Here is a 142,142-nt window from a genome sequence, read left to right as displayed (position 1 = left end):
AAATTGAACAACAAAAAACTTTTTAAATGATACTGAAAAAAAAACCCCAGCTATTATTAGTACATTTCTCAGGTTACTTTTTTATATCTCTTGCATTACTAGTGGTTGCTAAACGACATCAGCAAAAGATGTGCCTCTTTTTATCAGCATGTAGCACATTAAACTTTTCCAAAAGCTATTTTAGCAAGTGCCATAGATTTAATTATTAAAATGTAGGCATGATTATAGGAGAAAAAATTAAAATAAAAAGTATACATATCACTTAAATGACCAAGAATAAATCTATATAGAAATACATAAGAAATTTAAAAACACTTTTTACAAAGACGAATGATCCTCAATACTGACATCTTTTTACCAGTCAAATCAAATATAAAATGATATATAACAAAAGGTGAGATTTTCAGCTTTGTCCATCAGCAGATGAATGGATAAGAAAGCTGTGGTACATATACACAACGGAGTATTACTTAGCCATTAAAAAGAATACATTTGAATCAGTTCTAATGAGAAGGGATGAAACTGGAGCCGATTATACAGAGTGAAGTAAGCCAGAAAGAAAAACACCAATACAGTATACTGACACATATATACGGAATTTAGAAAGATGGTAACGATGACCCTTTATACGAGACAGCAAAAGAGACACAAACGTATAGAACGGACTTTTGGACTCTGAGGGAGAGGGAGAGGATGAGATGATTTGGGAGAATGGCTTTGAAACATATATACTATCATGTAAGAAACGAAGTGCCAGTCTATGTTCGATACAGGATGCTTGGGGCTGGTGCATGGGGATGATCCAGAGAGATGGTATGGGGTGGGAGGTGGGAGGGGGATTCAGGATTGGGAGCTTGTATATACCCGTGGTGGATTCATGTCAATGTATGGCAAAACCAGTACAGTATTGTAAAGTAAAATAAAGTAAAAACAAAATTTTTAAAAATAAATTAAATTTAAAAAAGAAAAATTAAAGCTGAATTTTAAATTTTTTAAAAAGAAGGTTAATTTTTAAAAAGAAGGAGCCATCACATATTTGATCATAAATTTGCCTAAACTTTTTGGCAGTGGTTAACAGGCTCCACTGTGAGATAGCAGGTTTTTCTTTTTTATAAATATTGCTTTTATTGATTTATTCATTTTTTATTGAAGTATAGTTGATTTACAATGTTGTCTTAGTTCCTGGTATACAGCAAAGATATTCTTTTATATTCTTTTTCATATTATTTGTGATTATAGTTTATTACAGGATAATGAATAGAGTTCCCTGTACTATACACAGGACCCTGTCTATCTGAGACAGCAGGTTTTAAGAACAGGAAACTTCCTTCTTTTCTTGCTAGATCATCCCCAGGTCTGTATCAAACAACATCACTTGGTAGTTTACAGGTTCTTTGTGCCACTGAAGAAAGAAAATGAAAGTGAAGTCGCTCAGTCCTGTCCAACTCTTTGTGACCCCATGGTCTGTAGCCCACCACGATCCTCCATCCACGAGATTTTCCAGGCAAGAGTACTGGAGTGGGTTGCCATTTCCTTCTCCAGAGGATCTTCCCAACCCAGGGATCAAACCTGGGTCTCCGGCATTGTAGGCAGACGCTTTACCATCTGAGCCACCAGGGAAGTCTTGCCACTGAAGAAGGGTCTTGAATACACCCAAACTAGCTCCAAGTTTAAACAATAAAGCCACAGTGAGGCCACGTGATAACTGCTGTGCTTTTCTTTTTTTCCCTTGCCTTTTTTTTCTCCCTGAACTTTCAAAGTTTAGAGGTGGGTTTTAATTAAAAAGCATTGTATTGCTTTACAATTGGGGCTGGTTTGTGAAGAAGAGATATAAGTAAAAAGATGGATATACCAACAAGTTAAAAGAAAAAGCGGTATGCAATAAAACTCCATGATGATACTTTACACAGGAAATTAAATCTGTGTGCTATGAAGACAGAATAAGCTATGTGACGATACAGAAAATTAAATCGGTGATGAATCAAGATGCTTAGAAAGTACCTCCAAAACGCTGAAGAATAATGGAAGAGGTAAAAATGCTAAAGGAAAATAAAGGATAGAGAACTAAAAATAAAGGATAGAGAACCCCAAACAAAACTACTCTGTTGCCAAACAAGACAATTTTATAAACTGTAAGTTTTATGTTCATGTATTAAAAGAGAAAATAAGATAGAGAAAAATCATTCAACTAAAAGAAAGCTCAAGAAATTACATAAGCATAAACCACTCAACATCCTGTACATATAAAAAATTTTGGCCCACAGCCAAGCACTGATTTATCACCATGTACTTCACTGAAAAATTCTCTCTATTCTAGAATCAAAAACTGATAAATTATTTCCCACCAAAAAGACAGTGCACATGAATCATAAATTTACCCCATTATGCCATCCAAATAATTACACAGAAGGGAAAAATAAAAGTATAAAAGCAACTATCATAAAAACTAAAGACTGGCACACAAAAATATCAGCAGGGATTGGTAAATGATATAAAATTGCTAATACTGTCATATTAAAGTACAAACAGGGCCAAGAATACCATAACTCATGTTAAAAGGACACATTCAAAAGATTTAGAAATGGATAAACTTGATGACTGGAAGATGAGACTAGGAGTGTGTTTTAAAGAGAGAGAGAATATTTTATGTATTTACTTTTAAATTGAAGTACAGTCAATTTACAATGTTGTACTGGTGAAACACAATGCTTTAGATGAATTAAAAGTGGACTTCTCATCAGAGTAAAGAACATCATTAAAGAATGATGCTACACTTGTATCCTATACTTATATTCAAAGAATAACATCCCAAATGTAGATGCTTGACCGGTGAATCACTACTTCCTACCTGACTTAAGACCAAATAAATATAAAAGATGGACATATTTAAAAGGCTGATGAAATTTTTTATTTCCAAGTCAATGAGCAAAAATCAATGTGTTTGTGTGTGTGTGCCAAGTCACTTCAGTCATGCCCAATTCTGCGAACCTATGGACTATAGCCCACCAGGCTCCTCTGTCCATGGGATAGTCCAGGCAAGAATATTGCAGTGGATTGTCATTCCTTTCTCCAATGAACTTCTCAACCCAGAGATCAAACCTAGGTTTCCTGCATCGCAGGCAGATTCTTTACCATCTAAGCCACCAGGCAAGCCCCCAAATCAATCTACTGTAAGTTTTAAAATACTGCAAGGACTTCCCTGGAGGCTCAGTGGATGAGAATCCATCTGCCAATGCAGAGGACACGGGTTCGATCCTTGGTCCGAGAAGATTCTACGTGCTGCGGGGCAACTAGGCCTGTGTGCCACAGCTATGGAGCTTGCGCTCTAGAGCCCTCAAACCGCAACTACCGAAACCCATGTGCCCTCGAGCCTGTGCTCTGCAACAAGAGAAGCCACAACAATGAGAAGCCTGAAAACCACAAGGGAACAGCACCTGCTTGTCACAACTAGAAGAAAGTCCACGACCGCAATGAAAATCCAGTGCAGCCATAAGTGAACAAATAATAGTGCAAACAGTGAAACAGTAAAAGCAAGCATAAGACACGTAACAGTGATAAAAGGAATGATAAGAAACTATTAATTCAGTAACTGAATGATTACTGAGTATCTACAGTGCCAGTCATTAGGAGTGGGAGGACAACTGAGACAAAGTGCTTGAGTTCAGTGGTTCAAAGTGCAGAGTTCAGTGGTTGAGTTTGCTTGAGGAATTCTCACCATCCAGAAAAGTGAAAATGATGAAAGATGATTTTTTAAAAAAGGAAAATGAAGAACCAATGCTTAAATAATAGTTCTTAAAAAAGAAATCGAAAGAAACAACAGAAATAATAATCACCAGTATAATAAAAAAGAAACCAACAAAAATTCTTTCTGGATTGAAAAATATTTCTACAGCTCCAAATTGAAAGGCATGTGGTCCATGTATAATGAATTAGAAAATTAAACATCTTCAGCATAAAGGAAAAAAATGCTAAAAAAATTAAGGCAGGAAAATAAAAAGCACAATCACTACCAAAGAATAAAGACCAGATTTGCCCTAGATTTCACAATAATATAAAGCCAAATGACAAAGGAGCATCATGGATATAGAATGCTTGAAATATTATAAAAATACTAATACACTGTTCCTTTAAAGATAACTTTATCCAGAAGGGATTTTTGTGTTGTTGTTGTTTGTAGAAACTGATGCTCTGTTCCTACAATTTATATGGAAATACAAAGGACCTAGAATAGCCAAAATAGTTTTGAAAAATAACAAGTTGCAGGATCTATACTATCTCGTTTCAAAATTTATTAAAAAGCTAAACTAATAAGGACAGTGGGGGCACTGGCAGGATAGACATAGACATCAATGGATCAACGGAACAGAACTGAGAATCCAGAAATAAACCCTTACATTTAAGGTCAAGTGATTTTAATAAACACACCAAGGCAATTTGACAGGGAGAGTCTTTTCAACATATAGTGCAGGGGCAACTGAGTAGCCACAGACCAAGGAAAAAAACCCTAAAACTAGACCTTTTACTCACATTATACACAGAAATTAACTCAAAACGGTTTACATACTCAGATGTAAAAGTGAAACCTGGGGAATTCCCTGGCAATCCAGTGGTTAGGATTCGTATGCTTTCACCACCAAGGACCCAGGTTCCATCCCTGGTCAGAGAACTAAGATCCCATAAGCCATCTGGGGTAATTTCAAAAAAAAGACAAAAAAAACATGATCCTGGGATAAGCAAAGCATTCTTAGATAAGCACAATCTATAAAAGAAAAACAAAAACCTGATCTCCTAGTCTTCATCAAAATTAATAACTACTGCTAAACTTTCAAAGATATCATTAAGAAAAAGTAAAAAGCCATGGCCCAGGGGAAGTATCTCATTATTTGATTAAAAAAAAAAAAATCCAGAATAACTGAACAACATGTGCTTATGTATTCAGTCGTGTCCAACTCTGTGACCCCATGGATTATAGTCCACCAGGCTCCTCTGTAGATGGAATCTTCCAGGCAAGATGACTGGAGCAGGTTGACATTTCCTACTCTAGAGGATCTTCCCAACCCAGGGATAGAACCTGTGTCTCCTGCACTGGCAGGCAGATTCTTTACCGCTAAGCCACGCGGGAAGCACCTTCAATAAAAAGAAAAACCACCCAATTTTAATAAGTAAAAGACCTGAATAGAATTTCACCAAAAAAGATATGCAAACGGAAATAAGCACATGAAAAGATGTACAACACCATCAGTCATTTAAAAAATGCAAATTAAAACCACTTCATATCCACTAGAATGGTTATAATCAGAAAAACAGACACTGCCAAGTACTGGCAGGGATGTGGAGAAAAGTGAGCCTCATAATTGCTGGTGGTAATGTTAAATGGTACAGACACTCAGGAAAGCAGTGGCAGTTTCTTACAACAAAAAGTTAAAACTTACCATATAACCCAGCAATTATACTGCTACAAATTTAACTCAAGAGAAATGTAAACATACATCCACACAAAGACTTGAATGTGAATGAATATTCATCACAGCAATAATATTCATAATATGAAAGCTGAAAATAACCCCAACTTGCATCAAATGGTGAATAAACAAAAAGTGATACATCCATACAACTGAATGCTATTCAGTAATTAAAAAAAAAAATCAGAAAAGTTCGAAAACTGGGTTGTAGTGATGGTGGTGCAATTCTGCAAATCTGAGACCCCCATGGACTGTAGCTGGCCAGGCTCCTCTGTCCATGCAATTCTCCAGGCAAGAATACTAGAGTGGTTGCCATTTCCTTCTCCAGAGGATCTTCCTGACCCAGGGATCAAACCCAGGTCTTCTGCATTGCAGGAAGATTCTTTACATCTGAGGCACCAGTGAAGCTCTTACTACAAATTACTGAATTTATATACATACAGAGGGAATTTTATGGTATATAAATCATATCTTAATAAAGTTTAAAAAATAAAACCCACAAGTCCATAATGAAACAGACAAGTGAATAGAAATTTTGAAGAGGAACAAAGTATTTTTCTAGTTTCAAAGTATGTCTTCACAAAATGAGATAAGATCTGTAGTTACCAGAGGCAGGGGGTGGGGAAGAAAGAAACTGGATGAAAGAATTAAAAGGTACAAAGTTCTAAAGAGTACTAGGGATATAATGTACAACATGATAAATTAACACTGATGTATGTTGTTTACGAGAATTGTTAAGAAAGTAAACCTTAAGCATTCTCGTCACAAGAAAAAAATGTATTTTTTCTATTTCTTAATATTGTATCTATATGAGATGATGAACGTTCATTTCATGATGAATGTAAGTCCAATCACTGTATGTATGCCTTAAACACATATAGTTGTGTATGCCAATTAGACCTCAATAAAACAGAAAGGAAAAAAAAAAGTGTATCCCCAAAACGTTAATCACAAAGAGGAAAACAGAAACTTTACACTGGAGAAGCCTAGCAGACAAAGTGATCAAATCTGAATCATGTGCAAACTGGTTAGAAGCAATTGGAGGAACACAGCATCACATCAGTGGCAATTTCTGCCAAAGAAGCATAATCTGAATTTAACCACTAGAAAACATCAGGCAAACCCAAACTGAAGGGCATTCTACAAAAATAACTGGTTGCTAATATACAAAAGGTCAGTTTTCATTCCAATCCCAAAGAAAGGTAATGCCAAAGAATGCTCAAACTACTGCACAATTGCACTCATCTCACATGCTAGTCAAGTAATGCTCTAAATTCTCCAAGCCAGGCTTAAGCAATACATGAACCGTGAACTTCCAGATGTTCAAGCTGGTTTTAGAAAACGCAGAAGAACCAGAGATCATAATTGCCAACATCCGCTGGATCATCGAAAAAGCAAGAGAGTTCCAGAAAAACATCTCTTTCTGCTTTATTGACTATGCCAAAGCCTTTGACTGTGTGGATCACAATAAACTGTGGAAAATTCTGAAAGAGATGGGAATACCAGACCACCTGACCTGCCTCTTGAGAAACATATGCAGGTCAGGAAGCAACAGTTAGAACTGGACATGGAACAACAGACTGGTTTTAAATAGGAAAAGGAGTATGTCAAGGCTGTATATTGTCATCCTGCTTATTTAACTTCTATGCAGAGTACATCATGAGAAACGTTGGACTGGATGAAGCACAAGCTGGAATCAAGATTGCCGGGAGAAATATCAATAACCTCAGATATGCAGATGACACCACCCTTATGGCAGAAAGTGAAAAGGAACTAAAAAGCCTCTGGATGAAACTGAAAGAGAGTGAAAAAGTTGGCTTAAAGCTCAACATTCAAAAAACGAAGATCATGGCATCTGGTCCCATCACTTCATGGGAAATAGATGAGTAAACAGTGGAAACAGTGTCAGACTTTATTTTGGGGGGCTCCAAAATCACTGCAGATGGTGACTGCAGCCAGGAAATTAAAAGACGCTTACTCCTTGGAAGAAAAGTTATGACCAACCTAGATAGCATATTGAACAGCAGAGACATTACTTTGCCAACTAAGGTCCGTCTAGTCAAGGCTATGGTTTTTCCAGTGGTCATGTACGGATGTGAGAGTTGGACTGTGAAGAAAGCTGAGCGCCAAAGAATTGATGCTTTTGAACTGTGGTGATGGAGAAGACTCCTGAGTGTCCCTTGGACTGCAAGGAGATCCAACCAGTCCATTCTAAAGATCAGCCCTGGGTGTTCTTTGGAAGGAATGATGCTAAAGCTGAAACTCCAGTACTTTGGCCACCTCATGCGAAGAGTTGACTCATTGGAAAAGACTCTGATGCTGGGAGGGGTTGGGGGCAGGAAGAGAAGGGGATGACAGAGGATGAGATGGCTGGATGGCATCACCGACTCGATGGACGTGAGTTTGAGTGAACTCTGGGAGATGGTGATGGACAAGGAGCCTGGCATGCTGCAATTCATGGGGTCACAAAGAGTAGGACCCGACTGAGCGACTGAACTGAACTGAACTGAATATACAAAAGGGTTAAAGTCATGAAAGCAAAGACCAAGAAACACTTTCAGATTGGAGGAGACTAAAGAGACAATGCAACTAAATGTAATACTTGAGTCTGGGCTGAATTATTTTGTTCTGAAGAACACTGTTGGTACAGCTGGCAAAACTTACATGAAGTCTGAGGATTAGATAATAATAATTTATCAGGCTTTTGATAGCAGCTCTGTGATTATATCAAATGTCCTTTTTTGCCCTTGAAATATATACTAAATGTTCTGAGGATGAGACAAACAGCAGTTTATTCTCAAATATTTCAAGGGAAACAATTCTTTGTACTGTACTTGGTTATAAATTTGAGGTCCTTTCTATAAATTACTTCAAAAATTTAATGGCATTACATTTACATAAATAATATGTCTCAATTATGTCTTGGGGAAGAAAAAGAAAAAGACATGCCTTCAAAATTATAGAGGATAAAACCAAAGAAACTATGGTCCACAAAGGAAAATCCAAAAACAGAAACCAAAATAAGAAAGCATAAACTATAACAGCTAAAAATAGAGTCAGTTAAGATAATAAATGTAGGGGCTTCCCTAGTGGTCCAGTGCTTAAGAATTCGCCTTTCAATGCAGCCAGCACAGATTCAATCCCTGGTCAGGAAGCTAAGATCCTACAAGCTTTGTGGCCAAAAAAACAAAAAACAAGTAATACTGTAACAAATTCAGTAAAGACTTCAAAAAATAGTCCACATCAAAAAAAAATTTTTTTTAATAAAAAATAGATAATAAATGCAAATATCTTATTCCCATGGTAAATAGGGGGCTGGTGGTTCAGTGTAAAGAATCCACGTGCAATGCAGGACCAATTCAGGTCCAATTCCTGGAGTGGATGGTCCCTTGTAGAAGGGAATGGCAACCCACTCCAGTACTCCCATGGTCACAGAGGCCTGGTGGGCTAAAGTCCCTGAGGTCAGAGTGGGCCATGACTGAACTAAAACAATGCGTATGTATACAAGTACATGTGTACTGACTATGATTTAAAACGTATTCTGCACCATGAGTTGCCTTCAAAAAATAACAGAGCTGCTGAAGTAGAAAGTGAGGAAAGCAATTCTTGAGAATTATTTAATAATCTGCTGTGCTGTGTGTGCCTAGTCGCTCAGTCGTGTCAACTCTTTGCAACCTCCCTGACTGTAGCCCGCCAGGCTCCTCTATCCTTGGGGATTCTCCAGGCAAGAATACAGGAGGGGGTTGCCGTGTCCTCCTCCAGGGTATCTTCCCGACTGAGGGACTGAACCGGGGTCTACTGCGCTGCAGGTGATTCTTCACCAGCTGAGGTACCAGGGAAGCCCTAAGCTGATAAATTCTGTAACTCTGCCTATACATTTCCTTTTTCATATTATCTTTACCACAAATGTCTCAAACCTTCCTCCACTCACTTCTGGACTCCTTCACTCAGCTTTCTGCTGCCAACCTGTGAAGGAACTAATAGTGTACAGGCATTGTTCAAGCAATGGCTGCTCAAGCACTCTTAGCCCCAGGAGCACTCAAGAGGCCTAAAGAACCCTCCCTACAAAAGAAAAGACACTATGAATACCTCAGGCAGCGGTTCTCTGAGCAAATACTGTTAACTGCCAACTCAATGGAATTTTCCAGCCCAAAAAATCAGCATTTTTACCCCCACTCCCTTGCTGCGTCCTCGCCAGGACTGATTGCTACTCTCTTGAAGATTGTGGTCCTCCCTCATTCTTCATATTCCAAACTTCTTTAAATAAAACCGACAATACTTAAAAAAATACACTCTTCCTCGTAAGGAAAAAGTACAGAAAGAAAGGGAAACTTCTAACTAGACACTGGAAAGGAAGAGGACGAAGACTCACAGAAACAAGAGAATGAGAGTTTACAACCGAATTTAAAGAATGTTAAAATTAGGGATGTTTAAAACTGGAAAAGATCACCTTGGCAGTGCTTGTTTCCACTATCCCTTGGTGTAGGGCAACGACCACAATTTACTCTCCAACCAAAATGCAGAGTCAAAAATAAGGCTGATGAGGCTTTTTGTCATTTCTGCACACTATCAGTATATATGCTTTTATGGTGAAAAAGTTATTGATAAATCAACATATTATTCAGAGCTCTTTTCTTCTTAAAATAACAACTTAAATCTTAATAAAACAAAAAAATATTTAAGTATAGTATTTTACAATTTACAAGACTATTTTTAATCTTCTTCTTTTTTTTTTTTGGTGGTGGGGGGGCAGGGAGTGAAGCTTTATGGTTTCATGAACAGAGCACTGATGTCAAAGCCACGAGGACTTGGGCCCAAATCCCAGTCATGTCACTAGTTTGTGACTTTGGCCAAATCACTTCTCTGAGAGTCTTTGCTTCCTTATCTCTGTATGTCTTTTATGTCTTTGGGGAGTAATTTTGAAAATTAAATGAAAAGTAGAGCCTCACAGTGTCTAGCACAAACAAATGTAATTTACCTGTCTGCCCAGACCACATTCCTATCTACCAGTAACAGTAGCAACATGGCTATGGTTACTGCAATACTTCTCAACTGTGGATGGATTAGAGTGGAAGAGGGGCTAGAAACAGGAGAAGGAGTAGATCTTCTGAGACTGCAGACTTTTAGGAGGGGACAACATACAGAGTTTGTATGAATGCACATGTGTGTGCTGATAAGCTCCAGATGATTCTGAAATATTTGTCCAAATGGCTTGTATTTCTAAAAATTACTAAATTATCTCTATAAATTACTAAATCATTGTTTGAGGAAACCCTAAGTTTGGGCAATCTCAAATGGTCTCTTATCACCCATTTAAAAGTCAGGTAATATTATGTAACTACAAATTTTTACTGTATGATGGCATCTTTGGGATTTCAAATATCTTAAACTGAACACAGGTTTTTTATTTTAAATGAGATATTTATAATCACTTAACACAAATGGATTTTATACTATAGGTGCAACTTCATATTAGTTAACCATCCAAAGGCTGTCACAAAAAAAAAATTATCAAAATGTTCAGTCATTATCAAAATTAAACTCACAATGCAGCTAACAAAAGATATGATTCTTACCCTTTGAAACAATCTAAAATTGCTTTAACACATATCCATATGGTTGGCAAGTAACTTAAAGTCTGAAAATATTAAGTGCTTATAAGGACAGACAGCAGCAGGCACTACTGATGCGAATACAAACTGGTATGTTCACTCTAGCAAACAACCTGGCACTACTTACTATGCTACAGTGCTACCCAGGTGGCACACTGCTGAAGAATCTGCCTGCCGATGCAAGAGACGTAGGTTCAATCCCTGGGGAGGGAAATTCCTTGGAGTAGGAAACAGCAACCCACTCCAATATTCTTGCCTAGAAAATTCTAGTGGGCTACAGTCCATGGGGTCGCAAAGTCAAACATGATTGAGCAGCTGCACGCGCACACACACACACACACACACACACACACACACACACACACCCCTCTGTGTCTTATGCTGCTGCTGCTGCTAAGTCACTTCAGTCGTGTCCGACTCTGTATGACCCCATAGACGGCAGCCCACCAGGCTCCCCTGTCCTTGGGATTCTCCAGGCGAGAACACTGGAGTGGGGTGCCATTTCCTTCTCCAATGCATGAAAGTGAAAAGTGAAAGGGAAGTCGCTTAGTCCTGTCCGACTCTTAGTGACCCCATGGAATGCAGCCTACCAGGCTCCTCCGTCCCTGGGATTTTCCAGGCAATGGCACTGGAGTGGGGTGCCATTGTCTTCTCCATGTCTTATGCTACCACCCTATAATCCAGCAATTCCACTTTTAAGTTTATAGACACTTGCACTACGTATTTCTTACATGTAAGAAGTTCATAGTGGTAGTAATCTTTCAGAAACAGCAAGAATCTTGAAACAACCCTAATGTCTGTAAAACGAGGAAAAGAGAAATCAACTGTAGAATACCTACAAAATGGTATAGTATAGAGTCATGACTATAAAAACAAACAAGTTACATTTCAGGTGAATCCCCAAAACAGTATAGAGCAAAAAAAGGAAGTCATAGTAAAACTAGTTCGATTATGTAAATTTCAAAATGAAGTAAAACTAAACAACATGTTGTTTAGGGACATTTACATTTATATATATATATATATATATTTAAAGCTAGAAAATTGTTAATACAAAATTCGGAATATTATGGTCGAGGGAGCAGATGTAACACAGGAGAATATATACAGGTTTCAAAGAAACTGATTTTTATTTTGTGGGACTCTTCTCTGCATTAATTATAAACTTCACGATAAAAGTTGTTTTTTTAAGAAACAGAAAAACTAAGTCACAAATAGAATCTGCATTAAAAAAGCAATTCATGTAAGAATCAAGTTTATGGACTACAGAATACACACATTGCTCTCACATTTCATATAAGATACCTCTCCACAAACAATTCTATAGTTTAGGAAGAAAATAAATGAAAAAATTAAAATTCACCCACAGAAGTTTTCATGCTATCCTATACCTCGACATTCCCCCAAGTAAAAACCTTGAATTCCTAGCTAGTTAAAATAGCTAGTGGTGAAGTGCTGAACTTCAACTAGTGTTGAAATTCCTAGCTAGTTGTCTTTCTAGTTACAGTCAGCAAACTTTTATCTTTTCTTTATCCATTTATCACAAGGATGGGCAGTTTTATATTGAGAACTTGTTTTAGAAAAAAACAACCAAAATGGATGAGCACTACACAGGCTCATTAGGGTGGTCTGATGATAAGTACTCGACTGAGTTTCCGAATCACTTTATTTAACATGGTCTACTCATCTTGCATTATGCGTGAAAACACTTTGGAATGAAAGTAATTACAAATATAAAATGATGCATTTCATTCTTCTGTCAAGCAAATGAAAATCGCTATCAAAGGAGGTTCACAAAGCCAACAAATGGGATATCCATGACACATCTCCATTGGGAGATACAGCACTGACCCCAAATGAGGAAATTACAAGTCAAATAAGATTTTGGATGGGGGGAGGTTCAAGAGGGAGGGGACATATGTATACTTACTTATGGCTGATTCACGTTCCTGTGTGGCAGAAACCAACACAATATAGTAAAGCAATTTTATTATCCTCCAACTAAAAATCTATTTTAAAACACACAAACAAAAAAAATCTTTTCCACTTGTACCTTTTCTTGACTCTAACACTTTATTCCATCTCCCGATGGTGGCACCAAGCCAAACACCCTCGTGCCCCAAACCTGTTCCTCAAGCCCCCATTCTCTTCTTTCTCAAACACCGCTGCCACCGCCCACGGTTAAGCCTACTCCTCCGCACAACTTATAGATGCCAGAAACATCAGCGTTCCTCTTCGGGCCCAACCCCCCGGGGTTCCCGACCCTGAAACCGCACCTGCCTCAGGCTGGCGCTTTCCGGGCCCCTCGCCCGCGCCCGCCGAGCCGCGCCCACGGCCGCGCCCTCTTCACCCTTCCTGCGGTCCCGCAGCCCTGGCGCTCGCCCCCTACTCAGAACCCCCCTTTCCCACCGAGCCTCCCCCCACTGACTGCACCCCGCTTCCCCGTCGGCGCGGGGCCTCTCGGCCGTGCGAGCCCACCCGCGCGGTCAGCGTAAACCAGTCCATTCTGCCCTCTAGGCCGCGCCCAGGCCGCGGGGGTGGGGGGCCTCTGCCGCCCCTTCTCCTCACCGTGCCGTCCCCGGGGCCCTCGTCCCGGGCCCCTTTCGTTTCCTCACCGACCATGGACTCCAGCCCAGCGTCGGGGTGGCTCAGCGGCTCCAGCGGCGCGGGCTGCAAAAGCCGCTCAGGGTCGGGAGCTGCCTGCTCCATGGCTGCGGCTCAGCGCAGCGGACACAGTGCGCCGGCGCCGCCTCGCCTGGGCCGGCCCCGCCCACGGCCGCCGGCCAGGCCCCGCCCCCTCGGCCTGCGGCCGCGCCGCGCTTAGCTCACGGCCACGCAGACTGAGAGCGCTCCTGGGCTAGGCCAGCCGTTGGGAATGGTACTTGGGAAGGGCGAGCCTGCGCGGGAAGTGGTCAGGTCCCGAGCCAGGAGACCCAGGAATCCGGGAGAACCGGTGGAGGGAAAGACAGAAAGGCAAGGGGAAGGTGAAGACAGGGTGGGTGCTGGAACCACTCAGGTTGGTGATCACCTAAAGAAAACTTGAAATCGGTAGAAATGAGTGGCTGTGATCTGACGTCTCCCTCTTGGCCTTTTATCTTGCGTGCCATCATTGGTTCCTTTTTGGCCCCACCCCTCCCCCTAAACACACACCCAGAAAGATCACAGCCGCGTAACTCACTAATTTTCACCAGGTTGAGTGACACAATCAGGAAAAGGTAAACACTTTTCAAGTGTTTGAGAAAAGTGAAGCGCTTAACTGAAGCTGTGTTTGAGTTCTATCTTCAAGTGTTTCTTGAAGCCCTGGTGATATATGATAATTTTCTATAAACACTTCGGTTGAATTTTCGGAACCTATTTCCTAGGCAAGTATTCACTGTGATAACCTGACGGGAAACGCTCACTGGGTGTACCAGACTGTGGTACTTTGTAGTACCTTGTATAGGAAGTCTGGTCGTCAATTTTTCAAGGAGAGAAACTGATCTTTCTGTTCAAATAACTTAGCTGTTCGAAGCGGTGACACGCAATTTTCTCCTCCTGATACTTCTTTTGGCATGGTAGCAATTTTTCCCATTCATCCCTAAAACCTCAGGTTATGTCCAAGTGCTAATATCACTTTGTTCATAAAATCAGTTACGACCTTTCTCATACTTCATTACAATTTACAATTATTTATGTCTGTCTGCCCCAACTAGACTTCAGACTCCTTTAAAGCAAGGACCCTATTTTTTGTTCTCTCTTACCAAGCCTAGGACATTTACTCAATAAATGTTTAAAGGCATTTAGGACTTCCCTGGTGGTCCAGTGATTAAGAATCCACCTTGCAGTGCAAGGGACACAAATCCAACCCCTGATCCAGGAATACCCCACATGCCGGTGAGCAGCTGAGCCCCCGTACTGCAACTACTGAAGCCCATGTGCCTAGAGCCTTGCTCAACAAGAGACGCCACTAATGAGAAGCCTGTGCACCACAACCAGAGAAAGCCCATGTGCAGCAACAGAGACCCACCCCCGCCAATAAATAAGCAAAGCTTGAATGTTTCAAGTCATTGAAACAGTTTTTCAGGGAATATCCACGCTAGGCAAGTTCTTAGGTTTGTGTGTGTGGGTGTGTGTGTGTGTGTGTGGCCTCACTGTGTGACTTGTGGAATCTTAATTTCCCCACCAAGGGTTGAACAACCCTGGCCCTTCACAGTGATAGTGCTGAGTCCTAACCACTGGATCACCAAGGAATTTCCAGGAACCATTTTTAAATCAGAAGACTTTATTAATTTATTATAGGAGAAACATATCAGGGACAGATTTGTATCTGTTAATTTTTGTCTTTCAGTCGCTAAGTGATGTTCAACTGAGACCCCATGGACTGACACATGCCAGACTCTTCTGTCCTTCACTGTCTCCAGGAATTTGCTCAGATTCATGTCCATTGAGTCAGTGTTGCTATCTAACCATCTCATCATCTGCTGTCTCCTTCTTTTACCTTCAATCTCTCCAGGGTCTTTTCCAATGAGTCAGATCTTCTCATCAGGTGGCCAAAGTATTGGAGTTTCAGCTTCAGCATCAGTTCTTTCAATGAATATTCAGAGTTGATTTCCTTTAGGATTGACTGATTTGATCTTCTTGCAGTCCAAGGGACTCAAGAGTCTCTGCTCTAGCACCACAGTTCAAAAGCATCAATTCTTCAGTGCTCAGCCTTCTTTATGGTCCAAGTCTCACACCAGTATGTTACTACTTGAAAAAACATAGCTTTGACTATATGGACCTTTGTCTGTATCTGTTATACTGTGCCCTTTTCCCAGTTTTGAGATACCCAGGAAACTAAGTCCTAGAGCCATTGGGATAATTGCTCTGGGCTGGTGACTTGAGCATCATACCTTGCAGTGAGTAGTGTTAAAAAAACATAATTCAACTGAGTAAACTTTGAAAGTCAAGTGCCAGAGAATTGATGCTTTTGAACTGTGGTATTGGAGAAAACTCTTGTGAGTCTCTTGGACAGCAAGGAGATCAAACCAGTCAATTCTGAAAGAAATTAACCCTGAATATTCATTGGAAGGACTGATGTTGAATGTCCAATACTTTGACCACCTGATGCAAAGAGCCGACTCACTGGAAAAGATCCTGATGCTGGGAAAGATTGAAAGCAGGAGAAAAATGGGATGAGAGAGGATGAGATTGTTGAATGGCATCACTGACTCAATGGACATGATTTGAGTAAGCTCCAGGAAATGGTGAAGGACAGGGAAGCCTGGGGTGCTGCAGTCCATGGGGTTGCAGAGTCGGACACAACTGAATGATTGAACAACAAACTTTGAGGATCTTTTTGGCTTTATTCAACAATTCATGGATCAGGCAGCATCCCATCTAAGCAGAGAGAAAGGCACTCCAATGAGCTGTACAAAGTGGAAGACTTAGGAAGGAAGGAGGGCAAGGAAGTTATACCAGCAAAAACTGAACTGTTTGTGTTAAGGACACATTTCTTTTGAGGATAGTAGTGTCTAAAGAACAAATTACCTCACTAGGGCTGACCAAGTAATTCCTGATTGACAAGTTTGATTCCATTTCGGAAAGAGCTGAAACTGTAATTAAGTTATTTAAGTCCCGTTTGATGACGTGGGGTTAGCCATAAGTGACCTGAGTCACCTTGCCTTGATTATGAAGGTAAAGTCACTACACTGGCTAAAGTCTAGAAGAGCCCAAGACTAACTCGGTGGAGATTTCAGATGTTCCCCATTCTTCTGACTCAGATAGGACGATATCTACCCCAGCACTTCCCTCGGGGAGGGCCTGAATGGGAAAATCTCAGGAGCAGGGTTATTTAGCCAGGGTGGTGTAGTCACCTTCTGTGTGGACACACTCCCCACCTCATCCACCCAGAGGAACTTCAGTTTCTTACCTCTGAATAACGTGATTTAAGCTCCCATTTTGTCATGGGTTTAACAAATATTTATTGAGCTCTGCTATTAGCCTAGGATCTCGGAACACCCATTTTTGCTCCACATCATCCAAGTTCTGTGCTCCCCTCCCCAGGATTCTCCTCCTGTGTCTGGCCAACCCCTCAGGGTCTGTGAAGGTCATGTTCTTCTTCCTCTGAAACTATACCCTTCTTCTCCTTAAACAGCAACCAGCCCCAACCCCTCCCATCTCTCATTTTAGTGTCATTGTGGGTGACATCTGCTTCATGTATTCTGAAGATGTATATTAGGGACATACAAACTTACGATTGTTGTGTATTTCTAATGGAATTGATCTTTTATCATGGAGAAGTGTCTCTTTGTCTGTGGATACTCTGTGCATTAAGGCCCATTTTATCCTATATCAGTATGGCCACACCAGCTATATAATGTTTATTGTTTTGTTTGCATGGTAGATCTTTTTTACATTTTGTTATCTTCAACCTGTGTCTTTAAAGTGTTTCTTATAGACACTATAAGTGGGAGGGGGGAAGTGGGGAGGAAGGCTGCGTTTGTGAGAAAATTTAAATTACCACGAATCAGTTTAAAACATTAATGTCTTAGACGGACTCTTCTACTTGGAACTTCTGGTATCATTTGCCCCTTATTGTGTGGACTGCCACAGGGGAACACTTTAAGTCACTAATCAGAGGTACAACCCTCCTGAGGGGGATCCTATCCTTTTTCAGCCAACCACCCTCAAAAAGCAGCGGTTCCCAGGGCAGCAAAATGAAGGGAAAGCCATGCTGTGAATGAGAACACTCAGGAATAGAATTAAATGAGGGAGGGCAGGACGCAGGAGGGAGAGCAGTATCTGGGATCTTACCCCTGCCTGAGAAGCAGCGTGTCCCAATACATGTTCAGAAAGGTGAACAAGAAACAGGCAAGAGACGGTTGTTGTGACCGATAACCTGTGGAGAGCTCTTCAATTGTTTTCTCCTAAACTATTTTGTCCTTTTTATGGACATCTATAGAACAATAGGGGACTTCCTGAATACTAAAAATAATTTTAAATATGTAAATTTATACTGAATGTACTTTGCCCTGTCTTTATTCTTTTTTCTTTATTGTGTTCTGCTTCAGTTATTTCCACCAGTCTATCTTCCAGCTCATGTAATTGTTCTTCTGCCTCCCTTACTCTGCTGTTGATTCCCACCAGTGTATTTTTAATCTCAGTTATTGTGTTGTTGATTGTTGATTGTTGAATTTTTCTAGGTCCTTGTTAAACAAGACCTTGTGTCTTTTTGATCCATGCCTCCATTTATCTTCTAGATTTTGGGTCATCTTTACTATCATTACTTTGAATTCTTTTTCGGGTAGACTGCCTATTTCCTCTTCATTTGTTTGGTCTTATGGGTTTTTTACCATTTTCCTCCATCTGCTGCGTATTTCTCTGTCGTTTCACTTTGCTTAATTGACTGTGTTTGGGGTCTCCTTTCTGCAGACTGGAAGGTCACAGTTGCTCTTAACTGTGGAGTCTGCCTGCCATGGGTGGGCTGGGCTAGTGCCTTGTGAAGTTTTCCTGTCTGGGGGGACTTGTGCCTGTGTTCTGATGGATGGGGCTGGATTTCATCTCTCTGCAAGGCAGTGCCATGGCCAGTAGTGTGTTTTGGGGTGTCTATGGGTTCAGTATGGCTTTGGGCAGCCTGTCTGCTAATATGCAAGCCTGTGATCCTGCTTTGCTGAGGGATTGGTGTGGGGCATCCAGCACTGGAGTTTGCCGGCTTTTGGGTGGAACATGGTCTTAGTGTTGAGATGGAGGCCTTTGGGAGGGCTCTTGCCTATTAATTTTCCATGGGGTTAGGCGTTCTCTGATAGTCCAAAGTCCTGGAGTCGATTCTCCTGCCTCGGGTTCAGGCTCAACCCGTTAAGCAGCATCAAGACTTCACAGGGCACACAGCACAGAAGACAAAACACCTGGACTAATGGAGAAACAATTCTCAACATCCAAGATCACCCAAAGAGATTCACACACTTATACAAAGCAAAGAGGAGCGAAGAAGGAGAAAAAAACGGGGAAAAAAGGTCAAAAGAAAAGAGAGCAATCAAATCAGTAACTTAACTCCTAAATGAAAACAGGTACTAAAAATTAGACTCTCAAAGATACAAAATTAAAAACCAAAGATCAAACAACAAAAATCAAAAACGTGGAAAAAAATTAGACTCTCAAAATTATAAAATCAAAAACATCAAAAACAAAAAAATATGTAATTTGTTTAAAAGGTGTTTCCATTTTTTAAGAAAAAGTAGGTTACAAAAAATAAAAATTAAAGGAGTAATAAGGCCAATATGAGAAGACCGATAATGAGAAGAAGAAGGAAAAAGCAGGGGAGTGCAGAATACAGAGAGTGGCAGTGAGAGGAATGTTCAAGCGATTCCTGTTTCCCTGCTGCAGTCGATCTGCCTATTCAGAAAGTCCTCCAATGCATCTTGGAAGGTCTCTGAACCTGTTGTGGGTGGTGTGGGGTCAGCTTAGACTCAGATCTTCCCTTGCTCAAGCCTGTACTTGCTCTCAGAATCTACAGTTGCCACTAAAGCACACAAGCTCAGATTAATTGCAGGAATTTAAACTCTGCACTTGCCACTTCTGGGCGGTTTCCTCTTCCTTCCTTTGCTCACAGGTCTTGGTGTTCCACTTCGGTTTTGGGGTTGCCTCTTCTTCTAAGTCTCTCTCCAGTGGCTGTTCTCTGCCCATACGTGAGGGGGCGAGAGTAGCCACATATTAGGACTCCCTTGCTCAGTTGTGCTAGGAAGAGGCAGGGGTACAGCAGATACTGCTGGAGTGTGTAGGGAGTGCTTGCTATGGCTGGGCCCTGAGGGAGGTTGCCTAGTCTGGGGTGGGTCGTGTGCTTTCCCAGGGCAGTTGGTCCCAGGCTGTGACACCCTTGGCAGAGCCAAGCCACTCAGGCTTTCAGGAAAATGTGGGCAGTGACTGGCAGGTGCTCACAGCTTGATGGTAGTTGTGATCTGTGGAGTCAAGACTGTTGATCTCCTGCCCCTGGCACTCATGCCTGCTTCTCTGCCTCTGGGACCTTAGACCGGTAGATCAGAGTCCTATGATCTGTGAGCACATAGAGTTAGAACATGGCGGCATTAGAGATTTCCCATGGGAATAATCTTTTGCTTCTCTGGTGGTCCCATATATCTCTCCCTTAAGAATACGTCCTACACATTTCAGGGCTTCCCTGGTGGCTCAGATGGTAAAGAATTTGTCTGCAATGCGGGAGAGCCAGGTTCGAGATCCCCTGGAGAAGGGAATGCCAAGCCACTCCAGTGTTCTAGCCTGGAGAATCCCATGGACAGAGGAGCCTGGTGGGCTGCATTCCATGGGGTCACAGAGTTGGATACAACTGAGCGACGAACACACGCTGGTGGTCCCAGGGTTTTCCCTGATCCACTTCCACCGTGTCATATTAGCCCCCTCAGAGTACCTTCATGGCAGTCAACCCCTATTCCTCTCACTGAGGACCAATCCCGAGGCCTGAGCCTCCACACCCAGCCCCTACTTGCCACAAGCGTGCGAGCCAAAATGGTGAAGTTTCTCCATTTTGCCTTCGGCGCACCTGTCTCACTGTGCTTCCCTCTGAGGTTCTGAAGCTCCCCTCCTCGACCTTGCTTGTGAGGGGTTTTCCTAGCATGCAGAAATCTTTTCTCCTTCACGACTCCTTCCCCAGGGTGAAGGCCCCCATCCCAAATTCTTTTGTCTCCTTTTTTGTCTTTTATCTTTTGCCCTACCTCATTCCGAGAAGACTGGCTTGCCTTTCTGTAAGTCTGGGGTCTTCTGGCAGTATTCAGAAGATGTTCTGTGGGAACTGTTCCACATGTAGATGATATTTTGCTACATTTGTTGGGGAGAAGGTGGTCTTCCCGTCCTATTCCTCCACCATCTTCTCTCCCTTTCTGCCCTGTGTTTAGACTGGTCGTTTTCTTGATGAGATTTTTTTCATGACCTCCTTCTCACATACTCATTAACCCCTTTCATTGAAGGCTGGCTTTCTTCTGTTCTGGCACGTCTCACCTGGTTTACTAACAGACCGTCTCCTCTTCTAGGCTAACGGGGGAGTGGGGAGTATCTCACATCTCTGTGTCCCTAGCACTCAGCATATAGGGCTCCTGGATTAACAAATGAGTCGGGGGTGGGACAGAGCATCCAAGACAAAACAAGCAAACAAATAATAGGAAACCACACTTTTACTTATTAAAGCCGGTAGGTCTCCTGCCCACCCTAGCTCTCATGGTACCAGTCAGGCCAAAAGAAAGTTCTTCTTCCTCCAGCCCATGTAGGCATTTCCTCATACCTGAATGTTCTTTGCAAGGAATGATGCTAAAGCTGAAGCTCCAGTACTTTGGCCACCTCATGCGAAGAGTTGACTCATTGGAAAAGACTCTGATGCTGGGAGGGATTGGGGGCAGGAGGAGGAGATGACAGAGGATCAGATGGCTGGATGGTATCACCGACTTGATGGATGTGAGTTTGAGTGAACTCTGGGAGTTGGTGATGGAGAGGGAGGCCTGGCATGCTGCAATTCATGGGGTCATAAAGAGTCGGACATGACTGAGCGACTGAACTGAACTGAATTCTCCCTAAAACTGCAAGGGAGTAGGTAAAAATGGTGATGGTGGAATGGTGGCCAGTGCTGCCTCCTTTCATATCCCTTCCCCAGTCCCAAGATGGGCCCTCCTCCCTAGCCCCTACCCCATGGGCCTGGTCCTGTGAGGACCCCAGCTTGGTTCCTGAGAATCATTTCCTTGAGCTAGAGAGGCACGAAGCGGAGTCACCACGTCCCTTTATGCTTCTGGGCCCTAAAGGCAGAGTTCTGCTTCTACCAGGGAGTGACTCTGAGCAGCCTTAGCATCCTCACTTCTCCGCTCTGTTAGGCAGGAAAAGCAGTGACATGGCAGAGATCTGAGTCAGCTGACTGGTTCCAGAAACCAACTTCAGCCCTAAGGGCAATGGGAGAGGAGGGGATTCTTTTTTTTTCCCCTATATAAATAACCCAAACTGGAGATCATCAGTAAAATATTATCCGAGAGATCCTCTAATCAGCCCCTTCATTTTTCTGATGAGGGCCAGGAAGCCCGGAGAGGCAGTTAGACTTACACATAGTCAGCACTGGTAGCAGTAGTAGTGTTGGTCGCTCAATCACGTCCAACTCTTTGCAACCCCATGGACTGTAGCCCACGAGGCTCCTCTGTCCACGGAATTCTCCAGGCAAGAACACTAGAGTGGGTAGCTATTCCCTTCTCCATGGGACATTCCTGACCCAGGGATCAAACCCGGTCTCCTGCATTGCAGACAGATTCTTTATCATCTGAGCCACCAGGGAAGCACATAGTCAGCACTAACAACCAGCTAATAGCAGAAGGTGGTTGGGACAGAGCTCACTAGCCCCAAACTCTGACTGAGGGGCAGAGAGTGCCTGGCTTAGCTTCTTCTAAAGGCCAGAGTAAGCCATTTCCTTGTCTGGAGGGATGGAGGAGGAGTTTTTTCTCTTCCACTTGAGGCAGAATGAGGTGCTGGGAAGACAACAACAGCTATCTATCAACACCAGTGAATAAGTGAATAAATTGTGGTATATTCCAAACAATTCATCAATAAAAAAGAATATACAAATCAACATGGATAAATAGCAGATAATTATGCTGAACGGAATAAGTCAGACACCCCCCGTCCCCGCCCCTGCCCCACAAAAGACCATACTGTTGGATTCTCTTAACAAATCTGTGATACAAAGCAGTTAGTGATGTAATGGGTTGAATGATGACCTCCAAAATGATATTCCATATCCCAATTCCTGGAACCTATGAGTGTTACCTTACTTAGATAAAAGGTCTTTGCAGGTGTAATAAAGGATCCTGAGATGAGTTCACCATCCTGAATTATGCTGGTGGGCCTTAAATTCAATGTCAAGTGTCCTTACAATACAATACATTGATATAAGAAGTTCCCTGGAAATGGGAAAGAAGATGGGGAGAGGTGGAAAGGAGAGATTACAAAGAATTAAGAGTCAACTTTCGGGAATGATAAATATTTTCATTATCATGACTGTGATACTGTTTAATGGATGGATACATATGTCAAAACTTATCAAACTGTACACTTCAAGTCCATTATACATTAACAGAACTGTTAAAAAGATGAAAGATCCATGGATCCAAAACAAGACTCCACTTGCAATATTTTGGCTTTTTGGAAGTAACATTGATATATGGTGCATTCTCAGGAAATTGATCATGAGAGAACGTACCATCATATGAAGAACAGCAAAATAACCCCAGAATACTAAAATTGGGAGGATGAACATACATATAAATATATATAGTAATCAAATATATTAAGTATTGTGACGTACCAGTTAAAATATTCTCATCTTATATGAACTTCATTAGAATCGAGATCAATGATATCCTTGTAGTGAGACAGATTTTGGTTCAAATAACTTCCTAAAGTCAGTACCTGTCCACAGATATGATAGTGGTTGGAGGAGCTAGTTAGTGGTAGACTACCTGTCGAGATGGACAGAGGAGCCTGGTGGGCTAGTCCATGAGGTCGTGAATGAGCCAGACGCAACTTAGCAACTAAAGAACAACAATGTGTCTCAAGATCATAGAGTGGAAGCCTCTCTGAATTGTGTTTGATCTTCGGTTTTTCATGAATTTTTATCCTCTCCAATTTCTGTTTTTTCCCTCTTGTTTTGCTGGAGCATATACTTTAGAAGTTTCCAGAAAAGGAAATGCTGGCATAAAATTTTGAAATCTTGAATGTCAGATTTGTCTTTTGGCTGGGAATAAAATTCTAGGCAAAATTGGAGGTATTACTCTTTTGCCTCTTAGCTTTAAGTGATGTTATCGAGAAGGCTGGTACTATTCTCTTTTTAGAATCTTCTCTCTATCCTTGCCTCCATATGTGCTAAGTTGCTTCAGTCGTGTCCGACTTTGCACAACTGTATGGACTTTGCCTGCCAGGCTCCTCTGTTTGTGGGATTCTCCAGGCAAGGATTCTGGAGTGGGTTGCCGTGCCCTCCTTCAGGGGATCTTCCTGACCCAGGGATGTTGGAACCTGCGTCTCTTATGTCTCCTGCATTGGCAGCAAGTTCTTTACCGCTAGCACCACCTAGGATGCCCTCTCTATCCTTAGTGTTATGAAATTTCACAATATGCTTTGGTTTGGGCTTTTGTTTTTTCCCCTATTGTGCAGGGTATTCATGGCATTTTCAAATGAATTCACATCATTTATTTCCGGTAAATTTTACATATACACAAATATCTAAATAGTATCATCCTTTCCATTGGTTTTCTTTTCCCGGAATCCCCACTAGTTACATGGTAGACTTCCTGGACTGCATCTCCCATTTTCATTATTTCTCTCCTATTGTCCATGGTCTGTCCTTTTGTTCTATTTGGTGAGAGCTTTTTCTCACTTATCTTCTAGAACATCTATTGAGTGGTTAATTTGAACTATCATATTTTAAATTTCCAAGACCAGTGCCTGTTCTCTGAACAGTCCATTTAAAAAATAGTATTTTGTTCATGTTTCATAGAAGCAAAACCATCTAAAGATTTAATTTTTTCTGAAGTTATTTCCCCAAACTTCCTAAATTATCTCCTTCCTCTAATTTCTCTTCTCCTGTTTGCTTTGATCTCTTTTTTATGTTGGAAGCTTTCCTGAAATGTCTGCTGAACCTTAGCTATTAAAATGAAGTGTGATGTTGTGTATATATAGTGTGTGGAGGAACATAGATGTGTGTAGTGTGTTGGAGACAGGGTAGAGAGTTATGTTGAAGGAGTTGATGACTTGGAGTTACTAACAGAGTTGTCAGCTGAGCTTTTTGTTGGTGGACCCTTTAAATTTATCATAGGACTTTTTGTTTTCTGGAGTTTTACTCCAGAAATGTATCTTTTAATCTCTCACCTAAGGGTTTAAGTCTGACTGCCAATATTTTGGGAATGGGATAGAGGAAGGGGCTGAAAGGTCTCATTTTTACTAACTTGTTCTCTGTTTTTCAGTTTAATAATTTGTGTTCTTGAATTGGGAACCTCTCTGGTTAAATCCGGAGAAGGCAATGGCACCCCATTCCAGTACTCTTGCCTGGAAAATCCCATGGACGGAGGAGCCTGGTAGGCTGCAATCTGGGGTCGCTAAGAGTCAGGCACGACTGAGTGACTTCACTTTCACTTTTCACTTTCATGCATTGGAGAAGGAAATGGCAACCCACTCCAGTGTTCTTGCCTGGAGAATCCCAGGGACAGAGGAGCCTGGTGGGCTGCCATCTATGGGGTCGCACAGAGTCGGACACGACTGAAGCGACTTAGCAGCAGCAGCAGCAGCAGCAGCAGTAGCAGCAGCTGGTTAAATCTCTCCAAGTCTTTTGTAGGGATGAACAAGGGTAAGTCACCTGGATGCATTGTTTGGAGCTTGTTATGCAGACTTTAAACCAACGTTCTTGATTTCATCTCAATGCTCAACTCTGCCTTTCACATTACCGAGGTATCTGGGTTTTGGAAAGACCAATATATAGCCTTGCCTGTGTCAACATACCCTTTTCAGGAATTAAGTTTTAGTTTCCTCCCTCATCTAAGTCTGTGAGGATACACAGAGTATTTACCATATCTGAGTCCAGTGCATCAATCAGCTCTAAAAGGAATACTCAGCAGATGTTTGTTGAGTGAATGAAACTCTAGCTAAGTGACCTGAAGTGAGCACTAAACTTTCTGAGCAATAATTTCTTCATCTGTACAGTATGAACACCCATCCCTGAGTTTACAACTTCACAGGGTTGTCTGAACATTAAGTGAAAATGCTTTGTAAGAATTTCCTTTGCAATTTGGTTTTTGGACCAAATAGGAATTTTTGTTGTTGTTGCTGTTGTTTATGCCACTAGAATATATATTTTATTAGAATTTTCATGTGTATGAGCTTTGTCTTTTTTATCCCCCATATGGTAGAATCTGGAGAAGGGAGTGGCAGTCCACTGCAGAATTCTTGCCTGGAGAATTCCATGGACAGAGAAGCCTGGCGGGCTACAGTCCATGGGGTGGCAAAGAGTCGGACATGACTAAGTGACTAACACACACATGGTAGAATCATCTTATATTCCCTCTTCTACTATCTCTGGTGAATCATCACTCAGTTTCCAGTCACTGTAGTAGCTAAAAAGAATCTCTCCAAGTGTAGATTCTGGAATAATCACACCAATTTGCCTTTCTATGGGAACACATTGAATAGAAGTTAGCTTTTATCTTAAGGCAATATTTTTAACAAAATTTCAGACTTACCAAATTAATTAATATATCTTAAGAATCCATCTAGACAGCATATTAAAAAGCAGAGACTTTACTTTGCCCACAAAGGTCTGTTTAGTTAAGGCTATGGTTTTTCCAGTAGTCGTGTATGGATGTGAGAGTTGGACTATAAAGAAAGCTGAGTGCCAAAGAATTGATGCTTTTGAACTATGGTGTTGGAGAAGACTCTTGAGAGTCCCCGGGACTGCAAGGAGATCCAACCAGTCCATCCTAAAGGAAATCAGTCCTGAATATTCATTGGAAGGACTGATATTGAAGCTGAAACTCCAATACCTTGGCCACCTGATGTGAAGAGCTGACTCATTTGAAAAGACCCTGATTCTGGGGAAGATTGAAGGTGGGAGGAAAAGGGGATGACAGAGGATGAGATGGTTGGATGGCATCACTGACTCAATGGACATGAGTTTGAGTAAACTCCGGGAGCTGGTGATGGACAGGGAGGCCTGGCGTGCCGCAAGTCCATGGGGTTGCAAAGAGTCGGACACGACTAAGTGACTGAACTGAAGAATCCATCTGTAGAAGTTGATTCATCAAGTACCAGATATTTACAGTGAGAGTAATATAGGAGGATTATGGAGTGAGGAACTCAATACTTACTTTTTTTCTTATTTTTAGTGACAAGTAGGTATTACAGTTGATGGTCACAACTTGCAGAGTTCAGTGAATCAACATACAGCTGCCATACCTCACCCAATACATAATCTAGAAGTCAGAATACCTACTTTTTGTCATTTCCAGTCTTGGACTTAACGCACAATTTCTCATAGCCAGAACAGAAGTGTTTATTTAAAACTTTGGCCCAAAAGATAGACACAACTGCTTCAAAAACTGCTTCCCTGGCCAATTAACAAGGTGTAGACTAAAAGAACAAAACAAAAGCCAGAAAAGGCCTCTACCTCTTGTTAGGTGAGTAAGCTGCAGTAGATGTCAAGAAAAGGTCAGGGACTTCCCTTGTGGTACAGTGGATAAGAATCTGCCTGGCGATGCAGGGGACCCGGGTTTGATCCCTGGTCCGGGAAGATCCTACATCCTGCAGAACAATTGAGCTTCTCTGCCACACCCACTGAGTCTGAGCTCTAGAGCCCACGAGCAGCAGCCCACATGCTCAACTACTGAAGGCCGTGCATCTAGAGCCTGTGCTCTGCAACAAGAGAAGTCACTGCAATGAGAAGCCCAGGCGTCACAACGAGTAGTACCCCGCATTTGCTCCAAGTAGAGAAAGTCCATGCACAGCCACGAAGATGGAGAGAAACCAAAAATAAATAAATGAATAAATAAATAATATATTTTTAAAAGGGACTCATAGGTTATTATTATTATTTTTTTAAAGGACAAGGTAAAACAGTTACCCTAAAGTGGTATTACTTCACTTCTGTCAACATGGGGAGATTTCAATTACTTTAAATGTATTTTTAACAAGAATTTAAAAAATCTTATTTCAGTAATTCTTAAAATGGTTCAAAATTCAAAGAAATAAATGAGCATTCAAATGGTTCAAAGAACAAAACAAAAACTTCTATTACAATTTACTTAAGTAGCAAAATTAAAATATTTCATTTAAAAAAAAAAAAACACACACACACACACACACAACTAAGTTTACTCCCTTATCTTCCCAAAAGGTTCCTGAAGGTGAGGATTTAAAATCAATGTCCTGGGCTTCCTTGGTGGCTCTGTGGTAAAGAATCCACCTGCCAACGTAGGAGATGCTGGTTCAATCCCTGATTTAGGAAGATCGCACACGCCGTGGAACAACTAAGCTCCTGCGCCACAACTGCTGAGCCTGCACTCGAGCCTGGGAGCTACAACTACTGAGCCACTACTGAAGCCTGTACACCCTAAAGCCCATGCTCTGCAACAAGAGAGGCCACTGCAAACCGTAACTAGAGAGTAGCCCCTGCTCGCTGCAACCAGACAAAAACCTACCCAGCAATGAAGATCCAGAACAGACAAAAATAAATAAATTATTTTTAAAAAATCCACATCATTCTCAAATCCAAAAGAGAGGATATATATATATGTACACACATATATATGTACAACTGACTCATTTTGCTGTATAGCAGAAACATTGTAAAACAACTAATTTCAATAAAAAAATAAAATATGGAGAAGGAAATGGCAACCCATCCCAGTAATCTTGCCTGGAAAACGCCATGGCCGTGGCGTTGCAAGAGTCAGACACAACTTAGCGACTAAACCATCTACCACCACAAAGTGAATACATGCCTAAAGATAACATGTGAAAAGGATATTTGCCATATACTAGCTAGTTTCTTTGGGGGAGGGTGGGAGTCAAGGAAGACTTGGGTTATTTTTTCATCAACTTCCATTTTATACTTATTTATAATGACCATTATTTTTACTAATACTGTAAAACTATGAAAAATGAATAAAATACTAAGTTTCTTGTAAAAAAATAAATTAAATAAATGCCCTTCTCAAATGAACAGAGCAATAACTCCAACTTTCTATTTCTCTCTACTCATAAAATAGACAAAGGCATCACTGTTGTCCAGTTTTATTATTTTTTAATCTTTCCAACACATGAACTATAATTCATTTTGAGATTTTTTTTCAGTGCATTTCACAGCAAAAATGAACAAGGGAATCATTAAAATGGTTGTACATAAACCAATTATTTTCTTATAACTTACAATTTGTTGAAAAAATTATTTTGCTGTTTTTATCCTATTAACCCCCTTCAATAAAACACAATTTATCAGCGCACAAAGCTTAAATGTCTTATGTTGATGCAACAGATACAGCCACCTACAATGGCTGATGAATAATAGCTATATGTTACACACACTGATTGGAAGACCACATCAGGAAAAACAGAGTAAGGCACCACTCTTGAAAAATTAAGGTAGCTTGCAGTAAAACAAGTGTTGAGTACCATAAGGAGGCGCTCAATAAATACTCAAATGAATGATGAAAGCCATAATTAGCACTATTCTTTTGTCAGTAATTCTTTAACCTCAATAAAATACTTAAAAAAAAGATTTGTACCTGAATACAACTTCCTGATACCTTTTTTCCTGGTATCTTTTTTATTTCATACTCTTTCTTCGGCATTTGAGTTTCCTTGAAAAGAAAGCAAAACCATACCATACATGCGCTTAGTCACATATTCTAATTCTGAATTACTGACAAATAGGAATAGTTGTTTTAAATTTTGAGTGAACAGAGGTAAAATAAAGCATACTTATCCAGAGGGATAGCACATAATACTGGATATTAACCTACAAATGAAAAAAAGGTAAGGAAAACAGTAACAGTTTTATTTTTAAATATTTGCTATGTTCTTTAATGCCTCAGTTCGTGAGAAAGGCGAAAATCTCATCATATTGACAGGAACACATTTTAAAAAATTGTCTCTCAAGTATAATATTTAATAAAACTAGGTATTGAAAAATGTTCTGAAATTTTTCAAGTCAATGTTGTTTTCAAGTATATTAAAATGCTCAGAAGAAAAAATTCTCCATGGTTATAATTCTAATCAATTTATAAATATACTTTTTAAAAGAGAGTTCCAACAGAAGTGGATAATGGATAAGTTCCTCAGACACAGGCACACAGTCTCTTTGAAGGAACAGAATACCTTGTTATGACAACCTGGTTGATTTTTTTTTTTTAACACTGATTTCAGGCACAATGGCTGAAGCCACTTCTGGGTCATCTTCTTCCTCCTCTTGGTCTGTTGTAAGAGTAGCGGATACTTCAGCTACTAACAGAAAGCAAAGCACAAACTCTAAAAGAGACTTCAATTTTCACTATAAAGAAATTAAAATCACTGAGTTCTCATTGTTGGGTTTATCTGATGCCCCCATGCAAAAACAGGGGATTCAAACTTAGCTTCTGGAGCAGAAACTGGATAAGAGATTAATCATCTAATAATTCAGGTGAAAGGTTTTCAGATGATATTGCTCACATCACAGGAACAGCTTGGTGAGAAGTCCGTCGTGCTTCTTCAACACTTTGGTCGTGCTGCAGTTCTATGGTGCCCTAGTCAGTACATTCGTGTGTAATCAGTTTCAGTCTGTGCAATCAGGAAGCAGGTCACTCAGTGCAATGACTCCATACTGGGAGGGTTTAGGGTAAACAGAGTAGTTCATTTAGTTGAGTCTTAGACAGTATATGTCACTCTGCTGGTTGTGTTGTTGGAATTATTTTCCAAAGGGGTTTGTGATAAACCCAGCCATCTCCCTGAAACAAGCAGAAAAACAAATGAAAGAACCATTCCTCTAGTATTTTCAGAACCAAAACTAGATGCCATGCTTTTACTGAAATGGAATTCTATTTTCACATTTAAACACAAGAGTTTTTAAAGAAAAGATCTCTTTTGCTTAAGACGTCAAAAAGTATGTGTGGTTTAGCTACGATTAGATGAGAAGTTCTGGTCTGGGAAGACCTAGTTTGTGCTCCATGCGGAAGTCATCTGTAGCAATTCTGCTACTTTTGCCAAGATGCTTCAGACAGCCTCACCCATGGAGTGACAGGCAGCAGGTGGAACATGAAAAACTGTCACCAAGGTACCAGCTGTTCTCTACATGGCAAATGGCATTCTAGTAGCTGAGTATTGTTTTCTAGTTCTTTCCTGACTCTACCCCTTAGCTTTCCCTGGTTCCTGTGAACAGAAGGTTACCAAAAGGAAATAAAGTTAGTCAAAGAGTTTACTAAAGACAAGAGAAGACCAAGTGAGGAAAAAAGTGCTGTCGAGAATGCATGAGGCAGCATACTGGGATAAAAGCTTGGCAGAGCTGAGGTCACGGTAGCTAAGACTGAAATTTAGTGTTTCTGCAACGAGGTTAGGTAAGTCAGATTTGAACCTCTGTCCATAATCCCTATATTGACTTCAATATATTTGCATTAAATTAAAAAATATATATATTTACAATACCCTGTCCCGAAAATGACTTATGGTCAGCAATTATGTGGCTCATAGTGACAAGACTCTCTCCTTGACTAAACTTTAAAAGTTAAGACTCCTTTGTCTCTAGTTTTGCCTAAGCCTTCTATGCCTGCTGAACTCAGTTTTAGCCAAAAAAAATCCTGATGAACCAGTTTATCAAGAATCCTCTCATCTTTGATATCCAATGAAACTCCTCTCCTCCCACCTTCAATCTAACCACGGGCCTTCCTCGATCCATCATCACTGACATCTGACCAAGGTTTCTTGGTAATTTTCCATCCACTCCCTCATCCTACATGCTGGCTACAAACTCCTCCTTAGCCCCATATTCAGCGTTGAATTCAATCTTTCTCCTCTATTGCAATATTCTGATGTCATTTAATCACATTACAGAATGCTAGGTTTACAAGTTAACCTGTGCCATCTGACCATCTCACTTCAAAGAGAAAATGGGGGCTCTGACAAGTGAAAAGAGCAGCCCAAATTCACCCAGGAAGGGACAGAGTTCTTTCCAGTACAACTTTTGTGTCTCTACCTACACTTAACAATAAGAATTTCATTTATTTATCTTTGTTTTTGGCTGTGATGGGTCTCTGTTGCTGAATGGGCTTCCTTCCAGTTGTGGTGCCCAGGCTTCTCACTGTGGTGGCTTCTCTTGTTGTGGCATTTGGGGTCTAGGGTGCGTGGCCTTCAGTAGTTGCGGCTCCCAGGCTCTAGAGCACAGGCTCAACAGTTGGGGGGCTTAGCTGCTCTGTGACATGTGGGATCTTCCCAGATCAGAGATAGAACCTGTGTCTCCTGCACTGGCAGGTGGATTCTTTACCACCGAGCCACCACGGAAGTTTAGCACCTACCTACATTTTACAGGTGAGGAAACTGAAGTGAGAAATGGTAAATAAACTATCCAATGTATGAGCTGGAGTGGAAACTTAGCATGTCTCACTCCAATATGGCCCACTATTCTGTAAAAGCCTCCCTGCTTGCATTTATACACATCTTAAGAAATTTTAAACATCCATTTAAGAGGATACAACCAACAGATTCTGATGAATGTGTATAATCACAAAAGGGAAGAAACAGAAGATCTAATTTATTTTCTTGGGGTACAAAATCACCGCAGACAGTGACTGCTGCCACAAAATAAAAAGATGCTTGCTCCTTGGAAGAAAAGCTATGACAAACCTAGACAGCATATTAAAAAGCAGAGACATCCCTGGAGAAGGGAATGGCAACCCACTCCATTATTCTCAACTGGAGAATCCCAAGGACAGAAGAGCATGATGGGCTATAGTCCATGGTGTTGCAAGGAATTGGGAAAAAAAGAAAAAAAAAGCAGAGACATCACTTTGCCAACAAAGGTCCACAGAGTCAAGCTATGGTTTTTCCAGTAGTCATGTACAAATATGAGAGTTGGACCACAGAAGAAGGCTGAGCACCAAAGAATTGATGCTTTCGAACTGTTGTGCTGGAGAAGACTCTTGAGAGTCCCTTGGACAGCAAGGAGATCAAACCAGTCAATCCTGAAGGAAATCAACCCTGAATATTCACTGGAAGGACTGATGCTGAAGCTAAAGCTCCAATACTTTGGCCACCTGTTGTGAAGAGATGACTCATTAGAAAAGACCCTGAAGCTGTGAAAGACTGAGGGCAGGAAGAAGGGGACAACAGAGGACAAGATGGTTGGATGGCATCACTGATTCAATGGACATGAATTTGAGCAAACTCCAAGAGATAGTAAAGGATAGGGAAGCCTTGCATACTGCAATCCATAGGGTCAAAAAGAGGTGGACATGACTAAGCGACTGAACAAAGGCAAAGAAGATCTCATAAACTAAATGTCAATGAGAAATGGTTAGGAAAAGAGGGTGAGTATTACCAAGTGATTCTAGAAACACTTAAGTTCACCTATACTTTCTCAGATTACTCTCCTAGTTTTATACCAAAAGACTCTATTCCATATTCCATCTAAAGTCAATTTCAAACTGGTCTGTAATTGGTCTGACAGCAATAATGAAAGTACCAAACAAATGAAAAAGTTCTTGTTACTCATAACAATATGGATGAAACACCTACTATGTATCTAGCATTCTGTTTAGGACCACAGGAAGACAAAACAGACTTATCAGTAATATGATTTTTCTTAGCAAAGAGCCATACCTGATGGCAAGAGCTCCAATGTTGTTATGAACCTTGGGGTACCAGCTTCAACTAGCTCATCAGCCTCATTTATACTCTGCAGTGCTTCTCAGAGCACAAGCCATGGTCCTGTCATACACAGGATGTGACTTGACTGTTCCATGAGCTTCAGTTCAGTTCAGTTGCTCAGTCATGTCTGACTCTTCGCATGAACCCCATGAACCACAGCCTGCCAGATCTCCCTGTCCATCACCAACTTTCGGAGTTTACTCAAACTCATGTCCATTGAGTCGGTGATGCCACCCAACCATCTCATCCTGTGTCGTCCCCTTCTCCTCCCGCCTTCAATCCTTCCCAGCATCAGGGTCTTTTCAAATGAGTCAGCTCTCCGCATTAGGTGGCCAAAGTATTGGAGTTTCAGCTTCAGCATCAGTCCTTCCAATGAATATTCAGAATTGATTTCCTTTAGGATGGACTGGTTGGATCTCCTTGCTGTCCAAGGGATTCTCAAGAGTCTTCTCCAACACTACATTTCAAAAGCATCAATTCTTTGGCGCTCAGCTTTCTTTATAGTCCAACTCTCACATCCATACATGACTACTGGAAAAACCATAGCTTTGAACAGACAGACGTTTGTTGACAAAGTAATGTCTCTGCTTTCTAATATGCTGTCTAGGTTGGTCATAACTTTCCTGCCAAGGAGTACGCATCTTTTAATTTCATGGCTGCAGTCACCATCTGCAGTGATTTTGGAGCCCAGAAAAATAGTCAGCCACTGTTTTCACTGTTCCCCCATCTATTTGCCATGAAGTGATGGGACCAGATGCCATGATCTTCGTTTTCTGAATGTTGAGCTTTAAGCCAACTTTTTTATTCTCCTTCATTTTCATCAAGAGGCTCTTTAGTTCCTCTTCACTTTCTGCCGTAAGCGTGATGTCATTTGCATATCTGTGGTTATTGGTATTTCTCCCAGCAATCTGGATTCCAGCTTGTGCTTCATCCAGTCCAGCATTTCTCCTGATGTACTCTGCATAGAAGTTAAATAAGCAGGGTGACAATATACAGCCTTGATGTACTCCTTTTCCTATTTGGAACCAGTCTGTCGTTCCATGTCCAGTTCTAACTGTTGCTTCTTAACCTGAATACAGATTTCTCAGGAGGCAGGTCAGGTGGTCAGTATTCCTATCTCTTTAAGAATTTTCCAGTTTGTTGTAATCCACACAGTCAAAGGCTTTGGCATAGTCAATAAAACAGAAATGGATGTTTTTCTGGAACTCTCTTGCTTTTTTGATGATCCAGTGGATGTTGGCAACTTGATCTCTGGTTCCTTTGCCTTTTCTAAAACCAGCTTGAACATCTGGAAGTTCATGGTGCATGTACTGTTGAGGCCTGGCTTGAAGAATTTTGAGCATTACTTTGCTTGTGTGTGAGATGAGTGCAACTGTGCGGTAGTTTGAGCATTCTTTGGCATTGCCTTTCTTTGGGACTGGAATGAAAACTGACCTTTTCCAGTCCTGTGGCCACTGCTGAGTTTCCCAAATTTGCTGCCATATTGAGAGCAGCACTTCCACAGCATCATCTCTTAGGATTTGAAAGAGCTCAACTGGAATTCCATCACCTCCACTAGCTTTGTTTGTAGTGATGCTTCCTAAGGCCCACTTGACTTCACATTCCAGGATGTCTGGCTCTAGGTGAGTGATTACACCATCATGATCATCTGGGTCATGAAGATCTTTTTTGTTTAGTTCTTCTGTGTATTCTTGCCACCTCTTCTTAGTATCTTCTACTTCTGCTAGGTCCATACCATTTCTGTCCTTTACTGTGCTCATCTTTGCATGAAATGTTCCCTTGCTATCTCTAATTTTCTTGAAGAGATCTCTAGTTTTTCCCATTCTATTGTTTTCCTCTATTTCTTTGCACTGATCACTGAGGAAGGTTTTCTTTTCTCTCCTTGCTATTCTTTGGAACTCTTCATTCAGGTGGGTATATCTTTCCTTTTCTCCTTTGCCTTTCACTTCTCTTCTCCATGAGCTTAGGCAATCAATATTTGTCATAAAATCTTATGTATCTATTTTGTAGCACTGTGCCATGGCACACCATTTAGAAAGTCATCTTACATCTTATCACCTGAAGGGGCCCAAACGTGAGTCAGCATCTCCAATCTACTGTTCTATCAAGCAGCTAGTTAAGATTACTTAGGTGGGAAGAAAATCACTATTTTACTGGACAATTGCCATATCTTGCTACCACTTTCTGCATCTGTCTATTTAACATCATAAAATATAATAAAGGTATTAAGTGGTAGGTTCTTAATAGTAATCTGTCAAATAAAGAATGAATGAGAAGTAGCATGTTTCCATGTCATGTTAGTTGAAAGATACAGGAGGCCTGTCTTTTAAATTTGGTTGCATCTTTTACCATTACAGTTTCTTGCTCTTAGCCAACAGAGTTCATTTTTAATGATTTATAGAAATCTTCCCTTTTTTCCTGTGTTTGGTATATCTGCTTTCTTAGTGAGCTTGAAATGAAAAAAATCCAAGGTTACCAAACTTTAATTTTGCAGAGTAATTACAATGGTTTTATCTTTTCATATAAAAAGAGATGGAAAGGACTTTCCCTTCAATTCCTATCCATGAAAACAGTTGGTATTTATATCAGATATCCAAAGATGAGAAAAATTAAAGCAATGAAATTACTATAATAAATGATGTGCTTTTAAGAGTAATAGCTATGCAAAATTCATATTCAAATTACTTTTCCAGATTTTCTCCTGACAGACCAATTGAAATTCAATGAGTTTCCTTAGACTTGGCTATGGACAAGAAAACTTTTTTTGGCATTGGCTCTGGTCCATTATTCACCTTACTCTGAGTTCTACCAAACAGTAATAAACAAAACAAAACCTTTAAATTTAGAAAAGACTTAAAAGTTTCACTGTTGTGGTATAATGGCAACAAACTTTTAACTGTGTATTCACTATTGAGATTAAAGATTAATCTTAGTATTTTGTGGCAAATTTAAATCCCCAAATCTATTTCTGAACTGCTGGTAAACTATTCTGACAAATTGTAAAAATGTCACAAAAAAGCTCATGGTTAAGCTGGACTATTTTTAGAAACAAAGATATGTACGTGTTAACAAGTCAAAAGAGCCTCCTAAGTTAAAGTTCTCATTATGTAGATAATGAGTTTTAGTCTGAAGGCATATAGAACATATACCTCTTTAATAAAATATTTGGTTTTCCAAGGTGTGCCTGTTTCAGTTCGATGCCTTTCTTCAGTTCTCTGGCGTTCTTCCAGGGTACGTTTATGCTCTGTGGCTTTATCGATTTCAGAGTCCCTCAGAGAGTCTGTCACATTTTTCCACAATCGCCTGAAATTAGAAAACCACATGCTTTACAAACATTTTTCAAAAAAAAAAAAAACTAGTGGATATCCACAAAATTAACAGTAATTTTAATAAATTACATTTCCTGAATCATATCTATAATTTCACACATGAATTATAAGAATACATATTATGTTGCTAATGTTAATGTCCAAGATGCTGCTGTTTCTGCTGCTTTTTAAATTAAAAATAATGTATTTTTTCCCAAGTTATATAACCAAGATTTTATTTTAAAGAAACTTAGCAAATAAGAAGCAAAAAGAGAAATAAATGTTTAAAAAGCTGAAACAGAAGACACCATTTCTGCTTCTGGACATGATGAAATAAGGGGCACCATATTTACCCTCCCACTTTTCATCAGCTAGAAAACTAGACAAAAATATACTGAAACAATGGTTTTCAGATATTGAACAAAAGGCAGCACAGGACAGTGATTCCTGAGAGCAGGCAAACAAATGAGGGGAACCCTACGACTAATCCAACTGACTAGTTAGAGAGCATTAGCAGGCACAGCACAGGAAAGGAGAAGCTCAACAGACTTCAAGCAAAAGAAAACTGCCAAGACAATTCTTGGGGAAAGTATAGTCTGTTCAACAAATAGTACTGAAAAAACTGGATATCCATGTGCAAAAATGTGACCTTAGACTCTCATGTCACAATAAAACTAAGAAGAAGATATAAGAGAAAATCTTTGAGACTTTGGGTTAGGCAAAGATTTCTTACCTACAACACCAAAACCATAATCTATAAAAGAAAACATTGATAGTCTCACCTCATCAAAATAAAAACTCATTACTGAAAAAAACACCATTAAGAAAATGAAAAGACGAGCAATAGATGAGGAGACAATATTTACGAAACACATATCCAACAAAGGAATTGTGTCCAGAATTTACAAACAACTCCTATAACACAATAAGACGACAAACAGTTCAATTTAAAAATGGGCAAAATTTATAAGTACACATTTCAACAAAGAAGATAAACAAATGGCTAACTAGCACATAAAGACATGTTTAATGTCATTAGCCATTAAGGAAATACAAATTAAAATCACAATGAGATACTATTTCAGACCAGCTCGAATGGGTATATTAAATAAGACAGGCAATAACAAATGTTGATGAGGATGAGAACTGGAACCCTCATATGTTCCAGGCAGAAATGTAAAATGTGCAGTCATTTTGGAAAATAGTTAGGCAGTTACGTGAAAAGTTAGACATAAAACCCACACAAACCAGCAATTCCACTCTGAGGTGTTTTACCCAAGAGATATGAAAACATGTCCACAAAAAGATTTGCACAAGAATGTTCACAGTGATGTCTGCATGCTAAGTCGCTTCAGTCCTATCTCTCTGTGACCCCATGGACTGTAGCCCACCAGGGTCCTCTGTCCATGGGATTCTCCAGGCAAGAATACTAGAGTGGGTTGCCATGCCCTTCTCCGGGGGATCTTCCCGACCCAGGGATCAAACCCAGGTCTCCCACATTGCAGGCAGATTCTTTACCATTTGAGCTATCCTGGAAGCCAAACCAGGAGTAAAACTATGGTCTAATGCTCATTTTTGTAAGTAGACTTTTGTTTTAATATAGCAACATCTATCTGTTTTTGTCATTTCGTGCTACAATGGCTGAACTGAATTGTGGTAGAAACTATCTAGTCCATCAAGCTTAAGATATTCATTCTGAGATCAAACCAGTCAATCCTAAAAGAAATCAATCCTGAATATTCATTGGAAGGACTGATGCTGAAGTTGAAGCTGCAGTACTTTGGCCACCTGATGCAAAGAACTGACTCATTGGAAAAGACCCTGATGCTGGGAAAGACTGAAGGTAGGAGGAGAAGGGGACGATAGAGGATGTGATGGTTGGATGGTGTCACAAACTTGATGGAACTGAGTTTGAGCAAGCTCCAGGAGTTGGTGATGGACAGGGAAGCCTGGCATGCTGCAGTCCATGGGGTCACAAAGAGTTGGACACGACTGAGAGATTGAACTGAACTGAGCCTTTAACAAAAGAAGTTTGCTGACCCTTACCTAACTTCTATTTTAAGAAACTATAAAAAGAGCAAACGATGCACAAAATAAGCAGAAAAAAGGAAATAAGAGCAGAAATCAATGAAAAAGAAAACAGAAATATAGAGAGAAATCAATGAAACTGAAAACTACTTCTTTGAGCTAAAAAGCCTCTTGATGAAAGTGAAAGAGGAGAGTGAAAAAGTTGGCTTGGAGCTTAACATTCAGAAAATGAAGATCATGGCATCTGGTCCCCATCACTTCATAGGAAATAGATGGGGAAACAGTAGCAACAGTGTCAGACTTTATTTTTCGGGGCTCCAGAATCACTGCAGATGGTGACTGCAGCCATGAAATTAAAAGACGCTTACTCCTCGGAAGAAAAGTTATGACCAACCTAGACAGTATATTCAAAACCAGAGACATTACTTTGCCAACTAAGGTCCGTCTAGTCAAGGCTATGGTTTTTTTCTGTGGTCACGTATGGATGTGAGAGTTGGACCGTGAAGAAGGCTGAGCACCAAAGAATTGATGCTTTTGAACTGTGGTGTTGGAGAAGACTCTTGAGAGTCCCTTGGACTGCAAGGAGATCCAACCAGTCCATTCTGAAGGAGATCAACCCTGGGATTTCTTTGGAAGGAATGATGCTAAAGCTGAAACTCCAGTACTTTGGACATCTCATGCGAAGAGTTGACTCATTGGAAAAGACTCTGATGCTGGGAAGGATTGGGGGCAGGAGGAGAAGGGGACGACCGAGGATGAGATGGCTGGATGGCATCACCGACTCGATGGACGTGAGTCTGAGTGAACTCCAGGAGTTGGTGATGGACAGGGAGGCCTGGCGTGCTGCGATTCATGGGGTCGCAAAGAGTCGGACATGACTGAGCGACTGAACTGAACTGAACTGAGTAAAATTAATGAACCTTTAATCACATTGATCAGGAAAAGAATCATGAATACAAAGAATGAGTGTGACATCATCACAATAGAGCCTACAAACATTAAAAAATAAGCAAATATTATAAAATACATGTCAATAAATTTGAAAAATTGAACCAAGTCTTTGAAAGATAAAAGTTACCAAAGTTTGCTCAAGAAGAAGCAGATAACCTCAACAGCCCTAGGTACTAAAGGTATTAAATTTGTGGTTAAAAATTTTCTCCCAAAGAAAACAAAAAAACCAATAACCCCCAGGAATGCAGACAAAAAAATCTATAATACAAGTTTAGCAAAGAGAATCTCTTAAACACCTGGTTCAATAATAGCCAGATTTTTATATCTGCTTCTACATTCAATCTATTGTGATATGTATTGTTTTAGTTAAAGTATATAAAGAAAATATGGCCTCACACAAATACATAGTAAAGCGAAGGGTATTTTAATAGCTATTTCAAATAACTCAACTCTTTGTTATTATATTAAAACTCAGAAAGTGGTAGTTCTTAAAAGATTAGCTGCAATGTGGAAACTGAAAAATATCAATGAATTTTTCATACTCTGATACATGAAAATCCATTGGTTTAATTTGTACCTTGAATGGAATTTTTATCCATGCATAATTTTATAATATCATGCAGTGATCATCTGAAAAAAATTATCTTCCAGATGTTGACATATTTTATTATGTCATATTTTTTAAAATCACCTTCATTAGTTTCATCACCAATTTCATCAGAAAACTCTTTACTAGGGAAGCTTTCAATTCATTGTGACAGATAAAAGTCTTCTAAAATTTTGATATTTGCCTTTAAAAGCTTCATTTTTTCCTCAAGTTTTACTAAGATACAATCGACATACAGCTCTGTGTAAGTTTCAGGAGTATAGCATAATGATGTGATTTACATATATTGGGAAATGATTACCACAATAAGTTAAGATTCATCCTTTCATATAGAAACAAAATCAGAGAAACAGAAAAAAAATTTTTTCTTCCTTGAGATGAGAACTCTTAGGATCTATTCTCTCAACCAGTTTCAAATATACCAAACAGCACTGTTAACTACAATCATCATGAGATACATTACATCCCCAGGACTTATTTATCTTATAACTGGAGGTTTGTATGTTTTGACTACTTTCATCCAATTCCTTAACTCCCTAGCCCACATTTCTGGTAATGACAATCTGGCTTCCTTTCTATGAATTTAAAAGTTTTGTTGAAATATATAGTTGATATATAACACTGTGTTAGTTTCAGGTATACAACACAGTAATTTAGTATTTGTATTACTATGAAATGTTCACCACTATAAGTCTAGTCAACCTCCATCACCATACATAATTACCAAAAACATTTTCTTCTTGTGATGAAGACTTTTAAGAACTACTTTCTTAGTAACTTTCAATTATCCAATACAGGTATTATTAACTATAGCCACTATGCTGTACATTATGTCCTCATGACATTTATTTTAAAACTGGCAATTTGTACCTTTTGACCTACTTCATTCATTTCACTCACTGCCCAGGTACCCACCTCTGGCATTTTGGCAATAATGCCAATCTCTGTTTTCTGTATCTGTCAGTTTTGTTTTGTTTTTTAAAGATTCCACATATAAGTAATATCATACAGTATTTGTCTTTACATATCTGACATTTCACTTGGCATAATGTTCTCAAGATCCACTCATGTTGTCTCAAATGGCAAGATTTCATTCTTTTTATGGTTGAATAATACTCCCAATTATAGAAATACTGGGAGTATTATCATACAATACAAAAAAAAAAAAAAACCTACCAATTGTATAAGTGAGACCACAGAGAATTTGCTCTTTCTCTGACACTTCATATAATACCCTCAAGGTCCATCCATGCTATCACAAATGGTGGGGTTCCTTTCTTTTTTAGGACTGAGTAATATTCCATTATAAATACACATCACAACTTGCTTATCCATTTATCTGTCAATGGATGGTTAGGTTGTTTCCATTTAAATTTTATTATTAGCAAAAAAAAATTTCCAATTGTTTTCCTTTAAATGCCATGTTTATAATATTCATTTACAAGAAAAATGTCTGCCCAATATTAAAATTATAATAGTCTAATTTGTCTGTCAATCATCTAAGTAAAAATGGTGTTTCAAGAAAGGGTAGTTTGCTTGTAACTCTATCAGTTACACAAGTTCTCTTCCTTCAGATAATCAGTGTACTTTATAATCTCGCACAAGTGCTTTATGTATACTCCAAATGTGTCATGCAGAATATTTTTTAAAAAGACAGGTAATCAATGTTCCAGATCTAACAAAACTAATAATCTGTACTGCTTTTCAAGGACATTTTAAAAAGAAAATGGCTTTGAAAAAATTGCAATGTAGAAAAGAAAAAAAACTGCAGGGCAGTAAGGAATACCATGATTACTTTTACAGTTTGATGCCACTGCCTTGAACGGTGCTAAGGCCCAGCAGTGCTACCCACCACTGTTTTTGTACCACCAATGCAAGTGCCAACAGAGTGAAAAAGGCAAATAATATTTTAGCATTATTAAGAAAGCTTTCTCAACTCGCAAACCCCTGGTACAAATATCAAGGGCCCCAGGAGTCCACAAACCAAACCTTGATGCATGCTCCTAAATAAATCCTAAATAAAAATTTTTTTTTCAATCACTACTGTTTTAGTTTTTGAACCAACCTGAGTTTTTGCGTAATGGGTACTAAATATCTGCTTATAAATGATTTGGTTCCATTTATGTGATCTTAAGATGGTTAATGCTTCCTTATATTTGATACAGTAATACTTACATGTGATAGAAAATTTAAAAGGGCATTCTGTGAAGAGTAAGTCTGTTTCTTATCAGAGAGATGAATAAGTGGCTCAGTTGTGTCTGACTCTTTGTGACCCCAGGGACTGCAGCCCACCTGGCTCCTCTGTCCATGGAATTTTCCAGGCAAGAATACTGGATTGGGTTGCCATTTCCTCTTCCAGGGAATCTTCCTGACCCAAGGATCAAACCCACATCTCCTGCGTCTCCTTCATCGGCAGGCAGATTCTTTACCACTGTACCACCTGGAAAGCCTAGACTTGAGTATTCCTCTCTGGAAGCAACTACTGCCAATACATTCTGGAGACTACCTTATTAACACATACAGAGCCACTTCATTTACTTTTTAAAAAATTATTTAATCGCTGCATGGGCTTTTCTCTAGGTGCTGCAAGCGAGCGCTACTCTCTAGTTGTGGTGCTCAGGCTTCTCATTGCTGTGGCTTCTCTTGCTGTAAAGTGTGGGCTCTAGAGCACATGGGCTTCAGAATTTGTGGCTCCTGGGTCTACAGTACAGACTCAATAGTTGTGGCCTATGGGCTTAGCTGCTCTGCAGCATGTGAGGTCTTCCTAGACCAGGGATTGAACCCATTATCTCCTGCACTGGCAAGAGGATTCTTTGCCATTGAGCAACCAGGGAAGCCCCATTTCATTTATCTTATTCTTTTTTTCTTAATATTTATTTTTATTTATTTAGTTGGTGTGACGGGTCTTCATTGCGGTACACTGGATCTTTGATCTTTGTTGTGGCATGTGGGATCTAGTTCCCTGACTGGGGACTGAACCCAGGCCCCTGCATTTGGAGCATGGATTCACTGGACCACTAGGGAAGTACCACATTTCATTTACTTTTAAAAGCCTATGACATATATTTCCAAAATACCTTCTAAGAAGGTTGTATCAGTTTACCTCCCTAATCAACAATATGAAAATGTCTATTCATTTTTTCCCAAAAGAGATACCATTAAAAAAAAATTTTGTCTTACTGTTAATTTGTATTTCTTTGAATTCTAATTATAATGAACAATTATAAAGAACAATTTTCTTAGTGGGTATTGTTTTCTTCTATTTTTGTGAACTACCTCTTTATGTCTTTGCCCATTTTCCTATTAGGGTACCCATCTTTTTATTAATAATTTGTAAGAGTTTGTATGACAAAGATAGTGATCCTTTAACTGCTAAAAGTTAGTATTTTTGTCCAGATTACAAATGTTTTATTTTTACTAAAATGCGGTTATGTACACATAATGTCATAGCTGGTACAGTGTTTACAACCATGAGATCAGGCCAACACTTTCAATTTACAGATGAGGAAGCTTATCTAAAGTGGTGAAGTGACTTGCCAAGGGTTAGAAATTAGTGAAAAGGCTTAAATTAAGATCTAGACTTTCTGACTCTTCCCTGATGGATGCAAGCATGACACACCTGGATTCAAATGGATCCTGCTTCTCCAAAGGCCTTACTCTTTTCTTCGTCACTGCCAACTTAGTCAAGTCCACGTATTTTGTCTCTCCACTGCTGTAAGCAAACTCAAGAACGCTATTCCATTCCCCCTGTACTCTGCATACAACAGTGTTGGTGATGTTGTGCTTTACTTCACCTGTAACCCTAGAAGCAGGCAGAAAAATAAAAGCTTTAATAACTAATATTGTCCTTGTTTCTTAGGGATTTTAAAACCCCAAGAATGTACTTTGTGAATTCTGTTTAAAATAGTTACACAATTCACTTCAACTTGTCAGTGCCAAAGTCAGAATCTTTGTAAATCCATGATAGTTTCCAAGATAAATTTTTCAAAAAATATTAATTTAATTTTAGAAAGAATACTGGGAATCAAACTAGAGACTTACCATAAATAATTACAAAGTATGATATTTTAATTTCTGCTACAAACAACTATTATAACATTAAAACTAAGTACGGATATGAAAAATATTAACTTTTTAAATTACAGTCAAAAATGCTAAAATACTAGGGGCAGGGTTAAAAAAATGTTACAACACTATAGCTTATTCAACATTTTTTAAAAAAGAACTAGTCCTATTTATTTAAAAAATTAAAGTCCCTCTATTTCTCTGGTAGTGCTGCTGCTGCTGCTAAGTCGCTTCAGTCGTGTCCGACGCTGCACGACCCCAGAGACAGCAGCCCACCAGGCTCCCCCATCCCTGGGATTCTCCAGGCAAGAACACTGGAGTGGGTTGCCATTTCCTTCTCCAATGCATCAAAGTGAAAAGTGAAAATGAAATCGCTTAGTCGTGTCCGACTCAGCGACCCCATGGACTGCAGCCTAACAAGCTCCTCCGTCCATGGGATTTTCCAGGCAAGAGTACTGGAGTGGGGTGCCACTGCCTTCTCCGCTCTGCAGTGGATAAAAATCTGCGGGCTGATGCAGGAGACATGGCTTCAGTCTCTAGTCCAGGAAGATCCCACATGTCACAGAGCAACTAACCTTGTGCACCACAACGGCTAAAACCTATGGGACCTCGAGCCTGTGCTCTGCAACAAGAGAAGCCACGGAAATGAGAAGACTATGCACCACAAAGAAGGGTAGCCCCAGCTTGTTGCAACTAGGGAAAAACCCACACAAAGCAATGAAGACCCAGTGCATCCAAAAATAAATAAATGAATAAATAAATTTTAAAGAAAAAAAGTTTAGAAAATTTGCAATTCTGGATACATAAATTCTGTATAAAATCACATCAGCTTAATTTTAAGTTAAATACAGAAACCAGATAACAAGAGATAGAAAAAATAAGATATATTAAAAATTTTATAATTCTCTTAAAAAGAGCACTGGCATACAAACATTATTGCCAGCAACACAAAACTCTGAGAGTGCTCAAGCACTACTGTTGAAAGTTTAATAAAGGGTTATCTGGCTGGTTTATCAACAGACAGATAGGATGCAGCTCAAATGAAGGCTGGAATAGAAAACAGGTCTAATTATTTTTAATGAAGTACTCTATGTTCACTGTTGGACACAAACAACAGGGTAAGACTAGACAAAGATTGAGAACTCAAAGAATAGTGGGCAAATATTAGGGTCTGGTCAGTGTGCCAGGGATTATGGTTTATCTGGATTCAAAAGGGAATCCAAAGGACCCAACCCCATGTTCAGGTGACAGTTCAGAAACCCGAAGTAGCATTTGTGAGATATAAGTCAAGGGCCTGGGAACCAGAAGGATATGGTTGAATTTAGGGAATCCATAGCTTTTAACCAGGAGAAGTGAATGGCCTACTAATTCAAAACTCAATGCAGAGGTATGGGAGCCAATGGGCTTTCTGGTGGCTCAGTGGTAAAGTACCTGCTTGTAGTGCAGAAGACACTGGGTCGATCTCCGGGTCAGGAAGATCCCCTGGAGAGGAAATGGCAACCCACTCCAGAATTGTCACCTGGGAAATCTCATGGAGAAGAGCCTGGCAGGCTCCATGGGGTTCATGGGGGTGGGGGGGGCAAAAGGATGAGACATGACTCAGTGACTAAACGTCAACAACATCAACAACAGCACAGGAGCCAATAAGCAAATGAACCAGATCTTAGAGATGAAGGTGTACTAGGGTTTGGAATCCAAGAGCAGACCAAACATCAAAAATCAAAAGTTAGAAAAAAATAAAAAGTTAGGCATAATTGTAGCTAATTAGACACAAAGAACACCAAGTCTGCTAGATTACAGCAGAAGTGGGAACTCTGGGTTATAATTCAAAGCATATGAACTTAAATAACTATGCCGCTAAGGAGTTTTCCCTGATTTTTGTGACATCCATGTTTCTTCTCTGATCCTACCTGCCAACATTGTTTCCTTCCTTGAAAATGTATATCTAACCAAACAGGATATAAAGAAATGGCACTGAACACTTACCTCTTCCATCTTATTTCCAGACACACCCAAAACTATATTCTGCAAACTTAGGGATAATAATCCATTTCTCACTTGATCTTTCTTTTATTGCCACAATCTCTCAAGTTATTATTATCTCTGTCACAAGCCTTTCCACTTAAAAAGTAACAAGCATGCTGGGTTACACGGAGTCTTTGCTGCTTACTGCAGTCATAGCAAGATCATCATGACAAGAAATGGGGCAGGGAACAAGAACTGCACAACTAGAGATAGGTCATGCATACACACGTGCTAAATTGCTTCAGTTGTGCCCTACTCTGTGCAGCTCTATGGACGTTAGCCTGCCAGGCTCCTCTGTCCAGGGGATTCTCCAGGCAAGAATACTGGAGTGGGTTGCCATGCCCTCCTCCAGGGAATCTTCCCAACCCAGGGACTGAACCTGTCTCTTATGTCTCCTACCTTGGCAGCTGGGTTCTTTACCACTAGCACCAACTGGCAAGCCCATAGAATACTAGAAAATCACTGGATATATTAACTTGGCTTCACACAGGAAGCTTTTATTTAAAGATTGAAAGTTAAGACTTCAGCTTTGGGTTTTAGATATGTATATAAGAAACACCACATGAAAGATAATTATATTTTATGCAGAACAACTACAGGACACACTGTCCTATCATGTTACTTAATGCCACTACATGAGAATATTCATCCTTTTCCATCACCATGTTTATTATAATAAAAGATGTTATTTTTAACTGTCTGTTATACATGAGTTTTTCCTAAAAGCCTTAAAAATGCTTTCCAAAGATAGGGTTCTGAATTCTAATACTAGAATATCTAAGCTTCTTGACATATTGAGTGCCACTGTGAGTTTTCCAAATTTGCTGGCAACAGGACTGCAAACAGTCAGTTTTCATTCCAATCCCGAAGAAGGGCAATGCCAAAGAATGTTCAAACTACAATACAATTGCTCTCATTTTACATGCCAGCAATGTAACGCTCAAAATTCTTCAAGGTAGGCTTCAACAGTACATAAACAGAGAATTTCCAGATGTACAAGCTGGATTTAGAAAAGGCAGCAGGACCAGAGATTAAATTGCCAATATCCTTTAAATCACAGAAAAAGCAAGGGAATTCAAAAGAAACCCTCTGCTTCATTTGACTACACTAAAGCCTCTGACAGCACAGATCACAACAAACTGTGGAAAATTCTGAAAAAGATTCAAATACCAGACCACCTTACCTATCTCCTGAGAAACTTGAATGGAGGTCAAGAAGCAACAGTTAGAACCAGACATGGAACTACAGACTGGTTCCAAATTGGGAATGGAATATGTCAAGGTTGTATTGTATACTGTCACCTTGCTTATGTAACTTATATGCAGAGTACATCATGCAAAATCCCAGGCTGGATGACTCACAAGCTGGAATCAAGATGGCCAGGAGAAATATCAACAACCTTAGATATGCAGGTGATACCACTCTAATGGCAGAAAGCAAAGAATAACTAAAGAGCCTCTTGATGAGGGTGAAAGAGTGAAGTGAAAAAAACTGGCTTAAAACTCAATACTCAAACAACTAAGATCATGGCATATGGTCCCAAAACTTCATGGCAAACAGATGGGGAAAAGTGGAAACAGTGACAGATTTTATTTTCTTGGGCTCCAAAATCACTGTGGACTATGACTGCAGCCATGAAATTAAAAGACACTTTCTCCTTGGAAGAAAAGCTATGATAACCTAGACAGCATATTAAAAAGCAGAGACCTCACTTTGCTGACAAAGGTCCACATATCGACCGTGTAAGTGCAGTCAAAGCTATGGTTTTTCTGTAGTCACGTACGGACGTGAGAGTTGGACCATAAAGAAGGCTGAGTACTGAAGAATTGATGCTTTCAAACTATGAGGCTGGAGAAGACTCTTTAGAATCCCTTGGCCAGCAAGGAGATCAAACAAGTCAATCCTAACAGAAACCAACCCTGAGTATAAACTAGAAGGACTGATACTGAAGCTGAAGTTCCAATACTTTGGCCACCTGATGTGAAGAGCCAATTTGTTGGAAAAGACTCTGATGCTGGGAAAGACTGAGGGCAGGAAGAGAAGGGTCAACAGAGGATGAGATGGTTAGACGGCATTACCAACTCAATGGACACAAGTTTGAGGAAACCCTGGGAGATAGAGAACGACAGGAAAGCCTGGTGTGCTACAGTTCATGGGGTCACAAAGAGTCAGACATAACTTAGCAACTGAAAAACAAAAGCTTCTTGAAGGTAGGTGTTTTTTTTTTTTCTTTTCTATATCTTCAGTGTGCCACTTAGCAGTTAGCTGACACAATCTTAATGACATTATACCACTACGTATATTTAAAAATGGAAAATGGGATCCGGATATGGAAAAGGGCATGAGGAACAGTTAACTAGGCCTGTTTGGCTCCATCAGAGATAGCTGTGGAAAATGAGGGAGTAAGGAAAGGCAAGTGGAAGATAATATATTTATACTAAATGCAGACAGCAGATAATGTGTCTGCTTGATTGCAGATAGCAGTAAAAAACTAGGCTATGTCTGAGGAGGGAGGCATGGTTAATAAAGACACCAAAGAGAGCCTAAGTTAAAATATTCCATAAAATCAAAGAAGAAAAGATATCAAAATAGAGACACCTGTTTCTAATATTAATCTTTCAAATATGAAATTAAGTTAAATCATTGGTTCCCATCAATAAAAATCAATTTGGTGGCAGTTTATTAAGGGAAATCACAGTGGAAAAAATGAGGAAACTCTAGAGTCAACCAAAAGTATACTTCCAGGTAACAAAAGACCCAATGCTTATGGCCTTGTGGACAGGTTAGAAGGTACGAAAGGAGAAAAGAAGCCAACTTAAGTAAAACATTAAAAGAAATAAGATGGCAAATATAATGACTGATCATTAACAAACCAAGGATATCTATCTAAAATTATTAGAAGTCTTCAAAAAGTCAAAGTATGAACACAAGCTATCAAAAGCCAGTAAGACTTTTGAAATTCTTGGTTTTGGATACTCCCTCCCTCTTAGGAACCCAGATGTCAAGATAAAAGCAGCTCCAGTAATGTGGTAAGGCCACATGCAGTCCCCCTTGGATTAAAGCCCCAGCTGAGGCCCTGGTCAACAGCCAGCTCTCCTGCCTCCCATGTGACTAAGCTGCTTTTGATACTCAGCTGGCTCAAGCCCACAGGTAACTGAAGCCACAATCAAGGCCCAACTACAACCACATGGAAGATGCCATGTGCTAATCACCTAACTGAGCATAGCCAATCCACAGAACTATGAAGACAATAATAAACTGCTGTTTAAGCACTAAACTTTAGAGAGGTTTATTACAAGCCACAGATAACTAGGTCAGCATCCAAACTTATCTTAGATATACTGGCTTCCCCTATACCAGTCAGTTACTCCTTGAAGTCTGTCCATTCTGAATGCCTAACTGGTCTCCCAACTTCTAATGCCCTCCCCACACCCCTAATCTAATCTTTATCTGCCACCAAATTGATTTTTATTGATGGGAAGCATATCACTTCCAGATACAACTCATATTGCTCATATTGTATTCTTATAAAAAATGTATAACGTGAACCTAAAACAAAAGACAAACCCAAATTAAAGAATGCATTTTATAAAACCGGCCTGTATTCTTCAAAAATGTCAATGTCATAAATGACAAATAAAGGCTGAAGAAATATTGCTAATTAAATGAGACTAAAGGGATATAACAAGAAAATGTAATGCATGCTCCTGGGTCAGGAGAGAATAGATCGCTAATTATCAGGCCAATTTACAAAAATTTAATATGGATTATACATTAGATAATGGTATTGTATCATTTTATATTTCCTGAATTTGACAACATTCATGATTATGTTGGTTTCCCTGGTGGTTAGACAGTAAAGAATCTACCTGCAATGCAGGACACCCAGGTTCAATCCTTGGGTTGTGAAGATCCACTGGAGAAGGGAATGGCTACCCAGTCCAGTATTCTTGCCTGGAGAATATCATGGACAGAGTAATTATGTAAGAGTATTTTCCTGTTCTTGGGAAATTCTGGCTGAAATACTTGGGGTAAAGTGTCATGATGTTTTTAACTCTCAAATGTTTCAGGAATAAAATAACAATAAAACAACAATGACAATAAAGTATGTGTGTATAAATATAGAGAGATTTTGATAAGGCTGTTGTAACAAAATGTTACCAACTAAAAATCTAGGCAAAGGGGACATGAGAATTTTTATAACTCTTCTGTGGGTTTGAAATGATTACAAAAGAAAAGATAAAAATAGGTAAAATAAAATATATCATTAAATGTTTGAATGTTTCATTGGCTCCCACTGCCTTCAGAATAAATATTTAATTTGTCAACAAAAATATCACTAAAGATAACATGATAGGAATGTTAAATCATAAAAGGAAGGCTGAACATGCCCTATCTTTTAAAGTACCTCTAACTTTTAAAATAGATTCTGTATCAACAAAATTGTGGCTACAAAGTAGTTAAATAAATGAAACTATTTTTGTGTAGAAGGGCTAAGAAAATTACATACAGAGAAAAAAGGAACTATAAAATTAGCCACCTTTCCTCCCACTCGCCAACCTGAATCCTAATCCCGCAGATTTGCTCTCTGGAGCTGCCCTTGGAGATTCAGCCATTGGTGGGCATCAGGCTCGTCAGCACATCTCTACTTTGCTTGTTTACTGCCTGCTCCTAGCAGGGAATACTGAGTGAGACAGACAACAGCTGAGTTTTCAAAATGCAGACACAGGAAGTCAAAGGACATGATTACGGACTTCATCAGGAAGAGTGGGTATTGCTGAACGTTAAGAGCTCACCGAGCAGAGAAGCCTTATGATAAATAATGATTTCAAAAGAAGTCCAGTCATTATTTACTCAGTATAGACACGGGAGAACTCATCCTGGAGAAAAACCTTTATTAGTCATTCATATGTTAAATGGCACAAGAGAAAACAAAGAAGAGGAAAATTATATGAAGACAAATACTGTGAGGCAACTCTCTATAATCATTCACTCCTTAAACCACATGAAAGAGTCCATACCAAAAAGAAAAAACTTAAAAAAACCCTGTATGAATGCGATTTATATGGGAAAGTCCTTGATCACTACTTGACTCAGGTAATACAAGATAATTTACACTGGAGAAGGACCCTACAAATGTAGTAATTGTAGTAAATGGCCAGTAAATGTAGACTTTAGCCAGAGCTCTACCTTAATTGACATCAGAGAACTCCTAGGAGGAAATGCTATTTTTGAAATCAATGTAGGAGACCCTTTAGCTGGAGCTCTGGCCTCAATGTACAGAAAACAATTCATATTGGGGAGTAATCCTATATACATCATGAATGGGAAGAAGTCTTTAACAGGAGACTCTTGATGAGTATCAGAGAATTCATAGAGCAGATACAAGTTCAATTAAATGAATGTGAGAAAGTCTTTATTCATTGAGCAACACTTGTAAAATGCAAGAATTCACTGGAGAACAACACCTTGAATAATATGAATAAAGGAAAGTCTTTAATAACTATCTATTAAAAACCTTATAATATTAAAGATCTCTCCCTGGAGAAAGTCTATACATACAGCCATTATGTAGGTGTAACTCTCAATTTATTAAACACGAAGAGAGTGCACAATGGCTGTTTTCAAACTTCTGAAAGGTTATCCTAGAGGAAAAATGGAGTATCAATTGTACAAAGCTCCCAAAATATCAAATCCAAGGGCTCATATAGAAGTTAACCAGTGCAGATCAAAACATCATTGGGAAAAGCTATAATTTGACAGGGTGGACAAGATTGTATCTTTAAGAAGAAAGAAACTCACACTTACTATATTTCCCTCACACTATATACAAAAATAAACTCAAAATGATTTAAAGACCTAAAGCCATAAAACTTTTAGAGAAGAACATAGGAGAAACACTTTTTAGCATAACTTGTAGCAGTATTTTCTTCAATTAGTACAAGAAACAAAACCAAAAATAAATGAATGGGAACTAATTAAATTTAAAAGCTTTTGCACAGCAAACAAAACCATCAACAAAATGAAAAGAAAAACTATGGAACATGAGAAAATATTTGAAAATGATTTGATCAATAAGGGGTTGACACCACAACATTGTATAGCAATTAACCTCCAATAAAAAGTGCGGGGTTGGGGGGGGGTGGTTAACATCCAAAATACGCAAATACCTCATACAACTCAGTATCAAAAAAACTCAAACAACCCAATCAAAAAGTAGACAAAAGACCTAAATAGACAGTTTTCCAAAGATGGCATACAGATGGCTAACATGAACATGAAAAGATGCTCAATACTGCTAACCATTAGAGAAATGCAAATCAAAAAACAATAAGATATTACCTCACCCTTGTCAGAATCACTATCATATCAAAAAGCCTCCAAGTAGCCAAAGAAATACAAACAAAAAAACCCCAGAAGAATAACTAAGTGAAGTGGAGACAGGCAATCTACTGAAAAAAGAATTCAGAGTAAAGATAGTAAAGATGACCCAAGACCCCAGAAAAAGAAGAGAGGCACAAAATAAGAAGATAGAAGAATTGTTTAACAGAGCTGGAAGATACAAAAGACAAACAGAGTTGAACAACATAATAACTGAAATGAAAAATACACTAGAAGGAATCAATAGCAGAATAAATGAGGCAGAAGCACAGATAAGTGAGCTGGAAGACAGAGTAGTAGAAATCACTGCTGCAGAAAGATAAAGATAAAATAATGAAGAGAAATTAAGACAGTTCAAGAGACCTCTAGGACATTACATGCACCAACATTCACAAAATAGGGGTCCCAGAAGGAGAAGTGTCCCAGAAGAGAATAGGGCTTCCCTAGTGGTTCAGACGGTAAAGAATCCGCCTGCAATACAGGAGACCGGGGTTCGATCCCTGGGATGGGAAGATCCCCTGGAGGAGGGCATGGCAATCCACTCCAGTATTCTTGCCTGGAGAATCCCCAGGGACAGAGGAGCCTGGTGGGGTCACAAAGAGTCGGATATGACATTGACTAAACACAGTACTTAGTGGGTTTTCTCTCCTGGTGGCTCAGACGGTAAAGCGTCTGCCTGCAATATGGGAGACCCAGGTTCAATCTCTGGGTCAGGAAGATCCTCTGGAGAAGGAAATGGCAACCCACTCCAGTACCCTTGCCTGGAAAATCCCATGGATGGAGGAGCCTGATATGCTACAGTCCATGGGGTTGCAAAGAGTCGGATACGACTGAGCGACTTCACTTTAAACACAGCACAGCACAGAAGGAGAAGAGAGAGAAAAGGCCTGAGAAAATACTTGAAGAGATTACAGAAAACTTCCCTAATATGGAAAAGGAAATAATGACCCAAGTCCAGGAAACACAGAGTGCCATGCAGAATAAACCCAAGGAAGAACACACTGAGATACATATTAATCAAAGTGACAAAAATTAAAGACAAAGAGAAAACATGAAAAGTAACAAATAACATTCAAGGGAATCTCAATATGGTTATCAGCTAATTTTTTCCAGTAGAAGCTTTGCAAGCTAGGATATATTATACCTCTGCAGGCACCATGTATTAAAGTGATGAGAAGGAAAAACCTATAGCCAAGAAAACTCTACCTGCAAGGGTCTTGTTCAGAGCTTTACAGAAAAGCAAAGGCTAAGAGAATTCAGCACCACCAAATCAGCTTTACAATAATTGCTGAAGGAACTTCTCTAGGAAGAAAATAAAAGGCCACAACTATAAACAAAAAAACTTATGAATGGGAAACTGAAAGTAAATGTCGCTCAGTCATGTCCAACTCTTTGCGACCCCATGGACTATATAGTCCACGGATTCTCCACGCTAGAATACTGGAGTGGGTAGCCGTTCCCTTCTCCAAGAGATCTTCCCAACCCAGGGATCGAACCTAGGTCTCCCACATTGCAGGTGGATTATTTACCAGCTGAGCCACCAGGGGAGTTATGAATGGGAAAGCTCACCAGTAAACATAAAGCAAAGGCAGGAAATCATCCACAAAATGTGAACCGTAATACCACCTTCTCTGAGGATAAAGGACAACTATTTTGATAATCTCCAGTGGTTCTGTTTGAGTAATTTTTTCTTTTTTAATTCTGTGCTTCAGTATTTTGAAATTTGTATTTTTTAAGGCCCATTCAATGCCTAGGAGTCAATAAATCTTTCCACTTCTAAGACTGTTCAGTACCAGCTGTCTGGTAAAGAAGTAAAATAGCTATACACGCTGCAAGTTTCATACATGAATGAAGCTAGTGCATTCTGGTATAACCATGTAAGAAAACTTTTTGCAATAATAAAGTCAAATTTTCATTCCCTATGACCCAACAATTCTACTCCTAGGTATCTATCAAACATAAATTCATGCATTCACCAATGTTCTAGAAACACTATTTGAAATGGCCCCAAATCAACTTACACACTTTTATATGTTATTCTTTAATACAAACTGTAAATAAAACTATCCCTACTTCAGAATAATCAGAATAGACATCAAAAGCTAAAACAAAGAGTATTCTTTTGAGGATCCTGTTAGAAAACCTGTCTTCATGTAGTTGGGTGATGTGGACGAGTGCTAAAGAGACCAACACACCATTAAAGGAGTATAATAACTGGCCCATTCCTAGGTGGAATCAGAACAAAGCCATTATTCAGTATTGGTGCCTGAAGATACTGACTTCCATCATTGTGCTTCTTGAATTATTCTTTATAGATTAGTAAATATATTCTCTTCCTAATCTGTAGCAATATATCTCTACCGAAGTCTCAGTTCAAGTCTGAATCGCTTTAAAAGCAGAAATGGGACCAGAAACAACATACCATTTGTTAGGAGTTCTAGTTTATTAGAGTAGACAGATCTGTCACTATTTTTAAAATTAGATCATAATTTCCAGAATTCCTTCAAAGATGAAATATATTTAAAAAAATAAACATGAACAGAAACCCAACCCCATTTCACAAAAAACAAAGCAGAAAATGAATGAGTTATAATACAAGATTAAACTGGTAAGAGTCAGATATCACTAAAATATTCTTACCGGTGCAGTTTGCCACCATAAAACGGCTTAGTATGAAAAGTGATGCTGGCTGAGTACCCAGTTTTTGCACAGTTGACATTGACTTTGCCACCCAGTTCTACCCAAGGAACAGTTAAAATTGACCGGGCATATGCACAAGGTAGAGAAAACGTATACTCTTCTCCATGCTCCAGTAGACTGAGGATACCTGAATGTGAAAACATGAAGGTGGATAATGTTTAAAAAACAAACAAAAAAAAAGATAGCTATGAAAAATCCATATTAGGATTTTCTTCTGCCTGGTAAAGGCATCATAATTTTGCTTAATTTTCTTTTCACTTTGGATGAAATTGGTTTAATTTACAATTACATTTGACAATTCATGGTAACAGTTAATCAAGGTTACTTTCATTATGATCTTATTATCCCTTTGGGGTTCATGGAACAAAATTCCCTCTAATGCTCCTAAAAATAAAATAAAACTTCAAGTCAGAATTTAAGTCCATGCTAGACTGTATCATCATAAGATCTGATCTTTAGCTAGTACTAATAACTTTTAAAGTAGCTTTTAGAATAACTAAATATCTAACATAACATAGACCTTAATCTCAAACAACATGGGGGGGAGTTCGTCATTTTATTCTATGCATATTAAGACAGAAAAAAGTTATTTTATGATATAAACTAATGTCATCATAGTAATTTTGCTTGCCAAATTCTGAAATATTTAAGGCAAAGCTATAAGAGTTAGAAATGGCAGTTTTCAAACAATATTCTAATGGGGCTTGTTCCATATTAAATGATAGTGTATTAAAAGATGACTTTAAAAAACATATATGAAAGAGAGTTACAGGGAAAAAAGGGAATTACATTAATGAATAATCAATCTATCACAGATGATTAAGAGACATTGAAGAGACTTGAGCTAATTATATTACTAACCTAAGCTCATTACCTAGTTCACCATCAAAATAAACACTGAACTGGATATGTACTGCTAGTTTGAACTCTGAGGGTATCTCTCTCTTAGTAAATGCTCATGAAGTACTGTGTTCTTAATGTTCATAAAAAAGGGCAAAAATTCTATTTTCATATAGTCAAATTTTTAGGACAGACAAATAGATTGAGTTCTAAAGCAGTCTACTTTACATAAAGCAACAGCAACTATTTTTTGTATTGTTCTTAGTAGTTTTCACAAAGGGCAATAATAAATTGAGCCATATGAAAAGAAACATGGTTTTGTATATATTTATATATAATGGGAGCTGTCAGAGACATATATATATTTGGTTATTCAAGTATTTGATAATAACTTGATTAATTCTAAGTTGGAAAGGATATCATGTTCCTTTCTAAAAACATTTGGCCTTACAAATTGGATTCAGGATCTTTCATTTCTAGGAATATAGTTAACATGAGTTAACATTCACTATGGAATTTAAGGTCCAAGAAATATATAATTATTGAACAGGAAAATAAGACTAGCTAGGATAACTGAAATTTAAAGAATTCTAAAATCTCATTTATCTAACAATTAAACACATTTTCCTTCTACTTTAAAATAAAAACAGCTGCTAATAGGAGCACAATAAATTGTCAGTTGTTCCATTCTCTGATTTAATTTACCTTCTGTTGAAGGTGTCAGTGGTAATTTAATTTTAAAAAGACAAATCTATGAATATATAACCAGCACTTAAATAATAATAATAAAAAAACTGTCAATACCACCTTCTCATTTAACACGTGATTAAGATATTAATGCTTTTCCTCATTTCTTGAGGTATTTCCTTTCTTAGAGTGGGAGAAGCTACCAGATACTTTCTGTCTCATGAACTGGTAAGAGTAACTGCCCTTGGGGAGAGTGTGCCAAAGAATGAGGGTCTAAATCTGACTATGCCTTAATTTCTATGCTTCTGGACACATTCCATCACTACCAGACTTCAGGTTTTTCATCTCTACAATAAGTAAACTGCTTTGTGAAGAGCCTAAGGTTAATGTGATAGACCTTATAACGGAGTTAGCCAACTCTTTTTTTTTTTTAACTAATACAATATCTTACTATGTTATAAAAAATTTGATTAGTTTGAAACATTACTTGGAAACTGACTCATAGCACGATAGATGTTAAAGATGAAGAATGCTTGTAAGGGGAATAAAATATTTTCTTCAGGGCTAAAACAACACAATCTCAAAATGTTAGGGTCACAGGCTTAACTACACCATGCTTACAGTGTCAGTCTATATTTAAAACAAATTTTCTCATGCACAGAAGCGTTCCTTTGACATTAAAATGGCAGAGTTTTTTTCTGCCATTATATTTTCATTAACTCTGCAATGATTTCTGTGACTTGTCTGTTGTTAACAAAAGTGTTTTTTGGCTAAGAACTTCATTTAATTGTTAAAAGAAATTAAAAGAAAACAATTCCTTTTAAAAACAATTTCTTTTAATTGTTATAATCATTTGTGCTGGAATAAAGTTTGACAGTATATTTTAAAATATTTTATGAATATTTCCTATGATATATAAAAGATATAGACATAGATTTACCTAGAAAATATTTCTTGAGTGCTGTTTGTAACAAAAACATGTTTTATGTTTTAAAGCATTATCAATAACTTGAGAAAATATTCACTGCAAAAAAGGAGGACACAACTACATAGAGAGAATCCTGATTTTATAAAACTGAACGTATGAACATACACACATAGAAAAAATACAAAATACTAGCTAAATTTATCTATCTCTGAATGGAGGGATTAGACATACTTTTTCACCTTGACACTCTTTAAGTTTACTAAATTTTCTAGAATAAAAATAATTTACTTTTAAAATCAGGGAAAAAATTGCAAAAAAATTTTTTTATTTGTTGATAGATTCACCCTCTCCCCTCTACCAACATTCTGAAACACACTAGGATTTGAGGGGAAGTAGTACACATACAGTTCTAATTTACAATTGATATTTATCTAGCTTCCCCCAATTTAAGGCTATAGTTTGATATGAAAAATTGGAGAATATTTTTTCTACTTACCTTCCCCAACCATTGTCACGCCTATTGACATGCCTAAGAATTTGCTCTTAGTCCAGACATGTGCATTTACACACATCTTCCTCTCTGCACATTCGGCATAAAATCCTGAGACTGGAGGATGATGGGAAACCTGCTCGGCAACAAATCTGACCGTGTAACAGTCTGAACCCATCTGGTTCAAAGCCTCCTCTGATGGAGGTACATGATTTGTGATGGCCTGGGTAGAAGAGCTGTTAATGACACTGGATGCTACCTCGCTTTTGGGCATCCTCCAGGAACAGTGAAACGTTTCTCCAATGATAGGATTGTATGGTTTCTTAGCAATGGCTCCCTTACGGCCTTCGTGAAATGAGGTAAGGTAGTACTCAACAAAACGAATCATCCTGTCCTCAGCTGTAGCTCCATTAGTGATGGCTATAAATAGGTCTGGATGAGACATAAAGTCTGCATACATTTCCAACAAGGATCGCTTCTCTAGGATAAATGTAGGAAGCACCACCTAAAACAACAATAACAACAACAAATCAACCAAAGAGGGAAGTACAAAAAAACAGTAATAAATACTTTCAGAGAATTGAGATGATATTATACACATGAAACAAGAATGCTTTCTGAAAAAGAAAATTCAGAAAAAATTAAAACATGATAGGAAAAATTAAAATTCAAGGGAAGGGTTAGAAGATAAAGGTGAGGACCTTCCTGGTCTGGTCCTCTATTCTCCTATGAGGTTTCTGCTTCTTTCAAGTCTGTTTCTTTATTTTGATCTTCATATTCCTAATTAGAGGTCTTCTCAAAGACCTGATACATCTGTAGAGAATGATTCTTATTTCTCTGAAAATATTTCATTCCAGATGGGTATTAAAAGTAGAGTCACAAAAGAAAAGTAATTTGTCTCAGTAAAAAATTAGCGTGCTATACTTTGAGGAAACCAAAATTGAAAAAGACACACGTACTCCAAAGTGCATTGCAACACTATTTACAAGAGCTAGGACATGGAAGCAACCTAGATGCCTACCATCAGATGAATGAATAAAGAAGCTATGATACATATATGCAATGGAATATTACTCGGCCATAAAAAGGGATGCATTTGAGTCAGTTCAAATGAGGCAGACGAACCCAGAGCTTATTATACAGAGTGAAGTAAGTCAGAAAGAGAAAAACATGGTATATTAATGCATATAAATGGAATCTAGAAAGATGGTGCTGATGAACCTATTCACTGGGCAGCAGTGGATATGCAGACATAAAGAAGAGACTTATGGACACAGACTGGAAGAAGAGGGTGGGACTAATGGAGAGAGTAGCATGGAAACAAATATACTACCATATGTAAAATAGATAGCTAATGGGAATTTGCTGTATGTAACAACCTAGAGGGGTGGGATGGAGAGGGAGGTGGGAAGGAAGTTCAAGAGGGAGGGGACAGTATGTGTACCTATGACTGATTCATGTTAATGTATGGCAGGAACAAGTGCAATGTTATGAATCAATTATCCTTCAATTAAAAATAAATGAATTAAAAAATATAAGCATGCTTAAAAGGAAATAGCTTTTCCAAATGGTTAAGGTCAAACAATCAATTCAGGACTTGAAGAGGGTCAACTAAAAAAAAAAACAATCACTTCAAATTCCTAGATTGGATAAAAGTATCATAATGGGAAAGACATCAGGGAAGAGAATGGTAATTTACATTTAATTTTAAGCACAAGAAGACTAATTCTAAGAAAATACCTTTTGATACTTAAAGCCAGGTAAATAGAAGGAAGATTAAACATTTTATTTAAAGCAGAATTGGAGAAGCACTGAAATTGGTTTAACTCTGTGACAAAACAGTCTGGTAACATTTTTTCAAGAGCCTGAAGATTTCATATCCATTTAGCCTAATAACGATTATTCCAAGAATCTAGTCTTAGGAAGTAAGAAATGTGAAAATAAAATTAAAACAGTCTATGTTTTTAACTCTGTACTGTGCTTAAGTCAGTTCAGTTGTGTCCAATTCTTTGCAACCCCGTGGACTGTAGCCCACCAGATTCCTCTATCTATGGGGATTCTCCAGGCAAGAATACTGGAATGGGTTTGGAGAAGAAGCTATGCCCTCTCCAGGAGATCTTCCCAGTCCAAGGATCGAACCCAGGTCTCCCGCATTTCAAGCGGATTCTTAACTAGCTGAACCACAGGGATACCCAAGAATACTCTGCTGCTGCTGCTGCTGCTGCTGCTGCTAAGTCACGTCAGTCGTGCCCGACTCTGTGCGACCCCATAGACGGCAGCCCACCAGGCTCTGCCGTCCCTGGGATTCTCCAGGCAAGAACACTGGAGTGGGTTGCCATTTCCTTCTCCAATGCATGAAAGTGAAAAACGAAAGTGAAGTCGCTCAGTTGTGCCCAACTCTTAGCGACCCCATGGACTGCAGCCTACCAGGCTCCTCTGTCTATGGGATTTTCCAGGCAAGAGTACTGAAGTGGGGTGCCATTACTCTGGGTCTAGTTAAATGATATGATAAAAGGGTACAAAGTAACCCTCTATAAATTAAATGATTGATACTAAGACACTTTCCCACCTAGCCCTCTTCTCCTCCCTAACTCCTACTTGCTTTACCTATCAAGCAAGAAGTTAGAAGAATTTTCCTCTAGGGGAACTTGACTAACCATAGAGGAAAAATCTAATGATACTAACATCAGGTTCCCCAACAAATTCAGATTACTCAGTGTTGAAAAGCACAGGCTCCACTCACATGTTCAAAACTTAAAATCAGGTTTTTAGTTCCTCTATACTTAAACATGAGTGGAAATCCAAGAAACATCAGATCTCTAAGAATACCTCTCCTTCCCTGGTGGCTGAGATGGTAAAGCGTCTGCCTGCAATACAGGAGACCTGGGTTCGATCCCTGGGTCAGGAAGATCCCCTGGAGAAGGAAATGGCAACCCACTCCAGTATTCTTGCCTGGAAAATTCCATGGACTGGTAAGCTACAGTCCATGGGGTCACAAAGAGTCAGACACGGCTGAGTGACTTGACAAAGAAATATAAAGAAAATATACAGCCAAGATTGTACTCACCATTCACTTTCCTCTAAGTAACACTGTTACAGGGTACATAGATAGGTGGTAAAACTATAAATGAAAGCAGGAGGATGATTAACACAAAAGAGGACTACAACTGGAAGGGGCACTCAGAGAGCTTCCAAGATCTGGCAATGTTCTGTAACTTAATCAGAGGTGGGTACACAGGTATTTGTTTTACCATTGTTTTCTGAACTGTTTCTATGCACTCTAGCCAGTCTTCTCTATGTACAATGCACTTCACAAACAAAATATATTAACTGAAAAAAATGGAAATGTTATAAAATTGAATATAAAATATTATATAAAGAAAAACTGAAAAGAAATCACAAAAAGTAACGTTTGCATTGTTAGGATGGTAGAATTATAGATTTTTCCTTTCATTTTTCAAAAACTTTCTTTGAAAAGTTTATACTAAATTCATGACACTATTTTTAAAAGAACAAAATAACGAGGAAAATGGCTATTACTTATTCACAATATGCAAGTAAGGACCTTCTTTGTTGCTGTAGTCACAGTACTTAGAACAGTGTCTGGAATATAAGGTGGCCTGACATCACTTCATGGGAAATAGATGGGGAAACAGTGACAGACTTTATTTTGGGGGGGGGCTCCAAAATCACTGCAGATGTTGATTGCAGCCATGAAATTAAAAGACACTCCTTGGAAGAAAAGTTATGACCAACCTAGATAGCATATTCAAAAGCAGAGACATTACTTTGCCAACAAAGGTCCGTCTAGTCAAGGCTATGGTTTTTCCAGTGGTCATGTATGGATGTGAGTTGGACTGTGAAGAAAGCTGAGCGCCAAAGAATTTATGCTTTTGAACTGTGGTGTTGGAGAAGACTCTTGAGAGTCCCTTGGACAGCAAGGAGATCCAACCAGTCCATCCTAAAGGAGACTGGTCCTGGGTGTTCATTGAAAGGACTGATGCTGAAGCTGAAACTCCAATACTTTGGCCACCTCATGCGAAGAGCTGACTCACTGGAAAAGACCCTGATGCTGGGAGGGATTGGGGGCAGGAGGAGAAGGGGATGACAGAGGATGAGATGGCTGGATGGCATCACTGACTCAATGGACATGAGTCTGCGTAAACTCCGGGAGTTGGTGATGGACAGGGAGGCCTGGTGTGCTGCGATTCATGGGGTCGCAAAGAGTCGGACACGACTGAGCAACTGAACTGATCTGAATTGAATACCTCATAAAGCCCAACATTGTTCTTATGACTTACAAACCTAAATTTACTAGAAGACAATAAACACCACAATAACCATATAAACTCTATACCTAATGCTCATTTTAACCAATTTTAAAACTAGTGTTTTCTGAACCACTAATACGAAAATATTTCTAGAATAAAAATGATACCCAGTTGAAATACTAAGATTAGATGAAAGATGAATTGTTAGATGGCTTTCTTTATTCCTAAAATATCTGCTTCTTAGTAGGTTATTAACTGAACCAACTTACAAACTTTCTTATAACTACTGTAAGTCTAAGTAGAGAAATATGTTTTTTGATTTTGAAATACTTCAAAGTGAATGCTAAAAGCAAAATGCTTTTTATTTAAGTTACATTTTCAGGTAAGTAATTCACTAGAATCAAACAACCTTTTAATTTATACTTTTATTACCTCACAGGCATTGAAAACCTCAATTCGAAATATACATCCTGAAGTCAATTTTGAAATTCCAAACTAACGCAAAGTAGTGTTAGTAGTGATTCAAAATATATAATTCCACAGTAAGTAATGTTTAACATACATAGGTTTTGAACCTCATTGGCTTTCTACATCAATGTCATGGATTAATTGTTAAAACAAATTAAGGCACACTCATTAGATAAACTGGGAATGGAGAAGATGGGCCTAAAATTAAAAACTATACATCAGTGCTTCTCAAACTTTAATGTATATATACATATTTACTGAAACGCAGATTCTGTTTCTCTAACTTTGAGATTGGGGCCGAGATTATACATTTCTAACAAGTTCTCAGGTGATGGTGATGATACTGACTTGCAGATTTTTTTTCTTCTTTCAGTTCTAAGGCATAACTGACAAATAAAATCATAAGTTATTTAAAGTGTACATTGTAGTGACTTGATATACACATATATAGTGGAAGGGGGCTTCCTTGGTAGCTCAGCTGGTAAAGAATTCACCTGCAATGCAGGAGATCCTGGTTCGATTCTTGGGACAGAAGTTCCCCTGGAGAAGGGATAGGCTACCTACTCCAGTATTCTTGGGCTTCCCTGGTGGCTCAGATGGTAGCAATCCACCTGCAATGTGGGAGACCTGGGTTCAGTCCCTGGTTAGGAAGATCCCCTGGAGGAGGGCATGGCAACCCACTCTAGTATTCTTGCCTGGCAAGTCCCCATGGACAGAGGAACATGGCAGGCTACAGTTCATGCGGTCACAGAGAGTCAAACAAAACTGAGCAACTAAGCACAGCACACAGTAAAAGGACTCCCACCATCAAATTAATTCATGCCACACTTTTAAAGTAGCAAGCCTGCAGACCAGGGGTGTGCAAACTATGGCCTTCAGGTCAAATCTGGCCTCCTGTTTGTGTAATATAGTTTTGTGTGGAAATACACCCATTCCAATCCAACATATTGGGTTGGCCAAAAGGTTTGTTCTGTAAGGTGTTACACAGAAAAACCCAAATAAACTTTTTGGTCAACCCAGTATTATCCATGGCTGCTTTTCCAAAGGCTGAGTTGAATACTGCTGATCCTTAAACAATATGGGTTTGAAATGTAGGTCTACTCATACATGGATTTTTTCCTCCAATAAATATACAAAATATACATGTAGAACATCATGTGCAAGACTTGTATTGAGGTGGATAGTCTACCCTTACACAGGCTTAAGGGGAGTAATACATAATATAAAATGAATATGTTAGTTTTCTTACTGTTTCATAACTTTGTTTTCAAAGAATTATATTACCATAACAATCATAACTCTCTCATAATGCAAGAAACTGTGTATTATCACAGGTATGTGGGATTTTTAAAAATTGAACAATGTTTCTTATACTGTATCATGAATATGACTGTAATACTGTATGTCACAAAAATTTTATAACAATATTCATTAGTATATAGGCTAGGCTACCATGAAGCTTATTACACTAGGATACCATAAAACAATCATGTTGCTGTTTCATCACTATCAATGCATAAATTATTATACCTGTAAGTAAACATGAATATTTTTCATGTTCTTTTCATTTTTGATGTCTAGTATTAGTAACACATATAAACAAAAGTTGTACTGAATATTTATGTTATTGGTAAGGTTTCTAGTAAATAAATTAGTAGCTAAGTTTTGAGGGAGTTCAAAAATTATACATGGATTTTCAACTGCATGAGGGGTTAGTGTCCCTAAGCCCTACACTGTTCAAGAATCAACTACAGCTGCCTCAGAGATCTATGCCCACATAGCTAAAAACATCTACTATCTGATACTTTACAGAAAATTTTGCTGACCTCTGTTACAGATAATACCCAAAATGTACTATCAAACATGGGAAATAAGAATAAAGCAAAAGGATCAATGACTTTAATAGTTTTATGGAATTAAATCCTTTTCTTTAGATTTTCCTATTCTGTATTCCAATGGACTCTTTTATTTTGCACAGAAACAAGACTATAGGTCTTTAGTTGCCATGTGACTTAATCTGCACAAAAAACCCATCACATTTTTAATGAAAATAAGAAATGTTGATCAAGAGAAAAAGAAACCAACTCATAAAGATTAAAAAGCCCTGACAGCATTAAAATTATAGGTATAGTCCTGACCAAATGATCTTCATAGACTGTTTATCCCATTACTTACTCTTGTTAAGTCCATGCCCAGCTTGAGCTGTGATAAGAGATGTAGGATAACACTGCGCTGCTCTTCCACAGCTCCCAGGTCATCCTCCTTGTTGTCACAAGTATCCTCCACCTCATCATCTGCATTTATTTCTTCAGGTTCCTTGATGCAAAATAAAGCAAAAGTCTATTGTTACAAGTGTGTATCAATATGCACTAAGAATAAAAGTATAAACATCAGATGAAGACATATTGGGCCTAAACGAAAGTGAGAGTAGACAAAAATCTTTCTGAAAATACAACTTACATCATTTGGCCACGGAATAGATTTCCTTCAATGAACACACTATCACTGACATTGAACATACTGTTGCTTTGTCATAAGCATCACACATAAAATACATATACTTTGTGAAAATAGGATTTTTCAGGAAGAGTGAAAAAATGTCTCATCTGAAACTTAGGCTTTGAAGGCTTTCTCCACCTGCCTGGGAACCTACTGCTATCTATAATTCAAGATGTTTTGAGAATTAAATATTTGCCCCATTTTTAAACTAATACTGTAAAAGTAAAATTTTAAAGTGACTGTACATATCCAGTCTAACTTCTGTAATCTGTATTTAGATATTTACTCATCCTTGGAGTTGTCAGGAAAAAACTTTGGGGATGAAGAGAATTCTAGGTGCAGGTATGGAAACCCTGTAGTTGGTTATGCAGTCTTAAGACCACAAAACATTCTCTGCACAGTTTTTCAATCAGTCAATAAAACAACCCCTTGAAAAGCCAAAATTGTTTACCCTCCTCTTAGAAAGGTCTTAGCTCCAAATAACTGATTAAAAGAAATCTAATTTCATTTCATCTTTTAAATTAGATTTATTTATTAATTTTGGCTGTGCTGAGTCTTTGTTGCTACACATGGGCTTTCTTTAGTTGTGGCAAGAGGAGGTTACCCTCTATTTGTGGTGCACAAGTTTCTCATTTCAGTGACTTCTGTTGCAGAGCACAGGCTCAAGAGCACTGGGCTTCAGCAGTTGTAGTTTGCTGGCTCAGTAGGTGCAGCTCACTGGCTCAGTAGTTGTGGCGCAAAGGCCTAACTGCCCTGCGGCATGTGGAATCTTCCTGGACCAGGGATCAAACTTGTGTTCCCTGTATTGGCAGATGGCTTCTTTACCACCGGGTAGACCACCAGGGAAGTCAGAGAAATCTAATTTCTTATTTTTATTTAAACAACAAGTAACAGTTTCAAATGCCCAAATTCTAAATAACTTTATTGGATGTCACTTTCCATGTTTATGTGGGGATGGAATATGATTTTTCTCAGGGGTACCTCTTTTCATTACCTTTGTGCAAGAGAGCTTTCATGAGTATATTATCTTTGGTAATGTGTTAAATTTTAAGTTATGAGGGTTTTAAAAAAGAAATGATTCTGTTAATGTCTCTGCTTTTAATTTTCTCTTCCCATAAACAAATCCTATCAAATAAGAAGCCCATCTGTTCTCTGTAGCTAGACAAAGAAAACCAATCCTAATCAGGCATAAAATCAAGAACTTAATATTCTTAAAATATTAAAAACAAAATACAAAACATGGTGATAGAGATGAAAAATAATGTATTTCTGGTCATTCTTTTGCCTTTGTTCTCCTTTTTTCTTCTTCCCTTCTATCAATAAAATCTTTATCATATCAAATTCTGATAAATCAATTAATAGTCCAGTTCAAAAAGCAAAGAAGAACTAAAGAGCCTCTTGATGAAAGTGAAAAAGGAGAGTGAAAAAGCTGGCTTAAAACTCAACATTCAGAAAACGAAGATCATGGCATCCAGTCCCATCACTTTGTGGTACATAGATAAGGAAACAATGGAAACAGTGCCAGACTTTATTTTGGGGGCTTCCAAAATTACTGCAGATGCTGACTACACCCATGAAATTAAAAGATCCTTGCTCCTTGGAAGAAAAGCTATGACCAATCTGGACAGCATATTAAAGAGCAGAGACATTACTCTGCCAACAAAGGTCCGTCTAGTCAAAGCTATGGTTTTTCCAGTGTCACACATGTGGATGTGAGAGTTGGACCATAAAGAAAGCTGAGTGCCAAAGAATTGCTGCTTTTGAACTGTGGTGTTGGAGAAGACTCTTAAGAGACTCTTAAGACTCCAAAGACTCTCCTTTGGACTGCAAGGAGATCAAACCAATCAATCCTAAAGGAAATCAGTCCTGAATATTCATTGGAAGGACTGATGCTGAAGTGGAAACTCCAACACTCTGGCCACCTGATGTGAAGAACTGACTCATTGGAAAAAACCCTGATACTGGGAAAGATTGAAGGCAGGAAGAGAAGGGGACGAGAGAGAATGAGATGGCTGGATGGCATCACCAACCTGATGGACATGAGTTTGAGCGAGCTTCAGGAGTTGGTGATGGACAGGGAAGCCTGGTGTGCCACAGTCAATGGGGTCACAAAGAGTCAGACGTGACTGAGCAACTGAACTGAACTGAGTCCAATTCATTTCTTCAGAAACCAAATACAACAATTCCTTGTATATACCACAATTATTTGTTTTTATGACCTTAAGGAAAGATTCCCAAAGGCGAATTTCTCAATTTCCCTTTTCTATAGCTAGTAAGTCTGTCAGGAAGTACTTCCTGTAATCCACCCTAAGTCAGCTGCATAATATAGTTTAAGTATATTTGTGAACGTATACTCATTATAAATCAGAGGAAAAAACTGATCATTCCTCTTTCTATATATAATAATAAAATAACAATTTTTCATTTGAGAAATGTTGAGGGGGAAAAATGTCTTGATTAAATAATGTCCTTCAGCTTCTGAACAGTACTGTTACATTTGAGGTCAGAACCTAGGACACAGATTAATAGTGCAAATATAGCCTTAACATTATTATATACAGTTATACACAAAGTTTATTGTGTAGTTTACTCTAATGAAAATAGTATTAAACTAAAGAGATAAAACAAATTTGATAGAAAAGCTAAAGAACATATTTTTGTTATCTTTATAAAAACAGCCAAACACTTAATAAAATAGAAAAAAAAATTTCCATTCGTGAATAAATACTGATTCTAAAGTATGATATGAATGGAAGATTCTGGAAGCTCTCTTTTCTTTTTGAAAAGCCTCCTCTTAAGAGATCATGCCTTTCTTAAAGAAAAGCTTAAGGTTAAAAAAAAAAGCATTACCAAAATTCCAACAAACTGCTCAAATGTATAAAATTCCTACAAACTCAGAATGACTAGTAAATACAGTGGCAAAAGCAGTTGAGTTTCTAGGAATTCATAATATCTGGAGATTGCATGGCAAAAGGAAATTCCACAAAACTCATACCAATGCCATTTTTTGTCTTTCTGATTTCTGACTTGGGCACTAAGGAAGTGTGGGCTTCATTCTAGCCTCTAGCATTTATCTTCTCTATCACCTGACAGCAACGTTTCCACCACTATAATACATGTTTCCAGCCTGCACTGACACTTATATTCCAAAAAAGGCATATGTAAAATTTTGAAACAATTCAGGTCTATTCTTGTATGCTTGAAAGTGAAAGTTGCTCAGTTGTGTCTGACTGTGACCCCATGGACTATACAGTCCATGGAATTCTCCAGGCCAGAATACTGGAGTGGGTAGCCTCTCCCTTCTCCAGGGGATCCTCCAAACCCAGGGATCAAACCCAGGTCTTGCACATTGCAGTCAGATTCTCTACCAGCTGAGCATCCAGGAAAGCTTGAGTGGAGTCTAAAATCTTTTGTTAATTGAAAAAAAAAAGAATCTATGCACTTAAGAGTTTTTTCTGTTTGCACTGGGTCATACACTAGGCTACTCATTTCAAAAGGTTTGGAAATTCAACAATCCTCTCCCCCACATCTCTGTGCCCCATCCCTACCATATGTCTCTATCCTGATCTCCAACATGTTTTGTATTCTCATTTAGAAGAATGAAAATGTTGTGGAGTATATGACCTATTGTTTGTAATTTTTCACAAAAAATTATAGTCCTGATCTCTGAAAAGCTTTGGTTTCATCATTTCCAAACTGTTTTTCATGTACATTAACAATTATACATCCTCTTCCCACATAAAATTCAATGTTTATAAACTATACTATACCTTTTCTCTTAAAAAGTTTTCTTTCTATACATCTGTGTCTCTTTTGCTGTCTCGCATACAGGGTTATCATTACCATCTTTCTAAATTCCATATATACTCGTTAGTATACTATATTGGTGTTTTTCTCTCTGGCTTACTTCACTCTGTATAATAGGCTCCAGTTTCATCCACCTCATTAGAACTGATTCATATAAGAATCAGAGAAGGCAATGGCAACCCACTCCAGTACTGTTGCCTGGAAAATCCCATGGACGAAGGAGCCTGGTAGGGTGCAGTCCATGGGGTCGCTAAGAGTTGGGCACAACTGAAGCGACTTAGCAGCAGCATATAAGAAACGAATCGCCAGTCCAGGTTCGATGCAGGATACAGGATGCTTGGGGCTGGTGCACTGGGATGACCCAGAGGGATGGTACGGGGAGGAAGGTGGGAGGGGGGGTTCAGGATGAGGAACACGTGTACACCCGTGGGGATTCATGTTGATGTATGGCAAAACCAGTACAATATTGTAAAGTAAAAAAAAAAGAAAAGGAAACAAAAAGCATACAGATTGGGAAGGAAGAAATAAAGCTGTCTTCATTCTCAGATGACATAACTATCTATGTGGAAAACTCCAAATAATAAAAAAAGACAAACAAACAAAACACCTTTTTGAACTAATAAAAGAGCACAGTAAAGTCACAGGACATAAGGTAAAAAAAGAAAGTTTTCTTTCTAATTTTGCTAGGTTTGTGAATGGGACCTTAATTTTAATCTCAATTTAGTCTCAAAAACTTGGAAGTCATTTGTGATCCAACCCTATATCCAGTCAATCACAAATTCAACTGATTTTTCATTTGAAATGCATATTACCTGTTCATGTTTTCATTCCTACTTCCACAGACTTCTATCCACACTTCAATTCCAAGCCATATGATATACCAATCTTTTTATACATTTTGCATCCCTCCTCATGCTCATGATCTCAATATCTGTCATATTAAGACTAAATTTTTCTGCCTGAGTTTACACTGTATTCTGTGTAGCAGTGTTCCTGGAATAATCATTCCACAAAGAATGAGACATGAATGGCCATCAGGATTTGTAAAATCCAACAACCCTGGGGTCACTTTCCATAAACTAGGTGCTCTGCTAAATTTACTTTATCTTAATAACAATTTATAATGTATTATTACCCCTACTTTACAAATGAGAAAGTTAAGCATGGTTATTCATGAGTTGGCCCACATGTTAGTAAACGACAGGACCCAGGTTCAACATCATCAGGCAAGCCTCCCCCACAGTAAGCAGGGACTCTAAATGATTTTAAGTCTCTCCAGTGAAAGAACTATCTTCTATTTTTGTGTCTCCTCTAATTCTTAACATTGGACTTGTCATATACTAAGATAACTTAATGAATACTTACTAACTGCTTGACTCCACAAATGAATTAGTTAAGAAACTGTAAGAAAAAGAAGATTTGTTTTCTTTCTTCTTCCTCGGCCACCCTGCTGCCACTGCCTGCCTCATTGAGTCAAAACCTTTGCCAGCTTTGGAAGTCCCTGTGTTATATGTTTCTTTCAAGAAGTAATTTACTAACATATAAATAACCATAAACCATGCCTTACTCTTGACTCAATAATTTTAGTTGGGAATAACTTAAGAAATAATCTAAATAAAGGGGAGAAAAAAATAAAACAGGAGACAAAATGATACAGCATTATTTATAAGAACAAAAGAAAATAACAACCTAGACATTCAATAGCCTACTTCAACCTTTAAAAATTTTAATTATATAGGCCAGAATAACATATAAAAACACTTACGAGAAGTATCAAGTAAAAAGAGCTTAAAACAAAACTATCTATGTAACTATGATAACCATACAAATAAAAGATGTAAACTCAAGAGGCAAAAAAACAGTATGATATGTTACAGAGGTAGAACTAAGAATAGAAGAGAGCCCTGTTTATCTTCTGAGAAATGTGTAACAAATATTACTAAAATATTAAACTCTAAGACTGCGTGCTATTTTAAGTAGACTAACACTTTTAAAAATTGTATTGGTACAGTGCTTACTATCAAAAAAAACCTTAATAGTAAACTTTTAAACTTATAAACTTAATAGCAAACACCTACTAAATAATGTTAAATTAAGAAATCTATAAGATAAATATCATGCAAATAATCTTCCATTAGAAAAGCTGTTTTCCAGAAAAAGAAAAACATGTAAATTTTAAATATATTTATATAAAGCAAAAGTAAACTAAAACTAAGAAGGATACATAATTTAACCTGGAAAACACAGTATGTACAAGTTTTACACAATAGAGCCCTTCCAAAGCCAATGCAGTTCAAAGTAGAACAACACTTTGAGCTCTCTAGAGTATGCCATCCTAACAATGAAAAGGTGCTTTTCAGTGATTCCTAATTTTTACTCCAAAACTGTATTTTTGTATTACCTTACCCTTGCTAATAGTCCAGATTCTGCAACACACTGCTCTTCTGGGACTGCCACTGGCTTACTTTGCTCAGTTGCAAAGGGCTGGTCGGCTCCATTTTTATAGTGGTTTGATAATGGTATTTTTGGTTCTAACCATTCGATTGTCGTTCCTGATGAAGTAAGAGAAAACTTTCGCTGAAACTTGCTCATAATCTGGAAAGTTCAGCAAATGTGGATTTTATTAAACGATTTTGTTTTGCATCTACAAGGCTAAAAGCAATTCAAAACCTGTTAAGAGACTCTGCAAGACAGCGACTTGTATCTCATTAGCATGAGCATGTCGATTGGTTATTTTACTACAGAGCAACCTGCAACTTGAAATCAGATACCATTTAAGTGACTCAACCCTGAATAGGAGTGAACTCACTTCCTGGGAAAATCTGTGAATCACTAAGTGTATTCTCACCCGAATAGTTGACCTTTCTGCATGAATCTTGACTCTCTAGTGATAAGAAGTATGCAGTTAGACTTGAGGGAATCACAATCATAGGAACAGCCTGGGATTGTGAAACAGTAAAATCTACTTCAATTTGGGGTTGAACCTTATTCTCAGTACCAATTTTCTAACCAATCAAGATAACCCCACAATCTAATTTAAGAATTGCAGATCCATGTACATTAGGTTTTTTTTTTCCAATCATATAAAAAGGCTCCATATACTTTTAAACTGAAAGGTTCTTCTACTGAATAAATAATAGCTGACCTAATGAAAGACAGTGGTCACATTTAGAGACTTGTCATCTTCTCAGTTAATGACTCAAATGTCTCTTATTACCCTCAACTAGTTTAACAAAGTGGATTCTATGCCTAATCAATAATGGAAAATGTTCCATTTGATTTCAGAGGCTGATCTAGGTTTCACAGAAGCTTGGTTATACAGTGTTACATTAAGGGATACTCAGACTACTACACCAGAAATTTAAAAGGAGTATGGAATTTACTTAGTCTATAACAAAATCCTAGACTTCCGTAGAGGAATAAATTACAAAGTACCTACCAGGCTACGAGAGCATCTTGCCTTGGCACTTAGTTCAGATTCACTGAGGGGGATTCACAACTGGGGGAATGCCCTGGATAAGTTAGTTCATGGGGCCTGTTTCAAAATTTCAAAGAAATTAAAGTTTCTACCTTGATATGTTTATTTTTAATATCAGCATCTAGATTCCCCTACTTCTTGAAATAAGATGCACATAAACACTGAATTTAAGAGATTATTCACAGATAAATCATAACAAAATTATCAAACAAATCATCTGGTCTCAGGGTCCCTCTAAATCAGTTCTTTCTAAAATATCTTTCTTTCACAAGCAAAAGGAGTTCATTGAATAAGAAAACAATGAGTGTTGGGAAATACTAAGTTACTACTATTAATTCATTGTGATGGGGGTGGGGAAATTGGGGCAATGTTGTTAAAGGGTACAGACTTGCAACTAGAAGATGAATAAGTCCTGGAGATCTAATACACAGCACAGTGAATGGAGTCAACAGTACTATAGTAAATATTTCAAAGTTGCTAAGAGACTAGATCCTAAATATTCTCATTATAAAATAGGGAATTCACTGCCAAGGCCCAGGAACTAAGACTCCACAAGCTCTGTGTGTGTGTGTGTGTGTGTGTGTGTGTGTGTGTGTGTGTTGGGGGTGGGGGAATGACAATTATGTGATATGATTGGGACATCAGCTAACACTCTGGTGGCATATAAATATATAAATGTATTAAATCAACACTTTAAATTTGCATGACAATTATATATGTCATTCTATATATACTATATGTCAGTTATATCTCAATTTTTAAATGAGTTTATTAATCTCATTTAATAGAAAAACTCATTTTTTGTTATATAATAACAAATAATGCAATAATGCTGTTTTCCCCAGTAAATTAATTTCAACAAATAGGTGCTCTGGAATACTAGATGTATATCTTATTTTTCAAACTGAAAGGTGAGTGATAGACTTTTATATATATATGTATCTCAACAAGGAAATAGTGAATAGCGGACTAAAGCAACCAAGGAATGATTCCAATGTTTCTACTTTGATTGACTGGATAGAGTAATGCCATCAACTTCAACAGAAATACTGAATTTTTAATTCAGTTTTTGACAAGTTTAATTTGAGGTCTCTTAAGGAATATTTAATTATATGAGACCTAAAATGGTTTTAGATTTGAAAAAGGACACAGTAAAAGAGACTTTGTATAACATTAGTGAAGTCTTTGCAACCCTATGGACTGTAGCCTACAACACTCCTCCGTCCATGGGATTTTCCAGGCAAGAGTACTGGAGTGGGTTGCCATTTCCTTCTCCAGAGGATCTTCCCAACCCAGGGATCAAACCTGGGTCTCCCGCATTGTAGGCAGATGCTTTACCATCTGAGCCACCAGGGAAGACATTAGTATGATAATAAAAACCGAGAGGCTAGCTGGTTTTCTATTTGTCTTGCTTTGATTAAGATTTTCTGGAGCAGAATTACAAAGAATGCAGTTACTATTTCCATGTTTTTGAACTGCAATGTTCAGTCCTACCTTTAAGCAATAACTTACCTGAAGGCAATGAGCCCTTCTGATGTGATGCATGCTGTAACTGGAGAATATGAAAGCAGTCATTTAAGCAGTTCATAGTTGCCATGGAAGTAGCCTTGAGCATTAAGAGATCCTGGTCCAAGGAACTAAGATGGCCAGAAGCAGGAAGGCATTCAATTCCTCTAATTAAGTCTCTTTGTTGTCCTTCGGCATGAGACATCATCTAAGGAAAATAACAGTTCATGTGTCTCACTCATAATCTCTGTATAGCATGTATACATACAGTTGCCACTTTAATTACCATATTCTGTACAACATGTAACACACAATTGTCATTTTTAGGATATATTCAGCCTAGAAATCTATTTTAAATTTGTTTGGCTATTCTCAATAAGCATTTAATAGTGTTACTCAAAAGATGATAACACATAAGTAAATCTCCAAAATATGCTGAAAAAAAGAAGCCATTACCAGAGAAGCACATACTACTCGATTCAGTTCAGAAATTTCAGACACAGGCAAAATAAGTCTATGGTTTATAGGTGAGGAAACCTCTACACATTAGAAGTCAGGATAGTGAAGAGAGTGTAATGATCAAGAGGCATGAGAGGGTCCTCTAGGGTACTGGTAATATTTAATTTTTTGATCCAGGAGGTAGTTACATTAAAATTACAAGATACACACTTGTGTATCAGGTTCTTTTATACATGCTTAAAAGGTTAATTAAGAACTGGGATGGAGACCAAGGGAAGGGGCAAACAGATCCATTAGGTTTACCACTGGTCTAATGAAAAGAACTTCCATGATTAATTAAATAGAACAGGAAGCCAAATAAGAAATTATAGACAAAATTCTATAATTAGTTGATACATAAGCCCCACATTTCCAGAGATAATCCCCATTCATGCTTAGAGTCCTGCTGTAATTATGTCTAAACCTGTTAACAGCTTGAAGGCCAAATTATATACTTACCCTATTTCTTCATTTTACAAGAACTTCTTGGCATGAAATTAGAAATGGGATGTTTATATTATGCCTCCTTTGCATCTCCCACTGGTCTAGGGGTCCTAACTATAATTGCTCTTCTCCTCTGCTTCTAGCAATGCTATAAGCAAATACTAAGTTTTATACTTGTCAGATTTCTTAAACAAGTCACAAGTCCTAGTAATGCTGAGGGAAAAAATTACTACTCAAGTATATCTGAACCAAGATGAATTTATTCCTTTCCAGGCAAGGGAAAACTGTCCTTCCAGAACAAATCAAACAGCTAATCTTATGTAAACTTCTTGGGGACATACAACATTCAAGGATGGGTTGAGTTTACAACAAAAGTAACAGCGTGGAGGAAGTATGGCCTTTAGGGACTGTCTAACATTCAGAAGGAAGCATACTGAAACAGAGTTGTTAATGATTGAAGTGAGTTGGTTAAACAGGCTCCGCAACTTGCTGAGATTCAATCTAGAGCCAAACAAGAGACTTTTTTCACTTTCTTTTTTGAACTGAAGAGAATACAACTTATTCTTGCAACAAGAAAAACATTTGAAAAACTGGACATTCAAATTAAAAAAACACTTATTCACTTGAATACACTCTTCAGAGAACACAAAGGAAAAAAAGATTAGGCACACTTTTCTATATCATGTTATAAGCCAATAAAAGTTTAATAAAGGAAAAAAATCATAAGCAGGATATTGACAATACAAATAATCAGCTCTCACAATATAACATTTAAGAAGAAAAGTGTTTCTTTGTACAAATGGCCCAAAAAAGCCACATGCTAGTGTTGATATTGTAAGTGAAGAGACCTAAGGACTTCCCTAGTGGTCCAGTGGTTAAGAATCAGACAGCCAATGCAGGAGACATGGGTTCAATCCCTGGTCTGGAAAGATTCCACATACTGCAGAGCAACTAAGCCTTGCACAACTACTGAGTCTGAGCTCTAGGGCCCCCAAGCCACTAAAGCCTGCATGCTGTAACCACTGAAGCCCACGCTCTACAACAAGAAAAGCTACCACAATGAGAAGCTCCCACACCACAACTAGAGAGGAGTCCACATCTTCACAATCAGAGAAAGCCTGCAGGCAGCAATGAAGACCCAGCACAACCAAAAAATAAAATAAACAAATTTATAAAAAAAAATTAAAATAAAAAAGTGAAGAGGCTTAAGAAAGTTACGCTCTTGACTGGAAAAAATTAACTTTAAATTACAATTAGAGTACAAATGTTAAAATCTGAAAATTCCCTGGTGGTCCATTCATTAGGATTCTGTGCTTCCACTGCAAGGGGTACCAGTTGGATCCCAGAGCTTCATGGCATGCCCCCTTCCTCCCACCAAAGAATAAATTTGGTTATGGTTCTTTCCAAAGCAAACAAATGGGCTGACCATATATTTACAATGAAATAGAACTGATTCTGTGAAGCTGTTTTAATGACTGTTCCTGACAATAGTAAAACCAGTTCCCTAAGAATGAAAAACCATCATGAAAGCTGAAAACTTGCTTAATCTGTGTTTTGCAGCTAGGTATGACAAATATGGTGATAATGAACATCACTTATGTGGCATCTAGTTTGTCTGAAAATCAGATGAGAATCATGATTTTATTGCTTGTATTTTAAATGTGTCTCCCTTACTAGACTGGTGATGTTAGCTTCTCCCAAGGCACAGCATAGTAACCTGCAAGAAGCACACACTGATTAATAGAGTGATTGATGAATTGTAAATTAGTAATTTACTGTAATTAGTAAATCCTAAAATAGATCATTTTAACACTTCAGTAATAAATCCACAGACCCAAAATATGACTCGATTTTCAACAGTCAGTTACTTTTGCCAACTGTTACTTCATTTATTGCATGGACTTTGATTAAAATACTCCTTTCAAACTCACTTTGAAATATATCTTTGCATTATAACCAACTGGAGCTAGATCACTATATAATAGCAATTCTCAAACAGTGCTCTCCAGATTCTTATGAGGCTCTTTTCAGGGGGTCTATGGAGTCAAGATTATTTTCACAATAATTCTAGGAAATTAATTTGCCTTCTTCACTTGGTGGCATTTGCACTGATGGTTGCAAAAGCAATGGTGGATAAAACTGTTGGTGTCTTAGAATCAAGGCAGTTGATACAACAGTGTTATGATTGTATTCTTCACTACCATGCACTCATGGATTCATGCATTGGGGTCTGCGGAAAAGACTGCCAATTTTATTTAAGAATATTTTTGAAAAATCAGTAAAAATTATTAGTTTTACTATATCTTGACTCTTGAGTACACATATTTAAAATTGTCTATATGAAAAATGAGAAGGACATTTCTATTGTACATTAAAAAAAAAAAAGTACACTGCTGTTGCATACCAAAGCACTGTGGTTGCCCAAGGAAAAGCACTTGTGAGACCGAGTTACAGGTTGAACTAGCAGTTTATTTTCACAGAGCACCACCTGACATGAAAGTACGTGATATATATTGGTTGTTCAGAAACACAGGTGACAACCTGGACTTGGGAATGGCATCTGAAATGAGGGCAGTTTTGTGGGATCTGAAACTGTCTCAGCTAAATGATGTCAGAAGTGAAACTGTAGAACACCTAGCTGGAATCTGCCAAGAATCAGAGAATTACCTAGTGTGAAGGAAACCCCCACACATTTGGTGACTGGAGTACAGAAGTATGGGGTGTTATAGTAGCATAGAGGAGAAACACTAGAGTGTTGTTTTTCCCTGACAGAAGATTGCTAATAACTATAGCTCTTCAGGCTTGGGAGTATGTAGTAGACATCTTTCCAAAATTAAACAAAATGATCTGTCGCTTCAAGAAAAACAAATGACAGCATTTGTTGCCAATTATAAAATATGAGCTTTAAAATGAAATTACAATTTTGGAAAACCTGTATCAGTCACCATAAGCTTGGCAGTTTCCCAATATTGAAAGCCTCTTCTGATGAAGTTGGTAGGGATGTTAATGAATGTGAATTTTTGATATTGTATACCAATATCTGTAAGGGCTGCCTAACTCTGAACTAACATTTTCCAAATGACTAATGCAGTGTTACAAAATCGTGCATAAGTTAAAGATCCACCTAAAGTGCAAGACAAACCAATGTATTTTCATGAAACAGAACATGAAAAGTTCACTGATACATATTAGATTCCACACTGCATCTAACACTTAAGAAACTGCCACTGTCCAGTTTTACTGAAGGATTAAAGAACAGCCACATTTACCTTAAAAAGCTATTTTAAAACATTTCTCTTTTTTCCCCAACCACAAAGTTTTTTTTCATAAAGTTCAACTAAAACTACATATTTGCAGTAAATTGAGTGCAATTATTTTGTTTGGGGGGAAAAAATAGCTGTTTGACATAAAAATGTTATCTATGTTAACATGTATGAATTTATTAATTTTTATTTTAAAATAATAAAACATAAAATTTAAAGGTAAATTTTAAAAACAAGTATTTTTAAAATACCTGTTTCAATTTCTAATAAGGTAAATATTGGTAAATTTAACCTATATAAAGCAAAAATTCTTTGAGGTCCTCAATAATTTTAAGAGTGAAACAGATACCAAGTCCACAAAAAGCTTGAGAACACCTACTGTGAACCATGGTCAGTATGGTAACAAAAGTTCTCTCAATGTCTTTGAAAAGAAAAAGGATCTATCTACATAGTCTCAAAGAAACTCCCCAGATATTTTATTAACTACAGAGAAAAAGACAGCAACTTTACAGTGGAGAAAAGCTACTTTAACCAAGCAGAAGCTACCTTAACCACGTGATCAAGGTGAACATCACCAGTAACATGACATACTGATATCATGAAGTGCTTGATATAGGTACTGACAATACATATCTTCAAGGGTATCTTTCCCAGAAATGTATCATTTCACTCAAATAATAAGAAAATGTCAGACAAACGCAAATCTGGGAACATTAAACAAAACTGGATCTTCATAGGTATCAATGCCAGGAAAGATAAAGACTGAGCAACAATTACAGACAGAAGGAGACTAAGTAGTAATAACAGTTAAATGCATCATTTTAGGACAGGATCCTAAAACAGAAAAAAGAATGTTAGTGGAAACACTACTAAAATTTGAATAAGAACTATAGTTAACAGTATTATAGTTATATAATTTCCTGGTTTGGATACTGCTATGAAAGATGGTAACATTGCAGAAAGTTGGGTGAGGGATACACATAGAAATCCTGCATTACTTTTGCACTTTTCTGTAAATTTCCATTGAGACACCAGGGACACTCCCAAATAAGAAGCTTCTAAAAAGTGTTCTCAGCTTGTGAAAACTGTTAGCTTTGGTTTTACCTTAACACAAATCTTTTCAGTCATTGTCTTGGATAAAAAAAGCCTCAGAAACTTTCTGTGGACCATGCTTTCATAAAGCATTTAGAGCTGCCATAATGAAATACATCCAAGCCACAAAACTGAAACAAGATTTTTTAATGCATAGCATCATAAGCAAAGTTAGAAAAAAATATGCATCTAGAGACCAGATTATGATAATTTTAAATAAAAGGAAATAAGCTAACTTTTAAAGGAAAAAATAGTTCCAGAGAACTCTCCAAATGCACAATTATTCCACTGGAATACAGAAATGTTCCTAATAGAACATTTACATAAAATATTAGAAATTAAATAACTACAATTTTATAATTTGACCTACTGAGTTCTTAAAAGCAAAAACATAAACTTAGTGAAGACAAAGACATTCAACTAAAACTTTTTTTGTAGGTGGCATTGGCAGAGACTGCCAAACAAGGGTCAACACTCAAATCCTAGAATAATTACTGGTGCCATAATTCAAGAAGGCTGCCATTAAATTCATCAGCTCTATAAGTAAATACCTATGCTTCCTAAAGAGGCAGCTGCGAAACTCTGGGGACACACACATACTCTCTACATACAAGTGTCAGAGTTACATGCTAAATATTAACATGATGTCACAATAATATGAAAGGGTATATTTAAAGTACAGAAAATTACAGTGTGGATATTGTAAGAAATTACTCCTGGGTGTGAGAATAACAAAAGAACCATTAGAGCAGGAAAGAGAAGAGTAAGGATTAAAGTCACAGTAAAAAAAGAAGCTAAGAGAGATATGACAGTGTTCTCAGTACAGCAGGTCATAAAGATGCAAGCACAACCAAGCAGAGGCCTCCACAGATAGCTAAAATCTCAAATACAAAAGGTTCCTTTTTCATCGAAAATGTGCACCATGATTCATGGCAACTTCAACTATATGCTTTTTGCTTGTTTTTAACCTTTTACTGAAGTATACAGACTGACATATAATATTACAAATAAGAAAGTATACTTCACAACAGTATACAGGCTTGACGAATTTTCATAAACCAAACACATCATGTAACCAACACACAGATCAAGAAACAGAATGTTACCAGCACTCTGAAGAACTCTCAAGCTCCCATCACTAGCCATGATCAGAGAGTCCCAAAAATTTCATGACAGCCTAATTGTTAGGGGTAAAGGAACACACCATGATACAAGCATATTCCTAGATATTTTTCTTTATTCCATCCCTTACTGTCTTAACCACTTTTAATATTCCATTTCCTTCACTGTAGATTAATATATCAGAATCTTGATTTCCTTAAGATATAAACACCTATCAACAGATTAAATACCATCAACATAAATACTAAAAATTATTATTTTATTAAAAAAGGTACTTATAATTGTCACTTATTTATAACAGGATTAAAAAGTGAGTCAAAAGCTATTATTCATCTCAAGCATGTTATTTCATCTCTTTAAATCTCAATTTCTTCACCTAAAAATACAACCCAAAATAACCTGATAGAGGCAACATTCTCCCCAGCTTCCTACTTTAAATCATTTGGGTGTGATTTATAATCCACAATCCACTACATAGGTATCTATGAGCTCTACCAAAATTAACTCAGTAAACAACACCTGGATTATTAAGAACTTAACTGCATTCTTTATTAACTAGAATTATTTGGTACTTAGTTTCAAAGAGAATAAGGAAAATGGTGAGATAAGGGAACATCAAGGATTTAACTATTCTTAGTGTGTTTGAAATTCTCTATTTACATGTATCAGTAAAAAAAAAACATAAAGTCACTTGTTCGATCACACAGTCTTCCACTAGGCTTAATAACCCTTTTAACATAAATTTTACATTAAAGGAGTCTATACTTTCTCTTGAGAAATGAAAGATACAGATTTTTGAAACATGACAGTGTACACAGAACTTAGCTGACAGACTTGAGGAAACTTAGGACACCTAAAAAATCAGGGAATTGTTATGACCTAAGCATTGAGGCCCCCAGAAGACACAAACAGGATTAAAAAATTTTTTGTGACAAAATCAAGCTGGTAATATTATTTTACGCATTTTAACTTGATTTCAATTCATACTTACTTCTCTGACTTCCACAAGATGGTCTGGAGGTAAGTTAGCTCTTTTGCTCACTGATTGTAGTTTGGAATGTCCAACATTAAAAAAGGAAATGGTATTTTGACTTGGTCTCCTCTGGGATATAGGAGAATTACCACTAGATGCAAGTGAGAAGCTCCGTGATTTCAGAGGAGGATTATTCTATTAGACAAAGAAAATAATTCCTCTTTTAAAATTTAGGTAAGCTCTCAACCTATAATATACTGGAGGCTTAAACACAAACAGTTTTAAAAATAAAGTTAACCTCAGAATTAACTACAAGAATAGTTCTGAAGATGGAAAAATTTAAGACCTTCAAAGTTTAAGAATTTCACACATCCCATAGTAAACTGGTAATTTATTTAGAAAATTAATTTCAGGTGTGTGCTGTCAAGAATTTTTCTTTTTACATTAGACATATATTAGAATAACAAGAAATTTCTAATTTCAGATATTTAAACATCATGATTGAAGCAAAAAATATATTCAGAAATACTCAATGTAATAATTTTTCTAGTGTAACATTCAAGTATCTTTGAAACAAACTAGCACTTTCTGGTCACTGCCAATGATTAGAATCTTGCAGCAAGAATAAAGTTTTTTTACTGTATTTCTTAAAGATTGCAGGCCTAAATCACAACTTTAAAAAATTTAGCTATGGGGAAGGAACACTAAGAAGAAAACAAAAAAGTAGGTATGGAAATCCTTTAACTCTGCTTCCCATATATTCATTTTTAGACATTTCTAACCTCAGATTTCAAGTACTAAGACCCTCCTTCTCATCTTAAAAAAGAAAACACTCAATTGAGATACAGAAATGATCTATAAGCACATGAAAAGATGCTCAACCTTATTAGCCATTAGAGAAATGAAATTAAAACCACAATGAAATTCTACTTCATAACCATGAGGATGGCCATAATAATTGTAAAAAAGGACAGTAACAGTATCAGTAAGAATGTGGAGAAACTGGAAACTTCATGTATTGCTGGTGAGAATGGGAAATAATTTGGCCAATTTCAAAAACAGTTTGGCAGTTCCTCAATAGTTAAACAGACAACTACCATATAACCCAGTAATTTCACTCCTAGGAATAACCTAGAAAACTGAAATCATATGTTCATACAAAAATTTGAATACAACTGTTCAAAGAAGTATTATTCATAACAGTCACAACATGTAAACAATCCACATGCCTATCAGGTGATACATGGATAAACATAATGTGGTATATCCATAAAAGAGGATTATTCAGTCTTAAAAAGGAATAAAGTATGATCCATGCAATGACATGGATGAACCTTTAAAACATTATGCTTATTGTAAGCCAAACAAAAACAAACAAACAAACACCACATACTGTATGATTCCATTTATATCAAATGCCCAGAATAGACAAATCTATTGAAACAGAAATTATAGGTTAGTTTTTGCCAGGGGACTGGGAAAAGAGATTCGAATAGGGAGTGACTATTAAACAGATACAGGTTTTTTGGAAGGTGATGAAAATGTTCAGGAATTAGATAGTTGCAACAGCTATATAATCTTCTGAATATACTAATAAAACCCATGAAATTGTACACTTTAAAAGGATCAATTTTATGGTATGTGAATCTCAATTTTAAAATGCAAAAAAATAAAGTTAAAAAGATCTTTCCCCATTTCTGTGCATTAATATCATACATGAATCCACATACCTTGCCAATAGCTTCAGTGTGATGTTGTGTACATATCTGAAGTCTGCTAACCCAATGTTGTCGCTCTTTAGCATCTGTGGCTGATAAAAAGTATCTACAAGTTATTTACTTTTTCATTTATTTTTAGAATACAATTAATTGTTATAGCATGAAGAACAGATCACTGAAAATCAGGGCATGTTCCTACTCTCCCTGACCAGAACGAGGTAGGAAAAAGGCCAAAGCATCAACCTTGTTAGGTAACACCATAGCTGGATGTGGATATTTCCCAAGAAGGATAAATTACGTATAGCTAGGTGGGTATATGGAACTTGACAAGTCTTAATTTTCTCTTAAAGATATGCTCTTCTTCAAATAAATATCCTTTATTAAGCATTTGGTGTGTACTCAATATATTCTTTCAGATCAATTAGGATTAACATCATACTTTATGTGTATTAATTAAAAATAGAAACCTCTATACAAATTACATTTATCTAAATAGACATTATACCTGAATACAAGCATTTTCATAAATCCCAATTATGTTCATTAATCATTAAAAAACACAAAGAGAACATATCAACTAAATCAAGAAAGGAAGTAAAATACAAATCTGTGGAAGATAAAAAATTTTTTAACAAGTCTATGTTTTTAGATTTCTCAGTATTTCATCTATACAAATTTCTTAGAGGGGTTAATTTTAAACAGACTTGCTCACTGAGCAACTTTAAAGTCATTAATTAAAACAGATCTCATAAACCCTTAAAACAATTACAAGGTGTAGAATACTGTTTCTGTAGCATCAACGATAGTAGTTTCTATTTCCAAAACCTAAATGAAAGGAGAGAAGTATACCAGCTTCTCAAGGAAGAAGAAAATCACACTATTAATTCTCATATTTCAGTCATACCTCTGAGTTTATATTGTTCCCCACTGGCAGCATTTACAGTGAAGGTGTGAGAGTCCTCATCACTGGGTGATATTACAGCTCCTGCAAGCTGCAAAGTACCTCTGGGTTTTTGATTTCTAGACTGTTCATTCACAAAATACTCCAACAGCCCAGCTTCATTGTTTAGAACAAAAAACCTGCAATGATTTTAAAAAAGGTCATACTTTTAAAATATTTCCCCTAGTCAAACTAGAGCAATCCAAATTTTAATCACATAATTTTGAGTTTTTGCTATTAAAAAAATAAAATTCAAAAGCATCTCAAGAAGTACTTAGAAACACTAGATTGAATTTCCTAGTAGTAAATATTACTGAATTGAATGAGATTAATAAAAGATATAAAATCTTCACCTGTGAAAGAGGCATTTAATGGGGAAGAGGCATACAAGACAATGCAGAAAGGAAACAAAGATACGGCACCCTTCAGAGGAAGATTTCTCTCCAGAATTCATTAACCGAGAGGGTAAGTTCCCAGAGACTAATGGTAGGGAGAGTTTTTATTTAAAATTCACTGGGAACAAATCAAAGCATGAGCTCTGGGATTAACAAATGCTAGGTAAGAAATGAGTATGATTTAAGATTTAACCAGTGAAATAAACAATATGAATAATGCCAAAGTAGCAAGACTCTGGAAGCACATTATTAAATAGGTCACAACTAAAGATTCCTTATCCTGTTTAAAAATGAAAAGGCTGCAACTGGAGATGCTGAACCATAAGGAACTTGAAACTAAATGATGAAATAATGATACATGTTGGAAAAGAATTTGATGTTCTGATTTGGTTTTAGATTAACTACTTTGGGAAATATATTAATTTGGATTCCAATTTAAGTAGTACAATAGTTCTTTTCTTTAGGAAAAAAATCTAAAAAGTTTCTTTACAAAAAATTAATTTTTGGGTTTAGAGCAATTTGGTATTCTACATGTTAATGTATTCTTTAATACATCCAGTCAGACAATTTGATCCAGTTCAAGTTCCTAGAAGATACCATCTTAAGCAATGTGGCAACTATACCAATCACACCAAACAGGGAGAGAATGCAATGGGCCTTTTATTAAGGGAAAGAAAAAGAAATAATGAGAAGCAAATAAGAGAAATTGAAAGCAGCTACCTGAAAAGGGAGCTGGGAAAGCAAGACTATTTTGTTTTTCTCATTCATCTTTAGCATGCTTGTGACTTTTTTTATCTTAATTCTTTAAAATTTATTTTAATTGGAGACTAATTACTTTACAATATTGTTATGGTTTTGCCATACATCAACATGAATCCACCACGGGTGCACATGTGTTCCCCATCCTGAACCCCCCCTACATCCCTCCCCATACCATCCCTCTGGGTCATCCCGGTGCACCAGCCCCGAGCATCCTGTATTATGCATCGAACCTGGACTGGTGATTCGTTTCTTATAAATATTATACATGTTTCAGTGCCATTCTCCCAAATCATCCCACCCTCGCCCTCTCCCACAGAGTCCAAAAGACTGTTCTATATATCTGTGTCTCTTTTTCTGTCTTACCTACAGGGTTATCGTTACCATCTTTCTAAATTCCATATATATGAGTTAGTATACTGTATAGGTGTTTTTCTTTCTGGCTTACTCACTCTGTATAATAGGCTCCAGTTTCATCCACCTCATTAGAACTGATTCAAATGTGTTCTTTTTAATGGCTGAGTAATACTGCATTGTGTATATGTACCACAGCTTTCTTATCCATTCGTCTGCCGATGGACATCTAGGTTGCTTCCAAGTCCTGGCTATTATTAACAGTGCTGTGATGAACATTGGGGTACACATGTCTCTTTCAATTCTGGTTCCCTTGGTGTGTATGCCCAGCAATGGGATTGCTGGGTCATATGGCAGTTCTATTTCCAGTTTTTTTTAAGGAATCTCCACATTGTTCTCCATAGTGGCTGTACTAGTTTGCATTCCCACCAACAGTGTAAGAGGGTTCCCTTTTCTCCACACCTCTCCAGCATTTATTGCTTGTAGACTTTTGGATCGCAGCCATTCTGACTGGCGTGAAATGGTACCTCACTGTGGTTTTGATTTGCATTTCTCTGATAATGAGTGATGTTGAGCATCTTTTCATGTGTTTGTTAGACATCTGTATGTCTTCTTTGGAGAAATGTCTGTTTAGTTCTTTGGCCCATTTTTGGACTGGGTCATTTATTTTTCTGGAATTGAGCTGCAGGAGTTGCTTGCATATTTTTGAGACTAATTATTTGTCAGTTGCTTCATTTGCTATTATTTTCTCCCATTCTGAAGGCTGTCTTTTCACCTTGCTTATAGTTTCCTTTGTTGTGCAGAAGCTTTTAATTTTAATTAGGTCCCATTTGTTTATTTTTGCTTTTATTTCCAATATTCTGGGAGGTGAGTCATAGAGGATACTGCTCTGATTTATGTCAGAGAGTGTTTTGCCTATGCCCTCCTCTAGGAGTTTTATAGTTTCTGGCCTTACGTTTAGAACTTTAATCCACTTTGATTTTATTTTTGTGTATGGTGTTACAAAGTGTTCTAGTTTCATTCTTTTACAAGTGGTTGACTAGTTTTCCCAGTACCACTTGTTAAAGAGATTTGTCTTTAATCCTTTGTATATTCTTGCCTCCTTTGTCGAAGATAAGGTGTCCATAGGTGTGTGGATTTATCTCTGGGCTTTCTATTTTTTCCATTGATCTGTATTTCTGTCTTTGTGCCAGTACCATACTGTCTTGATTACTGTGGCTTTGTAGTAGAGCCTGAAGTCAGGCAGGTTGATTCCTCCAGTTCCATTCTTCTTTCTCAAGATTGCTTTGGCTATTCGAGGTTTTTTGTATTTCCATATAAATTGTAATTGTGTAATTATTTGTTCTAGCTCTGTGAAAAATACCACTGGTAGCTTGATAGGGATTGCATTAAATCTGTAGATTGCTTTAGGTAGTATACTCACTTTTACTATCTTGATTCTTCTGATCCATGAACATGGTATATTTCTCTATCTATTAGTATCCTCTTTGATTTCTTTCACCAGTGTTTTATAGTTTTCTATATATAGGTCTTTTGTTTCTTTAGGTAGATATATTCCTAAGTATTTTATTCTTTTCGTTGCAATGGTGAATGGAATTGTTTCCTTAATTTCTCTATTTTCTCATTATTAGTGTAGAGGAATGCAAGAGATTTCTGTGTGTTGATTTTATATCCTGCAACTTTACTATATTCATTGATTAGCTCTAGTAATTTTCTGGTGGAGTCTTTAGGGTTTTCTATGTAGAGGATCATGTCATTTGCAAACAGTGAGAGTTTTACTTCTTCTTTTCCAATTTGGATTCCTTTTATTTCTTTTTCTGCTCTGATTGCTGTGGCCAAAACTTCCAGAACTATGTTGAATAGTATGGTGAAAGTGGGCACCCTTGTCTTGTTCCTGACTTTAGGGGAAATGCTTTCAATTTTTCACCACTGAGGATAATGTTTGCTGTGGGTTTGTCATATATAGCTTTTATTATGTTGAGGTATGTTCCTTCTATTCCTGCTTTCTGGAGAGTTTTTTATCATAAATGGATGTTGAATTTTGTCAAAGGCTTTCTCTGTATCTATTGAGATAATCATATGGCTTTTATTTTCAATTTGTTAATGTGGTGAATTACATTGATTGATTTGCGGATATTGACGAATCCTTGCATCCCTGGGATAAAGCCCACTTGGTCATGATGTATGATCTTTTTAATGTGTTGCTGGATTCTGATTGCTAGAATTTTGTTAAGGATTTTTGCATCTATGTTCATCAGTGATATTGGCCTGTAGTTTTCTTTTTTTGTGGCATCTTTGTCAGGTTTTGGTATAGGGTGATGGTGGCCTCATAGAATGAGTTTGGAAGTTTACCTTCCTCTGCAATTTTCTGGAAGAGTTTGAGTATGATAGGTGTTAGTTCTTCTCTAAATTTTTGGTAGAATTCAGCTGTGAAACCATCTGGACTGGGTTTTTGTTTGCTGGAAGATTTCTGATTACAGTTTAAATTTCTGTGCTTGTGATAGGTCTGTTAAGATTTTCTAATTCTTCCTGGTTCAGTTTTGGAAAGTTGTACTTTTCTAACAATTTGTCCATTTCTTTCACGTTGTCCATTTTATTGGCATATAATTGCTGACAGTAGTCTCTTATGATCCTTTGTATTTCTGTGTTGTCTGTTGTGATCTCTCCATTTTCATTTCTAATTTTGTTGATTTGATTTTTCTCCCTTTGTTTCTTGATGAGTCTGGCTAATGGTCTGTCAATTTTATTTATCCTCTTAAAGAACCAGCTTTTGGCTTTGTTGATTTTTGCTATGGTCTCTTTTGTTTCTTTTGCATTTATTTCTGCCCTAATTTTTAAGATTTCTTTCCTTCTACTAACTCTGGGGTTCTCCATTTCTTCCTTTTCTAGTTGCTTCTGGTGTAGAGTTAGGTTATTTATTTGACTTTTTTTCTTGTTTCTTGAGGTATGCCTGTATTGCTATGACTCTTCCCCTTAGCACTGCTTTTACAGTTTCCCACAGGTTTTGGGTTGTTGTGTTTTCATTTTCATTCATTTCTATGCATATTTTGATTTCTTTTTTGATTTCTTCTGTGATTTGTTGGTTATTCAGCAGCATGTTGTTCAGCCTCCATATGTTGGAATTTTTCATAGTTTTTTTCCTGTAATTGAGATCTAATCTTACTGCATTATGGTCAGAAAAGATGGTTGGAATGATTTCAATTTTTTTGAATATACCAAGGCTAGATTTATGGCCCAGGATGTGATCTATCCTGGAGAAGGTTCCATGTGCGCTTGAGAAAAAGGTGAAATTCATTGTTTTGGGGTGAAATATCCTATAGATATCAATTACGTCTAACTGGTTTATTGTATCATTTAAAGTTTGTGTTTCCTTGTTAATTTTCTATTTAGTTGATCTATCCATAGTTGTGAGTGGGGTATTAAAGTCTCCCACTATTATTGTGTTATTGTTAATTTCCCCTTTCATACTTGTTAGCATTTGTCTTACATATTGTGGCGCTCCTATGTTGGGTGCATATATATTTATAATTGTTGTATCTTCTTCTTGGATTGATCCTTTGATCATTATGTCGTGTCCTTCTTTGTCTCTTTTCACAGCCTTTGTTTTAAAGTCTATTTTATCTGATATGAGTACTGCTACTCCTGCTTTCTTTTGGTCTCTATTTGCGTGGAATATCTTCTTCCAGCCCTTCACTTTCAGTCTGTATGTGTCCCTTGTTTTGAGGTGGGTCTCTTGAACACAACATATATAGGGGTCTTGTTTTTGTATCCATTCAGCCAGTCTTTGCCTTTTGGTTGGGGCATTCAACCCACTAACATTTAAGGTGATTATTGATAAATATGATCCCATTGCCATTTACTTTATTGTTTTGGGATTGAGTTTATACACTCTTTTTGTGTTTCCTGTTTAGAGAAGATCTTTTAGCATTTGTGGAGAGCTGATTTTGTGGTGCTGAATTCTCTCAGCTTTTGCTTGTCTGTAAAGCTTTTGATTTCTCCTTCATATTTGAATGAGATCCTTGCTGCGTACAGTAATCTGGGCTGTAGGTTATTTTCTTTCATCACTTTAAGTATGTCCTGCCATTCCCTCCTGGCCTGAAGAGTTTCTATCGAAAGATCAGGTCTTATCCTTATGGGAATCCCCTTGTGTGTTATTTGTTGTTTTTCCCTTGCTGCTTTTAATATTTGTTCTTTGTGTTTGATCTTTGTTAATTTGATTAATATGTGCCTTGGGGTAAATGAGAAGCAAAGAAGAGAAGCTGAAAGCAGCTACCTGAAAAGGGAGCTGGGAAAGCAAGACTATTGTTTTTCTCATTCATCTTTAGCATGCTTGTGACTTTTAAAGGGGCTTCCCTGGTAGTTCAGACAGTAAAGAATCTGAACAAACAGACAAAAAAAATATAAGGAAAGGAATGAATGAAGGAAATAAGGACAGAAATCTCTTTCTACTAGTCTAAGCAATAAGCCCAATTATTCCAAACAAAGAAAAAAGACTGGTCAAGTCAATTCAAAGAAAATTTAGAGAACAATGTTAGAAATCTCAAGTTACTGGGAACATGTATTTCTTATACCAAAAGCATTACCACAAATCTACAACATGGGAAGCACGCACCTAGATATACAAAAGTAATACCAAGGAGGAGCTGGTAAAATGACAGAATTGAGTCAATAACTGATTACCTAATACCAAGATGATGCTATGGACCCAGTGGCACCAATAACGCACTACAGGCTGTCTTTCATCATACACGAATTAACCCAAATGTTCTTCCTTCACCCTTTCTCTGGAGATGTACCAGATGTGCAGAATGAAGATGGAGAGACAAGATACATAGTAAGGAAACTGAGAGCTATTTTGCCCAGAAGGGGACTAGACTCTTGATTATAGTATTCTTAGCAAGCTGGTCTAAACTAGAAGCTAAAGAAACAGAAAAAAAGGCTTAAGATTCAGCATCTCTCTTTATATGCTAAAAAGTCACCACATTGTTAAAAATAAAAATTAAATAATTATTTATTTTGTGCAATTTCAAAATAATAAAGACTGCAAGTTTGAGAAAATGACTAATCCTCCAGAGAGACTGAAGGAGCCAAAGCAAAAACAACATCCAGTTGTAGATGTGACTGGTGATAAAAGCAAGATCTGATGCTGTAAAGAGCAATATTGCATAGGAACCTAGAATTTTAGGTGCATGAATCAAAGCAAATTGGAAGTGGTCAAACAGGAGATGGCAAGAGTGAACACTGACATTCTGGAAATCAGTGACTAAGGACTGGAATGGGTGAATTTAACTCAGATGACCATTATATATACTACAGTGGGCAGGAATCCCTTAGAGAAATGGAGTAGCCCTCATAGTAAACAAAAAAGTCCAAAATGCAGTACTTGGATGCAATCTCAAAAACGACAGAATGATCTCTCTTCATTTCCAAGGCAAACCATTCAATATCATGGTAATCCAAGTCTACGCCCCTACCAGTATCGCTAAAGAAGCTGAAGTTGAAAGGTTCTATGAAGACCCGTAAGAACTTTTAGAACTAACAAACACCCAAAAAAGATGTCCTTTTCATTAAAGAGGACTGGAATGCAAAAGTAGGAAGTCAAGAAATACCTGGAGTAATAGGCAAATTTGGCCTTGGAGTACAGAATGAAGAAGGGCAAAGGATAATAGAGTTTTGCCAAGAGAACACACCGGTCATAGCAAACATCCTCTTCCAACAACACAAGAGAAGACTCTACACATGGACATCACCAGATGATGATGATTGGTGATCATCAACACCGAAATCAGACTGATTATATTCTTTGCAGCCAAAGATGGAGAAGCTCTATACAGTCAGCAAAAACAACACTGGGAGCTGACTGTGGCTCAGATCATGAACTCCTTATTGCCAAATTCAGACTTAAATTGAAGAAAGTGGGGGAAACCACTAGACCATTCAGGCATGACCTAAATCAAATCCCTTATGATTATACAGTGGAAATGAGAAATAGATTTAAGGGACTAGATCTGATCGACAGAGTGCCTGATGAACTATGGACGGAAGCTCGTGACATTGTACAGGAGACAGGGATCAAAACCATCCCCAAGAAAAAGAAATGCAAGAAAGCAAGATGGCTGTCTGGGGAGGCCTTACAAATAGCTTTGAAAAGAAGAGAAATGAAAAACAAAGGAGAAAAGGAAAGATACACCCATTTGAATATAGAGTTCCAAAGAATCACAAGGAGAGATACGAAAGCCTTCCTCAGTGATCAATGCAAAGAAATAGAGGAAAACAGCAGAATGAGAAAGATTAGAGATCTCTTCAAGAAAATTAGAGATACCAAGGGAACTTTTCATGCAAAGATGGGCTCAATAAAGGACAGAAATGGTATGGACCTAACAGAAGCAGAAGATATTAAGAAGAGGTGGCATGAATACACAGAACTGTACAAAAAAGATCTTCACGAGCCAGATAATCACAATGGTGTGATCACTCACCTAGAGCCAGACATCCTGTAATGGGAAGTCAAGTGGGCCTTAGGAAGCATCACTACAAACAAAGCTAGTGGAGGCGATGGAATTCCAGTTGAGCTATTTCAAATCCTGAAAGATGATGCTGTGAAAGTGGTGCACTCAATATGTCAGCAAATTTGGAAAACTCAGCAGTGGCCACAGGACTGGAAAAGGTCAGTTTTCATTCCAATCCCAAAGAATGCTCAAACTACCACACAATTGCACTCATCTCACATGCTAGTACAGTAATGCTCAAAATTCTCCAAGCCAGACTTCAGCAATACATGAACCATGAACTTCCAGATATTCAAGCTGGTTGTATAAAAGGCAGAGGAATCGGAGATCAAATTGTCAACATCCACTGGACCATTGGGAGAAGGCAATGGCACCCCCCTCCAGTACTCTTGCCTGGAAAATCCCATGGACAGAGGAGCCTGGTAGGCTGCAGTCCATGGGGTTGCTGAGGGTCGGACACGACTGAGGGACTTCACTTTCACTTTTCACTTTCATGCATTGGAGAAGGAAATGGCAATCCACTCCAGTATTCTTGCCTGGAGAATCCCAGGGACGGGGGAGCCTGGTGGGCTGCCATCTATGGGGTCGCACAGAGTCAGACATGACTGAAGCGACTTAGCAGCAGCAGCTGGACCATCAAAAATGCAAGAAAGTTCCAGAAAAACATCTATTTCTGCTTTATTGACTATGCCAAAGCCTTTGACTGTGGATCACAATCAACTGTGGAAAATTCTGAAAGAGATGGGAATACCAGACCACCTGACCTGCCTCTTGAGAAACCTGTATGCATGTCAGGAAGCAACATTTAGAACTGGACATGGAACAACAGACTGGTTCCAAATAGGAAATGGAGTATGTCAAGGCTGTATATTGTCACCCTGCTTATTTAACTTATATGCAGAGTACATCATGACAAACGCTGATGAAGCACAAGCTGGAATCAAGATTGCTGGGAGAAATATCAATCACCTCAGATATGCAGATGACATCACCCTTATGGCAGAAAGTGAAGAACTAAAGAGCTTGTCATGAAAGTGAAAGAGGAGAGTGGAAAAGTTGCCTTAAAGCTCAACATTCAGAAAACTAAGATCATGGCATCCAGCCCCATCACTTCATGGCAAAGAGATGCAGAAACAGTGGCTGACTTTATTTTGGGGGGCTCCAAAATCACTGCAGATGATGATTGCAGCCATGAAATTAAAAGACACTTACTCTTGGAAGGAAAGTTATGACCAACCTAGACAGCATATTAAAAAGCAGAGCCATTACTTTGTCAACAAAGGTCTGTCTAGTCAAGGCTATGGTTTTTCCAGTAGTCACGTATGGATGTGAGAGTTGGACTATAAAGAGGGCTGAGCGCAGAAGAATTGATGCTTTTGAACTGTGGTGTTGGAGAAGACTCTTGAGAGTCCCTTGGACTGCAAGGAGATCCAACCAGTCCATCCTATCAGTCCTGGGTGTTCACTGGAAGGACTAATGTTAAAGCTGAAATTCCAGTATTTGGGCCACCTGATGCGAAGAGCTGACTCATTTGAAAAGACCCTGACGTTGGGAAAGATTGAGGGTAGCAGGAGAAGGGGACGACAGATGATGAGATGGTTGGATGGCATCACCTACTCAATGGACATGAGTTTGAGTAAACTCCGGGAGTTGGTGATGGACAGGGAGGCCTGGCGTCTGCGGTTCATGGGGTCGCAAACAGTCAGACACAACTGAGCCACTGAACTGAACGGAACCTTTCTGTTCCTCTTTTATCATTCAATTTGCAATTCATGCTGGGAGCCAAGGATATCACTGCTGTGCCACAAGCCTCCAGGCAGTCTGGTAGAAAAGGGAAAATGAGCTTGCAGTAAACCAGTTGACAGCCTGAGACCTCTCTGATGGGACAAAAGGATAAAAGGTTTTGTTCTCAGTGGCAAATGGGGATGGGTTTTCTTCATTCCCACACTTCCTTTGCTGCTAAAACTGGCCTTTAGGACAGCTAGAAGAATCGCCAGGGCAGAAGCAGTACCCTTCCCTATGCTAGAACTTTGCTTGGATCTCTTAGCTAACTTCCTGGGCAAGCAGTGGCCAATGGATCTTTTTAGTATGCTCCCCCACACAAGGATACAAACATGCCCATTCTTCCCATGGCCTCAAGTCACCACTGACTTGAAATGCCATGTTTAACATGTACTAAATCTTATATGCTTGGGTATACTTTGGAGCTTTCCTACTCTGTTCCACTTCTGAGATTTTCTCAGTAATATTCAATAATAAACATGAATGAAATTCGTTGAATGTCATGGAGAGAAAAGTTAACTTATTTCCCTTTTTAAAAAGAGAACAAAAAAACGTGCTAAAAGCAAAGTGACATAAAAAATTTTTTAATATTTTATATTTCATTTAAATATATAAGCTTTCAAAAATTACATAAAAACTGAGGTGAGAAAATGCAAAATGAAAAGGCTCCCCTGACTTTGTTCTTTCTTAAAAAAAATAAAGGATGAGAACCTCAGAGAATTACCCTTTTCACTTTAACAGGAATGATTGTCTTCTATAATTTCATATCCAGCTTTGACCTCTCATATGACCTCCAACTTCTAGCATATCACTCTTATGTGAAAGCCCTACTGTTACTTCAAATTAAACATATCCCAAACTGCCTTCTCTTTTAAGCAATCACATGTTCATTACAATGCTTCAACTATTTTTTGAATTCTGAAAAACATTCCCTCATACACTATGTACCACTTTCTAATTGTTTAAGGTAGAAAGGCAGAATCATCTTATTATTCCACCATAACCAAAATCAGAGATCTCCAAATGACATGTGAATAAGAAGCAGTATTTATAATGAAAATACCAACTTTAAGTCAGAACTATTTGGGTTCAGATTCTAGCTTTATCACTTTTAAAAATAGTTTTAAAAAACCACAATGAGATAACAGTCAATATCCATTAAGATGACTATTATACACACACACATAGACACAACAGAAAGTAAGTGTTGAGAAGATGTAGAGAAACTGGAATCCTTGTACACTGCTGGTGGGAATGTAAAACTGTGCAGCTGCTATGGAAAACAGTATGGAGATTTCCCCAAAAATTAAACACAGAACTACAATGTGATTCAGCAATTTCACTTCTGGGTATTCACACACAAGAATGAGAGCAGTGACTCTGATATTGTGTACACCAACACTCACAGCAGCATTATTCATAATAGCCAAAAGACGGAAGCAACCCAAATGTCCACTGATTGATAACTGGATAAACAAAATGTGGTATATACTTACAAGGGACTGTTTTTCAGCCCTCAAAAGGTAGAGAATTCTGACACACACTACATGGATGAACTTTGAGAACATTACACTAAATGAAATAAGCCAATCACAAAAGGACAAATATTATATGATTCCACTTATATAAGGTACCTAGAGTAGTCAAATTCACAGAGACAGAGAGTAGAACAGTGGTTGCTTAAGGACTCAGGGGGAGAGGAAAATGTGAAATTATTGTTTAATGGGTACACTTTTAGTCTGAGAAGATGCAAAGAGTTCTGAGATGAATGGGGGTGATGGTTGCACAAAAATGTGAATGTATTTAGTAACACTGAACTGCATACCAAAAAATGTTTAAAATGGTAAATTTTATGTTATATTTTACCACAATAAAAGAATAAAAGTTTAGTCCCCTGCCCCACAAATATCAATTCCACAAAGTATTTAAGATAGTTGGCTGTGCTATTTCTTGACTGCTTGTTTGACCTCAGGTTGGTTATTTAAACTTTTCAAGGTCCCAGAAGAGTTTAAGAATCCTCAACAACGAAAAGAAGCAAGAACCCTCAACAGGCACCTAACACAAATCTCTTTGCTGTCTCTAAACCACCCTAAAAGCCTAACCACTGGAAGTACACATAAGAAGCCCGAGGCGAATTGATAAATGATACTAATCTTAACAGTAACTTCCGATGTATTTGGAGGCTGCAATTTGGACAATGTTAATTCCTCTAACCCCCGAAAAATAGAAAAAGAAAGTCATCAGACTTATAGAAAACATGGTAAATCTCTCTCTAACATGTTTCCCAGTCATGCAACATCAGATTATAAAATCATCATGCCCATTTCTGTTCTCTTGGGAAAGAAAGAAGTGACAGAATAATCACACTTACCTGTACTGCCACCCAGTGACAAGGTTGGTATACTTCATTAGGTAGCCATACACATTTTCCATGTGGTCACTGTTTCAAAAAGATCAGAAAGTGCCAAAAATCAGTGAAAATTAGAAGAAATTCCAGGAAGTTAACTGTACAGTTGAAAAAATAGCTGTAGAGACATACTTTTTTCTATAAATGTCTCAAACTTACTTCAGAAGTAAAATTCATAGGTTAACAAATAGAGCTATTTATTTAATCCCCCATATTTATATCCATAAGACTATATATTTTATCAGAATTCTTCAAAACAACTGTAATTACCCATAAATTATTGGGTATTTCAAACATAAAATCATTATATAAGTATAAAATTATATAAATATGAAATAAATATACTATAAATATAAATAAAAGCATTTAATAACCTAATTCAATACTAAACAAAGACAACCCAGTTTTATGGTTCCAGAATAAACTAAAAAAAAATCTCTAGGCTGAACAGTGCTTCCTCACCCTGGTGGGACACATTATGTCTCTGAATCTTTGGGCTTCCAAAATGAAGATCCTGTTTTTGATGTATGTGACACGTCACTCCCACTCCCCCATCTCATGGGGCATGAGGCAAAGTGCTCACTGCAAATCTTGCCACTGGAAAGATTTATTTGGAACCTGTATCATTAGCCTTACTACTACTGAGTTCCTTTACTTCTGCCCCTCCTTTTCTATTTAAAAGATATATTCTGTTATAGTGGTTCACAGAAAATGCGGATCTCACTACTTCTTTTCCAATATTTTAAGGTTCCCTATACTTATGAAAAGATATCAAAGCTACAACTACATTGATATATCTTTTTGACATAAAGGCTTCATTTTTTATTTTGTAATTTACATTAAGAATTCCTTTTAAAATCCTCTAAAGTTTTAACTTTACACTATAAAATGCAACTAATATTAAACATTTATTTTCTCTACTATCCCTGAATTGCAAAACTTATTTGGTAAAAGTTCAGCTAACCACCATTTAGGAAATGGAAAGTATCAGACAACTGACAACCTTTAAAACATGGACATCAAAAGTAAAATCAAGAGAGAGCTGACACAACCAACAGAACAGAATTTTTAAAAGATGTAGATTGATCTGAATGACAAATGAAAAGAGATGAAGATAAAGACACTCTCTTGTGTAAACAAACAACAAAATGACTATATGAGTCTAGGCGTTATTATTATTGGAGATCAAAAAGGAGGATGCCTCAGGAATAAACTCAGTGTTGGGTGCCTTTCTGACCTCATTTCTTCAGAGTGCTTGGAAATAAAGATCAAATCTGAAAGTAAAGAACTGACCTCAGTTCAAAAAAAATTTTTTTTCTATATTTTTCTTCCAATCCAAGATTAGCAAAAAACACTGATTTTTCACTAACATTAAATGAAACTGCTCAAGCCCTTTTGGTTTTATAAGGTCAGTAATCTCAAGAAGGTAAAGGCTGTCAACTTCTAAAATGCCAACCCAAAGTTATGATAATTATATATGTACTCTGTCATGTTAAAACTGACAGTACCATCTGAATTCTCATTTCAGTGTTTTCTAAAGCCCATATCCAGAGGAAGGATTCTTCTCTGAAACTCAATCTATTAGCACCCTTAGGTCACAGCAAAGGTACTTCTTTCAGTTACACTGGTACTTGAAAAGTCAGAGAGATACTCCTCTAGTCTGGCTCTCAAATTTTTCCCAGACTTCAAACAGCTTTTTGGGGCCACAGGAGTCCCAATGTCCCTGGACTCTGCCCCAAAATAATTTCACAAAAAGTTCCTCGTCTGTTTTTGATATTTCACATATAGCTTAACTGTCTTGAACAGTCCTCATCCTCAAAACTTATTCCTTCACTTATATACGGAATCTAGTAATGCCCCCCCCCAAAACAAAAAACAAAAACTCATAGAAGAGATTAGTGGCTGCCAGAAGTGACAGGTGAACAAAATGGGTGAAAGTGATCAAAAGACACAAACTTGAAGTTATAAAATAAGTAAGTCCTAGGGATGTTATTTATAGGATGGTGACTATAATTAATAATACTATATTGTGCATTTGAAAGTTGCTAAGTATAGATCTTAAAAGTTCTCATCATAAGGGGAAAAAAATTGTAACTGTGTAGTGATAGATATTAACTAGACTTGTGATCATTTTGCAACATAAAAAATCACCAAACACCTAAAAGTAATGTTACATGACAATTATATCCAAATTTTTAAAAACCTTATTCTTTGCTTATTCTTGTGGCTTTATAACCTCAATATTTATTTAATTACATCCTATATCAACCCACAAGAGGACTAAGGTATCACACAACCAGAATTAAATATTTCCCTGAAGTACCCAGATAGTCCATAATTCACCATTTTTTATTTTCCACTTTAGGTTCTCTACACCAAGCTTTCATTACTAAATAAGAATCATTTCATAGCTATTAGTATATAATAAAAACATCACAATTCAATTATAGTTCACTTCCTCTGCTTCTAGGACTACCTATATTCTTCAAATGGATATATGAACTGTGCAGAAAATCTGTCTTAAAATTTCAAATAAACTATCAACAACTAAGAAAAACAAAACTCTTTACTTCAAAGCAATGAGGGCTCATGTTCCTTACCTTTGTCTGGTCCCTCATATTATTAAAGATATTCCTTACTTGGGTCATAAGTTATATTAGTCATTTAATGAATATCAATGAATTTTTTAGAGTATAATTTCAGTAGCATTGTTCACTAAACAACAAAAGTTTATCTTCATACTGCATTAATGTTTTATGTTCAATTTTTAATGTTTTTTAGTATTTTTGATTCTTCTATCTAAAAAGTTAACCTTCTCACAAAAATCACAATAGGGATACTGACACGGTTCATTTGATAGTAGCATAAAGCCAACTTCGAAAGAAACAAATTCAAACATGCAATTTAAGCTGCTGGCCTGCTTTTACCACAGAAAACAGACATCTGAGGTTACGAAGAGCCGACTTAAGAACACCCCACCCCTGAACAGCTGGTGCCACTGTCCCTCTCGCCCTTCCCCTCCTCTTGGCAGCGCAACCAGCTGATGTGGGGCTGCTGTGCCACCTGGTGGCCCACATGCAAAGATCTGTGAGTGAGCGTCCTTTGACTACGCTCCTTTCTTCCACTTCCTTGTATTTGAGTTACTATGTAGTACCTCTAACACTCATGGTTTGCTCCCAATTAAAATATGTGAATTTAACTGAAGATTTATCTGTTAATATGAATAAAACCTAGTTGTTAAAGTGGGAATATACCACATATTTGATTATAGCATAATAATATTTTTCCTATGAAGTAGAGATGATGGTTCAAAAGATTAACACACTGAAAAATAAGCAATAAAAAAGTTAATTCCTTCTGTCCTTCAGCAACTCCACCACTCAAACTGGGTACATTCTGATCTTGTTAACATTCTATTGAAATCAAGCTGGAAGCTGATAATCTCTAAACACAGCTGATGAACTGAACTGTATGTCAAGCAGCATTACTCTATTTAATTTGCTGTTCGCCACCTCCCAAGTAGCTTAATAATGACTGTTTCAATTTCTAATTCTCCAATATTATAACACACATTTTTTAACTCTTCTTCATCAGACTTAAGGAAAACGTGAAAGCGAAGTCGCTCAGTCGTGTCCGACTCTTTGCGACCCCGTGGACTGTAGCCTGCCAGGCTCCTCTGTCCATGGGATTCTCCAGGCAAGAGTACTGGAGTGGGTTACCATCTCCTTCTCCAGGGGATCTTCCCAACCCAGGGATCGAACCTGGGTCTCCTGCATTGCAGGCAGACACTTTATCCTCTGAGCCACCAGGGAAGACTAAGGAAAACATGTAGAAGCTTCTAAATTAAGCTACTTTTTAAACAGTTTCAAATCCTTTTATTTCAGTTCAACACAATTGTTCAGTACCTTCTAAATATAAAGCACTCTGAAAATCCACTGAAAAGGATAGGGAAATAAGGAAGGTTATACCTCTCCATCCCAAATTCATTACCAAATATAAGAAAAACATCTTCTTGAAGAAAAAGACAATGACCCACAGCGACTCTGTTTTTAGCTGTCATACAAATGAAAAGGATAGCTTGTTAAAGATACAGTGTTCATTAAACAAAGACATAGGATTCAATGGTGATTAGGTTGAAGTGACAGGACTTATCAGATGTGGAATGAGAGTGAGAGTAAGAGTAAGACAGAAGGGACAAAGGCAAAAACCCAGATTTCCAGCTAGCACAACTGTGTAGATATGAATACCTTCACTGAACTGGGGATCATAACAGAAGTTTTGGATTTGTTCCAAATTACCATGGTGATTTTAAGGGACCTGTGAGACATAACACAAGGAGATACCCAATAAGGTAGTATGATTTGGATTGAACACATAGATTTTGGTGGTAATCAGCACATAAGCATATAACTGGTATTTGAAACCATGAGGGTAAATCACCTAGGAATTATATAAAATGACAAGGGGTAGTAGGTGGAAGGGAGGCTCAGGAGAGAGGGGAGATATATATACCTATGGCTGATCCATGTTGAAGTACGGCAGAAACCAACACAATATTGTAATCATCCTTCAATTAAAAATAGGAGTATTTCAAGTAAGTTTTTGGTCAAGAATGTTAATACTATTTGAGGAGTAAAGGAAAATGAAGATTGAGAAATTTCTATTAGATTCAACAACCAAGGGAATCCACTGGTGGTGGTCCACTGGTTGGGAATCAGTGCTTTCTCTTGTGTGGGCCTGGGTTCAATCCCTGATAAGGGGACTAAGATCCCATAAGCCATGACGCATGACCAAAAAAAAAAAAAAATTTAACAACCAAGAGATAATAATTCAATGTAATGATGAAGGCAGAGCTAGCTGGCAATGAACTGAAGAAAGACTGGGAGAAAGAAAAGTGGTTAAGGCAATGTGGGCTTAAGGCAGGGATAGTTCAAAGTGCCTGATGGGTAGGGTACAGTAAAGAGAAAAAGGCTTACAACTCAGAAGACAGATGGAAATGAGGGAGAGGTGGGCTCCAGAGCCCAGGTAGAGGAACTAGCATCAGGTACCTTAGGACACTTAATTATAGGCAGAAATTTATGCAAGCTGTAGTGATGAAAGTGCCAGTCAGCCACAGTTCAATATTCCTACTTTCTACTAGGCAAAAACTGTCCTCCAAAAAGGCTGAGCTTTGGTTCATTCCCTTGATAATATAAATAGCATGAACGGAGGGAGCCACCTTCTTAGTTGAGGAAAAAGCCACTGACAACAGATGGGAATGATTGCAACACGTGTACCTCCTTCTGCTGTAAAGATATTCCACAGAGCCGCGACTGCTTCTTACTCATCCTAGCAGCCCTTGCAGCACCTAGTGCACAGTCTGGGATATAAAGAGGTGTTCACTACATCTCTGTTGAATGAATTAAGCAATGAGAAGACAGAAGCAAAATTTATTTTCCTATAAAAGCACAAGACAACCGAGAAGCTTGCAAAAAAAGAAAAAATTTAAATTCACAGCCTGTATACTGAAATAAATCCCAGATAAAACAAATTCTAATTGCAACTATCTTAGTCTATACCAAAAAGTATACAGTCAAGGGAGACTCTCACCTTTCTCCTAAAGAGTCTTAAAAATGTTAATGCTCCTTGGCCTAAGAATTTCACTTCTAGGTATCCTGACAGACAACAGAATTGTAGACAAACATAATATGCAAATATGTCCACTGTAGCACTATTTACAATAGTAAAAAATATAAATTGGAAAAAAAAGGAAATGAAAAGGAAAGAAAGAAAAAAAACTAAACAAATGAAATTAAGAAAATGAATAACTAATACAGAATAGTATTCACCAGTTAAAATGTTTATGAGTTAGGCATTTAAACATGTATACTATCATGTAAGAAACTAATCGCCAGTCTAGGTTCGACACAGGATACAGGATGCTTGGAGCTGGTGCACTGGGATGACCCAGAGAGATGATATGGGAAGAGAGGTGGGAAGGGGATTCAGGATTGGGAACTCATGTACACCCGTGGCAGATTCATGTCAATGTATGGCAAAACCAATAAAGTATTGTAAAGTAAAAGAAAAATAAATAAATAAATAAATAAAATGTTTAAGCGTTTTTAACATGGGAAAACACTTATCAAGAGCCTAAAATTGCAGGTTACAGAATTTTATATAGTGTGTAAAATATATGCACAGGCATATATGCTGTGCATATATTTTACAACAAAAGTACACAAAATTATAACTGTGGTTATCACTGGACAGAAGAATTATGGTTGATTTAATTTGCTTCCTTTACTGTTTGACATTTTTCAATTTTAATACATTATTTTTATAATCAAGTAAAACATTTTAAAACATTCAATCATACTGACTAGGTGGGACGGTCCAGACACAGAGCTATTTATACTTATTAACAGAGGTATGGATTAAGTTTTTTAAAACTTTCCAATGTGAGCCTATGGCATTGCTTTTTGGGGATGTAAAACTATGTTTCTACAAGACTTTAATTCTCAAATTAGGTTACACATACCCAAAACTGGGCTAGGTGGTTAGGAGAACAGGGTAAAACAAGGCTATATTTCTAGGGCAAGCTTATTTGACTGTAAGAAATTAAAGCATTTTTAATGTTAAAACTCACATAAATGTTAAGAAACTTGCTCCCTGTTCACGTATTTTCATGAGGATGACTTCACCGGAGAGCTCCTGTCTTCCTCTCCCAGCCTTCCCTTTCCCTTTACTCTTCCAAAGCTAGGCATCAATAGCTCACTCCTTCTGGGCGCTCTTCTTTGTATCCTAGACTATCTACCCAGAAAACATATTCTCATTTGCTCTGACAGAGATAGGACCTGAATATTTTAAGCTGCTTGTAATGAGGTGAATGTGTGCATGCGTGTATGTGTGTAAGTGCTCAGCCATGTCTGACACTTCTGAGACCATACAGACTCCAGGCTCCTCTGTCCATGGGACTCTCCAGGCAAGAATACTGCAATGGGTTGCAATTTCCTGCTCCAAGGGATCTTGCCGATCCAGGGATCCAAGCCAAGTGTCCTGTGCCTCCTGCACTGGCAGGCAGATTCTTTACCACTGTACCACCAGGGTAGCCCTTACCCATCAAAAACAAAACCAAGGGACTTCTTTGATGGTCCAGTGGTTTAGACTCTGTGCTTCCACCACATGTTGTGTGGTGCAGCCAAAAATATAAATAAATAAAACCAAACAAAACAGAAAATAACAAGTTTTGGTAAGAATGTAGAGAAATTAGAACACTTGTGCATTGCTGGTGGGACTATAAAATGGTGCAGCCACTGTGGAGAACAGTATAATCGTTTCTCAAAAAGTTAAATATAGAATTACTATATTCAGCAATTTCACTTCTGGGTAGATACACAAAAGAATAAAAGCAAGAACTCCAACAGATATTTGCACACAAATATTTATAGCAACATTATTCACAACAGCCAAAAGGCAGAAATAACTCTGGACAGTCCCATGTAAATCAGTGAAGCCAGAACATTCCCTCACATCATACATAAAAATAAACTCAAAATGATTTAAAGACTTAAATGTAAGATAAGACACCATAAAACTCCCAGAAAGAACATAGGCAAAACATTCTGACATAAACAGTACCACTATTTTCTTAGGTCAGTCTCCCAAGGAATAAAAGCAAAATCACACAAATGGGACCTAATCAAATTTACAAGCTTTTGCACAGCAAAGGAAACGATAAACAAACTGAAAAGACAGCCTACAGAGTGGGAGAAAATATCTGCAAATGATGCAATCAACAAGGGCTTAATTTCCAAAACAAACAGCTTCTACAATTCAATAACAAAAACAAACAAACAACCCAAGCAAAAAATGGGCAGATGACCTAAACAGACATTTCTCCAAAGACAACATATAGATGGCCAACAGGCACATGAAAAGATGCTAATTATTAGAGAATTATCCAATGACAGATAAATGTTACTCAAAATTTTATTTTAAGCTGACATTAATAACCTTTACTTATTTTAAAATTATTCAGTAATTGTTCTCCAGTATGTTAAAACTTATCATAAAAAAAAAAAATAAGATACATGCACCCCTACATTCATAGCAGCACTATTTACAATAGACAAAACATAGAAACAACCAAAATGTCCATTGACAGATGAATGGATGAAGATGTGGTACACACACATACATCAGTTCAGTTGGGCTAATCTCCTTCAGAATGGACTGGTTGGATCTCCTTGCAGTCCAAGGGACTCTCAAGAGTCTTTTCCAACACCACAGTTCAAAAGCATCAATTCTTCAGTGCTCAGCCTTCTTCACAGTCCAACTCTCACATCCATACATGAGCACTGGAAAAACCATAGCCTTGACTAGATGGACCTCTGTTGGCAAAGTAATGTCTTTACTGTTCAATATGCTATCTAGGTTGGTCATAACTTTTCTTCCAAGGAGTAAGCGTCTTTTAATTTCATGGCTGCAGTCAGATATATTACAGGGTAGAATATAAATCATGAATTTTGAAGATCATAAACTTACATCAGCCATGGGCTCCTTTAAATCACAAACTGCACTGACTGTCTTACACAATTAAGAGAGCTTTCATAAAGGAAGTTTGAGAAACACAGCTGAAAAACATTTGCTTATACAGACTGGAAACAGAAAGAAAAATTCAATATATAATCCTATAGTTACAGACAACTAAATCCCTCATGCAGATAACCAGCCATCTGAACATGGGAAAGAGGAAACTTATACATGAAAAAGTAGAAAGTCAACTCTAACACTTACAGAAAGGAAGTTGTTTATTATAATGTGAAGAGCAGGAGTTTAACCCAGACAAACACAAGTTTGAATCCCAGTGTGACCTTAGGCAAGTAACACATCAGGTCCTGTGTCTTTATTTGTAAATGTGAATTAAAAAACCTAAGTTCAGATTTATAATGAGGAATGAAGAAGAGATATTTCAATCCAAATATATATTTGAAGTGCACTTCAATATGGTGAATGCCCAGGAAATACTGGTTTTCTCCCACTCAAGGGAGTCAATTCCTCTGCAGATAAAGGGCTCATTTTCTAGATCAATTCTCTAGATCTGTCTTACCCTGTTAGACTGACATTTTCAGGTCAGAATGATGGGATCTAAAAAGCTCTGAGTCTCCCACTTCTTTTATTTGAAAAAAATAATTTTTTTGTCCACTAGGTATTTTGTCAAGAACTATGAAGGGTCTGAGACATCATCCTATTTTGTTGTTGTTCAGTCACTCAATCGTGTCCAACTCTGCAACCCTATGGACTGCAGTGCCCCAGGCTTCCCTGTCCTTCACTGTCTCCCAGAGCTTGCTCAAACTCATGTCCATTGAGTTTGTGATGCCATCCAACCACCTCACCTCATCCTCTGTCATATTCTTCTTCTTTTGCCTTCTATCTTTCCCAGCATCAGGGTCTTTCCCAATAAGTCGGCTCTTCGCATCAGGAAGCCAAAGTTTGGAAGTTCAGCTTCAGCAACAGTCCTTCTCGTGAATATTCAAGACTGATTTCCTTTAGGATTGACAGATTTGATCTCCGTGTAGTACAATGGACTTTCAAGAGTCTTCTCCAGTCACAATTTGAAAGCATCAATTCTTTGGTGCTCAGCCTTCTTTATGGTCCAACTCTCACATCCGTACTGGAAAAACCATTGCTTTGACTATATGGATCTTTGTCAGCGAAGTGATGTCTCTGCTTTTTCATACGCTATCTAGGTTTGTCGTAGTTTTTTTTCCTAGAAGTGTCTTTCAATTTCATGGCTGTAGTCACCGTCTGCAGTGATTTTGGAGCCCAAGAAAATCAAATCTGCCACTGTTTCCACTTTCACCCTATTTGCAAGCAAACAAATTAGCTTGCCACTGTTTCCTGGATGCTGGCAGAATACATTAAACTCCTGCGTCAGAGACCAAAGACTTCAGTAGTCATAGCGATACCAGTAGATTATCAGCCCAGTCACATGGGGCAATGCAGAGGGCAGGAGATGCCTGCATATGTGGTAGGCTGTGGTACAGACAAGGAAGCTTGAGTGGAGGAAACCCAAATCTTTTAAGAACAGTAAGTCTATCCGACCTCCATGGCAAGGAGACATTATCCTTATTATATTGGACAGTAAACAAACCTGACTTTTGCTCAGGAGAGAGAGATTATCTCTATCCTCTAAGACTTTTTGCTATACAAATATTTTTTGAAAAAAAAAAAAAAACAGTAAAGAGCAAAGGAGAGTCAGTACCTCAATGCACAAGGGAAGCAGAAATATGAGTGACCCATAAAGGATTTTTCCCTAATAACTGTTCCCTAACTACATACATATACAGTGAAAAATCTCTTTCCAACCTTGTCTTCCACCAACAGTTTCCCTCCTCAGAGATAAGCACTTCCCTCAACTTTTTACCATCTTTTCAAGAGACAGTCTATGTACCTACAAGTGTGTGTGCTCACACTTGTGTGCACTCACTAAATTTTTTTAAATGGTTGCTACTACACACACTGTACCTTGCTTTTTTCACAATTTTCTTAGGGATGATTTCATTTTGACACATATGGATTTAATTCATTCTTAGCATCTGCCTAGAAACCCACTGCACAGCAGTATTACTATATATTTAACTAATCCTCCTAGTGATGGACATTTGCTTCCAGACTTTTATTATTACAAACAATACTATAACCAACTAAGTTATATACATCTTTGTATATATTTGCTAAAAGTGAAATTCCTAGGCGAAAAGGATATGCATTTTTCAAATTTATTTTTAATTGGAGGATAATTGCTTTACAATGTTGTATTGGTTTCTGCTGTACAATGATGTGAATCAGCTATAGGTATACATATATCCTCTTCCTCCTGAACCTCCCTCCCACCCACCTAGATCATCACAGAGCACCAGGCTAGGCTCCCTGTGTCATACAGCAATTTCCCACCACCTATCTATTTGAGACATGGTAGTGTATTTATTTATGTAAATGATACTCTCTCAACCTTGTTCCATCCTCTGCAAATAGGTTTATCAATATCATTTTTCTAGATTCTATATACATGTATTAATATACAATATTTGTTTTTCTTTTTCTGACTCACTACACTCTGTATAACAAGCTCTAGGTTCATCCACCTCACTTCAACTGACTCAAATTTGTTCCTTGAAATGTATATGCATTTTTAATTTTTATATATTGTCAATCTGCTCTTTAAAGAGGCTGCAACCAGTGTTAATTCCCACCTTTCAATTCAACAACGGCCAGCTTCCTCACACCAACCTACAGCACCACTGCCAACAAAAACAGGATGAAGACTTTACTTATGAACAGGACTTTCAGAAATTACTAGTAAGATTTTCAATACCTTTATGTTCAAAATTAAGTTTCTAAAGCTTAAGCGTGAGGTAATATACTCTGTGGAATGCACACCTGAAAGGGATACATGATCAAGTTTTGACTTTCCCACTGACTAATGCCACGAGTGACATTGGCCAAATCACTTAAATTCTCTGTCAGCTTTCTCATGTGTTAGATGAGCTTTTCAATCTAAAATGTGTGTACATTACTCATCACTCAAAATTCCAAAGGTTTTTCTCAACAGAAAATTGTCATTTCAAAAGTACAGTTTGCATGTAAGAGCAACATATTTCACATTTAAAATTTTTAGAGAAAAGCAGACTTATTTTTCTAGCACTATATCTTGTTCACATAGTAGCATTTACTTACACCCCATATACTCTCAAAGTCTTCACAGTAGCCATTTCAATAAGACTTGGACACCACAGAACAAGAGAACAGCAGGATACTAAAAGTCCCTGCTATCCTCTCCCTATCTGAATATCTATTCTCTCTACTTTTGTTATGTACCTCTCTCTAGCTTTAATTTCAAAAACACACATTTAAATTTTGCCTGTTCAGCATAATTCAAGAAAGAATACGTTCTTCCCTTGTGCTGCTGCTAAATCACTTCAGTCGTGTCCAACTCTGTGCGACCCCATAGACAGCAGCCCACCAGGCTCCCCCGTCCCTGGGACTCTCCAGGCAAGAACCCCCGAGTGGGTTGCCATTTCCTTCTCCAAGGCATGAAAGGAAAAGTGAAAGTGAAGTCGCTCAGTCGTGTCCGACTCCTAGCGACCCCATGGACCGCAGCCTACCAGGCTCCTCCATCCATGGGAGTTCCAGGCGAGAGTACTGGGGTGGGCTACCATTGCCTTCTCCTCTTTCCTTGTGCTAAAGCTAAGCTAAGTCACTTCAGTCGTGTCCGACTCTTTCTAAATTTAATGTAAAAAGAAATAACAAAAAACCATTTCCCTTCCTCCATACATGAATTAAAAAGGAGAAAAAAGGTGACAACCACACAAGAAGCTCCAAGAAAAGGTCTTTTCCATATATATATATATATATATATATAGCCTGACTTAAAGAGTTGATTCTTTTGAAAATTTTACATTACTTACCGACAAATTCAAACTCTCAAGTTTTTTACCTTATAGAACCTGTAAGTTATTCAAAAATCAACACAGAAAAATTTAAAGCTCACTCTATTACAGAAATAAAAGAAACATCTGGGAATTCTCTGGCGGTCCAGTGGTTAGGACTCCACACGCTTACTGTCAAGGGGGTCAGATTTGATCCTTGGTCGGGGAACCCTCTCCACATGCCTCATTGAGAGGCAAAAAAAAGAAACCTTTTATTTTTATAATAGTTTCATCATAATTTTTGGTGGCAAATCTTCAAACTTCCCATTTCTAGGAAGTAGGTCACCTCCAATTACAAATTTGCATAATCAAATGATTCTGTATCTTGTATAGCTATAAAATCACGTGAAATTTTTTTTAAAGGAACTACAGCCTCATTTATTATACGTAAATCTTGAACTAGTCTCCATTTACCATTTGATTTCTTTATACCCAAAATAGGAGTGTTGCAAGGACTATTACAGGGAATTAACAGTCCCTGTTCCTTTAAATTTTCGATGATGGGTTTTAACCCTTCCTTAACCTCAGGTTTCAGTGGATACTGCTTCTTATGTGGAAATAAGTGCGGGTCTTTGAGCTTGACAACTACAGGAATAGCATTTTGTGCTCGACCCACAGATTTTCCCATACTCTAGGATTTACATTTTGTTCAACTAAAGGGAGAGAAAAGGAGGGCTCCATATTCATGAAAACAGAGGCATAGAACTTGCTCAGTATCAGTTCAGTTCAGTCGCGTCCGACTCTTTGCGACCCCATGAATTGCAGCACGCCAGGCCTCCCTGTCCATCGCCAACTCCCGGAGTTCACTCAGTCAGTGATGCCATCCAGCCATCTCATCCTCTGTCGTCCCCTTCTCCTCCTGCCCCCAATCCCTCCCAGCATCAAAGTCTTTTCCAATGAGTCAACTCTTCGCATGAAGTGGCCAAAGTACTGGAGTGTCAGCTTTAGCATCATTCCTTCCAATATATCCCTCCCCAAAAGGGGTGAAGGAGACTCTGGCACGATCAGAAACTCGTGTGAAAATAGCACAGAATCCCAGTTGCAAGATAAAGAATAACTGAAATAATACCTTTTGGGTAGTCCAGACAGTCCCATTACGGAAGCGGATTGGGAAGAAAGTGGGCCAGGGGCTTCAGTAAGCACAAAGTTGCCCCAGTATCTAAAAGGAAATCGACGGATTGCCCCCCCACAATTATTAATACCCGGGGTTCCTCAGGTGTAATTAGGACGGGAGCTTGTGTGGGGACCCCCAGGCACCTTCAGTCCTGATTGTCTTGAGAGTCTGACCCCGGAGACCTACGCCTCTGAGGGCAGTCTCTCTTCCAGTGTGGTCCTTTGCAGACTGAACATGGAGCCGGAAAGCTTAGATGCCTGAGGGCAATCCCGCTTGAGGTGCCCCTCCTTTCCACAGTAATAGCAAGCCCATCCCTTTTCACCTGGGTCCCCCTGGGCATTTTTCTCTGGCTGTTTAAGAAATCTATGATCACTTTTCCTTCTTCACTTTCGGGATCAATCTCAGTGAATCTGAGAAGGGCTTCTCTTAGTCTACCTAGGAATTTACCAGGAGCTTCCTTAGCCTCCTGTTCTATGTCTGCCAATTTGCTATAGTTTAAAGGCTTAGAACACGCCTGCCTGAGTCCTTCAAGAGTACTTCTGATAAAATAACTCTGATCCCATCTTCCTTTAGCTGTGTTGTAGTCCCAGTCTGGTTCTATAGTTGGGACCGCCTGATTCCCAGTGGGGAGGACTGCTATCTCGTCCTCCCTCTTCTCTACTGATTCATTACCAAGCCATTCATCTCCATAAGCAACTGCTTTTCCCAAAACTCGAGTCTTTGAGTCGGGAGTCAGCGTTTGTCCCAAGATATACATCACATCCTACCAAGTAAGGTCATAAAGCAGAGCAACAGCTTTAAAAGCTCTAATATATTTTTCTGGGTCCTCTAAATAGTCTCCCAGATCCTCCTTGATTCTTTGTATTTCTTGATAAGAAAAAGCCTTATTAACTCTCATAGACTAATTATTTCTCCCGGTGGGTGTTTCATGAAGAAGCAACAGCTTGTGTGGCTCTTCCTCAGTCTCTCTGGCTGCTCTGCACATATGATCCCAGGGATAGACTGGAGAAACATGTTTTTTCTTTTTCTCTTTGTCTCCTGTCCTCCATCTCATCTCTTACTTCGATGGTCTGAGTTTCTACTGAAACCAGAGTAGTCTGAGGTCATACTGAGACAGGAGTTGTTTGGACCTCCATGTGAGCAGTTTGAATCTCAGTGTGGATTTCCACTGAGACAAAGGCAACCCTTCTAAGGGGGATTCTCTGGTTTTCAGTTTGCTCAGCTTGGAGCCCTGGGTACGGGGGCAAAGTAGGAGGACAGGAGGGAGCTGAAGCTTTCATGCTCAAATCTATACCCTTAGGACATAAGTCTGGCATATTTCGCAGAGAGAAAAAGGGCAACACATATGCTACTTCTACCCACTTTCCTTGTTCCTTACAGAGCCGGTCTAATTGTATAACAGTATTATACTTAAGAGACTCTCCAACTGGCCACTGTTCGCCGTCCTCCAATGGATACCTTGGCCATGCAGTATCACATAGGAAGACCAGGTGTGTCTTCTCTAAGCCCTGGGGATCAAATCTATCCCAGTTTTTCAGGATACAGTTCAAAGGAGTGAGGCTGGAATTGTTACCTCCCATCTTGTCCTGAAGGATCCCGGATGAGCCCCCAAGATGAAAGATTGTTGTTGAATCACGACGCCAGGATTCTTGGCCCCCGGAGGAGAAGAATTCAATCCGGGGCCAGAGACAAGGCTTGATCACTCAGAGCTTTTGTGTAATAAAGTTTTATTAAAGTATAAAGGAGATAGAGAAAGCTTCTGACATAGGCATCAGAAGGGGGCAGAAAGAATACCCCATCACGTGAAATTTTAAAAATATAACTTCAAAATATACAAGGTATACTCTAAAATGAAACCATGTCTCTGGTTACCAAGAATATAATAATAAAGACAAAAATGTTAAAGGCATAAATATATCTTATATAGAATTTTCCCAACTGCTGATCTATTAATAAATTGCTTCACTATTTACAATGATAGCAAAACAGAATAAAATCCCACTCAGAATTTCATGCTAAAACTTCACTCATAATAAAAAAGAATCAAATTAAAACTATCCTGAAATACCATTTTTTAACCTATTAAATTTTTAGATTTTTGCCAGTCTAATAACACATTATACTGATAAGGCTGATGGGAAACAAGCACTCAATCACTGCCACTGTACACCCCAATGAGGAGAAATCTGGTAATAACTACTACCAAAATTATAATTTTGATACTTACTGATTCACTAAGTCCAACCTCCGGGTATTTTTCCCACAGATACATTCATATGCTTGCAAGATGCCATGTGTGGAAGGTTATTAACTACAACATTATAATAACAAAAGTTTGGAAAACAAATGTCCATCAATAAGGAGCTTATTAAAGGTAGACTGAATTGTGTCTCTCCAAAATCCATATGGTAAAGTCCTAACCCCCACTGTGATGGTTTTCAGAGATGGGGCCTTGGGGAGATACTCAGGTATAGACTGGGGCCCCTATAATGAGATTTGTGCCTTTAAAAGAAACACCAGAGAGCTCCCTCCCACCCCTCTGTCTCTACCATGTGAGCACACAGTGAGAAGACCACCTGAAAACCTGGAAAAGAGCCCTCAGCAGAACCTGACAATGTTGGCACCCTGATCTCAAAACTTCCTGCCTTCATAGTTGTGAGAAATTAAATTTATGTTGTTTAAGCCATTCAGAGTACAGCATTTTTGTTATGAAAGCCTAAACTAATACTACATACATATACATAGTTTGATATCATTTGTGGTAAAATTAAAAGTGGAGCAAATGTATATTGTACTTATTTAATTCTTTAAAAAAAAAAAAATCTCTGAATGTACACAAAAAACCAAGTGTTTACCCTCTGTTTTTAGGTGAGAGGAGTCCTAAGCAGGTGGAGATCAGGTGGAAAGATTTTCATTACAAATCTTTTTTTTCTTCTGGATCAAGTGAACATATTACCTATTCTCCAGAATTAGATTTAGAATATTTTTCATTTATGTTAGTTGTAAATATGTGAAATATCTACAAAATTGATAAACACCTTATTCTTTACAGAATTGAGAGTGTAGGCTCAGGCACTACATTAAAAAGGCCTCTTGTATCAAGGACAGGAAACCTGTTTCAGAAGCAACTGTTGGTGGCATTTCATCTCATCACTTACATCATTTTGATTCTGTCCCTTTCTTCCGTATCTCCCTCTTTCTCCCTCAGTCTCTCTTTTCTATGTCCTTTTTCCATCCCTGTTTTACCTCTTGTTCCATTTCTAATTTTCTCTTCCTTCTATCCCTCTTGACTAGGGTTTCCAGCTACAGCCAGTAGCAACCATAGGCTTCAGTCTACCCCTCCAGTGACTTTCCAGCCAACCTCAAGAATAGCAATGGAAGCAAACTGCAAAAGCAGGGGAACTCAAGTAAGGGGAGACTCTGAGTAGGAAATGATGCTTTGTTACAATACCTAATTAACCAAAAAGAAAATCTTTTTTTTTTCCACCAGAAACTAAATTGCTCTAAAATTTTCCTAAAACCCAGATAGTAATGTCAAAACGCTAATGCAACTTTTTTAATTAGGCAATTTAAAGTTAAACCTGAACAAGTCTGAACACAAATTATTTGATTAAACAAAATCAGTACAGTGGAAGATTCTTAGCTAGGAAAGATGCTCCCTCTCTCAAAGTAGTATAACTTACATTAAGAATATTCTCCACTATTTTCAGAGTGCTAACCATTACACCACGGGCCCTGTTATCTCTACTATTTTCAAAAGCAAAACAAAAGACATAATTTCCCACAAGTCTATTTGACAGGCAATTACCTCTGGGACCTAAATTATATGACATTCAGAAAATACCAAAAAGACTAATTTGTGTTTTCTAACATTAAGTTGTTTGTATAGTTTTAATAAGTATAACTTCTCGAGAAATATGAACTCAAATAGACTATATTTAAACTCACAAAGCAAAAATATAAGAAATCACAGTATACTATAACCAAATCTTGTTCAAGACTTGGTAGAGTTCTCACTAGATTTCTGCAACAGTATTATTATTGTTCTCAGTTTTACGCCTGTAAGCTGTCTTCCCCATGTTATCAGCTATAGCAGACTTAAGACAAGGAAAACAAAACAAAACAAATACTCGGATACAGAAATACATAGTCAACTTTCCTTTAACCTTTAGAGAAAAAAAGCAAACGTTTATGACTTTTTCTTCAAATCAACCTCAAAAGTGGTAAAAATCTCAAAGACAGCAAACACTAGGCTATATTTAGGCAAATGTCATTTCTCCATTTGCAAATGGGTACTTTTCCCTGTAACAGAGTATTTAGAGTGGAAGACACAAGTTCTGACCACAAAAATTATTTCTATGTATTTGCAGACTTCTACCCAATCTACTGAAATGTATACTATTTGCTAATGTTAGCATACTCTTTTCTAACAAAGAGATCTGTTTGTTAACAGGAAGGAAATGGCAACCCACTCCAGTGTTCTTGCCTGGAGAACCCCAGGGATGGCGGAGCCTGGTGGGCTGCCGTCTGTGGGGTCGCACAGAGTCGGACATGACAAGCGACTTAGCAGCAGCAGCAGCTAGCACAGAGTCCAAAATAAGAAAAAGCAGGCCCATCATATGCTCCAATTTGCTTTTCAGTTCCTCCTCTGGGTAGTTCTCTTCTCTCCATTTTAAATAAAAAAGTGGCAGATTTGCAGATTTGTAAATTTTTCTGAAAGCTGACAAGAGAAAAATAAAGGAAACGTGCCCATTTTATAAACTTTGAACATTTACTATGAAAAAGGAAGGAAGGATCTAGAATTAAGAAATCTATTTTCATTTTAAATACTGAATATAAATCATATGAGTATAAATTACTCTGGAAAGAAATTTTAAGACTAATAAACACACTTCTCAGCTTTGGTTTTGAAAAAGTTCACATTAATATTTTGCAAATATAGTTGAGGCTCTTCCCTTTTCTGATCCTTTTTCATGATCCTCCCCAAATAAGCCTTGGGGTCCCTACTTCCACTGTTCTGAGAGCATACATTATTTTAGAATTAACTAACAGAGAGCTTCATACATGGAAAAGACTCAAGACTATTTGCTGCATGAGTTACAACACTAGTAAATGATGAAACTTTTGTTGTTGTTCAATCGCTAATCATGTCCACCTCTTTGTAACACCACAGACTGAAGTATGCCAGGCTTCACTGTCCTTCCTCCCAGAGTTTGCTCAAATTCATGTCCATTGAGTCGGTGATGCTACCCAACCAGTTATCTCATTCCTCTGCTGCCCTGTTCTCCTTTTGCCTTCAATCTTCCCCAGCATCAGGGTCTTTTCCAATGAGTAGCTCTTTGCATCATGGTCACAGCCCTGTCATGGCGAAGGGGCTTGCATAACTCGATGAAGCTATAAGCCATGCTGTGCAGGGCTACCCAGGACAGACAGGTCACAGTAGAGAGTTCTGAGAAAATGTGGTCCACTGTAAGAGCGAATGGGAAACCACTCCAGAATTCTGGCTGAAAGAACCCCATGAGCAATATGAAAAGGCAATGAAGAAGTTTCCATGTCCTCAACTAATTCTTCATCAATAATTATTCATTCCTTTAGAGAGCTCATCTACTTTTAATATCTTTAGGCAAACAGCTCCCTGGGAGTGAAAGTTCTCTCATTTACTAGCTATATAATCTTGGCCAACTTATTTAGACTACTTTCTGGGAAGGGGCATTGTCCCTAAATTGTTGAGGCAGCATATTCTCCTAACCGTCATATTGAGGGTCTCTGATCCAGGGGCCCCAAGTAATAGGTAGAGGAGGTTGTGGCATTTGTAGGAGCTTGAACAACCATTTGTAACCTAAATGGGAATACCAAGAGGATTAAATGTGATAATAAAAGAGAGAACATTCTGGATACTACAAAGGTAATTATCTACATTTCTAATGCCCCATATCTCTAAGTCACTTAAACATTCTGGCAACTTAAGCTCAATTTACCCGAAAGCAAATGTATCATGTGACTCTCAAAAATCTGTTTCTCCTAGTACAGACTTCTCAAAAGTTTTGTATCTGGATAACTGAAGTCAATTTTTACTTCCTTTCCTCTACTACCTTCCACCTAATCACCCAATCAACCACCAAGCTCTGTCACGCTTCCTCTAATGATTTCCTTCTTTTTCAGCCTACTAGCACATTTTCCTTATTATCAAATGTCTGGGTCATGACAGCTGATTTCCAAGTAGTTCCTCTTATTCCCCAAAGATCAAATTCAGCCCCCAATTCTCAGCTTTAGAGACAAACTTCCAGTAGTATAGCTGTCAAATCTATCTCAATCACAGATGACAGTCTTGAATCCATTCACACTAACATTTACGGCGCGCACCTTATTGCATTGCTCCCATTGATCCCTACTCTGTGTGGGCTAAACCTCATCTTTTTCTTAATGAATAGTGAAAAGTGATGTGACTTCACTTCCATGTCTAGGTTACGAAAGACTGACTTCCTTCTTGCTAGCACTCTCTTCGCACTTCCTCACTCTGACAAAACAAGCTGCCAAGTTGTAAGATACTCCATGGTGAGGTCCATGTGGCCAAAAACCAAAGAAAGCTACCAGTGGTCATCTCATGAGGAACTGAGGTCTGTTTCCAACAAGCCAAAATAAATGAACTGTGCCAAAACATGAATTGTGCCAAATCAATGAATTGTGCCAAAACATGAATGAGCCAGGATGTGGATCCTTCCCAGCTGAGCCTCAAGATGACTATAACCTTGTGAAAGACCCAGTGCCAGAGCACCCAGCAGTACTGCACAAATATTACTGACCCACAGACACTGTGAGATTAAAAAAACACTGCTGTTTCAATACACTACATTTGGGGTTAATTTGTAGCACAATAGATAATAAACACACTATCTCATATTTCTAAATAAATTCTAGGCAGATTAAAAAATTAAATATAAAACTACCAAATTATCTTAAAACTACAAGAAAACAAATATTTATAAGAATAATTTCTATAATTTGAAGTGAAAGAAAAAAGAGTAAAAGTTTGATTTATACAGGTTTTCTATATGACTGGAAAAATGTAATAGATTAAAATACAAAGACCAAGAAAATCTTTGCAGTAAGCATAGAAAAATATTTAACCATACAAAACTAAGATATATATAGTTACATATTTGTTACAAAAAAAACTAATATAAATTTTCTGAAATGATAGTGAAGGTAGAAGGTAGAAGGTAGTGCCTCCAGGGAGGGAACATGGGTGGCTGGGACAAGTATGTAAGGTAAACATTTCACTGTATTCTATCAACAAAGTAATAATAGTTTACAGTATTACTGATATTAAAAATATTAACTAGCAAAAGTATTAACACGGAATATTTAAAATAAACTTCAAATACATTAATAAAAAATGAAAAGATATAAGCAGATATTTAACATGAGAAAAAATAAAATTAATCATAAAGAAAGATGAGTTCAAAATGGATCAGAGACCTAAACATAAGTTCAAAAATTTAAAACTCTTAGACAAAAATATACGTGCAAATCTTTGCGACCTTGGCATTGGCAACGAGTTCTTAAATGTGATACCAAGCATAAGCAAAAAAAGAAAAAACAGACGGGGCTTCATGAAAATTAAAAGCTTCTGTGCTACAAATAATTTCATCAAGAAAGTAAAAAGACCAGAATTCCATGGTGGTCCAGTGGTCTGCCGTGGGCCTAAATTCAATCCCTGGTTGGGGAACTAAGATCCCACAAGCCCTGTGGCTTGGCAAAAAAAAAAAGAAAAAGAAGTGAAAAGACAACCCACAAGTGGGAAAAAATACTTGCAAATCAATATCTGATAAGGGAATTGTTCACAGAATACACAAAGAACCGTGACAACTCAATAATAAAAAGATAAATAATCCAATTTTAAAATGGCCATAGATATCAACAAAAAGTCTACAAATAATAAATGCTGGAGAGGCTGTGGAGAAAAAGGAATCCTTCTACACTGTTGGTGAGGATACAAACTGGTACAGCCACTCTAGAAAACAGTATGGAGGTGCCTTAAAAAACTAAAAATAGAGTTACCATATGATCAAGCAATCTCACTCCTGGGCATATATCTGGAAAAGATGAACACTCTAACTCAAAGAGATAGATACACCCCAATGTTCACAGCAGCACTATTTATAATAATCAAGACATGGAAGCAACCTAAATGTCCACTGATATAGATGAATGTATAAAGAAGATGTAATACAAACACACACAATAGAACACTACTCAGCAAAAAAATAATGCCATCTACAGCAACATAGATGTACCTAGACTTTAACATAGTAAGTGAAATAAGTCAGAGAAAGACAACTATCATATACCACTTATATGTGGAATCTAAAAAAAAGACACAAAGGAACTCATTTACAAGATATAAATAGACTCACAGACACTAAAAACAAATTTAAGATTACCAAAGGGGAAAGGGGTAAGGGATAAATTAGGAGTTTGGAATTAACAGATACAAATTGCTGTATATAAAATAGATAAACAACAAGGACCTGCTGCATAACACTGGGAACTATATTTAGTATCTTGTAATAACCAAGGTCCGTCTAGTCAAGGCTATGGTTTTCCAGTGGTCATGTATGGATGTGAGAGTTGGACTGTGAGGAAAGCTGAGTGCCGAAGAATTGATGCTTTTGAACTGTGGTGTTGGAGAAGACTCCTGAGAGTCCTTTGGACTGCAAGGAAATCCAACCAGTCCATTCTGAAGGAGATCAGCCCTGGGATTTCTTTGGAAGGAATGATGCTAAAGCTGACACTCCAGTACTTTGGCTACCTCATGCGAAGAGTTGACTCATTGGAAAAGACTCTGATGCTGGGAGGGATTGGGGGCAGGAGGAGAAGGGGCCGAGAGAGGATGAGATGGCTGGATGGCATCACCGACTCAATGGACGTGAGTTTGAGTGAACTCTGGGAGTTGGTGATTGAAGGGGAAGCCTGGAGTGCTGTGATTCATGGGGTTGCAAAGAGTTGGACACAACTGAGCAACTGAACTGAACTGAACTGAACTGAATAACCTACAATGGAAAAGAATCCAACACTTTGCTGTATACTTGAGACTAGCACAACACTGTAAACCAACTATCCAGTTCAATTTTTTAAAAGTGGCCAAGAGATCTGAATACACATTTCTCCAAAGAAGACAGACAAATAACCAGTAAGAAAATGAAGATACTTAACATTATTAGTCATCAGGGAAATGCAATTCAAAAAGCACAATGAGATGCCATTTCATACCCACTAGGATGGCTAAAACCAAAAAGACAGACAGTAACAAGTGTTGATGAGAATGTCAAGAAATTAAAACCTTAATATACTGCTGATAAGAAGATAAGATGGTGCAGTAGCTTTGGAAAATGGTCTAACAGGTTCACAAACAGTTGAACAGTTAAACAATTACCTTATAACCCAACCATTCTACTCCTAAGTATATATCCAAGAGAAATGAAAACATATGTCCATGCAAAACTTGAACACAAATGTTCAAAGCAGCATTATTCATAACATACAACATGGAAACTGATGAACAGATTAGCAAAATGTGGTATATTCATAAATGGAATATTATTCAGCCACAAAAAGGAATAAAGTAACAATATATGCTACAACATATATGACCTGTGAAAGCATTATGCCAATTAACTTTCTAAGTCTGCAAAGCCAAAGCCCAGTGTCTGAAACACAAGTGCATGTGCTCAGTCGTGAGCACAAGTCTGTGCTCGCCAGGCTCCTCTGTCCACGGAATTTTCCAGGCAAGAATACTGGAGTGTTTTACCATTTCTATTCTAGGGGATATTCCCAATCCTGGGATAGAGCCCACATCTCTGTGTCTCCTGCACTGGCAGGTGGATTATTTACCACTGTGCCACCTGGGTAGCCACTGAATCACACAGTCTCTACTGAATTTCAACCACTCCCTAAGACATAACCTGAACTCTCCATTGTTTAAAATGGCATAGTAGCAAGTTACAGGTAAGCACAGTTGCATTCATGGCTCTAAAGTTCCAGAGGGCGCTGGTGAGGCCATGGAAGAGAATGAGACAGAAAACAGAAAACAAGAGCTTAAGAGATGATAAAGCAACATATCAGCTTCTAAAGTAAAAGAGCCAACCAAAGAAGTGAGAAAGGAGCAATTAGACAATAGTTAGAGCAATAAAGGGGCTCCCAGCATAGCAGTCAGTAAAGAATCTGCCTGCAATGAGGGAGCCCTGGGTTCAATTCCTAGGTCGGGAAGATCCCCTGAAGGAAATGACAACGCACTCCAGTATTCTTGCCTGGAGAATCCCATGGACAGAGGAGCCCCGTAGGCTACAATCCATGGGGTCCAAGAGTCGGACATGACTTGGTGCTTTCTCTTAGAGCAATAAAGGAGAAATTAAGAGAAAGTAATGTCAAAAAAGGCAAGAAAAGAATAGTAACAGATACACTTATAAAGATTCATATATCTTATAAAGTTGGAATAAGAATCTAAAAATATTCATCATTTTTTACTCATATCCTTGGTTAAGGACAGAGCCAACTGTCATGGGTTGAGCAATAAATAAGGGTTATGGAAATGGAAGCAGTTTAGGGTAAATTGTTTTTAAGAGGAAAGGATTTAGATTAGTTTTCATTATTGTTTTGGTTTTTTAAATCTAGAGACTTTGGGCCTCAGAGGAAGAAGCCTGGGAAGAAGTAACAAGACAATGAAGGAAACTGACTAATGTCCTACAGGATAAAGGGATAAATTCAACTGAGAGACAGGCTGAAAGACTAGCTTTGAACAAGCCTCATCTAAGTAAAAGTATGTGTCAGTATGTAAACGCAGTAATGTGCTATATATCTGCATCACTGGGGGAGAGTCCCACATAACTGAATTACCCGACACAAGCATTGTTTTTGGTTTAGTCATTTTCCTTGAAATTGTTCACCATTGTATGATACAGTTGTCTGCCTTCTTAAACACACTGTACTCTCCTGGATGACAAGGTCATTGTAACTATAATTATATTAATAGGAAGTAATATAGCTACATGTTAATTTTTCAAGTCTTTGACTGTTCTATGTTGTTATCTGCCATTTCCTGATAACTTTTCCTTTGTGCTTTCAACAGATTCTAGTTTTAAAATTATATAACCATTAAATTAAAAAAAAATTAAAAAAATAAAATTAAAAAAATAAAATTATATAACCATTAAATAATACCCTAAGTAAGGGATAATAGAATCCTGAATCAAAGTATAGGATTAAAGTATATGGCTTTATGACAGTATTAAGAAACCTGTTTCATTTTCAATTCAGTTAAAGATTGGGTTTCAAACAGTTGAAGATGTCAGAAGACTGACTTCTGGCTACATGAAATATTACTTTATCTTGCTTCCTTAAGTTATAGCAAAATAACCCTGCCAAGTTATTGATAATTTTATATGGTTAGTCTTAAACCACACACACACACACACACAAGTATCATGCATTCCAAAACTGAGCCTAGACATTTCACAGTAACTATACTTTCCTTTCATATAATCACTTACCAATAAAAAGTTATAATCTACATTTCTGTATGTAAATACAGCCAAGCATATTTCACATATATGGATATTATTCATGATAAATGTATGGCCTTCACAAAATCTTGATTTTAATCTCTTCCAAATTTCATACAAATTTCACAACTACAAACATCACAAAGGCTAAAAAGGACTAGAGCTACGCACAAGGCGATTACTTGACCAAAATGTAAGAACTCAGTCCTATAGTTTCAATAACAAAGGATATTACAATTTCATTCATTCATTCTTAAGATTCTGAATAATCCAGCAATTTCACTTCCAGGTATTCACCTGAAGGAAAGGAAAACACTAATTTGAAAATATATCTGAAACTTCAACTTCGCTGCAGTATTATTTACAAAAGCCAAAACATGGAAGCAACCAAAGAGTCCATCAAATGGACAAAGATGAGTAGATAAATAAAATGTGGTATATATACACACAGTGGAATATCACTCAGCCATAAAAAAGGAAATATTGCCATTTGCAACAAGGTGGACGTACTTTGAGAGCATTATGCTAAGTGAGAAAAGTCAGAAAGAGAAAAGACAAATACTGTACAATCCTTGTATGCAGAATCTAAAAAACAAAACTCATAAATACAGAGAACAGATTAAGGCAGCCAGAGGCAGGGGTGGGTACAATGGGTGAAGGTGATCAAAACTTATTTTCTGTTATAAAATAAGTAAGACGTGGAAAGGTACTGTGCAACATCATGGCTATAGATGATAATACTGTATCACGCATTTAAAAGTTGCTAAGAGAGTTCTCATAAAAAAAAAAAAATTAACTGTGCAGGGACACACATTAACTAGATCTACTGTGGTGATCATTCCACAATACATACAAATATCAAATCTTTATGTTGTACACCTGAACCTAATATAAAGTTACATGTCAAATATTTCTCAATTAAAAAAAGAAAGATTCTGGATGGCTATGCTCACTTATCCTATACATTATCAAAAACAAAAAACTACCATTACTTCTCCAGCACTCACTTCCTGTTCCTTCAGTTTTTCATTTATATCAATGAAAATTAATAAATGTAGAATCTCTCAAAGACAGAGGGGTGTGAGTGGCCTAATCAATTCAAACTGAACCATCTCACTAGTTTAGAGTATCGGAGTAGAGTTGAGTTTGTACTTTTGCCGCGACATGATTTCGATCCCTGAATCGGGAAGATCCCCTAGAGATGGGAATGGCAACCCACTCCAGTATTCTTGCCTGGAGAATTCCATGGACAGAGGAGTCTGGCAGACTAGAGTCCATGGGGTCACAAAAACACAGACAAGAATGAGCACGCACACACTCTGTATTTAATTATTTATGTACATCTCTCTTTCTAAATCACAAATACTATGAGGGCAGGAATCTTTTTCTGATTGAATGATTCCATCCATCACTGGACAAACAAGTTCTCAGCACCAAGTATTTTGCTAGCCTCTGGAGAGAGTGTAGTTAAACAGTCCCCCCCTTTCAACAAGCAAGCAAGGGAGGCAGACTTATTGTAAACAAATTACAATATAGGAAAAAACAAAAGTGGGTATAGACTCAAATCACAGGAAAAATTAACTCTACGGTAGTAGAGGGAGTTAAGGGATACATTTATGTGTTCTAAAGGCCTTCAATAAATACTTGTTGAATGGACAAAATAAATGTATTAAATCTTGCTAATGAAAGTTGAGACCCCCAGGTCCAAATGAAACGTATTAGTTACTTCTGAATATACTGCATAAACCTAACCCTTCAACAACTGCAGGAATGCAGACTTCAGCATACTCACCCCCTCCTCAGGAAATCACCTTGGAGAAAGGGCCATACCTGTACTGCCAGCCTTTGGCACCGAGACCTCGGCTGCTACTGCTGCTGCTGATTCCACCCCCACAGCCGCTGTTGCCGCTGTTCTTGTTCGGGGTCACCGCGGTGGCCAGGCCCTCCAGCCTTCCTTCGCTCTCTGAGACTTTCATTGCTGACACTGGTTCACCTCCCTGCATCTTAACTCCAAAGTCCATCTGCCCTTCTTGGGCGGGAGAAACAACTCTGTAGTTTTGTAAGTGATAAGATTTAAGATCTGATCTGAAAGGGCTCCCAATTGCTAAACTAGCCGGAGGCTGGAGCAGCAATCATCAAATAGTTCAGGGAAGGAATACAAACATTCCCCCTGAAGGAAACTTTTAAGAGAAGGACAGCGAAGAGGGCAGATGTCCTTTAAAAATATATCTCCTTCCGGACAAAAGCAAGGAGGGAAAAAAAAAATCACCCTGCGAGAGGACTTGGTGGCATGCTCAAAGGAGGAGCAGAAACAGCGTGAGGAGGTCACGGACCCTAGCCAGGAGGGCTGGGCGAAGTACGGACCACTGACGGGAACCCGCGGCCTGACCTCTGAGCTGACGGACTGAGCCGCCTCGCTCCCTCTTCTCAAGCTGGTCCTTAGCGGGAAGGTTCAGTCCAGCCCGCTCGGCGGTTCCCACAGCAGCTCTCGAGACAGAGCTGGAGCGGCTCGCGCTCAGCCCGGGAGGAGGGTCGGGGAAGGAGGCCGCCGGGGGCGGGACGCCGGCTCCCTGGGTCGCCTCGCCTCCACTCAAGAGGCGAGCAGCTCGGAGCGATTTCCTCCAACGCCCCCGGCCTTGGGCCCTCGACCGGGTTCCCAGAGGCGGACGAGTCCCTCACCCTCACTACTGCCCAAACGTGAAACCGACAACTGCGGCCACCGCCCCACCCACAGCCCTACAGCCCCACAGCCGGTCACCCGCCCGCTCGCTCTCTTCCCGCCTTCCCTTCCGGAGTAGCGTGAGCTCACTTCCCCCAGAGCAGAGGCCACTGGCGCCATCTTGGAGAAGGGCGCGCGGCCCTGAAGGGGGCGGAGCCTCGGGGATCGCGGTGCTGGGGCGGTGGACTCCGAGGAAAGGGAGGGGACAGGCAGCGGAGGGAGGAGCGGTGGGTCAGCCACAAGGCAGAAAAAAAGGAGTTAGCGCCCTAATGAAGGTGTCTTGCGGCCTTCCTATCCTGGGCAAGGCCTTCCATTTGAGGGCCCATTCCAGGCATTTTAGGAAGAAAGCTTAGAAAAATGTCATTTCTGTAAGGAATTTAAAAAAAATAATTCATCTTAGTAATTAAAAAAAAAAAGGCTTATTGGCATAAGGCAAATCAATATTATAAATGAAAAAGAAACTATCACGGAAATTAGAGCTCTCAGAATCAAAACTAGTTATTCTGAGGTCTTCGCTAGTGGCTCCTCAGTAAAGAATCCGCCTACCAATGCAGGAGATGCTGCTTTGATCCCTGGATCTCCAAGACTGCCTGGAAGAGGAAATGGCAACCCACTCCAGTATTCTTGCCTGGGAAATCCCCTGGACAGAGGAACCTGGCTATGGGATCTCAAAAGAGTCCAGTCGGACACAACTTAGGGACTAAGGACAATGTTCTTTCTGACCTCAGACAACTCTTTCACCCTCCTTAAGCCTAGACTTTTGTATCTATGAAATCAGAATGTTTAGGTGATTTCTAAAGTTCCTTCTAGGACTTCCCTGGTGGCTCAGACGGTAAAGCGTCTGCCTACAATGTGGGAGACCCGCATTCCATCCCTGGGTTGGGAAGATCCTCTGGAGAAGGAAATGGCAACCCACTCCAGTACTCTTGCCTGGAAAATCCCAAGGACAGAGGAGCCTGGTAGGCTACAGTTCATGGGGTTGCAAAGAGTTGGACACGACCGAGCGACTAAACTTTCTTTCTTTCTAATTGTAAATTCCAGTTTCTAACAACATGACTTTTGAATGTATACCATGTGCGAAACACTAGAAGAAGTATTGTTGTTCAGTAGCTAAGTTGTCTCCGACTCTTTGCAACCCCATGGACTGCAGCACTCTAGGCTCCTCTATACTCCACTGTCTCCCACAATTTGCTCAAATTCATGTCCATTGAGTCGGTTAAGTTATCTAATATCCTCTGATGTCTTCTTCTGTTGCTTTCAATCATTCCCAGCATCAAGGTCTTTTCCAGTGAGGTAGCTCTTCATATCAGGTGGCCAAAGTATTGGAGCTTCAGATTCAGCAATGGTCTTAGTTTTTTGAATGTTGAATTTCAAGCCAGCTTTTTCACTCTCCTCTTTCACCTTCATCAAGAGGCTCTTTACATCCTCTTTGCTTTCTGCCAATGGAGTGGTATCATCTGCATATATGAGGTTGATGATTTCTCCCAGCAATCTTTATTCCAGCTTGTGTTTCATCCAAACTGGCATTTCACATGATGTACTCTGCATATAAGTTAAACAAGCAGGGTGACATATACAGTATGACAAAAAACTTGTCATACTCGTTTCCCAATTTTGAACCAGTCTGTTGTTCCATGTGCAGTTCTAACTGTTGCTTCTTGACCTGCATACAGGTTTCTAAGGAGACAAATAAGGTGGTCTTGTACTTCCATCTCTTTAAAAATTTCCCACAGTTTGTTTTGATGCACACAATCAAAGTCCTATCATAGTGAAGCAGATGTTTTTCTGGAATTCCCTTGCTTTCTCCATGATCCAACAAATGCTGGCAATTTGATCTGTGGTTCCTCTGCCTTTTCAAAACCCAGCTTATACATCTGGAAGTTTTCAGTTCATGTACTGTTGAAGCCTGAGTTCAGTTCAGTTCAGTTCAGTTGCTCAGTCGTGTCCGACTCTTTGAGACCCCATGAATCGCAGCACGCCAGGCCTCCCTGTCCATCACCATCTCCCGGAGTTCACTCAGACTCACGTCCATCGAGTCCGTGATGCCATCCAGCCATCTCATCCTCTGTCGGCCCCTTCTCCTCCTGCCCCCAATCCCTCCCAGCATCAGAGTCTTTTCCAATGAGTCAACTATTTGCATGAGGTGGCCAAAGTACTGGAGCTTCAGCTTTACCATCATTCCTTCCAAAGAAATCCCAGGGTTGATCTCCTTCAGAATGGACTGGCTGGATCTCCTTGCAGTCCAAGGGACTCTCAAGACTCTTCTCCAACACCACAGTTCAAAAGCATCAATTCTTTGGTGCTCAGCCTTCTTCACAGTCCAACTCTCACATCCATACATGACCACAAGAAAAACCATAGCCTTGACTAGATGGACCTTAGTCAGCAAAGTAATGTCTCTGCTTTTGAATATGCTATCTAGGTTGGTCATAACTTTTCTTCCAAGGAGTAAGCGTCTTTTAATTTCATGGCTGCAGTCACCATCTGCAGTATTTTGGAGCCCCCCAAAAAATAAAGTCTGACACTGTTTCTACTCTTTCCCCATCTATTTCCCATGAAGTGATGGGACCAGATGCCATGATCTTCGTTTTCTGAGTGTTGAGCTTTAAGCCGACTTTTTCACTCTCTTTCAGTTTCATCCAGAGGCTTTTTTAGTTCCTCTTCACTTTCTGCCATAAGGGTGCTGTCATCTGCATAACCGAGGTGATTGATATTTCTCCCGGCAATCTTGATTCCAGCTTGTGCTTCTTCCAGTCCAGCGTTTCTCATGATGTACTCTGCATAGAAGTTAAATAAGCACGGTGACAATATACAGCCTTGATGTACTCCTTTTCCTATTCGGAACCAGTCTGTTGTTCCATGTCCAGTTCTAACTGTTGCTTCCTGACCTGCACACAGATTTCTCAAGGGGCAGGTCAGGTGGTCTGGTATTCCCATCTCTTTCAGAATTTTCCACAGTTGATTGTGATCCACACAGTCAAAGGCTTTGGCATAGTCAATAAAGCAGAAATAGATGTTTTTCTGGAACTCTCTTGCTTTTTCCATGATCCAGTGGATGTTGGCAATTTGATCTCTGGTTCCCCTGCCTTTTCTAAACCCAGCTTGAACATCAGGGAGTTCACGGTTCACGTATTGCTGAAGCCTGGCTTGGAGAATTTTGAGCATTACTGTATTAGCATGTGAGATGAGTGCAATTGTGTGGTAGTTTGAGCATTCTTTTGCATTGCCTTTCTTTGGAATTGGAATGAAAACTGACCTTTTCCAGTCCTGTGGCCACTGCTGAGTTTTCCAAATTTGTTGGCATATTCAGTGCAGCACTTTCACAGCATCATCTTTCAGGATTTGAAACAGCTCAACTGGAATTCCATCACCTCCACTAGCTTTATTCATAGTGATGCTTTCTAAGGTCCACTTGACTTCACATTCCAGGATGTCTGGCTCTAGATTAGTGATCACATCATCATGATTATCTTGGTCGTGAAGATCTTTTTTGTACAGTTCTTCCGTGTATTCTTGCCACCTCTTCTTAACATCTTCTGCTTCTGTTAGGTCCAGACCATTTCTGTCCTTTATCGAGCCCATCTTTACATGAAATGTTCTCTTGGTATCTCTAATTTTCTTGAAGAAATCTCTAATCTTTCCCATTCTGTTGTTTTCCTCTATTTCTTTGCATTGATCACTGAGGAAGGCATTCTTATCTCTTCTTGCTATTCTTTGGAACTCTGCATTCAGATGCTTATATCTTTCCTTTTCTCTTTTGCTTTTCACCTCTCTTCTTTTCACAGCTATTTGTAAGGCCTCCCCAGACAGCCATTTTGCTTTTGTGCATTTCTTTTCCATCGGGATGGTCTTGATCCCTGTCTCCTGTACAATGTCACAAGCCTCCGTCCATAGTTCATCAGGCACTCTATCTATCAGATCTAGACCCTTAAATCTATTTTTCACTTCCACTGTATAATCATAAGGGATTTGATTTAGGTCATGCTTGAATGGTCTAGTGGTTTTCCCTACTTTCTTCAATTTAAGTCTGAATTTGGCAATAAGGAGTTCATGATCTGAGCCACAGTCAGCTCCCGGTCTTGTTTTTGTTGACTGTATAGAGCTTCTCCATCTTTGGCTGTAAAGAATATAATCAATCTGATTTTGGTGTTGACCATCTGGTGATGTCCATGTGTAGAGTCTTCTCTTGTGTTGTTGGAAGAGAGTGTTTGCTATGACCAGTGCATTTTCTTGGCAAAACTCTATTAGTCTTTGCCCTGCTTCATTCCACATTCCAAGGCCAAATTTGTGTGTTACTCCAGGTGTTTCTTGACTTCCTACTTTTGCATTCCAGTCCCCTATAATGAAAAGGACATCTTTTTTGGGTGTTAGTTCTAAAAGGTCTTGTAGGTCTTCATAGAACCTTTCAACTTCGGTTTCTTCAGCATTACTGGTTGGGGCATAGACTTGGATAACTGTGATATTGAATGGTTTGCCTTGGAAATGAAGAGAGATCATTCTGTCATTTTTGAGATTGCATCCAAGTACTGCATTTCAGACTCTTTTGTTGACCATGATGGCTACTCCATTTCTTCTAAGGGATTCCTGCCCACAATAGTAGATATAATGGTCATCTGAGGTAAGCTTGAAGGATTTTCAGCATAACCTTGCTAGCATGTGAAATGACTGCAGTTGTACTGTACTTTGAACATTCTTTGTCATTGCTCTTCTTTGGGATTGGAATGAAAAGTGACTTTTCCAGTCCTGTGTCCACTGCTGAGTTTTCCAAATTTGCTGGCATATTGAGTGCAACACTTTAACAGCATCATCTTTTAGGATTTGAAATAGCTCAACTGGAATTCCATCACCTCCACTAGCTTTGTTTGTAGTAATGCTTCCTAAGGCCCACTTGACTTCACACTCCAGGTTGCCCAGTTCTATGTGAGTGACCACTCCATCATGGTTATCCGGGTCATTAAGACCTTTCTTGTATAGTTCTTCTGTGTATTCTTGCCACTTCTTAATCTCTTCTACTTCTGTTAGGTTCTTACTGTTTCTGTCCTGTTTTGTGCCCATCTTTGCATGAAATGTTCCCTTGGTATCTCCAATTTTCTTGAAGAGATCGCTAGTCTTTCCCATTCTATTGTTTTCTTCTATTTCCCTGCATTGTTCTTTCAAGAAGGCCTTTTTACCTCTCCTTGCTATTCTCTGGAACTCTGCATTCAGTTGGGTATAGCTTTCACTTTCTCCCTTGCCTTTCATGTCTCTTCTTTCCTCAACTATTTGTAAAGCCTCCTCAGACAACCACTTTGACTTCTTGTGTTTCTTTTTCTTTGGGATGATTTTGGTCACTGCCTTCTGTACACTGTTACAAACCTCCATCCATAGTTCTTCAGGCACTCTGTCTACCAGATCTGATCCCTTAATTTATCAGCTCCACTGTATAATCATAAGGGATTTGATTTAGGTCATACTTGAATGACCTAGTAGTTTTCCCTACTTTCCTCAACTTAAGCCTGAATTTTGCAATAAGGAAGTCATGATCTGAGCCAAAGTCAGCTCCAAGTCTTGTTTTTCTGGCTGTATAGAGCTCCTCCATCTTTGGCTGCAAAGAACATAATCAATATGATTTCAGTATTGACCATCTGGTGATGTCTCAAAGTAAAAAAGTAAATAAAGTAGTAATATAGATATAGTTATACAGATAATTAAACCCATTAAAAATAAAAGGTGATAAAAAAGAAATAAAAGAGATAAATAAGAAATAAATATAGAAATAGATAAAGAAATATAGAAATAAAGAAAAGAAATAAAAGAAAATAAAAGGAGATGATGTAGAAAATAAGCATGATGGAATAGAGAACTTACTTTTAGGAAGAACAATTGAAAAAAGTCATCTATGATGAGGTGGCATTTAAAGTGAGAGAATAAAGATAGGGGAGGAAGCTAAGGGGAAAGCAAGCTTTACTTATTTTGGGAAATGAGAGACCTGGGACCCTGGATCTCAGTGAATAAAAAGTGGTGTGAAATGAAAGTGAAGAGATAGGCAGAGAAATTTAGATTTTAAGTGCAATGGAAAGTCATTGAAATTTTTAATAAAGGAAGATTGTGATCTGACTTATGTTTTTAGACCATTTCTCTAGTCTTTTCAGCAGATGGTCCTAGCACACTGGATATTCATATACGAAAGAATAAAATTGGACCCTACATACCATATACAGAAGTTTACTCAAAATGTATCAAAGACACAAATGTAAAAGCTAAAATATTGAAACTCTTAAATGAAAAAAAGGTGTAAATCTCCACAACCAGAGGTCAGGCAAAGCTTTTTGACTACAACATCAAAGCATAAGTGACAAAAGAAAAAATAGATCGGACTTCATGAAAATTAAAAACATTTGTTTTGCAAGCAATACCATCAAGGAAGTAAAAAGGCAATCCATAAAATGGGGGGAAAATATCTGCAAACCATATATATATATATAAGGAACTTATATCCAGTATATATAAAGAGCTCTTACAACTCATTAATAAAAATACAAATAACCAAATTTTTTAATGGACAAAGGAATGGAATATTTATTCAAAGAAGATATAGGAATGATCGACAACTACATTAAGAAGTTTTCAACATTGTTACTAACCAAGGAAACAGATCAAAACCACAATGAGCAGGGCTTCCCTTGTGGTCCAATGGATAAGAATCCACCTTGCAATGCAAGGGACACTAGTTCAATCACCGGTCCGGGAAGATCCCACGTGCTGGAGGGCAACTAAGCCTATGCACCACAACAACTAAGCCTGTGCTTTAGAGCACTCCAGCCACCACTGCTGAAGCCCGGGTGCCTAGGGTCCGTGCTCTGCAGCAAGAGAAGCCACCACAATAGGAAACCGGTGCACCACAGCTAGAGAGTAGCCTCTTCTCACCACAACTAGAGAAAGCCTGTGCACAGCAACAAAGAACCAGGGCAACCATCAATGAATAAACAGATAAAATAAAACAGCATTAAAAAAAAAATACAATGAGGGACTTTTCTGGCAGTCTAGTGGTAGGAACTCCATGCTTTCACTGCCAAGGGTACAGGTTTAATCCTTGGTTGGGGAACTAAGACCCTGTAAGCTCTGCAGTGTGGCCGAAAAAATATATACATATCTGAAAGGTAGAGAATAAGCTAACCAGTGTTGATGAGGGATGTGGCGAAATTGGAATCCTCATACTCCGACAGTGGAAATGTAAAATGTGATATATCCACACAATGCAATATTACTTGGCCATTAAAGGAATGGAGTGCTAATATACGCTACAACAAGAATAAGGGACAAGACGGAGACTGAGCATGAGCACGGGAGTCTGGAAAAGGTTTCAGCTTTTGAGACCCATAAACTATTTCATTGTTGCACCCAATGGTGATGAGAACTGGGGACTAGCCCATGCTAATCAAATGAACAACAAATGGATGCGTAGCAGCTGGAAAGATGTGTTATTTAACAACGAAAAATACAGTACAGAGTACTCAAGTTTGGTATCAGCACTTTCTATGAAAGACAATCAACAGGAAAAGCTACATTATTAACAGAAGGTTACACCGAGGCTCATGGAATCAGAGCCAGGAGAGTTGACTCATAGGTGTTTTATTATTTTTTAAGTAAAAATTTTTTGTTGTTGTACAATAGGGTCTGAGTCTGACTTTCATTTAATGTTTAAGGAGAAAAGAGGGCATATTATTTGAACAAAGAAGATAAAGGCACTTTTTAAAATACCTTTAATGAAGGATATGTTCATCTTTTTTAAGATTCCAGGTGGGTGATGATGGATCAGTGCATCCTTGTATGTGGAAAGTGGTCAAGAACATGTACTTATATGTCAGACTGACAGTGATTGAGTACTGATTGCATGCATGTGACATTGGGTGAGTTACCTAAATTCTTTATACTTGTTCCTTGCCTGAAAATGAGAGTAATAACCTTTCTGCTATGGATTGAATTGTGCCTCCTGAAAATTCATCTAATTCTCAATGTGTAGAGAAGGAAGTTTATGAGTTAATTAGGTTTTGATGAGGTCATCATAACCTCCCCATGATGAGACTGCTGCTGCTGCTGCTGCTAAGTTGCTTCAGTCGTGTCCGACTCTCTGTGACCCCATAGATGGCAGCCCACCAGGCTCCCCCGTCCCTGGGATTCTCCAGGCAAGAACACTGGAGTGGGTTGCCATTTCCTTCTCCAATGCATGAAAGTGAAAAGTGAAAGTGAAGTTGCTCAGTCATGTCCGACTCTTAGCAACCCCATGGACTGCAGCCCACCAGGCTCCTCCATCCATGGGATTTTCCAGGCAAGAGTACTGGAGTGGGTTGCCACTGCCTTCTCCACATGATGAGATTAGTACCTTTTTAAGAAGACACACCAGAATGCTTTCTCTCTGCCCCACCACCCCCACCCCAGCCCCACCCCCACCCCCAACTCCTGTGTGAAGACACAGGGAGGAGGAGGCCATCTACAGGCCATGAAGACAGTTCTCACCAGAAACTGGTGAGTTTGATCTTGGACCTCTAACTTTCAGATACTGTATTTTGTTATGACAGCTGAAGGTAAGACAATCTCCCTTTTGAGCGGTTATCAGCATTAAATGAAATGACACATGTGGAATCTGACACATGACTTGGTAAGTGTTTAGCAACTGTTAGTCATGGTTACTGTAAGAATAGGGTTTTCTTGCCAAATACAGTGAATGGCTGTGTTTGGCGAGGGCACCTATCCCCTGGACAGCTCTGAAGACACACCAAGCAACATATTTCTGAAGACACCCAAATTTTTCTATGGGAGAATACCAGCTTTGTTTCACAGATGAAATGACGTTTTCCAGAGGCAGCAAAAGAGACTTGTCAGGGTACAGAGATAAACACTCCTAAGGACGTTACCTGGAGTCACCAGCTTGTGGGTGTCTGGGTGAAAAGGCAGGTCCACCAGGTGATCCCCGCGTCAGTGTCGCCCCCTCACAGAGGCCTTCCCTGACCACTCACTCTGTACAGAGCAGCAGCCCCTCCCCATTTTTCCAGCCTTTTACCCTGCTTTCATTTTCTAAGCACCTAGCATTATATGCTCTGTTGTGCATTTTCTGTCTGCTCATTAAAATGTAAGCTGCATGAGGAAAGAGTCAATTCTTTTTTTCCCCACCTCTGCACCCCCAGTACTGGAACACTGCCTGGAACATTTGTTGAGTGAATGAATTTACAACAGTGGTTAGGAATACAAAATTGGCGTCAGCCTTCAAATCTTGGCTTTGTCACTTACAGCATGTAATCTTGGGCAAGTTACTACCTTTGTGAACCTGAGTTTTCTCATCTATAAAATGGAAATAGGATGAAATAAGAAAATATACAAAAAGTGCTTATTAGCACAGTGCCTGGCATCTAGTGAGGACTGAACCAATGCTGGCCACATTTTCTCTCTCACCCTGGTGTGCAGGGGAGGGAAGGGTAATTTATTTCCCAGAAGCACAGGAGGCCTTCTTTCTCCTTGAGCCCACAGCTGGCTGTGGCAGCTAGAGCAGCTGGAATAAGGAGATTGATAAGCTGCAGAGAAACAGGACAGGAGGGGATTGGGGAGCAGAGGAGCGGGGAGCAGTAATAATCCCATGAGAGCCACTGTGAGAATAAGGCTGTGGACCCGAAGTTTCTGTTTTTTTAAAAATGAAGGGGACTTCCCTGGTGACCCAGTGGCTAAGACTGCACTCCCAAAGCACATGGGGCCTAAGTTCCATCCCTGGTCAGGGAACTAGATCCCACATGCCTCAACTAAGACCAGGTGCAGCCAAAGAAAGAAATATATATATATATATATATATATTATTGAAGGAAGGAAAAGAGAAAAAAAGAGCAATTCTGAGAGGACAAAATGTTCACGTTCACAACAGACGTTACTACTACTTTGGTGAAACAGAGTTCTGATTAACCAGGAGCCACATCTTCCCTGCCTCCAGCTTAGACGGAAATCTTTATCAGTTTCCCAGTCCAATGGGGGTGATTCTGATGAAGGGCTCTAAGTAGGGAGCATTAAAGTGGAAACATTCCCCTGCCAAGCTCCTGGTGGGAGTTAAAGAAGCAGACATAGTCAGAGATTTTGTTTGAGAGAAGGAAGGAACCTTGGGGAAGAGAGAATGGAGCGGTGATCTGTTTTGATAACATGACTTTTTTTTCTCTTCCCTTGTTTTTGCTTCTTCCAGACCTCTCCCCTGAATCCTTATTGAACCTGAAAGTATTTTTTTTTTTAATAACCAGTAGACAGTAAAATTAGCTCTTCAAGCTGTGTTATAAAGTGAGAACATATGTTCTTTCAATATGATGTGTTCGGCTTGTCCATTTTTAGACTCATTGGCTAGTGCAGGTAATGTTTTGCTGACAGAAGCCCATAAAAATGCACCTTCAACAGGAATCACTTGACCTTGCCATCATCTACTGGTGAATACCCTGGGAAGGGAGAAAAAGAAATGCTAACTGATGTTTTAAAGCATGCCAACTGATGCTTTATCATGAAATCACATGGGTGTGAATTCTGGGGATCAGCACTCAAATTTATTGTTCCCATCAAATAAGTCAGTTGACAAGCAAGAAAGGAAACTGTTAGTCTCTCAGTCATGTCTGACTTTTTGAGACCCCATGAACTGTAGCCTGCTAGGCTCCTCTGTCCATGAGATTTCCCAGGCAAGAACACTGGAGTGGGTTGCCATTTCATTTTGCCCAGTTGACAACAGAACATTGATTTACCTGATTGGATATGTGCAAAAGTCTCTTTTGAAAACACTGTGTCCCCCACCAACATCCCCCCACAAAAGAAAAAAATACTTGGGTAGCATTTTTCAATATGTGTGTCACACAATATTGCAGGATATTAACAAGTGTTACTTGATTTAAATTTTTTCTTGCTGTGATTATATGCATCTAAGTTACACCAGTTCCTTTATTGCAGGACTTCTTGGAGGATCTAATATATTAATGCACATCATATATCTTTTAAAGGGAGATAGAAAGTACAATACTTCCCCAAATTATTTGACCACAGAACTCCTTTTACATAGAACATTTCCCAGAAATAGTGTCCACAAAGTTTATAGATTGGGATACCCCTAGAAAGCAAGTAAAATTTTATAAGGAAACCCACCCAGATTAAATTCACCTTATTTTGCAGGTTTTAGCATCATTTATCTCTACGACCTTCTCTGATTCTGCACGGCTCAGAATTCTTACCATGAAAATAGCTTCCCTGGATGGTGATGTTAGGATCAAGGCCTCAGATGTGCCCATAATGCCCCTGTCAGTGAAGGAGTTGCAACTTCAAGGTCCTAAGCATTGAAAAGATGGGGTTTCTCATATGTGATTCCAAATAAAAATAATACCAACCTGTGAAACAAATGAAAAGGAGTCCAACAAAGTTTGGATTTCTCCAGCAAACTCTGGAAAGACTTGGAAGAGCAGAGCTTTGCTGAAAGCCAAGAAGCTACCTACTCTGCTCACTGGGTGGCCCAGCACTTCCCTGGAGAGATGCTCTCTTGTTTGGGAGAAGGGGAGTCCTAAGGACTCCCGTACTCGTACCCTGGTACAAACGAACTTGGTTCAATTGCTTTCCCATCTGTGAGAGGAGACTCGGAAAGGTGAAGTAGTAGAAAGCTTGCAACAAGAAGGGAGTTAGGGATATCAGAAAACCGACCTGGAAAAGGTCAGTTTTCATTCCAATCCCAAAGAAAGGCAATGCCAAAGAATGTTCAAACTACCGCACAATTGTTCATCTCACACACTAGCAAAGTAATGCTCAAAATTCTCCAAGCCAGGCTTCAACAGTATGTGAACCAAGAACTTCCAGATGTTCAGGCTGGATTTAGAAAAGGCAGGGGAACCAGAGATCAAATTGCTAACATCCGTTGGATCATAGAAAAATCAAGAGCATTCCAGAAAAACATCTGCTTTATTGACTACACCAAAGCATTTGACTGTGTGAATCATAATAAACTGTGGAAAATTCTGAAAGAGATGGGAATACCAGACCACCTGACCTGCCTCTTGAGAAATCTGTTTGCAGGTCAGGAAGAAACAGTTAGAACCAGACATGGAACGACAGACTGGTTCCAAATAGGAAAAGGAGTACATCAAGGCTGTATAACGTCACCCTGCTTATTTAACTTATATGCAGAGCACATCACATGAAATGCCAGGTTGGATGAAGCACAAGCTAGAATCAAGATTGCCAGAAGAAATATTAATAACCTCAGATACACAGATGACACCACCCTTATGGCAGACAGTGAAGAACTAAAGAGCTTCTTGATGAAAGTGAAAGAGGAGAGTGAAAAAACTGGCTTAAAACTCAACATTCAGAAAACTAAGATCATGGCATCCAGTCCAATCACTTCATAGCAAATGGATGGGGAAACAATGGAAACAGTGAGAGACTTTATTTTCTTGGGCTCCAAAATCACTGCAGATGGTGACTGCAGCCATGAAATTAAAAGATGTTTGCTCCTTGGAAGAAAAGCTATGGCCATCCTAGACAGCGTATTAAAAAGCAGAGACTTTGCCAACAAAGGTCCGTCTGGTCAAAGCTATGGATTTTCCCCGCAGTCATGTATGCATGTGAGAGTTGGATCATAAAGAAAGCTGAGTGCCAAAGAATTGATGTTTTTGAACTGTGGTGTTGGAGAAGACTCTTGAGAGTCCCTTGGACTGCAAAGAGATCAAACCAGTCAATCCTAAAGGAAATCAGTCCTGAATTTTCATTGGATGGACTGATGCTGAAGCTGAAGCTCCAATACTTTGGCCACCTGATGGGAAGAACTGACTCTTTGGAAAATACCTGGATGCTGGGCAAGATTGAAGGCAGGAGGAGAAGGGGACAAGAGATGAGATGGCTGGATGGCATCACTGACTCAAAGGACATGAGATTGAGCAAGCTCTGGGAGCTGGTGATGGACAGGGAAGCCTGGCGTGCTGCAGTCCATGGGGTCAAAAACAGTTGGACAGGACTGAGCGAGTGAACTCCCAGGGTTATCAGCCCGTTGATGACAGGCCTGGGGCAACAGGGAATTGGGCCTGCTTTGGCTAAGTGGATAGTGGATTGCTTATTTGATGGTTTTGCCTTGGGCCATCTTTTTTTGTCTTTTTTTCAGTCTCTTTTTTTTCTTCAGTCTTTTAGTCTGAATAACTATTATGGATTCTACACTTGAGGCCTCTGTGCAGCTATGTTTGCATTTACCTGTATTTTTTGATGTAAATCTTTGATAAGCAAGAACAGATGTAATATCTTTCATTTAAGAACTGTTTCAATCCCACCACTACCCCAGGCTATGAGCACCTCCAGGGCAGGTTACTTACTGTGATACAGCTTCCCAGGTGGTGCTAGTGGTAAAGAATCCATTTGCAAATTCAGGAGACAAAAAAGATACAGTTCCATCCCTGGGTCAGGAAGATCCCCTGAAGGAGGGCATGGCAACCCACTCCAATATTCTTGCCTGGAGAATCCCATGGACAGAGGATCCTGGTGGGTTGCAGTCCGTGGGATTGGGAAAAAACATGACTAAATCAACTTAGCATGCCTGCATATGAGTAAAATAGATAAATACACATGATGTTGTCACTCACACAGGGCCTGGAGATCAAATCCTCATATCTTTTTGCACATAAGCCACCAGCACTCTGCTCATAATTACTTTCATTTTTCTAAATACCAAACTAGTAGAGTAGAATGTTTAAATGAAAAGAGCTGCTTGTTGTTCAGGAAATGGAACATGGCTAGTGATGTAGAAAGTAGCTTTCTATAATAAGTTTACCGGCAAAGGACTAGGTTTGGTAACATGCATAGTCAGTATAAAAAGTAAGATTATGGAGAGAATATAATTGTCAGATTTATTCAAAGGTTGCCTACGTGAAGCCCAAAGATGAACTATCAAGAGAGTGATGGTTTCTCCTTTTCCTCATTTTTTGATTTGAAATGAAGTCTGCCTAGAGAAAAGGAGATAAGATGATCTCAGATTTTCAAAGCCAGTGAATACTGTTTCTTATTTCTTCTTTGAAAGCCTTCACTGTAGTCATTAACTGAACAAATATTTATTGCACATGAATTAAATGCCAGGTATTCTGCTAGTTGCAAAGGTAACAACCATAAATAAGACATAGTTTCAGGCCCCAAAGTCTATGTATAGAGCTGGGAAGACAGATTTTAAACAAGAAATTTAAAATAAGTGTGAGAAGTGTCAAGATAGATACAGTAATGGAGCCTGAGGAGAAATAGGTTTGTGGGTGTATGGGTGTTTTTTTAACCTATTGGAGCAATCAGAGAAGCCTTCTTGAGAAAAGTGATATTTAAGCTTAAAACTAGAAGCGTGAGTTGAGGACAGAGTGAGGCAGTATTCTGGGCAGAAGGAAAAACATGTTCAAAGATGAGAGAGAAGAGATATGAGAAACTTAAAGGCCAGGATGGCCAAGTATCAAAAGGAGTATAACAGAACATGAATCTAGGGAGGGAGAGAGGGATCAGATGCCAGGACAAGGAATTTAGACTTTTTCCTAAATACAAGAAGTGTCACTGAATGATTCTAAGCAAAGGAATTAATTACATGAGGAGATTGAGACTGTCTAATATAGAATGCCATTCTTTCTAGACTTAGCTTCTTTTGGACCTAACTATGCTAAAGCTGAAACTCCAGTACTTTGGCCACCTCATGCGAAGAGTTGACTCATTGGAAAAGACTCTGATGCTGGGAGGGATTGGGGGCAGGAGGAGAAGGGGCCAACAGAGGATGAGGTGGTTAGATGGTATCACTGACTTGATGGACATGAGTCTGAGTGAACTCCAGGAGTTGGTGATGGACAGGGAGGCCTGGCGTGCTGCGATTCATGGGGTCGCAGAGTCGGACATGACTGAGCAACTGAACTGAACTGAACTGAACTGATACTCTTGCCCTGAATTAGGTTCTCAGGAAAACTTCTGTTCCCACTCATTGCTGGATTTTAAGTAAAAATGACACCTGGCTCCACTGCCAGGTCTTGCAAGCCATAAGATACAGAGAGAAACTTCCAGCAAGGATGTCTTCTCCCTGAAGTGTCTGAGAGAGTTAAGTGATGGATCTTTTACCACCTGTTTGCATTTCTTGATTTCCTGACTCTCATTTGCCCAGAAAAAGGCATGTGAGTCCTCTCCTAGTTGTTCCTTTCTTTTCCCCTGACTGTGGCTATAGATTTTCAAGTAGTACTAGGCAACCACACAACCTTTTGAGAAGTTGCTCAACAGCATCAGGGACATTCTGCTCCTTCTTTCCATTTTCCAAAGCAACTCTAGCTTTGTCATAAGCTGTACTTTTAATGGCAATTAGAGTTGTTCATGACTTTCACCTGCAACAAAACCTATTTTAGCTCTTCTGAACCATTCCCAACATTTTAGATTTTAACTGATCAGAGCTTAAACCAAGTTCTCCTCTGTTCTCACAACAGACCAGGTAAAGGCATTTCACAAAGACCACAGCCCAATAGTATCAGTTCATCTCAAGCATAGCAGAAAGACAGTGTCCTCAGTCATTCCATAGCAAAGAAGCATAGCAGAGAGACAGTGTCCTCAGTCTTTCCAGCTGTCTGATTTGAGGCGCTTTCAATCCTGGAGGGATTGCAGCAACAATTCCTCGTTGCTCTCGGCAATTTAAGGTACCTGTTGCGAAAGCAGTACTGTTGGCAGGCCAAGCTGCTAATTATTTGAAGTGTCTGGTCAGGCTTCCAGAGGCCAAGGTCAGGTAGTCCTCTAATCTGTATCCAGTCCTCCCAAGCCCAAGTTCTTCAGGCTTCTATGATCCTCTCTCATGGCAACATGCTATTTCATGCTCAGCTTTTAATCAAGATCCAAAGAGCCAAACGTGACATAGGCTTTGTTGGCTGAACAAAAGGCAAAGAAAATATCACACTTGTAATTGTATGTATCTTGCTATTAACGGGGAATTTTGTGATGACTCTGCAGAGTACAGAGTAACAGGTTTCTTTCTTTCTTTCTTTTTTTTTTTTTTTTGGTCTTTTTTAGTTGACAAGAGTCATAGACACAGGAAAGAGTCAGATAAATGAATGCAGTAGGCCAGGTGGGGATTGTATTAAGTGGAGAATGTATGCTCCATCTTGAGACGAGTACTACTCCATTCCAACAAACTCTTGCCAGAAAGGCCCAGTGAAACCAAATCTTCTAAGAGAAGCCAGAAATATGAGCTTTAATGTGAAAGCCCCTCAAGTTTTAAATGTTCACCACTATTTCAAAAAAGTGGAACTTCCCTGGTGGTTCAGAGGCTAAGACTCCACACTCCCAATGCAAGGGGCCCAGGTTCAGTCCCTGGTTGGGGAACTAGTTCCCACATGCCACAACTAAGATCCCACATGTCACAACTAGGACCTGGCACAGCTAAATAAATAAACAAAACTAATAATTATCCCAAAATTGTTTAATATGTAGGTTTCAGGAACTACACCAATTTGGTTTCATGTCCATTGCAGATTCATCACGTTGTCATCTGTACTCATCCAATTCACGGGCAAAATTCTGACCAGGACAGAGCCTGACAGAGACTTCCCTCTGGACTCACATGAAAGTGAAAGTGAAGTCACTCAGACTGTAGCCCACCAGGCTCCTCTGTCCATGGGGTTCTCCAGACAAGAATACTGGAGTGGGTTGCCATTTCCTTCTCCAGGGAATCTTCCCGACCCAGGAATCCCGCATTGCAGGCAGATGCTTTAACCTCTGAGCCACCAGGGAATAGATCCAATCAATCAGAATCCTCTGGCGTGGTGGAGTGCCCCACCCAGCTCATACTCCTAATTTGAAAGGCTGTTATAAGAGATTTGGCTGAAATTTTGAGGTCACAACATTTCTCTATCCTATCTTCTAGCAGCCTTAATTTTAAAGAATTACCCAAATTAAAAAATAAAGAAAAAAGAAGAATTTCCCAACAAGTTAGTGGCTGAGCTACACACAGTGTGGTCTCTGCTAACCCAAATCTCCCAGTCTATTTGGAGACAGGAGAACACACAACGGAGACAGTCAAGACGACCAGGTACTTCTCTTCTCCATCAGTAGAGAGAAAATGAGATACAAGAAGGGAGGGCCTGGGACTTCCCTGGTGGTCTCCTGGCTAAGACTTAAGCTCCCAATGCAGGTGGGTCTAGGTTTGATCCCACAGGCTGCAACTAAGAGTTTACATGCTGCAATTAAAGATCCTGCACGCCACAACAAAGACTGAAGATCCTGCTTGCCACAACTAAGACCCGTTACAACCAAATGAATAAACATTTTTAAAAAAGAAAAGAAGGATGGACCTTAGAGGGACCGTCCATGATCCAAACTTAATAACAGAGCTGTAGGCAGATAAAAGCCTCTTTGGCTGAATCTGCTTTGAACATGCCATGTCCTTTCCCATGATTTTTCATTTCTGCAAAATGGAGGAAATGAAATTTTCTTTAAGTATGGGCTGTTAGTCATTTGAAACAGTTTTCCTCAGACTCTGTGAAATCTCCTTCCTAGAAAGGTTGTTGCAGTTGGCATAGA

At 38.5% G+C, this 142,142-nt stretch overlaps 2 protein-coding genes across 5 annotated transcripts in view; both read right to left on the bottom strand.

Annotated features, from left to right (window-relative positions):
• The window catches only part of SNX4 (sorting nexin 4), a 54,497-nt gene extending 40,642 nt beyond the window's left edge, over window positions 1-13,855 (bottom strand). Inside the window, exons 1-3 of one of the 4 annotated variants that reach the window (XM_040250167.1) lie at window positions 13,643-13,802; window positions 13,005-13,023; window positions 11,806-11,871 (exon numbers count right to left, since the gene is read on the bottom strand). In XM_040250167.1, the coding sequence (XP_040106101.1) occupies window positions 11,806-11,820 (15 nt within the window). In that variant the 5' untranslated portion in view covers window positions 11,821-11,871; window positions 13,005-13,023; window positions 13,643-13,802. Of the gene's footprint in view, window positions 1-11,805; window positions 12,060-13,004; window positions 13,024-13,642 lie in introns of those variants that run through there. The other 3 variants (XM_040250157.1, XM_040250185.1, XM_040250177.1) reach the window with 3 other exon arrangements.
• Window positions 13,856-28,839: 14,984 nt separating this feature from the next.
• On the bottom strand, window positions 28,840-124,676 carry OSBPL11 (oxysterol binding protein like 11). Its single transcript, XM_040250142.1, has 13 exons — window positions 123,719-124,676; window positions 96,705-96,773; window positions 84,499-84,674; window positions 83,607-83,686; window positions 81,895-82,071; window positions 74,491-74,692; window positions 71,907-72,052; window positions 65,370-65,510; window positions 58,462-58,960; window positions 55,451-55,637; window positions 43,959-44,141; window positions 36,595-36,748; window positions 28,840-30,534 (listed from the first exon to the last, which is right to left on the bottom strand). Exons 1-13 carry the CDS (start codon window positions 123,907-123,909, stop codon window positions 30,469-30,471), a joined length of 2,271 nt encoding a protein of 756 aa, XP_040106076.1. The 5' UTR covers window positions 123,910-124,676; the 3' UTR covers window positions 28,840-30,468.
• Between the last annotated feature and the right edge of the window lie 17,466 nt (window positions 124,677-142,142).

This window comes from Oryx dammah, unplaced genomic scaffold (genome assembly GCF_014754425.2).
Source record: "Oryx dammah isolate SB20612 unplaced genomic scaffold, SCBI_Odam_1.1 HiC_scaffold_2, whole genome shotgun sequence".
Lineage (NCBI taxonomy): Eukaryota > Metazoa > Chordata > Mammalia > Artiodactyla > Bovidae > Oryx > Oryx dammah.
Note: the sequence above shows the minus strand (reverse complement) of the source record. Positions and strands in the feature narration are given on the sequence as shown.

Bases quoted from the DNA above. Each gene is read 5' to 3' on its own strand.
- OSBPL11 (XM_040250142.1), bottom strand. From the start codon at position 123,909: ATGGACTTTGGAGTTAAGATGCAGGGAGGTGAACCAGTGTCAGCAATG. The intron at 58,961-65,369 runs GTAAGTAATGGG...TTGTTGTTTTAG, and splicing joins TGGGCATGGACTTAACAAGA to GTGGTGCTTCCTACATTTAT. The intron at 36,749-43,958 runs GTGTGTCATGCT...TTCTAATTTCAG, and splicing joins CAGGATCCATTTGAATCCAG to GCGATTGTGGAAAAATGTGA.